The 144,179-nt window shown below is 39.7% G+C and overlaps 3 protein-coding genes across 6 annotated transcripts; all 3 read left to right on the forward strand.

Moving 5' to 3' along the window:
* Positions 1–38,360: 38,360 nt before the first annotated feature.
* Positions 38,361–68,889, forward strand: LOC127425716 (E3 ubiquitin/ISG15 ligase TRIM25-like). Of its 2 annotated transcripts, XM_051671975.1 has the most exons (4): positions 38,442–39,128; positions 47,759–47,860; positions 62,379–62,612; positions 66,302–68,889. In XM_051671975.1, exons 1-4 carry the CDS (start codon positions 38,538–38,540, stop codon positions 66,359–66,361), a joined length of 987 nt encoding a protein of 328 aa, XP_051527935.1. In that variant the 5' UTR covers positions 38,442–38,537; the 3' UTR covers positions 66,362–68,889. The 2 variants fall into 2 exon arrangements, with proteins under 2 accessions (XP_051527937.1, XP_051527935.1); XM_051671977.1 differs by lacking the exons at positions 62,379–62,612; positions 66,302–68,889 and adding an exon at positions 55,398–55,806 and having other exon boundaries at positions 38,361–39,128.
* A 2,604-nt stretch (positions 68,890–71,493) lies between these two features.
* On the forward strand, positions 71,494–94,897 carry LOC127425696 (tripartite motif-containing protein 16-like). Of its 3 annotated transcripts, none has more exons than XM_051671928.1 (7): positions 71,494–71,611; positions 72,754–73,349; positions 73,510–73,605; positions 73,702–73,935; positions 74,302–74,455; positions 74,563–74,619; positions 94,114–94,897. In XM_051671928.1, exons 1-7 carry the CDS (start codon positions 71,509–71,511, stop codon positions 94,635–94,637), a joined length of 1,764 nt encoding a protein of 587 aa, XP_051527888.1. In that variant the 5' UTR covers positions 71,494–71,508; the 3' UTR covers positions 94,638–94,897. The 3 variants fall into 3 exon arrangements, with proteins under 3 accessions (XP_051527888.1, XP_051527890.1, XP_051527889.1); XM_051671930.1 differs by having other exon boundaries at positions 74,563–74,632; positions 94,114–94,295; XM_051671929.1 differs by lacking the exon at positions 94,114–94,897 and adding an exon at positions 84,476–84,630.
* A 3,241-nt stretch (positions 94,898–98,138) lies between these two features.
* serinc2 (serine incorporator 2) lies at positions 98,139–116,145 on the forward strand. Its single transcript, XM_051671940.1, has 10 exons — positions 98,139–98,274; positions 98,794–98,955; positions 102,345–102,532; positions 102,741–102,820; positions 103,679–103,816; positions 106,115–106,284; positions 110,259–110,349; positions 112,232–112,382; positions 114,472–114,687; positions 115,316–116,145. The coding sequence occupies exons 1-10, from the start codon at positions 98,149–98,151 to the stop codon at positions 115,452–115,454; spliced, it is 1,461 nt and encodes a 486-aa protein (XP_051527900.1). The 5' UTR covers positions 98,139–98,148; the 3' UTR covers positions 115,455–116,145.
* Positions 116,146–144,179: the final 28,034 nt, after the last annotated feature.

Here is a 144,179-nt window from a genome sequence, read left to right on the forward strand (position 1 = left end):
GAAGATTTTTAGAAGAAGATTGAGCTCTGTCAGGTCCTTATAATGGAATTACATGTGTGCCAGCACTTTGATGGTCCAGGAGTCATATTTAGGCAGCATAAAAGTAATCCACATGACTCCAGTCAATCAGATAATGTCTTCTGAAGTGAATCGATAGGTTTATGGAAGAAACAAGTTGATAATTAAAACGTTTTTAACTTTAAATCGGCTCTCCCATCCAGGTCTCTGATGCTGTTTGAAATGGCTGAACTCTCGCATGACGTTCGTTCTTCTGTTGTAAATAAGCACCGCTTCTGAATTCTCGCGTGAAATCGCTGATGCGCTTACATCACATTTCGCGTCAGCTGCTGGCAGGAAGCGCTTTTTAAAAGTTAATAATGTTTTAATTATCGATTTATTTTTTACACAAACGTATCGATTTGCTTCAGAAGACATTCATTGATTGACTGGAGTCGTGTGGATTACTTTATTGCTGCCTAAATATGGCTTTTGGACTGTTAAAGTGCTGGCACACGTGTACTTCCATTATAAGGACCTGACAGACCTCTATCTTCTTCTAAAAATCTTCATTTGTATTCTGCTGAAGAAAGACAGTCATACACATCTGGGATGACATCGGGGTAAGTGAATAATGACAGAATTTTCATGTTTGGGTGAACTACTCATTTAGAAGTTGGTGTTTCAGGAGAGGGTACTCCTCCAAAATCCACTGCAAACTCATATTCATGTCTGTCTCCATTCTTGTATGGAATGCCCACTTTTCATGGCCCCCATTATTGGGTCCTCTCCATGTAGAATAAAACAGGTTTTATGAGGTAATGATTTTATAGATTTGTTTCAAAATTGCTATTCAAATCTTGAAGAGTATAACTTTTTTATTGAGAGAAAAAAATTCTAAGTGCACCTTTAAGTGTAGTAGATGTAGTTTCATCCTGATGTCAGTGCCCATAGGCACTTGTTCCCAGCCAGGCCAGCTCTAGTTTCTGGGTCATTTGGAATGTGCTGGGGCAAGACTGATCAAGCAGGACAGCGGAATGACACGATTAGTTTTCTGTTCCCTACATCATCTCTCTCCTGCTGACATAACCAGCTTAAACCTTGCACAAAATAATTGCAAACCTAGTGGAAGTGGCATAATCATAATTATGGACAGTATTTTTTCCCCAGGTGACAGCACTGTGCTTACAGCATTTCATCAGCCTTTCATACAGCCTTTTCAACTGTCAGTAAGCCTAAAGCTGAAAAACTGTGCAGGAAATATAAATGACACATCAGGCAGAAAAAATAGATTTCTTTCACTAATATTTGCGTGGATTTTAAGTACTTTAACGCACAGAAAAATCTCACCAGATTCACCACACAGCTGTGTACACAAATAACTTTGGAGCATTTATCTGTGTCTCATCATCCACGGGTTCAGGCTTTGCATGTAGTGCATAAGGCAGTGCTTAAAGTGGAAATAAATCATTTGCACGCCTGCTGCCTTCCTTGGATGTATACTGTGAAAATCGTATTGTTTTAAGGCGTTTTTAATGCTTGTAAGTAATGCTTGCTATTTGACCTCAATAGCCACTTTTCCACTATAGGGCTAGTGTGAGCCAGGGCTATCAACTGGCCAGCTGAGGCCAGTAGCCTTGGTTCTCGAGCCGCAAGACCAGTATTGATCTGCATTCCCACTATCAGGCCAATAGCCCTGCAGCATTTCTCTAAAACCCTGCCCTGGTGCCAACGTCACACACCCTGCCCATTTCACAAGCAAGAGGGAAGCTCAAGCTGAGGTCTCATGTTATCTAGTTATCTAAAATAACAAGTTTATATTGTTTGTAAATATTAGCTAGCTAGCAAGTTAAGTTAGCATTGACAGCTCACGACTGTAACTGCCATGGTGTTCCGAGTGGTCTCTCCACTAACAGCGGGACAATGTCCCAGCACACCATCCATGATCTAGAACCATGTAAAGTTCTTTCTTTGGGCACGGCTTTGTCCATTTTGTGTTTTATCAGAGTTCTACTTTGCCCACATTTAAAAAAAATAATAATCTCGAGCCTGTACCCTTGTGTGCTGGATACACAACCTGGAAAGTTAGGCGAAACTCCGCCTTTGACATTGGCTCTGCCTCAGTCCCCAGCTGGCCTTATTTGGCCCAAGGGTGATCAGGGACACCAGGAGTATGTGATTTTTGTGTAGGCCTTCAGTTGGTTTAAAATTTTATCATAAATTTGGAATACATTTTAGTGTGAACTTATTGGTGAATCAAGATTTCTGCATGAAAAACTAAACACAAGATGAACAGAAAACGAAACACAAGACAGACATAGGATGATGATGTCATGGTCCTGTCACACAAAATCCCAGACTGACAGAGTGACAGGACCGTGACATTACCCCCCCCAAAAGGGACAACTCCTGTTGTCCCAAAAAGGGACCATCAAACAACAGACAAGACAAACAGAATGAACACTAACACAGAACAGAAAACAGAACAGAAAAGGAGGGAAGGGAAGGGAAGGAAACCAGGGAGGGAGTTTAAGGAAAGGGGCAGGGTCCAGCAGCCTGTGAGAAGGCTTCAGGAAGGGGACTAGGTCTGGTGGTCTGGGAGGAGGTCATTAGGGAGCGGCTCAAGGGGCGGAGCCATGGAAGGCTCGGGTGCTGGCTTGTGGACCGTGGCAGACATGGGCGCTGGCCGCAGCAGGGGAACAGCCTCCGTGGCCGTGGACACCGGCAGTGACAGTTGAACAGCCTCCATGGCCGTGAACGCTGGCAGTGACAAGGGAATGGCCTCCTTGGTCGTGAGCACAGGCAGTGGCAGGGGAACAACCTCCGTGGTCGTGAACACTGGCAGTGACAGGGGAATGGCCTCTGTTGCCGTGAACACTGGCAGTGACAGGGGGATGCCCTCCGTGGCTGTGAGCACTGGCAGGGACTGGGGAATGGCCTCTGTGGCCATGGGCAATGGCAGTGATAGGGAAATAGCCACCATGGCTGTGGACACTGGCAGCAGCAAGGGACAGCCTCCATGGCCGTGGGCGCTGGCAGCAGCAGGTGAATGGCCTCCGTGGCCGTTGGCATCGGCAGTAATAGGGAAACTGCCTCCATGGTCATGGGTGCTGGCAGCAGCAGGGGAATGGACTCCATGGCCGTGAACACTGGCAGCAGCGAGGGAATGGCCTCCGTGGCTGTGGACGCTGGCAGCGGCAACTGGAGAATGGCGTCTGTGGCCATGGACGCTGGCAGCAGCTGAAGAATATGTGCCCTTCTCCTCCTCCTCTTCCGGGTGGCGAGAAACACTGCTGCTGTAATGGCCACTGCCTCCTGGCGGTAAGCTGCGGGCTACTCCGCCTCCTGGCAGTCAGCTGCGGGCTCTTCTTCCTCCTGGCGGTCCACTGTGGTTGAAGCTTGAGGAGCTGGCAGGGGCTGGGTGGTGGGAGCATCAAAGTTGGATTCCCATAGGCCGAGTAGGAACCTTTCCTCCATGATGTCACAGACGTGATCTACCACATCCCAGAAGGACCAAGCCTGCAGGTCTCCCCACAACTCGCAATCCAAAGGCTCATCCAGTCTGGACAGGAATAAATAGATCAATCAAATCAAATCAAATTACTTTTATTGTCACACAACCATATACACAAGTGTAATAGTGTGTGAAATTCTTGGGTGCAGTTCCGAGCAACATAGTAGGCGTGAAAGTGATGTGACATATACCAATTTACAATAAACATCAGATTTACACAACACAATTTAAAATCTAATATACACATAATTACACACAACACAATATACAAATAATAACATACAATGTACAGTATACAATACACACAATATAGAATACACATTATACAATAAAAATAGTATATAGAGTATATATAAAATATACAGTAGGTTGTATTGTACTGTATTGACAATCAGGCTGTCGGTTGATAGTAAGTTGCCAGTGTGTTGTTAAGAGAGAATATAATTTATGACAGTCCAGTGTGAGATAATAAGTGTAATAAAGTGCAGTGCTGATGTATATGATCATGAGAGATCAAGAGTTCAAAAGTCTGACTGCTTGGGGGAAGAAGCTCGGCTGGTGCGGGTCCTGATGCTGCGATACCGCCTGCCTGATGGTAGCAGTGAGAACAGTCCATGGCTCGGGTGGCTGGAGTCTCTGATGATCCTCCGAGCTTTTTTCACACACCGCCTGGTATATATGTCCTGGAGGGAGGGAAGCTCACCTCCGATGACGTGTCTGGCAGTTCGCACCACCCTTTGCAGGGCTTTGCGGTTGCGGGCGGTGCTATTGCCGTACCAGGCGGAGATGCAGCCAGTCAGGATGCTCTCTACAGTGCAGGTGTAGAACCGTGTGAGGATGTGGCGGTTCATTCCAAACTTCCTCAGCCGTCTCAGGAAGAAGAGGCGCTGATGAGTCTTCTTCACAACGGCCTCAGTGTGGATGGACCATGTGAGTTCCTCAGTGATATGGACACCCAGGAACTTGAAGCTGCTGACTTTCTCCACCGGTGCTCCATTGATGGTGATGGGGCTGTGTTCCCTTTCTCTTCTCCTGAAGTCAACCACAAGCTCCTTTGTCTTACTGACATTGAGGGAGAGGTTGTGCTCCTGACACCAGTGTGTCAGAGTGTGCACCTCCTCTCTGTAGGCTGTTTCATCATTGTCAGTGATCAGACCTACCACCGTCCTATCATCAGCAAACTTAATGATGGCACTGGAGCTGTGTGTTGCCACACAGTCATGTGTGTACAGAGAATACAGGAGTGGGCTGAGAACACAGCCCTGCGGGGCTCCAGTGTTGAGGGTCAGTGATGAGGAGATGTTGCTGCCCATTCTAACCACCTGGCGTCTGCTTGACAGGAAGTCCAGGATCCAGCTGCACAGCGAGCTGTTTAAGCCCAGAGTTTCACATAAAGCTTAGAGGGCACTATGGTGTTGAATGCTGAGCTGTAATCTACAAACAACATTCTCACATAAGTGTTCTTTTTTTCCAGGTGGGAGAGAGCAGTGTGTATTGTGGATGCAATGGCATCATCAGTGGAGCGGTTGTTGCGGTAAGCAAACTGCAATGGGTCCAGTGATGGAGGCAGCACAGAGCAGATGTAATCTCTGATTAGTCTCTCAAAGCATTTGCTGATGATGGGGGTCAGAGCAACAGGACGCCAGTCATTTAAGCAAGTGATTTTGGATTGCTTTGGAACAGGCACAATGGTGGATGTTTTAAAGCATGTGGGGACCACAGACAAGGAGAGGGAAAGGTTGAAAATGTCTGTAAAAACACCAGCCAGCTGGTTCGCACACGCTCAGATGACGTGGCCCGGAATGCCATCTGGACCTGCGGCTTTGCGGATATTCACCCGTCGGAAGGATCGGGTTACATCCGCTACAGATACGGAGAGTGAACTAACTTCTGTAGCTTCAGCCGTGAGAGCTCTCTCCACGAGGGCGGTGTTATTTCCCTCGAAACGAGCATAAAAAGTATTTAGCTCATCCGGGAGAGAGGCAGCGGTGTTCACGGCAGAGTTTTTATTCCCTTTAAAGTCCGAGATGATGTTAATTCCCTGCCACATGCTTCTAGACTTGGTGGTGTTGAACTGTCCTTCAATCTTGTCCCTGTACTGGCGTTTTGCTGTTCTGATAGTTTTTCAGAGGGCATAACTGGCTTGTTTATGCTCCTCCGCATTCCCGGAATTAAAAGCGGAGGTCCGCGCATCAAGTGTCACGCGAACATCGCTATTAATCCAAGGTTTCTTGTTCGGATAGATCCATATTGTTTTGGTCGGAACAACGTCCTCTACGCACTTTCTGATGAAACACGTTACGCTATCAGCGTAAAGTTTGATGTTGTCATCAGAGGCGGACCGGAACATCTCCCAATCCGCGTGATCAAAACAGTCTTGTAGTGTAGAGTCTGATTGTTCTGACCAGCACTGGGTCGTTCTGAGGGTGGGTGCTTCCTGTTTCAGTTTCTGCCTGTAAGCAGGCGGAAGCAGAATGGAAGAGTGGTCCGATTTGCCAAATGGTGGGTGGGGGAGGGATTTGTAGCCATCCCGGAAGGGAGAGTAGCAATGGTCCAAAACCCGGTCCCCTCGTGTGTTAAAAGTAATGTGTTGGTGGTATTTTGGTGCGACTGATTTGAGATTGGCTTTGTTAAAGTCCCCGGTCACAATGAACGCAGCCTCGGGGTGCGCGATTTCCTGCTTGCTTATAATCCCGTACAGTTCCTCGAGTGCCCGGTCTGTGTCGGCTTGTGGTGGGATGTACACAGCAGTGATAATGACCGCTGTGAATTCCCTCAGTGGCCAGAATGGTCGACACAGAAGCATGAGAAATTCCAGATCAGGAGAGCAGAAAGACTTGATAGAATGTACGTTCCTCTGATCACACCAGGATTTGTTGATCATAAAACATACACCACCACCTCTGCTTTTACCTGAGAGGTCTTTCGCTCTGTCCGCTCAGTGCACGGAGAACCCCTCGGGTTCAATGGCTGAGTCTGGAATCTCCACAGACATCCAAGTTTCTGTAAGGCAGATAATGCAGCAGTCCCTCGTTTCTCGTTGGGAAGAGATCCGCGCTATCAGCTCGCAGAGCTTGTTATCCAGAGACTGAATATTTGCCAGTGGAATACTGGGTAGCGGGGGTCGATTTGCACGACGTCTTACTCTGATGAGAACGCCGGCTCTGTTTCCCCTTTTCCTTTTGCGTTTCCGCGGCGGGCAGCCCAGACAAAGGGCTCCGGCATGTTTGTAAACAGCGGGTCGGCATCGAGGAATTTGAAGTCCGGTTTATGGTGTGTAATTGCAGAACCAATGTCCAAAAGTGTTTATCTGTCGTAGACAATAAGGCAGACAACATCCAAGACAAAAAACATAAGAATTGTAAACAAAACAAACAAAAAACTACAATGTTGTGTCGGAGCTCGCAACGCAGCAGCCATACTCGGCGCCATCTTGAGTCCAAAAAGATCAGGGTGGTCTCACCATAACCCAAGCCCTGAGCTGCATCAAGGAGCGTCTCAGCATAAATACCAAAAGGGCGGTTGCCCTGATGCCAACTCCCCGTACTGCAGTCCAAGGAAAGAAATAATATCAAGGATGAATACAAGGATGGTGTAGATGTAAATATACAAGATGTGAGAATTAATAACATATTATATTCAGAACCTAAAATTTGAACACAGATGGGAACAAATGATATAATATTAAATGATGATGATTATTTCTCTTTGACTTTTGTGATTAATTGTTAAAATGGAAATGTACATTTACATTACATTTTCAAAACTATTATACTGCCCTACAAAGGCAAAATGCAAAATTGAGTTATGACTGCAGTCAGGTCTCTTAAACTATGATCTGTCCAGTGATAGTTTGGCTCATATGCCGAGTGTGGTGAACAATCGGACCAGATGACATTCCAGGAGACAGTTTATAGCATAGCCCCTCTATAACTGTCAAGGCAAACAACATTGTCTCCATTTTGATTCGATCATGGCAGGACCAACACAAACAAATGCTAAGCACAGCCATCAGATAAGCTGCTTGGACAACTACCAGATACTTCAGAAAGTGAGGCCTGGAACTTCCAACACATTAGGAAAGACTTCTCATTGGTTGTTTCAACCGAGTTGTTTCTTTGCAACATCTTAAACCCCCCATCCTAAGGTTTGACCTAATACAAGAGATTAGAAGGGCCATAAATATCTTCAATACCTCTCGAAGCAGAGGTTGCAAAAGCTGAAACAAAGAAGCCACAAAGACAAATCTTTACACACAAACTTTTATTCCTAGCACGGACAACAACGGCAACACATCCACTCCATGTTTGATCACAGAACTGTTTATGTAAATTGCAGTTGTTCAATTAGCACAATAGTTCACACAAACTGAACTATGGTGGTATAAATTAATGCATGTATAATATTTAATCTTTCAATATTATGTTTGGTCTTTATATCTTCAGAAAAATTCCAAGAGTATTTTTAAAGAGGTTTGGAAAAGGAACAATGCATATGTAACCCGGGTAGGGTAATTCTTATTATTTTATTTATGGTTGGTATTATTATTCAAAGATGGGGACATTATTAACATAAATAATGTGCATTTAATGAATAAGGTTTATTTGGGGTTTTGTTTCTTGTTTGTGAAATAAAGAAATAATTAAGTATGTTTCTTTAAGAGTTACATACATTAAGCAAGTTTGTTTGTAATGTACTTGTCAAAAAACGTGGTTTTTGCCAGCAAGTTTGTTCATTTAATTGATGATTGGTCATTTATTTAGTTTAATCCCGCCTCTATGAGGGGATATGGTTTGTGATTGGATATAGAAGGAAAGAGAGAAGATAGCTGATTGGAGAGAGAAGTCATAAGATTTGCTTGTGCGTTTACGGGAAAGAAAGTTTATTTTTGAAGCACTAACTAATTGTGTTAAGTTCATCTCATAAGGTGATAAGAGTTTATGACACTGCTTATGTGATTGATTGTGTTGATTTTGTTTATGAGAGTTTAAATGACTTAGATTGAACTAAGTTCGCTGCACAGCGCAACACAAAGCTGTGTGAGTTCGTCAGATATCTATGTGAGAGAAAACTGCGTGCATCAAGAGTATCGGATGTAATGTGAGATTTAATCCGGAGTTTTACATTTATTTTGTTTCAGTAACTGTGAGTAAGTGACTCATAGCATTATTTAGTGATCTTTAAACGTGGCTGGAGTTGAGTAGACTACAGACGTCGAGAGTAAGAAGATTTGCCGTTAATTCAGCGGACTGCTGGGAGTGGTTACGGACAAATCGCTTATCTACGTGGAGTTCGTGGATGATCGTTGGGTTCATTTGGATTCCAGAGAGGAGTTCAGGTGATATTTATTTTACTTGGTGTGCTCTTTAGAGTGAAGAGGCCATTTGTATGTTTTTAAGGCCACAATGCTCTCAAGCCACTAACAGGCCTGCAACGGGTGGGTGTGTGAGAGTATGAGTGTGTGTGGACCCACAATTAACTATTGATTGTTAACATAATTCAGTAGAGATTTATATTTTCATTTTGGAAGTGTTAAACTGTAATAAGGTTGGAAAATCCTACTGAAACAAGTGTTTATTTGGAATTCTAATTTTATTTAAGTCCAAGTGCACTGATATATTGTAAAATATTGATTTCATATATTCATTTAGCAAAATGTGATCTGATTAATAGTTCCTTTGGGAATATTTAATGTGAACGTTCATTTCATTCTTGCATTTTATTTTTACTTTATTGTCTTGTAAATTTGGGACATTACTAGTAGGAATATTCATTCAGAAAAGAAGGCAATACATTTGTATTGTTAAAGGGACACATTTATTATTTTTTGTACCTGAAAAGACAGACAAGTAATTTATTTTATTTTTATTCATTCTACATGTGATTAATAAATATAATTGTTATTTCTTGATATTTACCTTTTGTGTTGATGGAAATCTCCATATTTTAGGGTAATCATATTACACCTAAAAGGGAATTTAAAAGGGTTATTCATTTAATTTGTCACAGTAGTTAATAGGATACTAGAGGGGATTTATATTTTTAAAGTCGAGAGACACACCATAGGAACTCGGGTGCTCCACCCATTTAATAGTTAAGGGTAGAGGGCGCTACACGTAGATGAGACTTTAAAGACATTGTTCTAACTATGTACTTTAAAATATGCAAATGTTCCACACAGAGAAGACAGGGAGAGCCACACTGTATGGGTCCACTCCAATCTCAGCAGCCAATCATAACCCTGAAACAAGAAGTGCCAAACTGAAATCTCCTCCTCATCAGGAAGGTATAAAACAATCCTCCGGATGACTACACCTTTGTTTTGAATTCCTGGCTGTTCGAGTTTGGGAGCAATAACAGAATAATAATCAACGTCCTGAGTCCCAGTCCAGAGGGTCATTAACAGGACACACTTCTAAAACACCTTTGTTCTGGTCTCACTCTACGAGAGAGAAGTAATAACAGAATAATAACGAACATACTGAATCTTTGGCCTGAGTGGTAGGAGATGTAACAGAATACAAACCCTCCAACATGCTAAGACTCACTCCATGAGAGAGAAGATAACAGGTCATCCAATGTTCTTAGTCTCCATCTGAGAGACAGAACAAGATCGACCAAGTGCCAAGTCTCACTACAAGAGACTATTGCAACACCAAGTTCAGAATCCCTATACCAGGGAGATAACTACAGAGACAATGTTTAGCTCTGATGAGCAAACCCTCTCTTCAAGTTTCGTGCATCTGCGTGTTCCAGATTATGAATCTTGCACCGACATAAGGGCTTTATATCTGCGTGTTCCAGATTGCAAGAACCCTCTCTGTGCTTCCAGGAGATCAGCATTCCTCAGCTCCTTTGTGTCCAAGGCTGTTGAAATGGAATCCATCTCTTTCCCCACTGTAATGCCCTGATCCCCAGTGGAAGATGTCACCGAACTCATAGATGATCAAGGAGAACGTAAATATATTTACTAAACCTCTTTCAAGAGACCTTGGCATTAGTGTGTACTATCAGTTTATGATGTTCTAATGTTCTTTAGATTACATAACCTGTGTATTAAATGTCTTACAAATAATCTATGAGTTATTTGTTTGAATAGAAATAAGGTTTCACCTTAATAATTAACAGAGAAACAGCAATTTATCTTTCAATAAGATAACAGTCATACTTTGCCATTGCTACATCCAATTCAACCACTTGCATTTTTCCATCCTATGCACTTTTATTTACCTATTCATTTGTTATCTTTTAGCATATCAGTACCATTTTGTAGTTTTATTAGTTATTCTTGTTTATCTTTTTGAAAATAAAACTCATTTTATTAAAACTGTGTGTTCCTTGTGTTGATGATACAGAAGAGCTCTAGGGGTTAGGCTGAAACTCATGAATCCTTCAGATTAATCAGATGACAAGCTCCCTCCAATTTACATATTTCTAATTTATTATTCTTTTACAGTTAAGGTGAAACTCCTTAGCTGGTGCCCCGAGGATGGAGGGAGGGGTCATCTGATATTAATAATCACACACACATACACCTTAAATGAAGTATTATAGGGCTTTACTGGTTGTTTAGATCAGAGTTACTATCAGAAATATTTAATAATTATTTATGTAGTTATTAATTAATATTTAAATTAATCAATTGAATCTAACTCATTAAAACCTCATATGGGGCTCAAGTAAATGTAGTGTGCTACGTTTAGGAGCAAGTTTGGTTATTAACAATAATTAATAATTATCAAAGAAATCAATAGAACATTGATGAGAATCAATGTTAGCTTTTTAAAATCCTTTAAATCAACAATTATCAAAGATAATCGTTAATTGTTAACATCGATGAAACATTAATTAAAATTAACACTAGCTTATTGATCATTCAAATTCAATCATCAAAGATAATTATCAATTATCAAAAATCAATAGAATATTAATAAGGATTAACATTGATGGGGCACCACCCTGAAATCAGGGACTAATAACCAAATAGTAAAACAGTCTCAATATTAGATTGTTTTCTTAGGAAAATCGACATCTGAAGAATATCGATTTTCGGGGAAAAAAACAATGAATGAAGGTTTGAATCCGAGCACTGACATCCCATCAGCATGACACAGGCGTATGCAAAACAAACTAAAACACTTCTCTTTGTAATATAAACAAAGTTTATTTATGCAGTAATATCAATTAATAATTAATACAATGCAGTCAATAAACTTCCGACTTCCAACTACAAACTAAACAGTGATATGATTAGATATGGAAATAAAAATAATCCTATAACACATAAGGTGTGTGTGTGTGTGTGTGTGTGTGTGTGTGTGGTTAGTACGAGAGAGAGAGATGATGGCCCTAAAGCCAATTTCGCGATCGTGGGAGAGAAAACAGCTGTCAGTTTATCACTCAGAGACGCGGTGGACGGCTCGTAAAAGTCCCGCGTTATTTGACTCTTTAATGGATGAACTCAGTTGCTGTCTCACCTGCGATGGCGAAATTGCACAACAATCCAATTTGGTTCGACCACAATACAGCAAAACAAATTTATGATAACTAATACCCTGAGTATTAATAATGAGCGGACACGGCGGTCCGTAAACTGTACAAGCAAAAACCTTGAAACACAAGAATAACACACTATAATATTCTATCTCTGCCCAGACGTAAACCTCTTACTTGAATCACATGAGGACACAGGTAGAATGTGTTTTCCTCCGTCCTTTAACTCTGACCCAGTTCCTTGAGGCTCGGGTGATGACGGGAGGCCGTTTCCTCGCTCTGTCGGTGGGCGGTACGGCTGTTGATTCTCGGCGGGCTGGCGGAGAACTCAGAAATGTCGACTTGATTGAAGATGGAAGAGAAATCTTTAATCTCTTCACTTCTGTAGGCAAACAGATGAAGATGCAAACTGCTCGGCGGTCTCCTTCGGATCCGTTAGAGTGTTCGGTTGAACACAGAGTAATCTCAACTCGTCCAGCGAGATGGAGATTGTATGGCTACAGTTTCAAGTCGGACGTTACTTTCTTGTGCCACGAGGTTGCACCGGAGAGTAGCGAAGAGCTGCGTCCACACGCTGCAAACAAAGTCGCTGGAAGCCAATTCTGGAAGCATTTCAGAGGTCTTTCAACTCCTGATGATGTCATGTTTGAGGGACGTTCTGTTGTGTGCCTCATCCAATAGGAGTTGAGAGTTCGATCCTTTAGTGAGCAAGGCTTCATGGATTTGTAGTCTGTTTTGGACTCCCTTTGTTTGATTTTGGCGCGATTTTTAGCAGTAAGATTTATGACTTGGAAGGTGGGGGCTTGAGTTAGGTTTTTACGACTGTATTAGGCCTGCCTTTGTCTTCTATCTGAATACATGAGGCCCAACAGTGTGATCAAAAATCACCACATATTTTGGTGTCTTGTGTCAGGCCCAGTTCATTTCAATTGGTGCCAGGGTGATTCTCACTACAAGAGTTTCAGAGAAAATACAGTGTGAAAATAACAATACTTCAAGCTGTTTATAAATTTTCTGTTTAATTGTTGTAATTAATGAGTTTGGACTATGTAGAGTATATGGTATGGTTATTTTTACTGGTGAAACTAAATATACATGCCATTTATTTAACCATACAAGTCACTTAGGTAAATATCCAGGAATCATAGATGGATGGATAGACGGACGGATGGACGGACAGACAGAAGCACACCTCCCGCAAAACACTGTATTCCAGCTATGGTTGCAAACTGAATCATACTTCATTAACAGATTGGAATCTGGCCCAAAATGCACGTTTGGAATAGCTATCTATTATTAGCTGGAATGGTACATAAGAAATCAGATCTTTTATTTCACTAACACCCGCAGCATTATTTTGGGTAGCTTAGTTGGAGGGAGAGGGAAATATCTGATGGGCAGGAGCTGAGGAAGAAGGAGACTGTGGTACAATAAAAGCCGCCACATGCTATGGCTAGAAACAAGACTTCTCTATGGGCACCAAAATCCTATGCATTGTGTAAGAAAGGATCTTATAAATAACAGGGAAAAACTGCTTATGCACATCCTAGGTGCATAATGATGCGCACTAACACAGCCTGATGCTTGGACTGACAGAGCCAGCAGCAATTCTTATGCAAGTTTAAAACTTTTAGAGCTGATTTATGATGATCTTTGCCTGTATCCTATGTTCTAACAGACACCTGGAAATTGTTACCACATTAAAACTGACTCTGCAATACACTTTGTAATTACAGTTCTTTAATTTCTCCCCAACCAATGTTGGTCCTTTCTCTCTAGAAGATGGATGACAGAGTCTCAACCAGACCTCAACCAGTGTGAAACCCATCCTCCAGGTCTTTATGATGAATATGAGGTGGGCTTTGTGCAACAGCAAAGATATTTGCTTGTACCAAGAAACAGTAGGCATGGGCAAGAAGAGGAGTTATGTTCTCAGGAGAAGGGAGCTGCAAAGATGACAATCCCCACTCCTTGCCATCGCCAGTAACTGAGGGATGCAGCCTATGGAGAGGATGACTAGTAAAGCGAGTGGAGTCAGTACAGCCACAGATCTGCAAAATCCACAAATCTACCTTGAGCCTCCCAGACTGAGATACATCAGATCAGAGAAAAGCACCTGAATGCCACATTAGCGGAAATCAGAGAGGCCAGATGTGAGTTTAGACTACTTGCAGAGACAGTGCGCAGCCTTCAGCAGACTACCCAACCGGCTGCAGTGTGCTCTCAGTTTTAGCCTTCAGACCCAAATTTGCCTGATGCATCACACATACTTGATCCAGACCATGGGTTTATGCCTTCATCCAATAAGGAACTGCTCACCGGTGATGAAGGTGAGTAATATTAGGATACAGACTGGCCAGATCTGCCTCCATGGCCAGACACAGAGGAAAAGAAACCTCAGTCAAAGCCTGCCAGCAGTGAGCCCTTTGTCAACCCTCAAGACGAGATGATGAGTGAGCTTCAAGTATTGAAACAAGCAGCTGTAAATCAGAGTAAACCCCCTGCTGCTCTCTCAGTAAGCCCTCCTCTCGCTAAATATGGCCAATCAAAGACAAAGACTGGCAGGACAGGATGACTCCTGGTCCCCCGAGCCATTGAATAAGCCATGCCCCACAGCCTCCTGCAGCCAACCCAGATTATAAGGCAGAGCAGTACTCCAGTTACTAGCACAGACTGGAGTTGTCAAGAGACTAAGTCTAAAAGAGGTGACCCAGGAGGGAGAATCGTGGTACATTCCACACCACATGGTGACCCACACCAATAAAAATGCATTGCATCTAACTGCTCTTGCTAGTACCAGGGTCTGAATCTCAACCAATTGCTGCTGCCCAGTTGTACCTTAGAACCATCACTTCTAGAAGTGCTGTTAATGATTCGTAAACATACCATTGCCATTAGTGGGGAAATTAAAGGCATGTTCCACCAGGTCCATTTGCTCCCTGAATATAGTCTCCTTTTGCGATTTGTCTGGCAGGACATGGAAAGAGACAAACCCCCATGAGTGTATGAGTGGTAATTCCTGCCATTTGGCACCATGTGCAGTCCGTGCTGTGCCATCTATGCCATGCAACACCATGTCATCACTCATAGCCAGCCAGAGGATAATGTAAGGCTCTCTCTAGAGAGATGCTTCTATGTTGGAACTCTGGCTTTCTCAAGACAGAATATATTCCCCTGAATCAGCCATAGGGCTCAGCTGGCATTATCCGACTGACACCCTGAGATACAAGATTGCCTACAATGCAAAATATATACAAGGTCTTATCCAGCCAGTATGACCCACACAGCTTTGGGACAAATACAGAGACAGGAATGACCCACTACTGCCACAAGAACTGCTACAAGTCTGGGAAGATTGGTAGAGAGAGCTGCATGTCTTCCCTAGAATTAACTTTCTTCCAGCATATGTACTGTATCTTCTTTAACGGATGAGAGATGTGTGGTGAACAATGACAAAATTACATTCCAGAGCCAGTTTATGGCAGAGCCCCTCCCTAACTGTCAAGGCTCTATTTTGATTGGATCGTGGCTGGAGTAACACAAACACATGCAAAGCAGCCATCAGACAAGCTGTTTGGACAACTACCAGACACCTCTTACAGGGAATAACTGTGTACTTTTAAATATGCAAATTAGTTCCACATAGAGAAAGGAGGGTGGAACACACTGCCAATAATAATCCTGAAACAGGAAGGCACCAAACTGGAATCTCCTCCTCAATAGGAAGGTATAAAGCCAATCAGTTAGCCACAATCTTATTCTGAGTTTCTGGCTGGCAAGCCAAGGGCAATAACAGAATATGAAACCTTCGTGCTTAGTTGCCGCTCCAGGAGGCAATAACAGTAGCATTCCAACATCTCTGAGTCACTCCAAGAGAGACACTAACAGAATAACACTACAAAATTTTCCGACTAGCCCATCCAGAGAGACACAAACAGAATATCCAGCATCATGAGTCTCCACCTGACAAAGAGAGAGAGAGAGAGAAAGAGAATAACACATCATCCAACGTTCTTAGTCTCCATCCAAGAAAGACAGTAGAACATCGACCAAGTGCCAAGTCTCACTACAAGAGACAATAACAACACCAAGTTCGAAGTCCACATACCAGAGAGATAGCTACAAACATACCAGCAACAAGGTTTAGCTGTGGCGAGCAAACCTTCTTTTCAAGTTTTGTGCAACTGCATGTTTCAGATAAAGAAATTTGTGCCAAGATAACAACTGTACAGTATATCTGCATGTTCCAGATTGCAATCTGATAGTTCGATGCTTTCAGGAGATCAGCATTCCTAAATGAAAATGAAATCCAGCTCCTTCCCCACTGTAACATGGCCCGAACCACCAGTGGAAGACGTCGCTATCACTGAATTCACTGATCAATCAAGCAGAGTGTAAATATATCACTATCCAAACTTCTCTCCAAAGACCTTGGCATTAGTGTATACTATCAGTTTTTGATCATCTAATGATCCTTAGACTGTGTATCAAATGTCTAGCAAATAATCTTTGAGCTTTGACCTTATTAATTTACAGCAATTTATCTTTCCATAAGATAATAATAGTCATCCTCTGCCATTGATACATCCAATTCAATTACTTGCATCTTTCCATATTATTCACTTTCATTTACCTATTCATTTATATAATTTTTTAGTGTATTAGTACCATTTAGTAGTTATTTCTTTCTTGTGTATATTTTTGTAAATAAAAATTATTTTATTACAACTCTGTCTTCCTTGTGTTGATAATGCTGTAAGAGCTCTAAAGATTAGGTTGAAGCTCACAAATGGTCCATTTGGACAATTCTTATACTGTTAAAGTGAAATTATTTAGCTGGTGCCTCAGAGATGGAGGGAGGGGCCATCTGATGTTCATACTACACACACACACATACTCACCTTACAGTAAGTGACATGTGATCTAAAATCACCACATACTTTGGTGTCTTGTGTGTGGCCCAGTTCATTTCAATTGGTGCCCAGTGTAATTATCACCATAGCAGCATCACTCGTGAGATTCATGTGTTGTTATGATGCATTAGAGCAAGCTTACTGTGCTGTCGTCTACTTGAGAACAGTGGATTGTGAAGGTCAACCCTATCTCTCCTTCATTATGGCTCGCTCAAGAGTTACACCAAAGCTACTGCATTCAGTGAGAAGGTCCAGATTAGAGATCTGTGCAGCCCTAAAGGGAGCCCTAGACTGCTGAAATGAGAGCTCACCATGGACATAAGCAAGACTACCTTGTAGACAGACTCAACGACTGATCTGTCCTGGCTGCACTACAAATCTTGCCGCTTTAAAGTATTCATTGGCACCAGGGTGGCAGAAATTCAGGAACTTACAGATCAACTCTCATGGCGGTTTGTTGACTCAGCAAACAATCCTGCTGATGACATTACCAGAGGAAACAAGCTGAAGGATCTGGTAGAGCCCAACAGATGGAGTCATGGACCTCCATTTCTTCTTCAGAGTCCAGACAAATGACCCACTAATCCAGAAAAGCATCCTTCAGAACTTCATAATTCCATATTCTGTGGAGTTGCAGCTACAATGCCTAGTAATTTGTCCCTTATACCAGATGTGAGTCAGTACAACACCTGGAAGGAACTTCTAGAGGCTACAGTACATACACTTCATGGGCTGGTCAGAGCGGTACCCCCAACACTGAAGAGTACTGCAGTGCTGAGACCACAGCAAGATTCTCAGAGGAGTTAGGTCTCTTGAAAAGGGGAAAACCAGTCCAAAGTAACAGCCATCTGCTAAACTTGTCAGCAGAGCTTGATGAAGCTAGGGAACTAATTTGAGTTGGTGGCAGATTATGTCAATCTAAAGATTTAGATAGATCTGTCTGCTGTACATCCTATTGTCTTAGATCAATGCCATCCAACCTCTAAGCTTCAGATCCAAGACTATGATGCTCAACTCAGCAACCCCAGTCCAGAGAGATTGTTTGCAGAGTTCTGGATCCTGCGAGGTCGAAAAGCTATCCGCCGCCACCAGCATACAGTACCTGCACAGATTGCTGCAGGTGAAATGCAAAACCTCAAGTCCCAAAGATGTCAGATCTGCCAGCAGCATGTCTACGCCTCCATAACCAGCATTACACTCTATGGAGATTGACTATTTTGGGCCCTTTCTGGTTAAAGTGGATAGGCACACAGAGAAAAGATGGGGAGTTATCTTTAAATGCCTCACAACCAGAAGTGTGCACTTGGATATCCTCACTAATCTGGATATAGATTCCTTCCTAATGGCTCTAAGAAGACTGATTGCCAGACATGGAACACCAGCAGAATTGTTCTCTGACCAGGGGACAAACTTCCGTGGTGGAAAAAAAAGAGAGTTGCAGCAGCTTGCCAAATATAAGATAGAGTTACACTTTAACCCACCTGGGGCACCCCACTTCAATGGAATCTGGGAAAGGGAAATTGCTCAGTGAAAACAACACTTTACAAAGTAATAGGCAGTTAGACCATAACAGAGGAGATGCTGCATACTGTTCTGTTGGAGACAGAATGGATGCTAAATTCAAAGCCCCTAGATTATGTGTCATCCAGCATTAAATACCTTGACTAAGTGACTCAATGTTCAGTTAAAGGGGCTACTTGATAGATTCCTACCCCAAGTGGTCTACCCCAAATCTGAGCTCTTGAGCAGGTGCCGCAGGAGACATTAAGCAGATTCTGGCAGACTAGTTCTGGTCTAGTTTTATTAAGAATTATCTCCCAAACCTGCAATGGTATGCCACTCCTGCCGATATTACCACAGGCTCAGTAGTGATGCTAATGGACTCTCAACTACTGGCCCATTGGTCATGACACCAAAGTCTATCCAAGTTCTGATGGATACACATGACAGTATTATTTAATCTGTAGTTTAATATACAATTTTGTGTATTCTTAACACAATAGCATAGGACTCACTTTATATTAGGTGGCCTTAACTACTATGTACTTAACCATTTGATACAATGTACTTATTATGTACATACAATTTGTTGCATTGTAATTACATTTAAAGCACTTGCATTTAATTACATTTGTAGTTACACTGTTAACCTTACCCCTAACCCAACCCTTACCCCAAAACTTAACTCTAACCCCTAATCCTAACCCTAACCTACCCTTACTCCTAAACCTACCCGTACCTCAACCTCAGTAGCAGCAAATGTGGGAATTTTGCAGAACAGCTTGTAGATACACAGTAAATACATAGTCTTGTATGTATTTAATGTTAGTTCATAAAACTCAGCAAAAAAAGAAATGTCCCTTTTTCAGGACACTGTATTCTAAAGATAATTTTGTAAAAATACAAATAACTTTACAGATCTTTATTGTAAAGGGTTTAAACAATGTTTTCCATGCTTGTTCAATGAACCATAAACAATTAATGAACATGCACCTGTGGAGCAGTCGTTAAGACATTAACAGCTTACAGATGGTAGGCAATTAAGGTTACAGTTATAAAAACTTAGGACACTAAAGAGACCTTTCTACTGACTCTGAAAAACACCAAAAGAAAGATGCCCAGGGTCCCTGCTCATCTGCGTGAACGTGCCTTAGGCAAGCTGCATGGAGCCATGAGGACTGCAGATGTGGCCAGGGCAATAAATTGCAATGTCCGTACTGTGAGAGGTCTAAGACAGCGCTATAGGGAGACAGGAAGGACAGCTGATCGTCCTCGCAGTGGCAGACCATGTGTAACAACACCTGCACAGGATCGTTACATCTGAATATCACACCTGCGGGACAGGTACAGGATGGCAACAACAACTGCCTGAGTTACACCAGGAACACACAATCCCTCCATCAGTGCTCAGACTGTCCGTAATAGGCTGAGAGAGGGTGGACTGAGGGCTTGTAGGCCCATTGTAAGGCAGGTCCTAACCAGACATCACTGGCAACAACGTCGCCTATGGGCACAAACCTACCTTCGCTGGACCAGACAGGACTGGCAAAAAGTGCTCTTCACTGACGAGTCATGGTTTTGTCTCAGCAGGGGTGATGGTCAGACTCGTGTATATCGTCGAAGGAATGAGCGTTACACCAAGGCCTGTACTCTGGAGCGGGATCGATTTGGAGGTGGAGGGTCTGTCATGGTCTGGGGCGGTGTGTCACAGCATCATCGGACTGAGTTTGTTGTCATTGCAGGCAATCTCAATGCTGTAAGTTACAGGGAAGACATCTTCATCCCTCATGTGGTACCCATTCTGCAGGCTCATCCTGACATGACCCACCAGCATGACAATGCCACCAGCCATACTGCTTGTTCTGTGCTTGATTTTCTGAAAGACAGGAATGTAAGTGTTCTGCCATGGCCAGCGAAGAGCCCGGATCTCAATCCCATTGAGTACGTCTGGGACCTGTTGGATTGGAGGGTGAGGGCTAGGGCCATTCCCCCCAGAAATGTCTGGGAACTTGCAAGTGCCTTGGTGGAAGAGTGGGGTAACATCTCACAGCAAGAACTGGCAAATCTGGTGCAGTCCATGTGGAGGAGATGCACTGCAGTACTTAATGCACCAGATACTGACTGTTACTTTTAATTTTGTAAGAAAATCATGAGAGAATTATAATTTTTGGGTCACTGTAAACATCTATCATTCAGAAGTTACACATTTTTGTGTTGTTTTCTGCTCTGATTTGCTCAGAATATTCCAGATGTCTGTGATGATCCTGTCTGTATGAATGTAAGATCTTTAAACTCATGAAGAATACACAGAAAGAAACCGAGGTGTATTAATGCATAAGATGAATATGTTTACATTGTGGTCTGGTGGTGTGAATAAAGTCTGTGCTTCATAATCTTATGATGTGTTGTTTATTGACTAATATTAGTATATGCGCATCAAATATATACTATATATTCACATTATAGTGCTTTTTTATTTATTACAATGTATTACAATTATGACATACTGGGTATAATGAACAACATCGTCCTATTTCCAGTTTAATTGTATCCAAAGCGATTGCGTTATATAATTGACACGTGTACAGATAACTGACATGTCTGAATAAATTAGCAAAGTGTTTTTATCCGCGCTCTCCATCTTCATCACTGCTTGACTTTGGCGAATTAAAGCCATGTCACTTAAAATATAAAAATTTATTGAAAGAAAAATTGCAATTTGGCTATGATAAGTAAACAATAATATCACATTTTAATGATTTATAAATAGAAACAAAAATTTAGCCAGCTTTTGTCGCATCCCACAGCGCAGCTCAATGAAGAAATATGGAATTTTGGTCACAAACATGGTGGTGCGGTCATTCAGTGACTTCACATGAAACAGATCAATTGCACATAAAAGACACAAAACAATTACTTAAAATTAACATTAAACAGAAAAATATCAATTGGATGTAAACAATAAATGACAGAGAGAGACAAGACTTTTGCATTCGTCTTTTGGGTCCTCTTCTGTTGTTTTAGGACTAGTTCCCGTTTCCATGGCAACTCTCTCTACTGCCCCCTTAGTGTCTTAAGGTGCATCCCAAACCACACACTTCTGCACTATACTACGTCATTTTGTAGTGTAAGTAGTGCTAGTAGTATGTTTACACTGAAAATGCAGCAAAAAGAAGTGTACTTTAAGTACCCTGATAATGCACTTTTCAACCATCAAAACGGAGTGTGGAATGTTAGTGGAAGGGGCGGCGTTACCTGGCTGTGCTGATGGTCTGACAAAACAGTTGTAAATAATGAAGAATAGCAAAATGTCAGTGGATACAGCACCTTGCAAATATAAGTTAAATGCTTTACCATCACCCCAAGCTGTGTGAATATGTATGTTGTTTAAGATACAAGTGTTGAACTGAGGTTGGCTAACGCGCTAAAGCTAGTGGCAACACATAACCTGTGCTTGAAATGTAAATTCTGTCAGCTGTTAAACGATGAATGTTTCCGTATAGTAAAAATCTGTTAAGTGTTCCATTTGGATGATACTATTTCTAAATTCGTACACTACTTGGCTGAATGCGTAGTATATTTTGTAAGAGTATAGTCTGTCGTTTGGGACTCAGCTTTTGAAACAATGCAGCTCAAGGATTTAATGTACTACCATTAAAACACATTCCAGAAGTCAATATAATATACATAAAATATATATATATATATATATATATATATATATATATATATATATATATATACACACACACTAGGGTGACCATATGTCCTCTTTTTCCCGGACATGTCCTCTTTTTCGGACCTTAAAAAAGCGTCTGGCCGGGATTTCTAAATTTTTGAAAATGTCCGGGTTTTGGCTTTAATTTGCATTATGATGTGCATCTGGTCTAATACTTTGTTGTGTGTGCATGCATATTTCCCTTGCTTTAACCCCTCTTTGTAAGTCCCGCCTTCTCGCACACCAATTGGTCGATTATAAGAGGCTTGCAGCAACTATTGGCCAAATTCCTGCCTGTCAATCTCTCTGCGAACACGCCAAGCGCTGTTGTGTTCGGCATCAAACAGTTGCTTGACAGTAGCAGCAAATGACAGCTGAGTGGAAACAATGCCCAAACGAAAGTGCAAATTTACAGAAGATTTGCACAAAACATTCCCATGCTTTCGTCCAGGTCGAGATCTGTGGGAAACAGAATGTATGACATGTAAAGCTGGCATTTATGTGTCAGTTGCTAAAAAAGGTGCAAGTGATTTAGAAGAACACATTAGCTCTGTGAAGCATAAAGGGTCAGCAAAAGGTGAAAGTTCATCAGGTAAATTAACTACTTACTTTTTGTGACCAGGTAAAATTGTTATCACATTGCTTCATTTTCCATGGACATTCAAAATAATAGTAAATGAAGGTACACTCATGGCATCAAATATTCAAAAGAATGTTGGAAATGTTTATTTATTTATATATATATTTATGTTATGCTAATAGAGTGTCTTTTTCACTGTATTAAAGTTTACACTCATAGTAACACTGTTTTAAACCCTATTATTCACTGGTTAGTGAGAGAGGAGCCCATATAGGTTGGACAAGGCAGAGGGTAAGTTAACTTTTTTAACAAGCATTTTTCTCTAAATGTGAAGTGACTGGACACCCATTCGGCGACTTTTGCATAACCGTGACAGGAAAGATACTCAAAAATGAACTGATATTTATGTTAGCTGGCCATCTGTACCTCTTGGCAATGGTAAATGTTGGTTAACTTCAAGCCTTTATTCAACATTTTCAGTGATAAAGGTCTAAGTTAAACCTACCAATCTCTCTTTATCCACTTGGGCATTGTATTCTTCATTTTAATACACTGTTTTTCATTTTCCATCCTCCTTTTTCTGTTCTGCGCACCAGAACGCATTCCCCCTCTGACCATTTTTGTCATTTTATTTTAAGAGCAATGTCGGTAGACAGAGGGTGAGTGGTAGCTATGAGTGTACCTCTTGATAAAAAATAAATAAATAAATAAAATACATATTTTAACCCATTTAAAATGCTAAGAAAATTTAAGTTAAATAAAATAAAAGTTAAACAAAATACATCCTTATATTATTGTTTAAAATTGTGCTTTCCATTACTTGTAAGCAGGCCCGGATCCTGCCAGCTATGGCAGGCATTCCCCATATTAAAAATAGAGCCCGACCAATATGGGATTTTTCAGACCGATACAGATTTTAGAGAGGGAAAATTCACAGATTACCGATTACCGATATGGTGGCCAATATATTTCATTTTTGAGCTGGCATGAAAACAGTCCTTTTCTATGTGGATTGTGCACCGATTTTGCACCGATATGACTATGCAAAGATACTCAGAAGGCTGCTTTCTTAAACAAATATTTTTATCAAAGAATATTTAACATTATTATTATACATTGTCAACAAATTCTAGAAATGAACACTGAGAAAATAAAGAATAAATAAAAATACAATAAATAGCTTATTAAACATCAGTAATGTATGTTTAGTATAAGTAAATTGCTGACCATTAAAATAAAGAATAAATAAAAATACAATAAATAGCTAAATAAACATCAGTAGTACTGTTTAGTATCAGTCAAATGCTGACCATTTTAAATAAAGGATAAATAAAAATAACATAAATAGCTAAATAAACATCAGTACGGTTTAGTATCAGTCAAATGCTGACCATATTAATACTGCCGAGTTAAGATAAACAGCGGCAGCAGTGTTACACCGTATTCTACTATACAAGTTCAGGGGAAACTTTCAACGGTGGAAAACCAGACTTTTAAATATTACATTTTATAAATGCAATGACTGGAATTGTTCGGTTGAAGGGGGTACCAAACTGTGAATCCTGAACAAAACAGTTTGGTGAATACATGTTTACTCATTAGCTTCCACTCAGCTGACAACAATGAAAGTAGCTACGTGATAGCTAGTTAGCTATAAGCTCGTTGTCATGGAGAGTAAAAGACGGACTTTATTTACTTTCCAGCATTGTGTCTCACCAACTAGGTAATAACATAGCATGAAATCAACACTCAACAGACACAATCCACCACCGCACCATTGTCTGCTGAGCTGCAAAAATATGCTCTGATGTTTACCTTTCAATCTGCTACATTACTGACTGCACTGACAAACTATAGCTGGCTAACATAGCAAACAATAACAAAGATAAACATGAGTGACATGGTTGTCAGGGACAGGGTTAACGTTATATTAGTATATTGAAAAGGGAAAATGATGGGGTCATTTTTTAATTTTCCAGTATGTATTTCACAAACTAGTTAACTTACTGTGATGACACCGCTGTACTCCGCCCTGTCTGCAGAACCACCGTCAGTTCAGAGTCAGCTCTGTAAACAATGGAGTCGGCGCGCGCTCTACTGGACAAACTACGCTATGACACCAATTCTAAGGCATTGTTTTCTGCTTTATATGTTCTGAAAAAAAGTTTTCACATCGGCGCATATAGGTCGACTGATATATCGGTCGGGCACTAATTAAAAATATAGCCTTTTGAAATAAACCGATTACCATTGTACATAATCATAAGATTGAAGTTGGTCTTGATAAACTTATTATTGGTATACTACCAATATATTTTTTAAGAAATAAAATAAAGCAATAGACTTCCAGCCTTAAAGCAAATTACAAGGACCAGTCCGGGTACACACGAATGTAAGGATGGAGTTGAGAGAAATAATATCAAGGATAAATACAAGGTTGGAGTGGAAGGGAATATATTAGATGGGGAGATCAATAACATAAAAGATTAAGAACCTAAAATGTGAATAAAGACAGGAACTCCTTAAAGAAGTAATTATATATGAAATGATGATTATTTCTCTTTGACTTTTCTGATTAATTAGTTAAATAGAAATGTAATTTGCAATTATACTCCCCTACAAAGGCAAAACGCAAAATTGAGTTATGACTGAAATCAGATCTTTTAGACTATGATCTGTCCTGTGACAGACGAGTTTGTCTCATATGCTAAAATTCAGAGAAAACTTGATGTGAAAATGCAGTAACTACAAAATCCATTTCAAAATAATTTTATGGATGGATGGACAGATGGATGGATAAATGGAAAGTAATGTCATGTCAGCACCATAGGTTATTTTCATGGCAAAAACAGAGTAGTTTAAAGCGTAATTACATAAAATAACAAAATATCACAGCACTGTAAAAATATGTAAATGAAAGAGATTTAAGACGTGAGGTGAAGACAGCATCTCTCAGCGACACCGAACGTACAAAAGGGGAAACAGAAGCACGCGTCTGTATACAAAACATTGTATCCAGCCAGTACCATCAGCCAATATTGGCGGGTATGGTGCTTTACAATTCAGGTCCAGTATTTCGCGAACACCAGCAGCATGATTTTGGGGAGCTGAGGTGGAGTGAGATATTTTATGAGTAGGAAGAGGGTGTCTGTGGTACAATAAGAGAAGCCACATAGTCACTGCTAGAGACACCACCAGGCTTCTTTACGGGCACTAAAAACCTATGCATTGCACAAAAATATCTCGTATTCCCATTCTCGCTCGCGTGACGTCTCTGAATCTCTGGTTTGCAGCAGAATTCTTGAGTGTGTCGTTGCTTTCAGCCAATGACAAAATAGAAAAATGCAAAAAATTTCTGGTGATATTTTGTGATTGGTTGGGGCAGTACAGCCCACCCTGAATTTTACAATACATAGCCACTCCCAAATTGCTTTTAACCAATGCACAAATCCTTAAAAAATCTAATATTTTATTTAATGCTGTGTTTGCCAAATGTTTGATTGGGTTGGCAAGACTCACATTTGGGCCCATGCCTACATCCGGCCGTGCTTGTAAGGTATTACAGGAAATTTAAAATTAATGATTTTACATTTTGTGTGGTGCCCCTATGCGTAGCATATGTTGCACACCCCATTTTTGCGCCCCTGTTCGCCGGTAGTGGTGAACCTCTGTCAAATCTTTGGCAATGGACAATTTGTCGCAAGTTTGCTGCAAAGCTAATTTTCATGTGAAAGTGGCGAATTTGTGGCAAGATTGCCACGAACTCTCGATGTTCGTAAGGGTGATCTTCTCAGTCCAGTCAACTCTGTTGACGAAATCCAATAAAAGGGAATTCCTCGGTTTTTGCCATCACAACTAAAAGGTGCAGAAAGACCTTTTATTTAGCTTAACCAGACAATTTAAAGTTAACAGCAAACTTTTTAAGGACTATGTGGGTCAGGTAACTACAGGTTTGGTTTACTGTTCGCGCTGGTCTTTTTTTGACACCACTTCCGTCTGTGACGTAGACATTGCCAAATGATTGGTCTATAGGTCATTGTGCTAAGACGTTTAAGAAGCACGCCTAATCTCAGTTCCTGCTTTTTCAGTTTGGGATTCCACTACTGATGATATTAAAAAGCTATCGATCATTTTTAATACTAACATGATTTGTGTGTCGGTAGATCAATATGATTAATAATAATAGGAATAACAATAAGAATAATAAGTTATCACAGTATTGGTCTATACAGCCTACTTCTTACATTTTGCAACACTCACCCAGCTCCCAAATTGTTTTAAACCAATGCACAAATCATTAAAATAAAATATTTTATTTAACACATATTTTATGTTTGATTGGATGGGTAAGACTCACATTTGGGTGGGCTCAGCCCACCCCTGCCCATGACTACATCCAATTCTGCACTCAAATTTGTGCATACGTATGAATAGTGAATGAGACCCATTGATTTGCGATGTCGCACCGCAACAGCTTGAGGCTGTCTACTCTGGACGCATCGAAGCGAACGTTTGGTGCACAGAGGAAAATGAATCTGACTATATGAGAGTCATCTTTTTCCACAATGTTTGTGTATAGAGTATTTGTGTTACCAGTGTAGAGGATGTGGCCACAGAGATACCCTTACAAAAATCGAGAGTTCATGCCAATTTTGCCGCAATTTTGATGCACATTCACCACTTATCATATTCACATGCAAATGAGCTTTGCTGCAAACTTGCAGCAAACTGTCCATTGTTAGTAAAGGTTTGCCGGATGTTCACCACTACCGGCGAAGAGCTGCAAACTTCTGGCAAACATTTGCCACGAATCAAAAACTATATAATTATAAGCTAAACATTTGCTGGCAATTTTGTAGCTAGTTTAGCACTTTTGTAAGGAAAAGCAGAGCAGAAAGAGAGAGAGAGAGATTTACTTTACCACTATTTATACAGTAAAGTGTGAATCCGTAACCTTAGGAAGTCCCTGATAAGTATCCAATCATACTGAGGCCATAGATGTTGCTTTGACAAAAGGCCAATGAGAAAATATTACTTAGCATAACTAATGGAGGATGGGAAATAAGGGTAGAACAAAGGAATTTGAATTTCTGGCCGACTATGGCTTCAAGGGGACTTGTTTACTATTGTTACTTACGCATCCAGTGTAGACAGCATCATTGATTATAATGGGAGGGATTTCCCGTTGTCATGCCACTTCCTGCCGTGCCCAAACTTTAAAATAATAATAATAGTAATAATGTAAATAGATGATTTTAAATAAATGTTCTGGATTCAAAACAAGCTCCAGAGGACAGGGAGGGAATTTATTTTCTGAAAAAGTTTGGCATTCCCTCACAATAGTTTGCGTTCCTTCACAAAATGTTTTGCGTTCCCTTGCAGTATTTTGTGTGCCCTTGCAAAACTGGTCAACAACACTTCCAGTATCGGCCACTGGGGGCAGTGATTCAAATTTCAGTAAGCACAGACCGATTTCATCTGAAGAACTTTCAAAGTGAGATCAGTCTGGTCAGTACAGCTTAACTTGTATTAAACTGAACACAGAACAGTAATTTAATTCAGACATGGACTTTCTTTTTGGCACAGAAATGTTGTCTTTCAAATCAAGAGCTCTTATTAAAAAAAACGATTGTGTTTTTTGTTGTTTTTTCTATAAGAACAGTAGGAAACAAATTGAAGACAAATTTTCTCAGAGTCTCATCCTACCTGCATTGATTTGACACACACACACACACACACACACACACACACACACACTGTCTCTCTCTCTCTCTCTCTCTCTCACACACACACACACACACACAGGGTGAAGGCCAAACAGGCCTGTTAACAAAGGCAGTGCAATGAATATAGAGATGACTCTTTCAATGGACAAACTGAAATCACCTCTAAACACAATAACTGTTATGAAAGCGCATCACAGCATGAAAGAGTGACACCACACAAACACTTTCACAGCACTTTAACTGCAGATAAACAGGAATAAAACTGTAAAAGAAAGGAATGCATAGATGCAGAGGAATACATTTAGGTATGGATAATCGGGACATGTCCCTACCAACATTTAGAAAATCGAAATGTCCCGACCATCCTTATGGCTATGTTTCCCAAACAATACCTCAGATTTACTGCACACAGTGAACTACCCCTCCCCCATCTTGCAGAAAATATCAGATCTGAGGCAGTTCTTCAGTATGGACTTATAATATATGGTACACATGTTATCACTGGCAAAGAGCAAGAGTCAGTCTGCTTAATATTTGTTGACAATGATCTTATGCCTCGTGAGGCGTTTTTGGGCCTGTATGAGATGTCTGGGAAATCTAGAGAGGATGTTGCAAATGCAGCACTAGATGTTCTCTGAAGAACACATCTGCCTCTCACCGGAATAAGAGCCCAGACCTACTGTATGATGGTGCTGCCAATCTGGCAGGGAAATACTCTGAAGCTCAAGCGATTATCAAAAGACAGCAACCATTGGCCACACTGTGTTATTATTTATGATTAATAATACTTACATTCTCTATAATTTAAAGTAGCATACATCCAAATTCTGATAAGAGTCACTTTTTCCATGCATATAAAAGGAGCATGTGTCACTCTCATAGAAATATGCCTGGCATTCATCAAGGACGCAGTTAATGCACAAAAGAATGTAAGTCCATATATCTATTCTTTAATTCATTGCATACAGTCCATTTACACTACCAACTTATTTCCAAATGATAAATTATTACCAAAATACCAAAACTTCATGGCCATGCACATTGACTTTGTGCTTATGACTTAAGGCATTGCCCTGGGCTTAACACTTGCGCTCTTAAAATAGGGCCTTTGATCTGCTAAGAGAATAAATCTACTTGTTTGACTGCAACAGTTTGTGGTTACAGACCATTGCAATAGAAATGCATTCCTGTACAACCTAGTCAAATGCTGTACTTAACATACAGTAACATACACACATTTTAGCAGTAGTATAACATTTGGTTTTTTACACTTTATTTGACACACAAAAAATGAAAATTATTTTACTTAAAAATATATGGATGACATGCTGTGTGTTTTATATGCTTAAAACAAAAGTATGCCCCTAAAAATAAATTCCAGTGGGCAAATATTACTCCTTAATAAAAAAGATAATTTATAACTCTGGTCCCTACCAACTTTCAAACCAAATACACCCCTGCTTAGATGAACATCATGGTTACTGACTTAATGTTTGGGAACAATTAATGAGTTAATTTAACTACCCAGCAAACTCAAAACTTTTCACAACATTGCATTTTGGTTGCAGTTTGGGTTATGTTGCAGTAAAACATTTTAAAATGTCATAGAAATGATACCTGAATAACATAACCAAAATAAATTGTTTTAAAAATGTTGTGAAAGTACCAACCTGGTATGCTTTCTTTAAGTAGCAACACAAATTATATAATGTTTTTTTAATACAAAAATGAAACCAGACCAAACTGCATCTTTTGTGGGATATTTTATTTAGGTGTTATGTTTATTTAGTATTTATTTATTATATATGATTTATTTAGTAACATTTATTTATTTATGTATAATGTTTTTATAAGACATTTCAAATCCATCATCAAAATACCAAAATCCAACCAGGCCAAAAATTTGAGGGACATTTTTTTTTCTGTTTATTTAAGTAAATGGTGATTATTTATGTTATTTTACCTTGTGAGTGGAAGATAATTTTTTAATATCCGCACGAGACATACATTTGGCCAGAGGAGTGCGCATGAAACATATCCATCTTCATTCTACAGGCCTGTATACGTTAGCTTCAGGACAGTTTTGGAGTTGTGCCCGTCCAGTGAAATTCTGGTCTGACATTCTTGAATTGATTTTGTGTTACAGGTGTGAATGTGAATCCAAATTTTATCTTTACTTACAGAAATTTTGAAAACTGTAAGAACTTTTTGATTACAGGCACATTCTTGGACTCAATAAGTGCATTAAAAATGTAAGTACTGTGAAAATGTATTTATTTTAATTTTTATTTTATTGACCTCTGTCATCCTGCTTTGTTGTTGCAACTATGTTGTTGTTTGTTGTTATTACTGATTTAATTTTAATTTTTTTACCATCTAATGTAAAATGTCAATTTAGTGTTATGTTAATGTATTTATGTTTTTTCTTTTCTTTTTTTTTTTTTTTTTTTTTTTTTTGTAAATGTTCTCACTGGCAGTTTTCCATAAGGTGTTACTATAGTAATATGGAGTTAATATAGTAACCATGTTTAATTTTGTGGTTAATATGATTTTCTTACAAAATACCATGGTGATATTATGGTTGCTGTAGTAAAACCATGGTTAATTTTTATAAAGAAAGGTTAGGGTTAGGTTTAGGTGTAGGGGTCGGTGTAGGGCAGGGTTGGCCAACTCCAGTCCTGGAGAACCACTATCCTGAAGATTTTAGCTCCAGCCCTAATCTAATATGCCTGAACAAACTAATCTCTAAGATAACTTAAAATAAATAAATAAATAAATAAATATTAAGGGCAGGTGTGTTTTATTAGGTTTGGCACTAAACTCTGCAAGACAGTGGCTCTTCAGGACCGGAGTTGGCCACCCCTGGTGTAGGGTGTCTATGGGAATAAATACAATAAACATACTGTTGTGATGCCCCTATACTGTATGTTAATATTATTAGGGGTGCAAATAGCATCTAACACTATTTGCACTTAGTTCAAATAAGATGATTTTGGTTGCTATTTACACTTAGTTTAAATAGCCTCTGCCAAATTTACAGTGCATTCAGAAAGTATTCAGAATCGTTCATTTTTTTTTTGTTTCAATTTTCTTTATGTTGCAGCCTTATGCTAAAATGCTTTAAATTATTATTATTATTTTTTCACATCAATCTACACTCCATACCCCATTATGACAAAGTAAAAACCAGATTTTTGATACCTTTGCAAATGTATTAAAAATAAAAAAATGAAATATCACATTGACATAATATTCGGACCCTTCGTTATGACACTTGAAATTTAGCACAGGTGCATCCTATTTCTCTGGATCATCTTTGAGATGTTTCTACACTTTGATTGGAGTCCACCTGTGGCAAATTCAATTGATTGGACATGATTTTGAAAGGCACACACTTTATAAGGTCTCACAGCTGAAAATGCATATCAGAGCAAAAACCAAGCCATGAGGTCAAAGGAACTGCCTGCAGAGCTCAGAGACAGGATTGTGTGGAGGCACAGATCTAGGGAAGGCTACAAAAAAATTCAGCTGCATTGAAGGTTCCTAAGAGCTCAGTGCCTCCATAATTCTTAAATGGAAGAAGTTTGGAACAACCTTGACTCTTCATAGAGCTGGCCACCCAGCCAAACTGAGCAATCGGGGGAGAAGGGCCTTGGTAAGAGAGGTGACCAAGAACCTGATGGTCACTCTGGTTGAGCTCCAGAGATCATGTGTAGAGATGGGAGAAACTTGCAGCAGGACAACCGAAGATTGAACTGTTTGGCCTCAGTTCCAAGCATCATGTCTGGAGGAAACCAGGCACCACTCATCACCTGTGCAATACCATCCCAATGGTGAAGCATGGTGGCGGTAGTATCATGATGTGTGGGTGTTTTTCAGTGGCAGGGACTGGGGCACTTGTCAGGGTTGAAGGAAAGCTGAATGCAGCAAAATCAGAGATATCCTTAGTGAAAACCTGGTCCAGAGTGCTCAGGACCTCAGACTGGGCCACATGTTCACCTTCCAATAGGACAATTACCCTAAGCACACAGCCAAGACAACGCCATAGTGGCTTAGGGACAACTCTGTGAATGTCCTTAAGTGGTCCAGCCAGAGCCCGGACTTGACCTGAAAATGGCTGTCCACCAATGGTCCCCATCCAACCTGACAGAGCATGAGAGGATCTGCAGAGAAGAATGGCAGAAAATCCCCAAATCCTGGTGTGCAAAGCTTGTCGCATCATATCCAAAAAAGACTTGAGGCTGTAATCGCTACCAAAGGTGCTTCAACTAAGTACTGAGTCAATGGTCTGAATACTTATGTGAATGTGATATTTCAGTTTTTCCTTTTTTAATAAATTTGCAAAGTTATCAAAAATCTGTTTTTTGCTTTGTCATTATGGGGTATGGAGTGTAGATTGATGTTAAAAAAAATTAAATAATTTAAAGCATTTTAGCATAAAGATGCAACATAACAAAATGTGAAAAAGGAAGGGTTCTGAATACTTTCTGAATGCACTTTATATAGTTCCCTTTTAATTGTTTTAAATTAGCCACTTCAAAATGATCAACAAAATGAAAACACATATTTTCTAAAAAGTAAGTGTCTGTTCATTTTGACCACCGCTTGCTTGTGATCCATGACACTCACACAAGCCTGTAGAAGATTGCAACGCAACAGAGAGAATAGACATTAAAATTATTATTATACTCTCTCTCTCATTATACTTATATATATATATATATATATATATATACTGTATATATATATATATATATATATATATATATATCTTGTAGATTTTTTTGCCCTAATATTCACTACAGAGGGAAATATTTGCATATCATGAATGTAAAACCATTAGGTTAAATTTATAATTGATATTTAACAAATTTTATAATTATAAAATTGTATTCATAATTTTAGAATTTTATTGCCTGTATTTTTAGGAAAGCTGTAAGCCACTAGTTTGCAAGGACATCAAAAACACAAGAGATGCTGTGTCAACCCAGACAGAAGACTGTTCCAGTTCCACCTACACCACACCAGACTTCTCTCTTCCTGTAAATGGATGGCTGTCTACTAGCATATTATGTTATGTACTAAATAATTTTTGTTTAAACATAAACATCTTGCAGATTCTTCAAGGTGGATGCAAACTTATGCTCTCAGCTGTCTGCAAATATACTGTAACTCAAGGAAATTAACACTTGAATACTGCATGTAAGGAACATACCTTATTTAATTAATTGTAACTGCAATTAAAATAAAGCAATTATCCACAGTTTTTACATATAAACATTTGAAAATTTCCACCATTGTTTTGGCCGACAAATATTGTAATTGATAAATTTCATACATTTATGCCATTTAAAACGCGTGTAACAACCTGGTCTGATAAATAGGTCACAACATGCACCAAAATGACTTTCCAGAATTGCACGTTTTGACTTGACATTCTCCCTATTCAGTGAGAGTTCAGGTCTCTAATACAGCCGCAATGCTTTTGTGATGCTTGTTAAAAGTGTCATTCCACGAATTGTCACTCCGGTCACAAAGATTTCTGCACAGGAAATAGTCAGGTCCTTGGGCTGCCTGGTGTCAGTGGAATGACACCCCTGGCTAAAATTGTAAGGAATTCACATCTCATTTTCACCTCCATTATGAGATGGGAATGAGAGTATGTCATCTCCACATTAACCCAGGAGGGATAGCCCTGTTTTAAATGTCGTTTTCAGCATGCCAGAAGACGTCACAACTCTGAGATTTTAGGTGTCGCCTAAACAGGTAATTTTCTAAGTCTCCATTCAAGGTAGTTACTCAGAGACAGGTGTCCGTCCACTGGACTGGTTTGTATAGAGCGATTTGCAGATGCATATGTGCAGATATCCCCTAGTTGCAGGCCATTTTTGAGATTTGCCTTAAAGTGGACTGCATTTCAGTTTAAGGTCCTACCCTTGGGGTTGTCCTTGGCCCTTTGCACATGTACAAAATGTGTAGATGCTGCGCTCACTCCGCTTAGGCAGAGCGGTGTCTGTGTTACCTCAATGATTGGTTGCTGCTAGCTCAATCGAAGGTTCAAGTGTGCAATAACAGAGACCTGTTGCTAGCACACTGGGGCCTCAAGGGCAACTGGACAATGAGAGTTTAAGTGCCCAGTCGGCAGGTTTCCTTCCTAGGAATGTAACCCGACTCGGTAACCATGTCGGCACCTGACTGACGAACAAGTTCAGTCCATTCTCCTAAACTTGACAAGGTTCAGGCTGGGAAGAACCCTTCCACTGTGTCAATACCAGCAAGTACTGGGCTGCTGAAGCTGCTGTCACCCTGCTAGGATTGCTATGGATGAGACCTCTACAGTGCTGGCTTAGCCCGAAGGTCCCTCATCACGCTTGGCAACACGGTCACCTTTGCCTCATAGTGATGCGCTACTGTTTAAGCCATGCTAGCTATTTGAGGAGAACCGAGTCTTATCGGAAAGGTGTGACACTCGCCAAGATGGTCAAAGGCAAAGTTGACACCATGGACAAGTCCAACACAGGTTGAGGAGTCCTGTGCAATGGATGTCAGGCGTTTGAAACCTGAAAAGGTGCACAAACTTTTTGGCACATTTATCACCTGGAACTGCTTGTAGTCTTCTTGGCTCTGAGAGTCTTTCATTCAGATGTCAAAGTTTCAAATCCTGACTGGTTTGGACAGCACTACATTTGTGGCATATGTAAACCCCCAAAGAGGAGTTCGACAAAGCGCCCAATGTTGAATCTGGCAAGCCAAATTTTCCTCTGGAGTGAGTAACATTTCTTACATTCAATGCATGTCCCTGGCCACCTGAGCAGCAGAGCAGGTTAACAATAGCGTCAGGGTGCCAGGATGAAAGATCCCTCAATCAGTTCAGAGGAATTGGGAGGTATTTGGGAAGGCGTGGTGAACCTGTTTGCCTCCCCTGAGACCACGCATCATCGCCTCTGGTACCCCATGACAACAAGCTCCAGCAGGCTTGGACAGCTTTGCTCAAAGATGGCCAGCGAAACATGAATATGCGTTTTCCCCATCAGCTTGCTACATCAGATATTGTGCAAGATACAGGAAGATAAGGAAACCCCAACAGCCACTGGTCCCGGATGTGGTAGAGCTGTGGATGCTCCCCCATGGGAAATTCCTTTGAGGTCGGATCTGCTCTCCCAAGCTCGAGGCACGACCTGGCCTCCTCGGCCAGAGCTATGGAGACTGCATTCCTGGCCTCTGAATGGTGGCTACAGCAATTCTTTTGACTACACTGTAATGGCTATTAGGCATTGCACAACAGTGCTACGGTGTTATGGTGTACGGCTCCCATAGCGTCAGCTTTTGACACAGCGTCAAAGTTACCTTCTTGAAAGGGAACATCCCAGTTACTCACATAATCTTGGTTACCTGAAAGGATGGAACGAGATGCTGCATAGCTCTGCCGCAGCTACTGATTTTTATTTATTTTCTGCTGTTATGGACAGCATAACAACATAAACTCTATCAAAGTTACGTGAGTAACAGAGACTTTTATGTTGTTTGTAAACTCTTTGCTTTGAAAGACATAGTTTTTTTTTTTTTTTTTTTTATGACAACATGTGTAGTACCAGGTTGCTCTTGATTTTCTTAAATAATAATAAATAAATATTTTCACATACTTTTGACGCTCCATGCTGAAAAAAAAGTCATGAAATTAATAACTTTTCGCTTGACCAAGCTTTAAAGCTTAAAAGCTGGACTTTACAATGCATATAGGCAATATAACCATTTCTGAAGAGGTGCTTTTTAATTTAATGACAAATCAGAAGTGTTCCATTCATTGCAAATTACTCTTAATACAATGAATACAATTAAATACAGCTAATGTTCTGATGATTACACTTTATGCAGAATACAATGATAATTTAATATGAGCTACTTTTAATCATTTTTTCAACTAAAAAAAAACAATTAAAAATAATAATCAATACATGCATAAAATAGATAAATAAACAAATAGATAAATTAACTAGTAAATAATAAATTACACTAAATTGTGTGGATGGCCATGTAGTTGGTAACAAAAAGCTAACAACAATCTGGCCATAGGCTATATTGCACCTCATTATATTCAATACATGCTTATCATTGGCAGGATCATTCACAGGCCTCATTTTCTAACCGCTTTCCATTAACATACCTTCACTGACCCTGAAAGCATTTGCACCTCGATCTACAGAATCTGTGAAAACAAAACATCTGAAGAACGACTCAGTGATTGTCTTAATCTAAAAGATTTTAAATTCTGCACAAAAGGATCACAAAACAACATTTAATTATGTAGGTTTTAAGTTAGGTTGAGTATTTAAGACAATTAATGTAAACATTTCCCAGTAAGGTAAATTTTAAGTATTTACAAAGTTACAAATAAAATGAAGTTGCAATAACAAGCGACACTAGACTGTCACATTCCAGCACTTCAAACACAGACAGTGTCTCTCTTAAGTAGCACTTAAAGCGCATTCGTGTAAAGTGTATCTTTTGGAAACGCAAGTGAAAAATAATGAACATTTGTAAAATTGCTTGTTGAAAATGCTTTTAACAACTAAAATCAATAGTTTGCTAGTTTTATTAGCTATCACATTCAACACGGAATACAATATTATTTTATTTTCGTGAGTGATTCTGAATCACACCAGCTGACCCTAGTGCCCCTTCAAAAAATAGTTCTGTGAAAAAAAAAAAAAGAAAACTGATCAGCATAATAGGCAAAAATGTACGTATGCCGATCGGTTTGTGCTGAAAGTGTTTACGACCTTTTCCCAGTAAAAGAACACTGTTTAGGGTGTGTGTACCTTAAACATTTTCTGGTTACATAATCAGTGTAAAATGGTACGTACAAAGCACTCAATGAATTGACCATTGTGGCGTAACTAAGTAGTACTGCTACTGACTTGATTACATTTACTTTCAGTTGCATGACAAAATATCTTTTTTAATTAACAAGCAACAATATCTATCAAGTAGCAGTGTAGAAAAATGTTCCATCACATTGTCACACTATGCTGTGCATGAGCGAGCTGAGGCAATAATCATGCCTCTCTCATATGTTGCATTAAGAAGCCTAAATTATTTTAGTAAATCAGTCTGTTTAAACAGTTCATGTGAATAATTTATTTGAGTCTCAGAATGAGTGCAGAAGTCCCTGCATCTTTTTTGGTGCAAAATGTTTAGTTGAAGGTGCACCCAATAATTCTTTTCTTCATTAAAAAACTTGAACTCTTGAAGAAATTAATTGTAATTTTGAAATGTGTATAAAATCATGACCACTCACATGAAGATGGCAATCATATAAAAGCTGTTTTACTCTACATGTAGAGGGGTCTACGCATGGGAGCAGCCATGTTAGGGTCACATTGCCAGCTAAATACTACTTGCTTAATTTCCTTAACCATCCTATCATTGGACACATTCCCTCATGGGATGCTTCTCATTTCTGAAATTGTGCATCCTCATTTACTTTCCTTGCTTCCTTTCCTTGCATCCTAGCTCCACCCTCTTAGGAAACGAGGGAAGGATTCTAGGAAAGGAAATGAGGATGAAGGAACTGAAGCAAGATGTATTTGTAAAATTAAATGTCCTTGCTCACTCAGGCATCACTTCAAAGCGCTGTCTTTGTGCAGCTGCATTACGTCTGAGCGCTTGCTGTTGTGTTGTTGAAACTGGATTAATTACTATATTCATAATAAATCCTAATAAATCAAGTTGCACTTTTGAAATATTTACCAAGTCTGGGTAATTTGAACCGTAAAAGTGAAACATTAATTAAAGCTGTTGTGCCAGCTGTGAAGGGGGAGGAGTATTTATGCCTGCATCAGGTACTTCAACAAAAAAGACTTCCATTGTATTTTCACTAACTCTGAGGTTCTGTATGAAGCTGACATCTAGTGGACTTTATTATTATGATTATTATTATTATATAAGTATTTACAGACTTGCACAGACAAGTGTTGCTCACATCTCTCAAACACAGGAACACAGAAACAGGAAACTGTTTCAACTTATTTAAGGGAAAACGAAAGCTGTTCTTATGCTGTTGTATGTCTCTCAGACGGTGTGTTGATGTAGTAAAATGGCTGAAGCCAGTTTTTCAGTGGACAAGGACAAGTTCATCTGTGCCATATGTCTGGATCTACTGAAGGATCCAGTGGCCATTCCCTGTGGACACAGTTACTGTATGAACTGTATTACAGACTGCTGGGATCAGGATGATCAGAAGGGAGTCTACAGCTGCCCTCAGTGCAGACAGACCTTCACCCCAAGACCTGCTTTAAATAAAAACACCATGCTGGCTGAAGTGGTGGAGAAACTGAAGAAGACTAAACTTCAAGCTGCCGTTCCTGCTCACTGTTACGCTGGAGATGGAGATGTGGAGTGTGACGTCTGTATTGGAAGAAAACACAAAGCCATCAAGTCCTGTCTGGTGTGTCTGGAATCTTACTGTCAAACTCATTTTGAGCGTCATGAGGAGTTTCACTCAAGAAAGCCACACAAAGTGACTGATGCCACTGGACGACTGCAGGAGATGATCTGTCCTCAACATGAGAAGATTCTGGAGGTTTTCTGTCGGACTGACCAGCACTGCATATGTCTGCTGTGTTCCATGGACGAACATAAAAACCATGACACTGTATCAGCTGCAGCAGAGAGGACAGAGAAAGAGGTATGAACTGACATTACACATTTTTGTTTTATTGCCATTACATTTCATTATGTATGTGTGAATTAAATTGTACATTTACATACTATATCACTTGAAGAAAGTAAAATAACCATAAGCAAAACACATTAAAGCACTATTTATTATTGTTAAGCATTTTTTCATAGTCTGTATTTACAGCAACACAAGCAAAAAAATAAACAAACAAAAAACATCCACATAAAATTTTGTTTGCCTTTGGGCATTTTTACTAATGTATATAGTGCCTAATGAAACAGAGTGATTTCTTTTATAACATCTTGCATTGAAGGGCAAAGATGGGTGTGGGTGTGCTGATCCATTTAAAGGAACAGTTCACCCAAAAATGAAAATTATCAGATTATTTACTTAACCTGATGCCATCCCAGATGTGTATGGCTGTCTTTCTTCAGCAGAACACAAATGAAGATTTTTAGAAGACAGAGCTCTGTCAGGTCCTTATAATGGAAGTACACGGGTGCATGTCATATTTAGTCAGTATAAAAGTAATCCACATGACTCCATCAATCAGTGAATGTCTTCTAAATCAATCGATAAATCTTTGTAAAAAATAAATAGATAATTAAAATTAAAAACTTTTTAATTATCGACTTGTTTCTTACATAAACCTAACGATTTGCTTCAGAAGACATTCATTGTTCGACTGGAGTCACATGGATTACTTTTATGCTGTATCAATGACTTTTGGACTGTCAAAGTGCTGGCACACATGTAATTCCATTATAAGAACCTAACAGAGCTCTATCTTCTTCTAAAAATCTTCATTTGTGTTCTGCTGAAGAAACACAGTCATACACATCTGGTAAGTGAATAATGAGAGAATTTTCATTTTTGGGTGAACTACTCCTTAAGTTAGGGAACCATTGACTGGTTTGGTAATCTGCTGTTAAGACGCATGGTGTCAGCGCTCCACGTTATTTTATGTACTCTTTTCAGAATACATACATACATACATATATATATATAATATATATGTATTCTGAAAAGAGTACATAAAATAACGTGGAGCGCTGACACCATGCGCTCCACGCATAAAATTTAATATATTTTAGCGCCACATCGAATCCCTTTCATCCCTTTTCCTTATTTATTCACTAAGTCTTCAAACCAAATGAGTTAATCTTCGAGAGCAGTCGGTAAGCTGCATAATCAAGCTCAACACCCTCAGGCCAGCATAATCAAGCTCATCAGGCCAGCCAAGAAGGTGTTGAGATGGCAGATGCCAATTCCAGATCTGTGCTGCTGACAATCGGTAATTTAATTAAAGAAATTCAGAAAGAACATGACTGCTGCTCTCTTAAACAGTTCACCAGACCAAATTTGATCTTCTATTTACTTGATTGGTGTAACTTTAGCAGCTCAAGCGTTCACCTTCAGCGAGTTGGAAACAAGTCTCTCTGACCAGCGATAGAATAACGCAGCTAGAGAACGATGTGAATGCTCTGCAGACAAAGCTGCCACAAGTGCCGGATGAAAATAAGGCACTTAAAGCTTATGTGGAAGACCTGGTATCTCGCTCAAAGTGTCAGAATATTTGGTTGGTGGGCATACCCAAAAGCATCGAAGGGAAGAATACAAGGGAGTTCATGACTAAACAGTTTTTCCAAGCTGCTCAGAGACTCAAGGGGTGGTATTTTTGTTTTTGTGTCATCTTGGACTTACACTGACACCTAGCAGCTTGGATGCAGCATCATTTAAAATCAATAGTTTTCAGTTTCAGATGCCATTGAAGAAATTTTGTATTCACAGTCAGCCATGATTACTTTAATCTATGAGTGAAAGTGTCAAATAACAGGACGGTTACTGAGATTAAGCGAGTAGTATTCGGCTGGTCATGTGATTCTAACATGGCAGCCCCCATGTGCAGACCCTCTCCATGTAGAATAAAACAGCTTTTATAAGGTTACTGATATGACTGGAGTCTTCATCTTAATGTGAGTGGTCATGATTTCATACATATATTGCAAAAATACAATTTATGTCTTTAGGAATTAAACTTTATTAAGTTAAAAAATTACTGAATGCACCTTTAAGTTTTAGGTGTTGACAAAATTACATGATCATGAAATACAGGTTCTGGCTACTTGAGTTGTTCGAAAAGACGAGCATCAGGGTTTTTATTATTTTTTTTTTTATTATTCTTTATCTCTCTTTCTTTTCCTTTTTGTCAGCAACTGTGTGATATTTCATTTTTCTTTGTTCAACATTTATTCTACATTTTCAAATTGAATTTTCCCCTTGTTATATCATAAATGACTTGTCCTATTGTGAATACAGGGGGCCTTTCTGGGCATTCTATTAAATTTGTTACTTGGAATTTTCACCAGATCAAAGACTCTAAAGTGTTCTCACATCTGAAAAACTTTACTTCGTAAACCATGGGTTGGACAAGTTTTTCATCTGAAATTTAATAACAAAGCCAGAGGTGCTCCAGTTGTATTAGTTAATGTTTATGCACCCAACTGTGATAGCCAAGGTTTTATGACTACGCTTTTCTCCCATTTATCAAATTTAGACACTCACCGCCTTACACCTATCTCAATTGTACAATTAACCCAAACCTGGATCGCTCTCAATCAAAGTTGTCAGCCATTACTCCAATATCTAGGACTTTCTCTTCCCTTATAGACCAAATAGTCTTTGTGGACACTTTTTTCCACTTTTTTCATCCGACCTCAAAAGTGTTTTCATTTTTCTTGAGCGTTCATCATATTTACTTACACATTGTTTGCTTTTTTGTTGACAAGACCCTGTTACCTCTAGTTAAATCTACAGAATATTCGGCTATAGTAATTTCGGATCATGCACGACATATTATGGACCTCTTCCTTCCCATAAAGCCATATAGACTGGGTTATTGGCTAAGGAGGAGTTTTGTGATTTCATCTCTAAAAATATTGATTTATTTTTATAAACTAACAAAGACTTAAGGATTTATAAAAGTCCTTTAAGATTGTTGCTTGTCAGACTGTACGATATGAACGCACTGATATTGCCATAGCACACTGTGTGACATTATGTCAGACTGCACGATACACATCGTAGCCGACTGTGGTCCCAATCGTCCCGATCAGTGAACTTGACTCACGTTACGGGAGTGTTACAGAATAGAAGCTAAACGGCGAAATTTACCCACCACGGAGGAGCATTTTTTTTTCTCTCTCTCTCTCTCTCTGAAAGTCAGGACATCAGCATTTCCGTTGCTCCAATACCACTCCATCACGAGCATAGGCTAACATTTACAAGAAAGATGGATTTTGTCAAATAGGCCTATAATAGACAGCTTGATCACAAATATAAAAAATTACAGATGTTGAGAATAAACATGAGTGCGGGAGGTAGCACGGTAATAATGAGCTACCACAAGCGAATATTCATTGTGCAAATAAAAAGACTTGTGGCCCGAAAAATTCCAAACTTCGTTCACATAGGAGAAAACAAAAAAGGTGGGTTATAGTACGTCTTTCTCCTCTTTTAGTTTAGTAACCTATAGGCCATGCAAAATGTGTAAAATTAATAAAGGCTGATAATATATCACGCATGCAAATACCATATGGATAATACACAAACATGACACAGATTTCTATAATTGTATCCAGCTGTATTTGATGATTCTGATTAAAACGTCCCATAAATACTTACCAGTATAAATTGTTCAGTCTTTGTATTTTATTTTATTTCTTTATTTATTTTTTTATAAAATTGGAGTGGTGTGAATCTTAACTAAAGAACTTTACAGATGTTTAAAGTAAATTTATTAAAAGTAAAATAGTAATTAAAATAACGTTGTAAAGAAAATTCATGATAAATGTAAAGAAAATGAAACGAGAAAATGCAGTCATTTATTTATTTTCATTTTGTAGCCTAAGCTCTGTATTTATTTAATTCAGAGTATAGTGCTTTCATATTGCTGACGTGTTATACATTTCTCCAAGTATTTTCTGCTTATTTATTTATTACAACTTTTTATATAAAATGAAAAGAAGAAAAAATACTGAAAGAGCTTGAGTAGAGTGATAACTGGGCACAGATGTTGCTATGGTGGTGCAGAAGCGGAGCAGGTTTCTTTTCAAATGAACTGGGGTGTGAGAGAGGAGCAGAATATCTCATCTGGCCGTCGTAATAGCAGTCACACTTTACGGCTACGATGCTAAATTTCAGACACTACCAGTACTTCGTCAGAGGCTGAAGATCATCGCAAATGCTATTAATCGGCTGTATGTGAATATGTCACACTGAATGTTGTAAAATTGCCGGGTTTGCCCTGCGACAAGAGAAATCCTTCCCGAAATTTGTCTCAGATGGCAGAATCGTGGCCAAAATTGTACAGTGTGCACCCGCCTTTAATATCGCTGTCTCTTTTATGGCAAATAGTTAAGGCCTTTATACTGGCAGGATTGTTTATATTAATGCACACTGGGTCAAAATTAGGAAATGAAAGCAACAAGAGCTTGTTGATTCAATGTTAGAAATAGACAACTAGAATACTAGACTAGACTAGAATAGTGGAATCTGACCATAATGTTCCTAATAAAGTGCTCAGTGAGTGTATATGTGTATGATTTTTGTCATTCCAGTAGTAAGACACTTTCTAATTAAGCTCTGGAATAATAAATCATAACCTTAGTAACAGGAGGTTTCAATGTGTATGTGTCTATTTTCTGTCACGACCTCAGTCTGACAGCCCTCTCCTTTCTGCTGTCTGTTAATGTGTCTTATGTTTGAGTGCTCTGTATTGTTTTCTGTCTGCCATGCACACTCTTAACCCTGCCTCCTTGTTTCCTCCTGCCACGTCTCCTTGTTAAGTCTTTGTCATGTTTATTGTCTGTGCCTGTTCATCATGTGTTTGTTTCTATTTATTGTGCCCTTTTTCCTCTTGTGTTTGTCGAATCATTATGTGAGATTTGTGAGTATGTCAGTATGTTCGTCTGTTCCAGTTCCAGTCCTGTTCCTGTTTCCGGTAGGGCCTAGTTATTGTATATTATTCTGGTTTATATTTTGTTTGTTTCCTCTCCCTTGTGAGAGTTTTGTGTTGCCTGTTTGTTTCTGTTGTTTAATAAAAGTGTTTTATTTTCACTCATTCCTGCGCTTGGGTCCTCCTTACTGCTTTTGTACCATGACAGAACGATTCGACCACAAATGGACCCAGCAGGAATTTTTTTATTTTTTTTATTCTGAGTTTCCGGATCACCAAAGAGCTGCTAAAGCCAAAAAGCTCTTTGGTCTCCGTCAGGGGGACCAGCCAGTGAGGGAGTATCCACTGGAATTTTTAGCATTGGCCTCGGGTTTGGGCTTCAACCAGGAATGCCTCATTGATCTCTTTGTGGCAGGCCTGGTTGAGTACATCAAGTCTTGTATTCCTTTTGGGGGTGAAAAGAGGAGTCTTTCCAAGACCATAAAATTGGCTTTAAAATGGGATTATTTTGTCTCAGCCTCTGTCTCAGAGGGCTTACCTCTTCATCGCAGCCCGAGGACAGCGATGCCCCCTCACCGATGGTGGATGTTGCAGCCCGTCTTCCCATCATTCATAGGAGGAGGAAGAGACAGAACGCCACCCCTGAGTCCGTGGCTGCCCACCAGGAGGCGGCGGCCATTCCCAATATCGACAGCCAGGAGATGGTGGCCATCCCCGCTGCCGACCACAAAGAAGCTGTGGGCGTTCCCTCTGCTGACCACCAGGAGGTGGCAGCCATCTCCGCTGTCGACCGCCAGGAGGCACGGCTGTTCCCGCTGTAGTGCTTCTGACTGTCTGGAGGAGGAGGAGAAGGAAGCTGAGTAAGGCACCCAATCCCCAGTCGCTGCCAGCGTTCCCGGCCATGGAGGCTGTTCCCCAGTCACTGCTAGCACTCGGCCATGGAGGCAGTTTCCCAGTCGCTGCCAGTGCTCCTGACTACGGCGGTCATCGACGAGCCTGTCTGGTTCCCCATGGTCATCGAGTCTGTCCAGTTCCCTGAGGCTGCTGACGAATCTGTCCTGTTCCCTGTGGCCATTGACGAGCCTTTCATGTTCCCTGAGGCCACTGATGAGCCTGTCATGTTCCCTGTGGCCGTCGACGAGCCTATCCAGTTCCCTGTAGTCATTGAGTCCGTCCAGTTCCCTGAGGCTGTTGATGAGCCTTTCCAGTTCCCCGTGGCTGTCGAGAAATTTGTCCAGTCCCGTGTGACCGTCGATGATCCTGTCCAGCCCCTGGTGACCTTCAACAAACCTGTTCAGTCCCCTGTGACCATCAACTATCTTGTGCAGTCCCTAGCGGCCGTTGACCAGCCCTTTGCTCAGTCCAGTGTCCAGCACCCATCAGACACCAGCCACCAGTCTGTTGCTCAGCCTAGTAACCAGCACCCATCACACACCAGTCACCAGTCTGTTTCTCAGCCTAGTAACCAGCACCCGTCAGACAGCAGCTACCAGTCTGTTGCTCAGTCTGTTTAGTCCCCAGCGGGTGCCACTCACTCAGTCCCATCCCCAGTTGTCATCAAACTGTCTGACCCAGTGCTGTCCCCTACAAATACAGACCAGTCTGTCCGGTTTCTGCGGCCTCCACTGACCTCAGCAGCTGCTCAGCGGCTTGGACTTTGCCTTGGTCTCCGGGTTCCCCTCCGGGTTGGCCCTGGCCTCCTGATCCATCCAGGCCTCCAGGTCCTTCTCCGGCCCTGCCATGGCCTTCCAGTCCTCCTACAGACTGCCCCAGACCATCCCCCTGGTCTCCCCCACCAACCCTCCCTGGTCTGTCATCTGTCCCTCGGCCTGGTCTGTCTGGTTTGGATGCCAAGAGGTGTCCGTTGGGGGGGAGGGGCTACTGTCATGACCTCTGTCTGACAGCCCTCTCCTTTCTGTTGTCTGTTAATGTGTTTGTGTCTATCTTGTGTTTGAGCGCATGGCTGTTTTGTTTTCTGTCTGACATGCGCTCTCCTAACCCTGCCTGCTTGTTTCCTCCTGCCACGCCTCCTCATTTAATCCTTAAACCAAAATGTGTTTGGTTCTATATATTGTGCATATTGTGTATATCACTTTAGTTAAAAAGTGAATGAATTGTACATGTTAATAAGAATGCAAAATAACCATTTATATTGCATTTATATTATCCACTTGACTTGGATTACCAATCCAATTACAGGTTACATGGAAGCTCTTATGGCTTCATTCTACACATAAAGCAATAATTCAATATAATTTTGGGTCAGTGGTAATAATGACATGCCAGTGTGCTACAGGTGTGCAATAAAATTCAACAACATACCACACAACACAATTTATTTACCAGTCCTAAATGGTGAACCAGACTAATTAGCTAGACAACTAACACTACACATATTTGATGTCTCCCTTACTTGACACACCCAATTCAATTCATGGAGCACTCTACTAATTAGCTAATCAGTAGAATCAGTGTGTTAGGTAAAGGATATAACCAAAAATGTGTAGTGTTAGCTGTCCTCCAGGAAAGGATTGAGAAACACAGAGCTAGAGCATTGTGTAAAAGGGAAACAACATGTTTCACAAAAAACACATCTTTTCCATGAGCACTTAACCAGTCATTAAAATAAATAAATAAATAAATTCTGTTGCACTTTATTCTATTTTGAATACTATTATGATGCTAGTGATACTTTGTAATACAGCACTTTTCATACCACTGTCTCCTAAGATGATTCGCTTATGTTTTCCTCTCTTGTAAGTCGCTTTGGATAAAAGCATCTGCCAAATGAATAAATGTAAATGTAAATGTAAACATGTCTAGCAGCATCACGCAACTCGCTTAATATGCATAAACAGAGAAACAAGTATTAGGCCCAACTTAGAAAACCAAGTGGCAAGTACAGCAGGCATATAGTATAAAATGGTTATTCTTATCATTACGTTCTTGTTTATATTGCGTTTACTTGTTCATTAGTTGTCAGGACATAATTTTAACCAGATTATTATATCTGTATGGATTGAGCATGTAAAGATGAAATGAGAGTACTGTCATTATTTACTTATACGACTTTCTTTCTTCCAAGGAACACAAAAGGCAGAATGTTAGAATTCAGTTTCAGTAAAATATTTTAATACAATGAAAGTGAATGGTGACTGAGGCTGTCAGTCTCAAACATTCTGCATATTATTTCATTTTGTGTTCCATTAAGAAAGAAAGTCAAACATATGGGCTTGAAATTAAAAGACCTGCGTAACAAGGTAATGGAACTTTATAGTCTGTCCAGTTCCCTGAGGCTGTGAAAAGTTACGTTCAAAACAACTGGCACCAATGTAATCCCATAATTGTGCAGCAGTAGCAGCATGTCCACATGCTAACTGCATGTGTTTTTCTAGCAATAGCAGCAGCAGCAGAGCTAGTCTGCCAAGACTAATATCCTATCAGTATTTCATACCCACATTCACATGCTAAATCTTTCCGAGAGTTAGCATAACTGTACTAATTTTATGATACTTTCTTGTTACTTTTGCATTTTTTGCTATCCTGTTTATTGTAATTGTGTCAAAAAGAGCATACAAAATGGCCTTCAAAATTTTTTACTAGACTTTACATGATGATTTTGTGCTTTATAGTTTTATGTATCATTTCTCTGGTTTACTGTTTTTTCTTTGTTCATCAGAGATACTTCAAGGAATCACAAAATGAATTCCAGCAGAGAATCCAGCAGAGAGAGATAGATCTTCAGGCACTCAGAGAGGCTTTGTCTCGTAAGACTTATAAGGTGAGTTTAAAGAAGAAGAGATGTTTTTGGACTCAAGTCAGGACTCTCTTCCAATCAGTCAGTGAGGAGGCCTGTGCAGGAACAATTCTACTCCATGTCTACAGACACAGTGCCCCGCTATGCACATTTTAAGAGTATTTCAGGGCCAGAAAGATCAGCATCATGACAGCCCATTAAATCTTCTGGTCCTTAACTATGTGGCCAAGTGTAAAATGGCTAATTTCATGGACTAAATTAATTACCTGACATGAAATGCAGTATGTGATGACGAAATACAACTATGCCTAAAGAGATCATGTCATGCCTTTTTTTACTTTATTATTTTGCTTGGGGTTCACTTATAATGTTATTAAAGGTTTTTGTACAAAAAAACAGTCATAATGTAGTATGACGTTTTTCCACTGTCTCTCTGTAAAGAACCTTTTTGATGCAAGTTTTTTTTTAACCTCTCTGCTCCTATAAAACATTATAGCGTCATGGTTACTGGTGTAACCTCCGTTCCCTGATGGAGGGAACGAGACGTTGGTGTCGATGTAGTGACACTAGGGGTCACTCTTGGGAGCCCGAGACACCTCTGGTCTTTGATAAAAGGCCAATGAAAATTGGCGAGTGGTGTTTGCATGCCATTCCCCCGGACATACGGGTATAAAAGGAGCTGGTATGCAACCACTCATTCAGGTTTTATGCTGAGGAGACGATATAAGGTCCGGCCATTTCAGCGGGTAGTTCAGCGTCGTTGCAGGAGGGACACAACGTCTCGTTCCCTCCATCAGGGAACGGAGGTTACACCAGTAACCACGACGTTCCCTATCTGTCACTCACTCGACGTTGGAGTCGATGTAGTGACACTAGGGGTCCCTATTCAAAACGCCACAAGGCTGAACTGTGTTACGTGAACTGGCGGTGTGTGGTGGGCAGACTTGCTGTGTGCCTCATAGCCAGCACACCAGGCCGACACGTAACCTCCCCCGACACATTTATGAGTGTCGAACGGCCCTTTTTGGGGACAAGTCGACTACCCAAAGATAGAGACAGGCTTAACCCAGTCATGGCCTCTTTTCCCCTTCTCTTTTTCCACTCCCTAAAAAAGAGGAATTATCCGACTGGGCCGCCAGGTCTAGTCGGGGGTTGTCCCTCCCAAGGGGAAGACACCGCGGAGACCACACCTCGCCAAAAGAGAGGGGGGGATATTTAAGTGGAAGAATATATCATATGGTCTTTCCAACCATGTGGAGAGCCTTCAAGATAGCGGAATTACTACAAACATGGAGACTGGGGCAGAGGGGCTCTGCCCAAGGAAGACGCAGTTTGCCAGCAGGGAAACGAACTAGTGGAGGATATAGATCGCATGGGGTTAGCCTTACAGGGAACCGCCACATGCGGAGCACCTACCTCAGAACAGGGCTCTTAGTTAGTGCGTGTACTGGGCCGGCAGTGAGTCTCTCCGAACACTCGACTGCCACAGGGCTCGGAGGAAGTCAACCAGGGAACAAAGTTTGTGAACACTACTGGGAATTAACGGTGCACATCTTCAGCTCAAAAGGAGGTGGAAGGCACTATGTGCAAGTGATACTCCCGGCCAGCTATCCCGGGCTTATCCGCTTGTGTTGCGTGCCACTACCTGGGACGAAACCGGTTCCACCCGGAGGTTGTAGAACCTTGCAAAGGTGTTGGGTGTTGCCCAGCCCGCTGCTCTGCAAATGTCTGTTAGAGAGGCACCTCTGGCCAGGGCCCAAGAAGCCCCTACACCACGGGTAGAATGGGCTCTTAGCCCTACCGGGGGCGGCATGTTTTGGGCGAGATATTCCATAGTTATGGCGTCAACGAGCCAGTGGGTGATCCTCTGCTTGGAGACAGTGCTTCCTTTCCGCTGTGCACCAAAGCAGACAAAGAGCTGCTCAGAGACTCTAAAGCTCTGCGTGCGATCCAAATAGATGCGTAAAGCGTGCACCGGACACAGCAACGACAGGGCTGGGTCTGCCTCCTCCTGGGGCAGTGCTTGTAGGCTCACCACCTGGTCCCTAAAAGGGGTGGTGGGAACCTTGGGCACATAGCCCGGTCGGGTCTCAGGATCACGTGAGAGTAACCCGGACCGAACTCCAGGCACGTTTCGCTGACAGAGAACACTTGCAGGTCACCTACCCTCTTGATGGAAGTGAGCGCAGTCAGGAGGGCAGTCTTCAAGAAGAGTGCCTTAAGCTCGGCTGACTGTAAAGGCTCAAAGAGGGCTCTCTGTAGACCCTGAAGAACTACGGAGAGATCCCATGAGGGAACGAGGCACGGTCTGGAGGGATTCAGCCTCCTGGTGCCTCTTAGGAAACTGATGATCAGGTTGTGCTTCCCTAAGGACTTACCGTCAACTGCATCATGGTGTGCTGCTATGGCGGCAAAGTACACCTTCAAGGTGGAGGGGGACAGCCACCCTTCCAGCCTCTCCTGCAGGAAGGAAAGCACTGATCCGATTGTGCATCTCTGGGGGTCTTCGCGTCGGGAAGAACACCACTTAGCGAATAGACGCCACTTAAAAGGCATACAGGTACCTTGTAGAGGGGGCCCTAGCCTGAGTGATCATGTCTACCACCGCGGGTGGTAGACCGCTTAGGTCTTCTGGGTCCCGTCCAGGGACCAGACATGGAGATTCCAGAGGTCTGGGCGCAGGTGCCAGAGGGTGCCCCGTCCCTGAGAAAGAAGGTCCTTCCTCAGGGGAATTCGCCAGGGGGGAGCTGTCGCGAGGAGCATGAGGTCCGAGAACCACGTCTGGGTGGGCCAGTAGGGTGCTACCTGGATGACCTGCTCCTCGTCCTCCCTGACCTTGCACAGGGTCTGTGCAAGCAGGCTCACTGGGGGAAATGCATATTTGCGTAGGCCAGGGGGCCAGCTGTGTGCCAGCGTGTCTATGCCGAGGGGAGCCTCGGTGAGGGCGTACCAGAGCAGGCAGTGGGAGGATTCTTGGGAGGCGAACAGGTGCACCTGTGCCCCAGCCCATCTTGGAGGCATCTGTCGTGACCACGACGCGCCTGGAGACCAGTTCTAAGAGAGGCCAGTCCAAGGGCTGAAAAGACGGTGACAGACCGACGTAATGGCCACGCGGTGTGTCCCGTGGCGCCATGCCCGTCTCGGGACTCGAGTCTGGAGCCAGTGCTGATGCAGCCTCATATGCATCAACCCAAGCGGGGTGGCCACCGCCGAGGATGCCATATGCCCCAGGAGCCTCTGAAAACGTTTCAGTGGAACCGCTGTTCCCTGCTTGAATGCCTTCAAACAGGCCAGCACCGACTGGGCACGCTCGTTCATTAGGCGCACCGTCAAGGAAACTGAGTCCAACTCCAAACTGAGAAAAGAGATGCTCTGAACTGGGATGAGCTTGCTCTTTTCCCAGCTGACCTGAAGCCCTAGTCGGCTGAGGTGTGAGAGCACCAGGTCCCTGTGTGCGTATAACATGTCTCGAGAGTGAGCTAGGATTAGCCAGTCATCGAGATAGTTGAGAATGCGAATGCCCACCTCCCTTAACGGGGCAAGGGCAGCCTCTGCGACCTTCATGAAGATGCGAGGAGACAGGGACAGGCCAAAAGGGAGGACTTTGTACTGATACACCTGACCCTCGAACGCAAACCGCAGGAAGGGCCTGTGTCGAGGAAGGATCGAGACGTGAAAGTACGCGACCTTCAGGTCTACCGCCGCGAACCAATCTTGATGCCGGACGCTCGCCAGAATGCATCTTTGCGTCAGCATCTTGAACGGGAGTCTGTGTAAAGCCCGGTTCGGTACTCGCAGGTCTAAGATTGGCCGCAACCCACCACCTTTTTCCGATACGATGAAGTAGGGGCTGTAAAACCCTTCCTTCATCTCGGCTGGAGGGACAGGTGCTATTGCATCCTTCCGTAGGAGGGTAGCGATCTCCGCGTGCAATGTGGCAGCGTTTTCACCCTTGACCAAGGTGAAGCGAATACCGCTGAACCTGGGTGGGCACCTGGCAAACTGAATCACGTAGCCGAGTAGGAGGAGCGCGAGGTGCCACAGCACGTTTGGGCATGTGGCGAAATCAAATAAAAAGGCAACAAAAGATTTTCCACCTGGCCCTCCACCGGGGGATGGAGTGGTCTTTCTACCAGCTCCACATGAGTGGGTTCCCTTGTCCCTGGATTGTGCATCTCAGGGGCGCTTCGAGGACCTCCGTGTGTTCTTCAGCGCCGGCTTTGAGATGGGTGGCGTCGGCTTCCTGCTGTTGGCTCCACGCCGGGGCCAGGCCGAAGGGGTGGGCTGCGGTATCTTGAGCCGCGCTGGGGCAGGATGTGCCGGATTGCCTCTGTCTGCTGCTTCACCATCGAGAACTGCTGGGCAAAGTCCTCGACGGTGTCGCCGAATAGGCCCGCCTGGGAAATGGGGGCAGCAAGGAAATGTGTCTTGTCGGCCTCACCCATCTTGACCAGGTTGAGCAAAAGGTGGCACTCCTGGACCACTAGTGTGGCCATCGTCTGCCCGAGAGTCCGCACCATGACCTTCATCGCCCGGAGGGCGAGGTCGGTCGCCGAGCGCAGTTCCTGCATCAAATCTGGGGCAGAACTACCCTCGTGCAGTTCTTTCAGCGCCTTGGCTTGGTGGACCTGCAGGAGAGCCATGGCGTGCAGGGCAGAGGCGGCTCTTCCAGCAGCACTGTAGGCCTTAGCCGTCAGGGACGACGTGAGCCTACAGGGCTTGGATGGGAGCTTAGGGCGTCCACGCCAGGTGGCGGCGCTCTGTGGGCATAAGTGCACCGCAAGCACCTTATCCACTGGGGGAATCGCCGTATAGCCCTTGGCCGCCCAGCCATCGAGGGGTAGTGAGAGTGGGGAAACTGCGGAGTCGGGGCCGGGCAGTAAAAGGTGCCTCCCACGACTTCGTCAGCTCCTCATGCACTTCCGGGAAGAATGGCACTGGAGCGGGGCGCGGCTGCTTTGAGCGGCGCAGCGAGCCCAGAAACCAATCATCAAGCCACGAGGGTTCAGGGGAGAGTGGAGGGTTCCACTCTAGCCCGACTCTCGCGGCCGCCCGGGAAAGCATGTCCGTCATTTCGGCATCGGCCTGTAACTGGCCGATTGTCCCCGAAGGGGGAAGCCCAGCTGAGGCTTCTGCGTCCAACTGGACAAGCCCGCTCTCTGATGCTGCGCTCGAGAGCTCATCATCTTCATGAGCTCCGAACAAGAAGCCAGACTCGCCATGCGCCGAGCCGGCGAACTCATCCGGAAGCCCGACTGGGGCAGATGAGCGTGCTGGGGAATGGGAGGTCCGCGGGGGGATACCCGGCAGAGACGATCCCATTGGGGTCCCCAAATTGCCCCCAGTGCTAGCCGTGCTGGCCTCATACCCATAGGTAGAAGGACTGAGGCGGGGAGCCGTTGGGGTGGCGAAAGCAAGCTGCGACCGCAACGTTGCCATGGTCATGTTCTCGCAGTGAGAACATGAACCATTCACAAACGCTGCTTCCATGTGGGTCGCGCCCAGACACGAAAGACAGCGATCATGACCATCCGAAGTTGAGAGATAGCGACCGCAACCAGGAATAACACACAATCGGAAAGGCATCTTTAGAAAGACGCGTCTTTAAAAAGACATTCCGTGTGTGCGCTCTTTTAGAGAAATATACTCTTTAGTTTTTCTGCCGAAGCACCCAGGGGCGTTCTCTGCAGTGCACCAGTGCAGAGGAGGGAGAAGCCGCTGAAATGCGCCGTCAGATCCAGCAGAGGTGAATGAACAGTGATATTCAGCTCAATGAGCATGACCATTCGGCTCCGAAGAGAAAATCTGAATGAGTGGTGGCATACCAGCTCCTTTTATACCCGTATGTCCGGGGGGATTGGCATGCAAATACCACTCGCAAATTTTCATTGGCCTTTTATCAAAGACCAGAGGTGTCTCGGGCTCCCAGGAGTAACCCACGCCATTTATCATCACATAGTTGTTTGGCTCCTTTTAAAATCATAATGATAACAGAAATCACCCAAATGGCCCTGATCAAAAGTTTACATACCCTTGAATGTTTGGCCTTGTTACAGACACACAAGGTGACACACACAGGTTTAAATGGCAATTAAAGGTTAATTTCCCACACCTGTGGCTTTTTAAATTGCAATTAGTGTCTGTGTATAAATAGTCAATGAGTTTGTTAGCTCTCACGTGGATGCACTGAGCAGGCTAGATACTGAGCCATGGGGAGCAGAAAAGAATTGACAAAAGACCTGCGTAACAAGGTAATGGAACTTTATATAGATGGAAAAGGATATAAAAAGATATCCAAAGCCTTGAAAATGCCAGTCAGTACTGTTCAATCACTTATTAAGAAGTGATCTCTTGATAGCAAGCCAAGGTCAGGTAGACCAAGATTTCAGCCACAACTGCCAGAAGAATTGTTCGGGATACAAAGAAAAACCCACAGGTAACCTCAGGAGAAATACAGGCTGCTCTGGAAAAAGATGGTGTGGTTGTTTCAAGGAGCACAATATGACGATACTTGAGCTGTATGGTCGAGTTGCCAGCAAGAAGCCTTTACTGCGCCAATGCCACAAAAAAGCCCAGTTACAATATGCCCGACAACACCTTGACATGCCTCACAGCTTCTGGCACACTGTAATTTGGAGTGACGAGACCAAAATAGAGCTTTATGGTCACAACCATAAGCGTTATATTTGGAGAGGGGCCAACAAGGCCTATAGTGAAAAGAATACCATCCCCACTGTGAAGCATGGTGGTGGCTCACTGATGTTTTGGGGGTGGGGGTGGGGGGGTGAGCTCTAAAGGCATGGGGAATCTTGTGAAAATCGATGGCAAGATGAATGCAGCATGTTATCAGAAAATACTGGCAGACAATTTCCATTCTTCTGCACGAAAGCTGCGCATGGGACGCTTTTGGACTTTTCAGCACGACAATGACCCTAAGCACAAGGCCAAGTTGACCCTCCAGTGGTTACAGCAGAAAAAGGTGAAGGTCCTGGAGTGGCCATCACAGTCTCCTGACCTTAATATCATCGAGCCACTCTGGGGAGATCTAAAACGTGCGGTTCATGCAAGACGACCAAAGACTTTGCATGACCTGGAGGCATTTTGCCAAGACGAATGGGCAGCTATACCACCTGCAAGAATTTGGGGCCTCATAGACAACTATTACAAAAGACTGCACGCTGTCATTGATGCTAAAGGGGGCAATACGCAGTATTAAGAACTAAGGGTATGCAGACTTTTGAACAAGGGTCATTTCATTTTTTTCTTTGTTGCCATGTTTTGTTTTATGGTTGTGCTATTCTGTTATAAGCTACAGTTGAATATGAATCCCATCCCAAAAGAAATGTGTTTTGCCTGCTCACTCATGTTTTCTTTAAAAACGGTACATATATTACCAATTCTCCAAGGGTATGCAAACTTTTGAGCACAACTGTAAATACATCAACAAATACATAATGTGAAAGAGTCAATAAATGCAAATGCAAATGAAATAGTCGACCCCTACATTGCTCTGCACATTAAAGCTGGGACAGAAACGTGAATGTTCTTTTATCTTTTATAGAGAGAGCATTTTTCTTCCATACTGACAACCAATTCTTCAAGGAAGAGCAATGTCCCATGGAAACACAAAATTGATGCAATGAAGGCTAAATTTCACTAAAATATCTGCACAATCCTCTATGATGTCTTCACCATCCATCACTGTGTATTTTGGTGTATTTGAGTGGCAGTTGTTCTCTGCAGGTAATGAGGTTGTGGGATCCAATAGCATCTGTCTGATAGAAATACACAATAGGTTAAGAGTCAGTGTTTCAGCATGTGTGGACGATATATGTGAGCCCTTCACAATGTGAAAAAAAAAATGAAATAAAGTGTGATAGGTTTTTATTTTATTTCATTTTTTTTGTGGCTGTGCAAAATGTTAATGCATAAACCCAAGTAAATAATAAAAACATTCCAAAATTCTATGTGGATCACAAATTCAGTCTTTATCACTCACATGCTTAGTGGAGAAAAGTATCTTCATCGAAGACAGCTGGAAGACATAGTATAGCTGCTTTTTTATTGTAAACATATGACACAAAGATATTACATTGTATTAAATAATCAGTGTATAATTAATGGCAAAAAATAGATATAACAAAATAAAAACAGATAAAAAGGAGTTCATAAACTCACATAATATGATATCTTTAAGGCAGGCATATGCTGTTATCAGAGCAGACAATGATTCTTATAACGCGGGTGGGTTGGATACCTTTTTTCAGAACATAAAGTCGGTATTTTAAAGAAAATATCTCTCTGCAAGTTTGCTTCACTTCACGCAACTCATAAGGTGGCTTTGACTGGACATAGAAATGCTAGTTTCAGAGTTTGTGCTTATGTAGATCACTTGCTTCCATATTATTCGAACTTGAATAAAGGATACATTACAGACAAAAAGGAAATAACACCGGGGTGTTTCCATATATGTTAACAAGTAAGTTTTGCTCCCACGAAATGCCAGATGCACTTTATTTCACAACAACATTGTTTCTGTGTGTTACTTATGTTTGTATAATTTGTCCATATTTTGCTATCTGTACAATTGTGAGCTGTTTGGAGTGCATCTGGACTGTGAAATGCATCTTCCTTACTCTATGGGTGCAGCGCTCTTCTAATTTTGCACACAAAATTGAGATAAGTCCCTTGCATTTTGTAGACAAATGTACTTTTCATATAGTGGATAACAGAAAACACCTTTTGTGGACAAAATGCACCCAGCATGTCACAAAATGCATTTCCTCGACAAAATGCTCATTCAAAATTGAATTTACAAAAATAATTTTGTGGACGACATGCATTTCATGACCCAGACAATCCCTTTCGTGGACAAAATCAATATCTCATTCTCAGCATGTGCATTTTGTGACATGCTAAGTTCATTTTGTCCACTAAAGTTGTTTTCTGTTATCTGTGAAATGAAAAGTACATTCATTTCACCTTATGTCCACGAAATGAAGGGAACATGCACGAAATAAGTTTTTGGTTTAGAATTTTGTGAATGAAATGCTGACTTTTTACATTTTTGCATGCAAAATGCAACTGGCTTTTGTCTTTCTGTGCACAAAACCCATGTAAGTTTAATTGCATTTCATGTCACGTAAATCATGGAGTCCACGAAATTATACATTTTACACTTGGCGCCTTGTACTAAACCAGGAACCTGTCATGTCATATGTCAGGATTTTAAACCAACTTAAAACTATATCGCTTTCGTTATGTTTGAGCCTAGATTGACAGATTCTCTTTCTCTCTCTCTCTCTCTCTCTCTGGCCATGTTCACACAGCAGCAGAATACGGTTCTCAGACCAGTTTGAGTGCTTAATACGGCTGCATTCACACACAGGATGGTTATTTACGAGTAGGACAACCGCATTCTATAACCGAACTGACACCCACAAATTTTTAGGACACACAACTGCATTCTCGGCAAACCTGTGCTTCATGAACGGTACTGCACTCTGCATGCGGTTAAAATGCATTCAAAGCTGCTGTCAGTTAATTATGATCAGATGGATTCATTTACGCCTCATTTGGAATTGTTTATTTAATAATTGTGAGTCAATTGTGAAAAGACATACCAGTGTTATGGACATGGCCATCTTTAATATTTACTTCAGTCACTGTGGATACAGCTGTTAGAATACCGTTGTGACTTTGGTTGTTCGTTCATACAGAGAGTATTCAAGCCGCTACTGTAAGATGTCGTACGTTGTATGAACAGGACATTTCAAGACTCACACCTCTAAGCAAAGGCGGTTGTCAGTCTCAAACACTGATTGTGTGAACGTAGCCTCTCTGCAGGCCTGGTTCAATTTAACACTCTACATTAGGAGTCTGGTTTAATAGTAAAATAATATATTCTGAAATTATAGATTCTAAAAGCTAGTTTAATGTTTGCCGCAAAGTGGACAAAGTTGTTTTATTCTCAAAACATTATCAACATGTTTACACGCTCATAATGTGGGGCTCGTCAATGGTTTGTTTGGCATTCCATTCAGCATACAACTGTAATAAAACAGGCTGCATGACACTGATAAATGATTACTGGCAGAGTAACATTTGTATACAGGTGTGAGGGACTTCAGCATTTTACAAATAACACAAAGAACAAATATATTCCTCCCTCACTTGGTTTTGCTTGCATGTCCCTGTAGGTTCTACTGGTTGTTTAGATCAGTGTTACTATCAGAAATGATTAATAATTATTTCTTTAGTTATTAATTAATATTTAAATTAAATAATAGAATCTAACTCATTAAAACCTCATACGGGGCTCCAGTAAATGTAGTGCACTACGTTTAGGAGCGGGTTTGGTTATTAGCAATAATTAATAATTATCAAAGATAATTATCAATTATTAAAATCAATAGAACATTGATTTGAATCAATGTTAGCTCTTTTAATCATTCACATCAACAATCAAAGATAACCATCAAATTCAATAGAATATCATTATTATCAAAGACAATCATTAATTATTAAAATCAAATGGAACATTGATTAGAATTAACACTAGCTTATTGATCCTTCAAATTCAACAATCATCAAAGATAATTATCAATTATCAAAATCAATAGAATATTAATAAGGATTAATATCGCTAGGGCACCAACCTGGAATCAGGGACTAATAACCAGATAGTATAACAGTCTCAATATTAGATTGTTCTCTTAAGAAAATCGACATTCAAAAGGAAACAATGAAGGCTTGAATCCGAGCACTGACATCTCCTGCCAGCATTTGACACAGGTGTATGCAAAACAAACCAAAACACTTCTCTTTTAAATATAACAAAGTCTATTTCTGCACTAATATCAATTAATAATCAATACAATGCAGTCAATAAACTTCTGACTTACAACTACAAACTAAACAGTGACATGATTAGATATGGTGACCAAAATAATCCTATAACACATGAGAGGAAGATAGGTTGGTGTGTGTGTGTGTGTAAGGTGTGACACGCACAAAATGGCGGACGTGACTCTCGTGGATAGTATGTCACGTGAGATTTCTGGCCAGAGAATATGGCCGCGAATGTGGGCGGAGAGAAGCCGGTTAATGGCGTCTGCCCATTTACCTCGTGTCTCTGCTTGTACAATAACTTGGGGACAAAGCTGAGCTTATTCACAAAGTTATCTACTAGCCTAAAGTGTGTGCGAGAATGTTTGTGAGGGGTCGCGTGTGTGTGGTTAGTACGAGAGAGAGAGAGAATAAAGTGGCGGCACCAAAACCGGTTTCGCGATCGTGGGAGAGAAAGCATCTGTTAGTTTCAGTCAGAGACACGGTGGACAGCTTGTAAACCATCCCACGGTCTTTGGTTCTTTAATGTATAAACTCAGTGTGCCGGTCTCACCCGCAATGATGGAAATACCCAACAGTCCAATGTGGTTGGACTACAACACAGCAGATCTCATTCGTGATAACAGTACATTACAGTAATACCTCGAGTATTATTAGCAGCAATGAGCGGACTCGGCGGTCCGTAAACTGTACAAGCAATAACCTTGATACACAAGAATAACACACTATAATATTCTATCTCTGCCCAGACATAAACCTCTAACTTGAATCTTATGAGGACGCAGGTAGAATGTGTGTTCATCCGTCATTTAATTCCGACTCGGTTCCTCGAGGCTCGGGTGATGACGGGAGGCCGTTTCCTCACTCTGAGAGCAGCGATGAGCTGCGTCTACACATGGTGAGCAAAGTTGCTGGAAGCAATTCCCGTAAGGATCTCAGAGATATTTCTACTCCCGATGACGTCATGGTTGAGGGGCATTCTGTTGTGTGCCTCATCCAATAGGAGTTGAGAGTTCAATCCTTTAGTGAGCAAGGCTTCATGGGATTTGTAGTCTGTTTTGGACTCCCTTTGTTTGATTTTGGCACGGTTTTTATCAGTAAGATTTATGACTTTGTGTGTGGACCTCAGTCAGGTTTTACGACTGTGTTAGGCCTGCCTTTGTCTTCTATCTGAATACATGAGGCCCAACATCCCCTTCATGTGCGAATGATGCAAAGATCTATTGGGATTTTACTAAAATTCATCACTGAAAAGGATTGCTTGCAGACTTGGCACTAAACAGCACACGCAGCATCATGAATGGACACGTAGTGGCTGCATCACACTTTTCTTTGAGCATAATATTGCACTATTGAGTGCTACGTTTTTTTTTTTTTTTTTAGAAGAGGAGAGAGAGAGCACGCAGTCACATGTATGGTTGCCAGATTGCATAAATTAAGTATGACATAAGCGAAATATTTCCAATTTGTGCAAGTATAAATCTCTGATTGGGTGTTGCATCTATTATCTGGCAACTCTGAGCATATTAAAAGCTTGTGGATGCACAATAAGTCCCAAAGCCAGACAAATGGAAGATCTAATAAAAACATTTATGATAAATCGACCTGCGGGCAGTAGTTTGCCCTGGTCTGCAATTGAGGGTGATCTAAGGTTCGTTTCAGGGTGCTTAACACCCTCAAGCACCCCCATAGAACCGGGCCTGCCTCTCTGTCTCCCTCTGTACCTCTTTTGTTAGTTTTGGGATGTACAAACCTACTGATGGGCTAAATGTAGGTTTGGCTAATTAGTGGAAACGGGTGTTAATGGGTGTTCCCAGATAACTGGGAGGCCAGTTTGTGGGTTTCCATTGAAGGAGAAAGAGTGATTGTGAAACACAAGTTGTTGTGGTACTGTGATCATATACAGTGTCATGTGATAAGCTTGTTGTGTCACAATAGGTGTGTTTGATTTCACAGACCGATTGGCGCCTGGATTGAGTTCAAAATTTTGTCTGATTTTCAGTCAGCACCACTATTGCATCACCATGACATATTCTATGAAAGTACTATACCGCAAGAGTGAAGCAAGATACATTTTCTCTGACTTCTTTATTCTACACCTAGGCACTGTTTTAAGCAGCACATAATAGTGTTTCTGGTTATTACATAAACAGATTCAGGGTGATACAAGACCCCTGACCACACTGTTGGGTTTTATTTTGTGAAAATGACTTGCTGACTGTAGATTATTCTATACCTAACTGATTGTAATTTCACACAGTGGACAATCAAAACAAGTCTAAACTGTCAAAAATTCATATTCAAACAAAGGTGCTGTAAGAGATTTATTTTTATGGAATGGTATGCAGAAAATTTTCATTCTCCCTGAAAGATATACTGAAATAAGTGTCCTGAGATATCTCACTGGTCTCTGTGAAAGCCCTAGACTGTGTAAACAGCAAACTAAATTGTGAACGCGGGCCACAGACACATTCTTTGATTAGCCAATCAAGAAGACTTTGATGTGCTTTCTGCCTGTCAATCATTTTGCACATTTTCATAGTGTAGTAGTCGAAGCGGAACATTCAGGTTTAATGTCATATTTAGATTTACAACATTTGTCATGTGAAGGTGCTCTTTTGCCACTGTTGTGTTTGACAACCGTGAGAAGATGCACTGCTGCTCTACTGTTTGGTGACAGTCTCAAAGCTATCTTTGGAGGGCAGTGTTTTTGAACACCCCAGCAATGGTATAGCAACATGACACAGCCATATCTCAGCAAAAGGATTTTGTTGAGATATGGTTGTTGACTCCCTTGATACGGGACAATATACCTTTTTGGGCATCATTGGACACTTGGGGGCCCCTGAGGGCCTCTAGAGGCCAGGGCCATATCTTAGCACCAGAATATTTTAGAAACAAGGGGGTGGGCTCTTTTGACATGGGACAACATACTGAGTACCTTTGAGGGCACCATGTTGGACCAGTGTTAAGTAAGTTGCTATAAAAAAAGCAATTCACTACAAATGACTAATTCTTTAAAATTTTACTTTACATATTACTTTATCAAAAAAGTAATCACATTACTTACACATTACTTCTAAAACACTTTTCACAAAAAAGCTTTAGTTTTTCCGCTCAACAAATTCAAAATTATGTCTATATTTCCTCCTTGTTTATAGATTCATTAGGGGACACATGTCCATCAGCTGTCACAGAAATGCAAACAGATTTATAAATTAATGTAATTCATATTTTAAACGTAATCTACAAAAAAATATTTTATTTTAGAAATATCTGTAACCCAAGAAATGTACTTAAAAGTAATTAACTTAATTGAAAGTTTGTAACTGTAATCTGATCACAATAATCATGTGTTACACTACTTTTTGTACTAAATTTAATAACAGTAATTAATTACCTTTTAATTAGATCACATCCAACACTGCCACAGACACATCTCAAATTTTACAGATCTAATTATTTGTGCAGTTCTATTTGTGGTGCAGAAGTTATAAACTTTACCTTTCATGCACATTAAAATAAATCTAATGCTGGGGGAATTTAAATATTTTGAACGTACATGTGAAAAATGAATAGAATTTATGGCAAAAAACACTGCCACTCTTTCAGTCCTACTTACACTCCAGCAAGGCTATGTGAGGTACCAGTAGGAGCTGAGTCAATGGACTTATTGCAATGTGTGTCCTAACAGATCTCTTCAGAAACAGCAATAGAGGACAGTGAGTGGATATTTACTGAGCTGATGCGCTCCATTGAGAGAAGCTGCTCTGAGGTGACACAGCTGATCAGATGTCAGGAAAAGGCTGCGGTGAGTCAAGCTGAAAAACACTTGAAAAGACTGGAGCAAGAGATTGCTGATCTGAGGAGGAGAGATGCTGAGATGGAACAGCTTTCACACAGTGACAATGACATCCATTTCCTACAGGTAACAGAACTCTAAAAAAGGCTTTAGACTCTTTGATCAATTAAACATTTCTTAGGCCAGAGGCACGGGCACAATGCATAAAAAGATTATTTTCTAAAAAATGTGAGTTTGTCAACCTTGACCTTGAATTTAACGTGCATAATTTAATATTGTCATAATTTTTGCTGTCTACAGCTTCGCCACAAACATCAATAAATTAATTAATAAAAAAATAAAACAAAATCACACACATAAAACCCTTACACCTCTCTCTCCACTGTCCCTCCCCGAGAGCCCTCCAAAAAAGACAGATATCCGCCCCACTTCTTCACAAACATGTCTTTAAGACCAAGACTATGCAATCTAGAGGGGGTCCAATAGACTCTATGTAAAATCTTAAATTGCATGAGGCGAACCCTTGCGTCTCTGAATGCAGATTTGACATTTTTTAGAATCCCAGCCCACTCTCCCTCCTCCAATACTAAATTTAGATCTTTCTCCCATAATCTCTTAAGAGAAGTTGAAATTCCGCCTTCCAGACCCTGAATTAGTAGGGAGTAATACACCGATGCCTCATGACCTTTTCCAAAAGCAGTAATCACCACTCCCAGAGTATCTGCCTCTTTAGGAGGGTGTAAACCACTCCCAAAAACAGTACAGAGCAGGTGGCGCAGCTGTAAATACGTATAGAACTGAGATCTAGGAATCCCAAAAAGTTGAACCAAATTTTGAAAGGATCTCAACACTCCATTCTCATATAGGTCACCGACTGTAGTAACCCCCATCCCAGTCCATTCTGACCAGCAAAAAGGGGACTTGTTGATGCGTAGTTTGGGGTTCAGCCATATGCTTGAGGCAACATTTTAAAAAATGTCAGAATTAAACAGTCTGGACACTTTTGTGCATACCGGGTTCAAGTGCCAGATAACGGGATGTAACTTAGCTTCTCCGATTAATTTGATAGAAAGGCTCTGCAGTGGCGAAATAGGGGCAGGAACTTCCTGTTCTATACAGAACCAGGGAGGGGCTCTCTCAGGTGGAAGAGACCAATGAGCCAAATGTCCGAGACCGAATGCATAATAATAAAATAAAATCTTGGATAGGCCTAGCCCACCTTTGTCAATCAGCCTATGTAACTTATTGAAATGTAATTTGGGACGCTTACCATTCCAAATGAAGGACTTTGCTATGCTATCAAATAGCTTGAAATAAGAGAGGGGCACATCTACAGGGAGAAACTGCAGTAAGTCATTGAATTTTGGAATACTATTAATTTTAATAACATTAACCTTCCCAATCATAGATAAATGTAATGAAGCCCACATCGCTCAAACCGTTTTATTAAGGGGTCAAAATTAACTCTAACTAAATCACACAAATTTGCTGGAAATAAAATACCCAAATACTTAATGCCCTGTTTTGGCCACTGGAAAGCACCCGGCTGGAAAGCCATTTCTTGGCAGTACACTGTCAGAGCCAAAGCTTCGGATTTAGACCAACTGACTCTATATCCTGAAAATTTAGAAAAGGAATTAATAATTCTGTGGAGGCAAGGCATAGATCTACTGGGGTCAGAGACAAATAATAAAATATCATCTGCGTAAAGCAAGAATTTATACGACATACCTCCCGCCACCACCCCTGGAAAATCATCCTCCTTTCTTATTGCGGTTGCTAATGGTTCCAGGGCAAGACAGAACAATAATGGGGAAAGAGTAAAATAATCTGAAATTAGTCCATTTGTTTGTGCCGCCGCTACTGGGTGTCTATAAAGTAACTAAACGTACTCCCGAACCCGAATATTTCCAAAACTTTAAAAAGATAATCCCATTCTACCATATCAAATGCCTTTTCGGAATCAAGTGAGATGGCAGTGACCGGAGATTGTTCATTCGCTACTGACCACATGATATTGATGAAACACCTAATGTTATCAGAAGAGCTGCGGCCCCGAATAAACCCCACCTGATCTATATGTATAAGAGATGTCATAACTTAATTGATTAGCCAGAATTTTTGACAAAATTTTTACATCTAACTGGATCAGGGAAATTGGATGGTAACTTTTACACTCACTTGGATCTTTGTCCTTTTTAAGAATCAGACTGATCCGGGCTTATGTCATGGTTGGTGGAAGCTTTCCATCCTTTAATGATTCAGTATAAACTTCTAGCAAAAGTGGAGCCAGTTCTGTAGCATAAGATTTGAAAAACTCAGCAGCAAAGCCATCAGGCCCCAGAGCCTTGCCTGTTGGTAAGGCCTTAATAACCTCGCCAAGCTCCTCCAAGATTATCTCAGAATCAAGAGAATTTTTTTGCTCAGTCGTCAGTTTATGGAGATCTAATGGTTCCACAAAGTTTCGAATATCTTCATCAATAGATGAAGACGTGGAACTATAGAGATCAAAGTAGAATTCTTTAAAAGTATTATTAATATCAATGGCCGAGGTAAATATTTCACCATCAGCAGATTTCACTGAGGGAATGGTAGAAAAAGACTCTCACTGCTTTATATATCTAGCCAAAAGTTTTCCTGCTTTGTCCCCCGACTCAAAGTATGACTATCTTGCCCTGAATAAACAAAACTCCACTTTCCGCTACAAAATAGTATTATATCTGTATTTCAATCGAGTCAATTCTCTGAGGCCATCGGATGACAAACGGCGCTTCAGCTCTTCTTCGGCATTTTTAATATTTCCTTCCTACTCCACGAGTTCTCGTGCTGAATGAGGCATACTGTATGATCCGACCCCTAAGAACCACCTTAAGTGCCTCCCAAGCCACGCCCACAGTGGATACTGAGGACCAATTGGTCTCCATATAAACATTGATTTCAGACTTTAACATTTGTTGGAATTCAGGATTTTGTAAAAGGGACACATTAAGGCGCCAACTAAATTATTTCTTTTTCTCCGTATGTGGCACCACCTCTAAACTCACCAGGGCATGATCTGAGACTAAGATACTTCCAACTGAGCAATCCACAACAGATGAAATGAGGGACTTGAATATAAAAAAAAAAAAATATTCTAGAATAAATCTTGTGGACTGATGAAAAAAAAAATGTATAGTCTCTACCAGATGGGTTCAAAAGTATCCAAATATCTGTAAGTCCAAGATTTTTACACATCCTGTGAAGCATCAATGTTGCTCTAGGGGGCTTACACACTTTTGCTTCACTATGATCAAGGACTGAGTCCATCAAAAGATTAAAGTCTCCTCCCAAAATTATATCATGAGGGGTGCCAGCGGTTTGCAACATCCCATCAAGATCTATAAAAAAGCCCTGATCATCAGAGTTAGGCACATAAATATTAGCCAAAATCAACCTTTGCCCCTGAATTTCTGCTAAAACAATAATGACTCTTCCTAATTTATCTTTAATCTGTTTGAGACATTTGAATTGTAGATATTTATTTACCAATATAATGACTCCCTTGCTCTTACTTGAGCCAACACTAAAGAAAACATGCCCACCCCATATCTTCCCAAATTGTTCCGCTTCCTGCGGTGTAAGGTGTGTTTCTTGAAGAAACTCTAGATCATATTTCTTACGTTTAAGCAAAGAAATAACCTTCCTTCTTTTTATGGGGTGCACCCGCCCTTTATGCTCTTGTCGCTGCGCCTCTCTTTCCAAGCGTTCATCTCTTTGATGTTGCATATGCAAGAATGTTCGCAGTCTAACCATAAGCTGGTCTGATGTATTCCCAGATGAAACTTCACCTTGTTCTGGAATTATACTTATTGCTTCCGACTCATCTGGAAGTTTAGCCTCATCCATTGCTTTCACAGTATCTTGCTGCTTTGGTGGCATTTTTGTTTTAAAAAAAAAAACAGTTTCTCCAGCCACTCAACTTAAACAAGGGTTTGTTGCAGGAAAAAAAAAAAAAACATGCAACTTCCATATGTACCAACCTCCTATTGGCCTGGAAGCACCGCTGCCACCATGTGTCAAGTAGTGTGTTGCCGAGAGACCAGGGAGGAGTTAGGAAGGCTCAGTAAAAGAGTAGTTTTCCAAATGCCATAGGTGATTTATTTTACAAGCTGCATTTAAAAAAAAAAAGTGCAGTCAACAAAGTACAAAAGAAAAATTTACAAAATTGTTGCTCAACAAATACCACTTTTACTTGTGCTAAAAACACAAATAAAAGGTGCTGTAAGCAGCAAAACCTGGCACTAAACAATGCCTAGTGGTTCATCCACCAGAATAAACTTTATACCTCACCTCAGACAAAAAGCTTGCACAGGTTACAGGATACAACCTTTCTCTCCCCCTCAAACATGCTCAGTGGCTTAAATAGCCCAGTTTCCTGCCAAACACTAGTGGGAAGAACCATTGTCATGGGGGAAACCTCTCCCTATAACACACATCATGGAATTCCACAGTATAACATTGTAACCTAAATACTATACATGCATGTTCAAAAACTCATTTCTTACCCACATAATCATCATAATACAAACAAACACAACATAAGACATTTAACACATCATAGCGCTCATATTTTGGAAAATGGTACAACCAAATCACAAAGTAAGTTCTGGCTACGCACGCTACCAGAGCCCACCCCCAAAACACAGGATCAGACAGGTAAGATCTAACGTGCCATAATATGCAAAATTACCCAATAAAGAAAATAATTGAAAACAAACCATAACTCTATTATTCTTACATAACATTAACAGGTTGAACATTTGATGTTGGTATTGTCCATCAACACATATACAACTTGAACATGCAACAAATAATAACTTTGTGAAATCAATACAAACCACAAGTAAATATAAAATAGTACAAGGCTAACACTCTAGTGATGACGTCATCATCCATGTTCGTCATCACAACGATCTCGATGTTAATCTGAAAAAAATCCTTGATGATAAACTTTCACATTTTCTATATTTAGCCCATGTTCTACACCTAGACCAGGGGTGCTCATTTCATCAATCGCAATAGCAAGACAACCACTGGTTGTTAAAATCTAAGAGATTTACTTTTTATTCCCTCGCTGTAACTTTTTGGAAGGAAGTCAAGAGAGCTGGATTTTGGTGCGGCTAGAGTTTAATGAAAATGTAAACAAAGTACAAAATAACTGGGTAAACACAAGAACACGGCAGAACCAGGACTTAGAAACAAAAAAAAACAAATGAAACATCCACGATGGGAACTGGTACAAAGGAACAAGAGTGAAACACATAATACATAACGACTCACAAAGACTGGGCAGAAATCAGGGCATAATATACACAGGGGATAATGAGTGAATGAAACACAGGTGAGAACAATCGAGGACAGCTGGCAGTGATGAGGGCAGGGAATTATGGGAAGTGTATTCTGGGGGAAACAGATGACAGGGGCAAAACACATGGCAAACAACAGTGTATCTTGACACTCGCTTCAGTAGGCACGCACTGACTGACAGGCGGCTCATGTATTTGCGCCGCGCTTTACATGCGTGTGTTCGTGCTAAAACATACATTATACCTGTTTCATGTGACATCACTATATGACCGCGCCGCCATGTTTGTGACCAAAATTCCATATTTCTTCATTGTGTTGCACTGTGAGATGCGGCAAAGTCTGCAAAATTTTTGTTTCTGTTTATAAATCTTGAAAAGGTGAAACTGCTGTTTAATTACCAGAGCCAAAATGTCATTTTTCTTTCAATAAAGTTTCTGATGAAGAGAGTGTGTTAATTTGAATAATAAATTACCAGGAAAGTAGAGATGATAAAATAACTGATAATTATGCTCAGCCTTTATCAAGTTTTTCTAATGTCTGATAAAAAAGTAGAGCAACACTTCAGGCAGAAATTTCCCATCAGTCACACATACACTACAGAAAATTGTGCATCATGCATTAGTATGAGAACACAGCTATTTGTGGGGTTAAAAGATACGATAACTAAATCAATGCTGAATATTGTATCTCAAAATGAATACATTGTGGCCCCCCATGTTCTGCTTGAAGCCCGATATGGCCCCTGGCCTGTACCAAAAAACTTTGCCATCCCCTGCTCTATACCTCCACTATTGTGCAGGACATGAAATGTCAAGTGACAATCTTTTTCTGCTTTTTTAGCATTTAGCATTCTTTGCATTGTTTTGAACATAATGTTTTATGCACAACAGTAACTCGCTCTGTCGGCATTAAGGGCAGTTTAGACCCTACACATAAACTGATTTTAATGTATTTATTTCATACATTATGATTTAAAATGGTGATCAGTGTATTGAAAATAACTTTCATTTTTTCATCTCTGTAATCATGTCTCCCTGTTATATATATATATATATATATATATATATTTGATATTTTTTTTTTTTTTAAATCAGATACATGTAGATAAGTGATGTATTTTTAAAAGTTGGCGTTGAAAAAGAAAATTGTTGGAGGATACCTATATTTTTCATTCTTTCTGACAAACAGCCATAAAATGGAATGTGAATTACAGTATGTACAGTTTGCAACATTTTGAAATTGCAGCGCACAGTGTTTATTATAAGGGGGAATAGCTTTCGCAACTCAGTACTCACTACTCATGAGTCCTTTTAAATGAGCTACTCTTTTACTCTTACTTGTAGTTTTAGGACAGGTACTTTTACTCTACTCACACTACATTTTTTGGGAAGTAAGAGTATTTTTACTTGAGTATGATTTTTCAGTACTCTTTCCACCACTGCTAGCTACTTTTTCAAGTAGCTTTGCACCATCAGCTCCATTGTATAAAAAACTTAATATCTTGACCATACACAATATGAATATAATTCAGTCATGCACTTTTATATATAAATATTATTACAGCCCAAACAGCCCACATTTTTTAATGGATTTTTTTAGTTAAATGCACAAATCCATTCATACAATACCAGAAATTCCAATGCCCTTCATCCTCCCTTGTATCATACTACACATTATCATTTTTCCATTAAATATAGAGGTTCATTACTTTGAAATACATATTTCCATATTGCTAAAATGTCAACCTCCCTAAATAACTTAAAACATAGATTGAGCTGATGAACCCAGTCACTCTGTAAATGTTTAGACTCTCACTCTCAAACTGTCTGTATTAAGTTGTTATTTCCTTTAAATTATATGTCTTTGTCTTTTCTATTTTATTTTTTATCTAACATTGTGGATTTTTTTTTAAATTTAATTTATATTTATTTTTTGTGTTACTTTTCTTTCTTTTTAAATATACTTTTTTCATATTGAGTTAAATATTTGTTATTGAAAAGGTGAGGTATTTAAATAAACCCATAAGTGTTTCTAACCTCTCCTGCATATCTTTTGTCTATTTTTGGATTCTTGCTTTGTTTTTTAATGTTAAGATGCCAAACAAACAAATAGATATAGTACACATTTTCTGGAAAATTAATAAAAAGTGGTTTATATATTAAATAACCCTATTGTAATGCCTATTTTTAGAACTCTAGTCAGTGAATTAAATACTTTATAAATTAAAACTACTTCCTCTTTATTTGGAACAAGACAGACAATGTCAAAGTAAATAAAAATCAACTTGTTTTAAAAAAACAAAATCAACCTTACCAAAATGCTAAATATAACAGTATGCCACATTTCAGTTTAAAATGTTGTTGACAAATATTATTATAAATTTTGCTCAAGAAACTTAAGATCTTCTCAAAGCAATGCGACAAATAAAACACAAGTTTTAAAAAAAAAAAAGTCCAACGAAAATAACATTTGTCACATAGCATGATGCTGCCACCACCATGCTTCACTATAGGGATGGTATTGGCCAGGTGTTGAGCGGTGCCTGGTTTCCTCCAGACATGACACTTGCCATTCAGGCCAAAGAGTTCAATCTTTGTTTCTCCATGGTCTGAGAGTCCTTCAGGTGCCTTTTGGCAAACTCCAAGGCGGGCTGCTTTTTACTGAGGAGTGGCTTCCGTCTGGCCACTCTACCATACAGGCCTGATTGGTGGAGTTCTGCAGAGATGGTCGTTCTTCTGGAAGGTTCTCCTCTCTCCACAGAGAAATGCTGGAGCTCTGTCAGAGTGACCATCAGGTTCTTGGTCACCTCCCAGACTAAGGCCCTTCTCCCCCGATCGCTCAGTTTGGCCGGGCGGCCAGCTCTAGGAAGAGTCCTGGTGGTTCCAAACTTCATCCATTTACGGATGATGGAGGCCACTGTGCTCATTGGGACCTTCAATGCTGCAGAAATTTTTCTGTACACTTCCCCAGATCTGTGCCTCGATACAATCCTGTCTCGGAGGTCTACAGACAATTCCTTGGACTTCATGGCTTGGTTTGTGCTCTGACATGCACTGTTGACTGTGGGACCTTATATAGACAGGTGTGTGCTTTTCCAAATCATGTCCAATCAACTGAATTTACCACAGGTGGACTCCAATAAAGTTGTAGAAACATCTCAAGGATGATCAGTGGAAACAGGATGCACCTGAGCTCAATTTTGAGTGTCATGGCAAAGGCTGTGAATACTTATGTACATGTGATTTATTTTTCGTTTTTTATTTTTAATAAATTTGCAAAGATTTCAAACAAACTTCTTTCACGTTGTCATTATGGGGTATTGTTTGTAGAATTTTGAGGAAAATAATGAATTTAATCCATTTTGGAATAAGGCTGTAACATAACAAAATGTGGAAAAAGTGAAGCGCTGTGAATACTTTCCGGATGCACTGTACAATACTCTAACATGTTATGATGCACTGTATCCTGAAATATCAGAATGTTCTAGAACACCCTCTTCTGGGAAATTGCATGGGGGCAGGGTCTTGTGTAAATGCTTGTGCTGACTGCTGTTTGAGTTATATAACTTGTTTTTGCTTTTTACCACCTCCCAATCTGAATATGGGGTTTCTGAGCATAATTATTATTGCGTGTCTCATTTGTTCTTATGAAGGAAGTGTAAGAGGGGTTACAAAAGATGAAGTTCAGAGAATACAAAAGCTGCTCTATCAGCTTCTTCTTCAGGAGTATAGTGTCAGCCACAGTGGTCTTTTTAGGCTTCTATATTTGTCAGTTGAAAGGTGATAAAAATTTTTTTTCATGTTTTCATGTTCATGTTTTTTGGCTTTGTCTGAAGTGCAAAAAACTACACAACAGCTTTTTGTCATGTTTTTCGTTGTTAAAATGGCCTAATGTATCGGATATTTCTCCTTTTTTCTCCGGGGCTTTGCTTTCCGCCACGAGTGGGCAGAGCTTCCTTGCTAACTGTATCTGATACAAACAGATGCTCGGTGAACAGGATGTAGCTATTGATAAATCAGCATCCAGGAACAGAACTACCCATTTTATAATAGATATTAATTATTTAATTTTAACATAAATATATAAAAAAAAACTGCATGACCCTTTTCAAATATAAAACCACTAAGTTACTAAGATCCCCTGTGCTCTGTCACTATTAGGTCATTAGGCTTGTCATCTGGAATATGTATCTGGTCTCAGTGGCTCTGTGATAAATACAGAAGAATTACCGAAAGCCACAAAAACAAAGAGAGAGGGCAAACAGGAACACAGTGAATAATGTTAAATGAGTTTGTTAATGTCAAAAAATAAATAAGAATGATAAAAACAAAAACAAACAAAAAACAGTGAGGGAACTATGAATACAGCTAAATAAAAATAAAAGTTGACTCTTTATCAGATAATATGTTCCTTTTTTTTTACGTAAGAAGTCATATTAATTTAAGAATAGACAAGATGTGTTCAGCTTTTCATAAAGGTGTAAACTGATACTGAGAGTGTTGGGACTGAGTCCACCTTAGTTGAGTCTGAGTCATAGATTGGCCAAAGATTGTGTCATTTGTTATCTTCAGAATTTATTTTAGAAAGTATTGACATTGAAAGAAAAACAGTGTCTGGAAGTTCTAGAACTGTAAATCTAAAGCTTTCAATACTGCTGTTTAAGTGTGGTCATTTTTTCAGTGACAGTATTACTGTAGGGTATTATTTGTAAAAGTGTTGCATCAGTTCACAAAAACTTTGCATTCTTACTGTGTTTATGAGACAGTGAGACTGACATCTAGTGGACTTTTAGTGCATATTGGTTTATTTACTTACAGACACACCTCTTTTGTACACGTCTCAAACACAGAACCAGGAAACTCAGTTGAGAGAAACTGAAACTGAAACTGTTTTTGAGCTGTTGTATGTGTCACTCTATCAGTGTGTTCATGCAGTGAAATGGCAGAAGTTTCAGAGGAGCAGTTCAGCTGTCCAGTGTGTCTGGATCTACTGAAGGATCCAGTGGCCATTCCCTGTGGACACAGTTACTGTATGAACTGTATTACAGACTGCTGGGATCAGGATGATCAGAAGGGAGTCTACAGCTGCCCTCAGTGCAGACAGACCTTCACCCCAAGACCTGCTTTAAATAAAAACACCATGCTGGCTGAAGTGGTGGAGAAACTGAAGAAGACTAAACTTCAAGCTGCCGTTCCTGCTCACTGTTACGCTGGAGATGGAGATGTGGAGTGTGACGTCTGTATTGGAAGAAAACACAAAGCCATCAAGTCCTGTCTGGTGTGTCTGGAATCTTACTGTCAAACTCATTTTGAGCGTCATGAGGAGTTTCACTCAAGAAAGCCACACAAAGTGACTGATGCCACTGGACGACTGCAGGAGATGATCTGTCCTCAACATGAGAAGATTCTGGAGGTTTTCTGTCGGACTGACCAGCACTGCATATGTCTGCTGTGTTCCATGGACGAACATAAAAACCATGACACTGTATCAGCTGCAGCAGAGAGAAAAGTGAAGGGGGTATGAACTGAATTTATTACACATTGATGTATTGAAATTAAATGCTCACACTTATGCTTCATGTTATTTCATGATCTCATACTGTAATAATCTGGTTTTAAAAACTGTATTGCATATATGTAATATTCCTCTCCTTTACTGATATTTATTTGTTTAACAGAGACATTTGAAGGAGACACAGAGAAAATTGCAGCAGAGAATCCAGCAGAGAGAGAAAGATGTTGAGGAGCTGAGAGAGGCTATGAAGTCTCATAAGGTGAGTTTTGAGCAGAAGAGAAGTTTGAGACTCAGTTGGGACTCTCCTCCAGTGCTGAAGCTCTTTCACTGTGTGATTGTAATGTGTGTGTAACAGTGCTCTGCACAGACAGCAGTGGAGGACAGTGAGAGGATCTTTACTGAGCTGATGCGCTCCATTGAGAGAAGCCGCTCTGAGGTGACACAGCTGATCAGAGGTCAGGAAAAGGCTGCAGTGAGTCGAGCTGAAGGACTCTTGGAGCGACTGGAGCTGGAGATTGATGATCTGAGGAGGAGAGAAGCTGAGATCCAGCAGCTTTCAAACACGGATGATCACATCCATTTCCTACAGGTAACAGAACTGGAGGGAAAAACACGACAGTGACTTTAGCACGATTCTGATAATACAATTCCATTAATCCTGAAATCCTGAGATCTTTAACTAAAATATAATAATCAGCTCTTCTGCTGAGTGGAATTTTGTGAGGAATTCTGTCAGTTGATGTTGAGTGTTGAATTCAAGAACATTCTCATGTGTAACTGGCAAATACTAGAATGTGCACGAATGTGACTGGTACTGTTAATGGTACCATTAAATTGTGGTGTTAAAGGTCAGTAACTGGTCAAATCAACAAGAGCAACACAAATCTAATAGTGCAGACTTTTGAGAGAAGAGCTTTTTCATTTGTGCTTATTTTTTCTAATTTTTACTTTGTAGAGTTTTCAGTCTCTCTCTGCACCTCCTGAATCTACAGTCAACATCACTGTCAGTTTTCTCAGTTCTTTTGATGGCGTGAGAGAATCTGTGTGTCAACTGAAAGACAAACTGGAGGATTTCTGTAAGGAGGAGATTGGAAAACTATCTGGTAGAGGTAAAACACTGGATATTTTCAAAATCTTAAGAGGATATCAGAAATATCTAAGGAATTGAGACATAATTTTGTCTTTACATGAAATTTACACTATCACTGTCTGTTAGTTTCCACAGTCGCACACATCAACATTGATCCCAGAACCAGGCAGGACTTCCTAAAATGTAAGTCACTAAGGTGAATGAAGCTTTGAGGCTGTGCAATTACCAGAAATGTGATTTCAGTCAGGACGTCTTCCATCAAATGAATACTAACTTGAATACTGAATGAATACTTTATTGATAGGACACATTTTAAGCATCTGTTGGTGTTGGTGTTGGTGGTATGGTTCTGCTCTGGGCAAACTCTCTGCCCATCCATGCAGCCAAGCATGAATGGATCAGGGAGAGCAGTGAATAAACCCCGCCCTGGGGTAACAGAACAGATCCACCCAAAATATTAAAACATTGTACATTTTTTAAACATTCTGACAGTGCAATGTGGTACAATCCTTCATTGCATAACAGATTAAATGAACAAATGTAGAACTTCATATACTGATATCAAGTTGATAAATCAAGAACAAGCTACAATAACATATTGAAGACAGTCTTAGAGCTCAGAACAACAGGACAAATGTAGAGAAAACTAAAATGCAAAGCTGCTATACAAGGTGGAGCTGGGGAGACAGCTAATGCAATGAATAAATCAAGGACTTAAATAGGACCGCTATGATAAGCATCCAAATTGTATTGGTAGACGTCATGATCAACTGAGTGTCATCTGATGGCAAGCTGACTAACGTGACCAGCCTGAACTGTTGCTATACTTAATAATAACTGTAACAATAACTGTACTTGAGAGACTCAAGAGGGTGAGATCAAAGAAATGGAGTTTTATAAACTAGGTTCGGGAGGAGCAAATTCATTTAATCCGACCAATCACATTGCCAGAGTAAGTGTATATAAACAGCTGCTTACCTCTATGTAGCATCGGAGGATCGGGTGCACCTCACAAGCTGCTTTCAGAGGTGCTGGGCGGCTTTTGAGGCCTGCGTGGGAACGTTTTTTGACACGCTTTTGGTTTTGCGACATTGCCGTAAGAGAGACACGCGTGTCGAAGAGGACATCAGCTGACTGTGGACTTTCTACTACTGAAGCAGAAAAACAGTAAGACTGGGTGTTGTGGAGGATTTGTAGTGAGAATATTGACCGACGGCCTGTATAGGTCCGGAACGGTATTGTTACACGGTTCTGTGCAACACCAGACAACATGGCGGGAAGGGAGACAGAATTCGATAATGACAGTATGGAATATATCAAGGAGGAAGGAAGCAAGGAAAGTGAATGGGCTGAGGTAAGGAGAGGAGACAAAGGCAAGAAGGGGAAAAAGAGCGCATCTAGTGTAGGTGAATCAGAGAATGAAGGAAGAGAAGGTGAGAAGACAGAGGAAGGTTTGATGAATGTAGTAGTTAGGTTCGAGGGAGAAGGAATTAAGAAGGTTGATCCGATCAAACTAACAAAAATCATTAAAGGGCAGGTTGGGGAAGTAAAGTATGCAAGAATATTAGGAGATGGAAACCTGTTAATAGGATGCAAAACTGAAGCACAGGTAGAAAAGGCAAAGAAAATGACGAGCATTGGGAAAATTAAAGTGTTTAAGGTTGTAAAAGTTGGAGAAAAAAGACTCAGTGGTAGTAAGGGGGTGATCTATGAGGTTCCTCTCAGTGTTAACATAAGAGAATTAGTGGAGAACCTGAAGGTGGAAAATAATATGGTGAAGAATGTTAAAAGAATGACAAGGGGAGCAGAAAAAAAAGAGACTGAGTCTGTATTGATAGAGTTTGGGGGAAAAGTACTTCCAAAGGTGGTGTATTTTGGTTTCTTAAGATACAATGAAAGAGAATACTTTATACAACCCATGAAATGTTTTAATTGCCAGGAATTTGGTCATGTAGCTAAGGTATGTAAGGGAAAAAGAAGATGTGCTAGATGTGGAGGGGAACATGATTATGGGAAGTGTGGAGAGGGAGTGAAGCCAAAATGCTGCAATTGTGGAGGAAATCACAGTGTTGCATACTGGGGATGTGAAGTGTATAAAAAGGAGGTGGAGGTGCAACAGGTAAGAGTGAAGGAAAAAATCTCATATGCTGAGGCAGTTAAAATGTAAGGACAGGGTAAAGAAAATTAGAAAGGAGGAATTACTGAAGAACAAATGATGGTGAGTGAGCTGCAAGATAAGAAGAAGGCATGGATGGAAAAGAAGTTGGTGACTTTTATTGCAGGTGTGATAAATGCAACGTATGAGATCAAGTCAAAAACGGAAAGGATTCAGATTATTGCGAAAGCAGCAGAACATCATTTGAATATGGTAGGATTAAAATGGGAAGAGATAAATGATGAGCTAAGAATGCAGTCAAGCCAAGAGTCTGCATGTGTAGGGTGTTAATATTAATAGTGTTAATATTACAATGGAACGCGAGAAGCCTGACTGCAAATGGACAAGATTTTAAATAATTTATAGTCAATAGAAAAGAAAAACCAGATGTAGTTTGTATTCAAGAGACCTGGCTAAAACAAACTTAAATTATGTATTATATGGTTATGTGGCAGTAAGACGAGATAGAAAGGAGGGAGGAGGAGGAGGATGTGCCACTTTTATAAAACAAGGAATATCATATAGAGTAATAGGTATAGGTAGTGAACAAGAGTATGTGGTAGTAAAAGTGTGGGCTAAAAGGAAAGAGTTGGTAATCATAAATTATTATAATCCATGCAAAAGATTAGAGATAAGGAAACTAAAGGAAATAGAAGGACAGAGTAATGGTAATGTTGTTTGGTGTGGTGATTTTAATGGGCACAATTCATTATGGGGAAGTGAAAGAACAGACAATAATGTTCAGGTAATAGAAGAAATATTAGATGAGATGAACTTAGTGTGTTTAAATGATGGTAGTGGTACTAGAATAGATGTTAATACAGGAAAATAATCAGTTCTGGATCTTACATTTGTATCAAACAGCATGGCAGCAGCATGCAGTTGGTCAGTATATCAAGAAGGAACTATAGGACGTGATCATTATCCAATATGGTGTTAGATACACATTGAAATCCTCTTGACCATAGGAAGCTTGGGTGGAAAATGGAAATATGAGAAAGCTAATTGGGAAAATTTTCAGGAAATAAGTAATATTTATTTAAACCAGAATAATAATGAAATGAGTATAGAAGATCTAGATAACAAAATTAAGCAGGGAATAAGGCTGGCTGCAATAGAAGCTATCCCTAAGAGCAAAGGAAATATAAAGAAAAAGATAATGCCGTGGTGGGATGATAAGTGCAAGGAAGCAGTGAGGAAAAGAAACAGGGCTTTTAAATTGGTGAAAAGAACTCATAATTTCTAAGATATGATCCAATATAAACAAGCACAGGCTGTAGTAAGGCAGACAACAAGACATGCAAAATATTGTGACACAATTGGAAATGAAACTCCGGTAGGAGAGGTGTGGAGAATGATAAAAAAGGATGGGAGGGGACAAAAAAGATTGGAGTTATCCAGTGCTGGTTGAGGGAAATGATACAGCAGTAACTAATAAGGAAAAGGTAGAGATGATGGCAAATACTTTTGCTAAAGTAAATAGCTCTAGTAATCTATCTGACGAAGGGAGAAGAGGTAGAGAGAGAACAAAATCTGATTACAGTGAGGTCTTATGTAGGAAAGAAAATAGTGATGATGAGACAGATTTTCCTTTTAACATGGGAGAAATTAAAAGAGCACTGGGAAAAACTAGAATAACAGCTCCTGGTAAAGATGAGATATGCTATAATATGATAAAACACCTAAGTGTAGATAGTCTTGAGAAATTACTATTGCTATATAATAAAGTGTGAGAAGAAGGTAGAATGCCAGGAAGTTGGAAAGAGGCAATAATAATTCCAATAAAGAAACCTGGAAAGGATGACAGTGAGCCAGGTAATTACAGACCTACTGCCCTGATATCATACATCTGTAAATTAATGGAACAAATGATAAATGAGAGATTAATGTACTTCCTGGAGAGTAGAAATTTGGTATCATCTTATCAAAGTGGTTTCAGAAAAGGGAGAAATACTATGGACCCAGTAATATGTTTAGAGGATGAAATAAGAAAAGCCCAAGTAAACAAAGAAACAGTAGTGGCTGTATTTTTTGATGTTGAAAAGGCCTATGATATGCTATGGAAAGAGGGACTTCTAATCAAAATGCATTTATTGGGTGTTAGAGGAAAAATATTTAATTGTGTAATGGACTTTCTAGATAGAAGAACTTTCCAAGTGAGGATGGGAACAGAGATTTCCAAACAATATGTAGTAGAAAACAGAACACCTCAAGGGAGCATGCTAACCTAACATACAAGCTAACATATCTGTTTTCCATAATGATTAATGATATATTCTCTAATATCACAATAGACTTGGGAAGATCTTTGTTCGCGGATGACTGGGCTTTATGGAAAAGAGGAAGAAATGTTGAGTATATAGTAAAGAAAAATGGGGGGCTAATTTCATTGCTTTGAAATATATTTATACAGATTTAATAAGGTCAAGATTAGACTATGGATGTATTGCTTATGGCTCAGCGTCAAAGTCTGCGCTAACAGACCTAGATATTGTGCAGGCCCAAGCTTTAATGGTTTGTTTAGGAGCAGTAAAAACTACCCCAGTGTGTGCAATACAAGTGGAAGCTGGAGAAATGCCATTGGGGCTGCGCCGAATTCATTTGGTAGCCAACTACTGGATTAATCTGAGGGGGCATAGAGATTACCACCCAACAAAAAAGGTGTTTCAAACATGTTGGGAGAAGGAAAGGATTCATAGGGAAAGCTTTGGGTGGACAGGAGATCAAGTAGTAAAAGATGTGGGAGTATTTGATATAGAGTTTGAAGAAACTGTTATATGGCCTAACAAACCAGTATGAGTGCTGGAGTATCCATACGTAGATATGGAACTTCTGAAGATTAGACGAAACATCTGATATTATAGATGAGTATTATAGGTATAGGGATTGTAAATATAAGGACAATATTCAGGCATTTACATATGGATCAAAAGATTTAGAATCAAATGCAACAGGATCAGGTGTTAATGTGCCTAGTTTCCATGTGGAGCTTAATAAAAGAGCGTCTGACCATCTAAGTGTCTATGCTGTTGAATTATTTGCCATATTGATGGCAGTAGAGTGGATTGAGCAAACCAGGGGTGCCAAATTCTTAGTATGTAGTGATTCTATAGCTGCTCTTGTAAGCATCTACAAGATGCTCTAGGAAATTTTGTTCAACTATTCAAGAATAACTAGACAGGGGAAAAATGTCTCATTCATGTGGGTCCCAGCCCATTCAGGTATTCAGGGTAATGAAAGAGCAGACAAACTGGCAAAAAAAGCAGTCAAAAAAGAAAATGTTGAGAGTAATATTAAGTAATCAAAATTAGAAGGAAAAAGCATTGTATGGAGGAAAATAAATTAAAAAAAATGGCAACAACAATGGGATAATACAGTAAAAGGGAGACATTTATACTCAGTACAAAGCAGAGTAGGTATTGCAATAAATACAGAAATGAAATGGAGAGCGCAAGTAATAATAAGCAGGCTTAGAATGGGACATAGCAATCTTAATGGTACACTTCACATCATGGGAAAACATCCAACAGGTTTGTGCACTCAATGCCAGAAATATGAGACAGTTGAGCATATTCTTATGTCATATGAGAAATTCAACCAAGAAAGACAAGTAATGTTGATCCAACTATGGAAAATAGGATGGATAGAGGACAATATTAAAAGTATTCTAGAATGTACAGACAGTAAACAAGGGAGGAAGTGTCTATTTAATTTTCTGAAAAAGACTGGACTGGACAAGCAACATTAAATAATTAGACTCTAAGTAAGAGGTGAACAGAAGGTGGCAGTAATGCAACAATCCGGATGCCAACTGCCATAAAACCCCAAAGAAGAAGAAGAAGAAGTATGTAGCGTCGAGTCTTCTGGCATTTGGCCCTGCCCATTGCCCACGAACAGACCCATGCAAGTGACTCGGATCATCAGATGCAACTTTGCTGCAAAGCATTCACCTTCATCAGAACAGCTCTTCCATCTAAATCATCTCGTTTTTCAACAGAAGCTGCCGCAGCAGCTCATTCGTTTTACAGCACTGACGGCTACCACTTTAAGTGTTATTTTTACTGTGTCTTTCTTCCTAATCTCTATTCACCGAAGCAGATTATTGCTCGAAGCTGCTTCTGCAAACTGGCTGCTTCAGCACTATATGCATGTGAAACAGCTCCCTACGACTGCTCATTTGTTCTCTTATTTAAACATTCCTCCTGGAGCAAGCTGCCTCCGCGAACGGGTGCCGCTCCAGCTTCATGACATTCGAGCACTATTACAGCTTTATTCGAAAGCGAACAAAGATTAAATATTTAATTCCACCCCCATTTCAACCCCCTCAGCGTTTTATTCCTGTCAGTCTCATTACCTCGCCGCGGCTCATTTAGGGCGTGCTCTATTCAGCGATTTAATTTCTTCCAATATGACTATCATGATTGTTCTCCCTCCAAAGTGCCCTTTGGAGTGTGATTTACTCCATTCGGGAAACAGGGGCAAACATGCAACAAGCCAACTTCCAAACGACCGCTTCTCTAATTACAACACCTTTTTAAATCAACGCAGACATTTTAGCGCGAGCCACCCGCTCCAACCATGCTACAGCTCACTACAGTTCTATACAGCTTCTGTCTGAACAGACACGAGCCGAATGCGGCTCTGCAAGATGCGGACCGCGTGCCGCATCATAACTCATTCATTATCATTTCGCAAACATGTCTCACCTCCTCACAGCATCAGAGTTAACTGCACAGCCTGATAACCATGAAGCAAGCGATTCGACAAACTTCTACTCATCTTTAGACCATAACACAACGTTCTTCCTGCCCTGGATAAATGCTTCACGCAGGAAAATACAATTCATTATTTTTATTCTTACAGACAAGTCTTCTCTACTTTTGCTCGAATCACTGGATTACAAACCCTTCACAAGTTCGACCATAGAACCTAATTGCTGCATGACTTTAAAAGTGTTCAACAATCTATCAACCTTACACTCCACCAAAGTTTAAAAATAATGGGTTTAAATCGATGCTGGATGATTCTTCTTCTTGTTTAATGGCGATCAACTCTTTAGGAGCATTATCGCCACCTACTGTACTGGATGGCAAATTAAACTTGCATGGGTGATGGGTCTGAAGTTTAAAATCTGTATGGATGTTTCATACTCCTTCCCAATATGTGGACCAATCATAGCGCATGCTCATGCTAGCGCTGCGTGTTCAGCTCCTCTAACATTCACAATTAGTTCTTCATGCTCCAGATTAGGTAGAGTATTTCCATCCACACATATTATATTCTAGACCCTAGACCTGAGTCACATATAAATTTAATTAGTGCTCTGTATACCTGTCTGTCCATTAAACCTTTTCCTAAAATATCTTCATTCTTCATTCTGTCCTCCCCATTCTTAAAGTGACCAAATAATATACCACGATATTTATTATATTTACTACACATAAAAAGCACATGACATACATTTTCAGATACACCACACACATCGCATAATCCATTTTCATGCAAACCCAGAAGTGAAAGTGTTGATTTCAACCCTGTATGTCCCGGTCTTAATCTAGACAGCAATACTTCTTCTTTTCTATTTCCTCCCTGGAAATGTATCCTCCCTACTGTCTATGTAATACTATAACACCATCTCCCTGTGTTACTACTGTCCCATCTAATTTGCCACTTATTCATTAACCTTTTCTTTAAAATCGATTTTGCCTCCTTTTTCCCATAGGTACTTTAACATCCACCTCCCTCTGGTCTAGTACTTTTTTGCTAGTTTATCAGTAACTTCATTACCAGATACCCCAACATGTGCTGGTACCCAGCAAAAATACACCACTATTCCAGCCTCTTTCAGTCTGTATAATGATAAATATACTTCCATTAATAAATCTTCTCTGTCTGATCTTGCATGTATTATACTATACTAGCTGAAGAAGAATCTGAGCATATCACTACTTTGTTTGGTCTGACTTGTTCAACCCACTGTAGTCCTATTATTATAGCTGTTAACTCTGCAGTGTACACAGATAACTCATCGGGCAATTTCAAACTAATTTGTGTTTTAAATTTTGGAATATATAAACCTATTTCAACCTTTTGACTGACAGGTTCCTTAGAACCATCTGTAAGTATTTGTAAAATTGAATAAAATTTGTAATTTAAAATAGCATTACCTCGTTTCCAATGTATTCTTCTTTGGACTTTTCTAGTAAGCTCAAATCTACAAGCGGTTCAGGTAATCTCCATTGTGGAGCATCAGTAAGCAGTACATTAGGACAGAAGATCTTATTGTCCATGCCACATTCCTTAGCCCATATTCTAGTCTTCCATCCAAAACTATGTCCTCCATCATATGAATATTCCCAGCACTCTTCCAATACTTTGTGAGTAAGATGATTATTCGTTGATTGTTGAAGATTCACCCAGTATGTCACTGCTAGATTTTCCCCTCTAAGATCTAGAGGCATTTCTCCCATTTCTACCCCAATTGCATCTACAGGGGATGTTTTAACTGCTCCACAACATATTCTTAATGCTCTGGATTGAATAACATCTAGTTTTTTCAGTAAAGACTTGGTTGCCGACCCGTATACAATGCATCCATAATCAAAGCAAGAACGAATCAATGCTTGATACATGCACAACAATGCACTACGACTAGCTCCCCAATTGTGACTAGCAACTGTACGCATACAATTTATGATCTTTTTACACTTTGATTCAATTTGACTTATATGCAGTTTCTATGTTAATTTTTCATCAAACCATAAACCAAGATATTTAAAAACAGGTACTCTTTCCAATGTTTGATCATACAACTTCAGATTGTTCAGATTCCTCTTGTTCTTTGTGAATAACACATATTGTGTTTTGAGATTGAAAACTTTAGACCCCAATTCAGTGACCATTCCTCCACTTCTTTAATCGACTCCTGTATGCCTTTAACTTCCAAAAACTTATCTTCCATAATGCTCCATCATCTGTATAAAGTGCTAATCCTATTCCTGTTTTTTTTTACTTTATCAAAAACATAATTAATCAATAAATTAAACAATACTGGGCTAATTGCACTACCCTGCGGAGTTCCATTTAGAATGTTATAAGGAGCTGATAGTTCTTCTCCAATTTTAACCTGAAAAGTGCGTTCGAATAAAAAGTCTAAAACCCATTTATAAAATTTGCCACCTATTCCAATTTTATTCAGTTTAATTAGCAAACCTTCCCCCACAAAGTGTCATAAGCCTTTTCTATGTCAAAGAAGACTGCAATCATGTATTCTTTCATTACAAATCTTTTTTAACTTCATTTTCAAACAATACCAAAGCATCTACTGTAGACCTACTTTTCTTAAAACCACTTTGAAACATTGATAACACTTCCGTTTTGTAATACAAAATGTAATTCAGTCGCCTCACAATAATTTTTTCCATTACTTTACATAGCGTAGAGGTAAGAGTGATGGGTCTATAACTACTAGGTTTTGTTATATCTTTCCCAGCCTTAGCTAGAGGGAGCACAATTGCAGTTTTCCATTGCTAAGGAAGGACACCCACATTCCATATATAATTATATAAGTCCAATAATGCTTCTAATGCTTTTGATGATAATTTCTTTAAGATTTTATAACTTATATCTTTACCTGGTGTTGTATTCTTTGAGTTGAGTTGTCAGCTGTTTTTAACTCAAAATAATTAAACTCGTCATCCAAACTACTATTAGAATCTTGCTTTTTCTTGCAAGTATTTCCATATATATTCTTAATTTGTTGTCATCTTGTTAAGAATGTATCATCTAAATTCTCAATGCTATAAGCTTTAACAAATGTTTGAGCCAACATTGTAGCCTTGTCTTTATTTGTAATGGCTACCTTCCCATTTTCCTCCATTACAGGTATTTTTTTGAAGCTGTCAATTCCATTCATCTTCTTTATCATACACCAGACTACATTTATTTCAGTTTCCCTCCCTATTGTATTGCAGAGGTTTTGCCATGCTGTCCTTTTTGTACTTTTAATAACCTTTTTAACATAAGCTCTTTTCCTTTGATAATCTATGACTGCTTCTGGGGTGAGTGTTCTTTTTAAAATCTGAAATGCTTTATTCCTTTCTCTGATTGCTGTTGAGCATTCCTCTGACCACCATGGCACATTCTTTCTTGTACTTGTACCACTTAATAGTGGGATAGACTGAGAGGCTGCAAAATAAATGTCGTTCACTACTTTACCATACCTATCATCAACATTACCCTCTACTGACAGATTATCGAAGTGCTCTTCACATAACATTTGAAATTTTTCCCAATCTTTCACCATAATTACATTTTTGTAGTATTGTAGTATATTATCCTTAGACACTGATCATATACATTTACCAGCTAATGATGCTGAAACTATTGTGATATCCAAACATGACATTCCACCTCTTGTTATGTCTATTCTTGTTGGACTGCCATCATTTAGACACACTAAAGAGTTCTCTTCCATTAATTCTTCTATTATTTCTCCATTTTTATCTGTATTCTTGCTACCCCAAATACTGTTGTGAGCATTAAAATCGTCACATATAATCATTTTGTTTGATATTTCTCCCATGGCATTTTTCAGGATATCTACTGTTAATTCTGAACATGGATTATAGAAATGTAATAATCTGATTACCCCCTGTGTACCCATTACTTCTATACATATGCTCTCTGCATCACTTTCATTATTTACATATCTGTATATCAAATTTTCTTTTATGAATGTCGCACATCCTCCACCTCTACCATTAATCCTGTCTTTCCTTATTGTCTCATAGCCATTCATCTTAAAATCCAATGACTTGCATAACCATGTTTCTTGTATACAGATGATATCAGGAAATATATTCATATCTGCAATACATTTTTTAAACTCCTGTCCATTAGCGATTAAGCTTCTGGCATTCCAATGAAGCAACAGGAAAGACATGATAATGTTATATATTACTACATTGAGATGCATCATAGCTTGCTGTTATACTTCCTTCTGTTTTCCCTTCTTAGATTTTAATATCTTGTGAACTTGCTCTGCTGATATACCTATGCAGTTCAAGAATTTGTTTGCACATTCTACCACAATTTTTACTTTGTCAGATCTTTTTTTCTACCTGCGCAGTGCCATTCACCACTGCACAGATAAATGCCACAAAATCAGTTTTGCTCATGTTAATATTGTCAGTTGAGTCATTCTTTAACAAGTTCAGCTGTTTCATTGGCTCATTAGTCAGAGAGGTTTGCGCCTGTCCATTTTGTACTCTTGTTTCTTCTACATGTTTCATTCTGTGAGCTGCTTCTGCATATGTTAAATTCTGGGTGGACATTACCTTCTGGATTTCAAGAGCCTGCTGTTTTACTGGATGTCCTGCATATGCAGTGCTGTGCTCTTCCCCACAGTTGCAGCATTTTATCTCAGCTCCTTCCTGACACTTCCCATATTCATGCTCTCCTCCACATTTTGCACAACGCATTTTCCCTTTGCAGACAGCAGCAGTATGTCCTATATGCTGACATTTATAACAATGCAAAGGAGGGGGTACATATTCCCATACCACATAACTGATGAAACCTAGCTTCACCTTTACTGGTAAATTGCTGTCTTCAAAGTGTATCAACACAGAAAGACTATCACAGTTTTCATTATCTTTCCATGTCATCAATCTTTTAGCTGAAGCAACTTTGCCTTCAGTCAAGTTTCCTTTTATTTCTTCCATAGTTACGTACATTTAAGGGCACTGCTGAAATCACCCCACGCTTCTTCACATCTACTTCAGCACAGCTTATTTTACCACCAGCCAGTGATTTTAGTTTTAGAAACTTTGCTCTCTGATTTTCATCTTTACACTTAGTCAAGACTCTACTATTGCTCAGATATAATGCCCCTTTCACTGATCCTATTTCTTTTTCTGACGCTGGATGATTCGGCTCTGCACTTTGCTTCATACTCACAATGTTTCAGTTTTTCTGTAGAATTTATTACAGGTCATCAATATAAACAAGATGTTTTATTCATCACACTACTGCAAATAGCACCCATATAGTATCTTTTAAGTATCTTTAAACTCCCAGACACAAACAAAACGTCCTAATCAAACGAGATGAGTCACCCCATGCCAATAATACAGGGTTATGAAATTACTCGCCTCATGTTGGAAAACAGTCCACAAAGCACCAAACCATACGTTTAAGTTAAATAAACAGCAGACTAAGGTATTTATCTGGACACGTTGTTTCAGGTGCCATAATTTACATCGTATGTATGCACACGCAAGCATGTTTCCTGACATTGCTTCACATACGTTCCCGACATTTAAACTAGCAAACAGTTGTGTTCAGGCGTCCGCAGATGCTATGTTTACCATGTTACCAAGTTTACTATTGGCTAAATACATCTCTAAGCAGCACAAATGTGCCGTCCAGGTGCTGCAACTGTGGCGTCTTTTGGGCCATGCGACTAAACCTCCCACTACATTGCAGACAGCGCAAACGCACCATCCAAGCGCTGCAACTGTGGTTTCTTTCAGGCCATGCGACAAATCCCACTACACCGCAAACAGCGCAATGTGCTATCCAAGCACTGCAACTGTGGTGTCTTTGGGCCATGCGACAAACTGCTAATACGTGGAAAAACAGCACAATATGCCATTCACGGGCCACAACCATGGCACATCTTTCAAGACATACATCTAAGCATCCACGGCCCTGTAACCTACATTGTGCCACTCATACCAAACAAACCATTTCCCACCCAGTGATCGACACAATCGGGCCGTTTCAGGTCTTCCCTAAACATTTCATCATAAGCCTGCACCTTTGCATTAATTTCATTTAAACATACCCTACCATACGCCCTCACGTCGTATGCCGTGCTTGATGATTCAACCCATTTGTATTGCAGAATGAGTTCTCGTTTATACCCAGCATAAACTTGTCACATGGAAACGGGCTCCTCCTATTAAACGCCACGTGGTCCCATGCTCTAGGATTTAGCCCGTTTCGTTTCGCATAAGGAGCTCCTTTAAAATACAGTATATATTCACTTCCTCAAGAATCAAGTATTCTACCATCGCATGCCGCATGGGCCCACGCCTGTGGACCCAGCCTCCTCACAGCTCCGAGCAAGCTCAGTAATAATACAGCTAAAACATTCCCATGATTTGCGTGCTCTCCCTTTGAACGCAGTGCAGTCCTGCACCAAAGATTCAGCCCGTTCATATCGCTCATCCCGTTCATCCTAATATTGCTTCACATACATTCCAAGTCACTTAATCTAGCAAACAATCAAGCCTAGGTGTCCACAGACGCCATGCTTACCATGTCTTTCTCTACAAGCCTTCATACAAATGTGTTTGCAGGTGTGTTGCAACACCTAATCATGGGGAATTTTGAAAACTCATCTCCCTACAGGCAGTCAGCACACCACCCGTCCTCAAAGAATATTTCTCCACTACTACGCCTTTGTTTTTCCAAGCAATTTATTTTTATGCCAACAAATGCCATGCGGGCACATGCTTGCAGTTTCAGCCGCTTGCAGCACCGAGCGAGCTCAGTAAAATGCAGCATAAACCATTCTCACATTAATCATATGCTCTCCCATTGAACGCTGTGTGGTCCTGCGCTTGAGGATTCAGCCCATTAAAATCGCAAAGAGGGCTCTCATTTAAAGCAACTCTAATCATTTCATCTGAATGCACATCCAGGCCGTGAGCTCTCCCGTTTCCCGTTCAAACGCAATACGGCTCTCCCGTCCAAACGCAGTACAGGCTCTCCAGTTCGAATCACAGTAAGGGCTCTCCCATTTGAATGCAGCAAGTCACCACGTCCAAGCCACAGACTCTCCTGTTCTAATCACAGTGAGGGTTCCCCCGTTCAAATGCAGCACGGGCTCTCTCGTTCGAATCTCAGTAAGGGCTCCAGGCCATGGGCTCTCCCGTTCGAACCGCTGCGAGGTCTGTTCCGTTCAAACGCGGAGGACCCCCATTAGAATGCAGGCTGGGCTTACCCATTCAAATCACCATGCAAACCTAACGCCATTAGGATGCAGGATACGCAACAGAGTAAATCATTACGAGAATCAGACCAACACAATGAGGACATTCAGTTTACATTTTCAACCTGCTGAATTCCATCCAACTCGCCAAAGCTAAATTTCCTTCTCAACAAAGCAAACAGACCAAACACAAGAGGGCTTTCAATTTTCATTTTCAACCTGTCGACTCCCATCCAGCCCTTTCAATCACCAGCACACTATCTCCATTACAGTGGGTCCCAATCAAAAAACCCTCTCGATCCACTCTTCGTAGATGACAAAAACCAAGCAGTTTCCCAATTCTGGTTCCAAAAACACCTCAAATCCGTAATGATTAAATCCGGCATCTCAGAATTTTTTTTTTCAAGCCAATACTTCCGCACCTGCGCTGCAACCACTGCAGCCCAAAAAGGCCTGCCTGATAATCAGATACACTTACTGGGCCATTGGTCATCCAACGTTTACCTTAGCTACATCCGTACCAACCGTCTTCACATCAAGAACGCACAACAAGCCCTCATTAGCTAACCATGATACATTCATGATCAGGGTCAAGGGGACGCTTGCCTTATACTTGTCAAACCACCAGGCCGGCCCCACCGTTTAGACGCTGCAGGGGCCTCTCCGGTCAGTCTGGGAGCCCCCTATCTCAAATTGCTGGACGGGCCCGCCTAAAACACTCAAGGGCTCTCCCTTCTGAATCGCAACAGGGGGTTCTCCCATTCGAATGTGTGCGAGCTAACTCATGTTTATTTGTTTATTTGTCATTATTCATCCGTTGAACCAACCTGGAGGGAGACTTAAGGTCAATCTGGGCAGCTAGGATTCACACCTCCATCTGGGGCATCCCTGCCCTACCGTGGGGGTGCCCCCCACGTTAGGGTATAATGATCCCTCCAGCACATTTCCCTGCCGATACTGCTACTTCAGTGTTTCAACCTGCATTCACTCTCCAATCTCTTCCTATTCTACTCCTCACAGTTTCCTATCCCCCGATGCAGACCCTAGCACGAGGCTGCCTCAGCTAGGACCCCTATCCCCCACCAGGGACTCGTTTTTTACATTACTTTTGGGGGCACAAGAGACTTCGCAATATATTGCTTCTCATCTCAAACACAAGGATCTAGTGTTGGGTTCGAGTCCACCTTAGTCGAGTCCGAGCCAAGTCCAAGTCTTTAAAAAATTTAGTCCGAGTCCAAAAGGTGCCGAGTCAGACTCAAGACCGAGTCCATAACAGGTTGAGTCCGAGTCCGAATGAATTTGTTCATGAATCTGAATTCAAATTGTAACCGTAAACTCAATATCAATATTTTAAGCTTATTTTAACTTTCACAACTAAGAAAACACAACTGTCAATATAAATGTAACAAAAACAGCTCTATATTTTATTAGTTTCCTGCTGAACAAACTTCAAAGTGGTTTCAGAATGAAAGTGTATGCTTTAGGTGTATGAAGACAAAACTGTCCGTCAACACAATTCTTATTGTGTTCTGTTGACATTTCAATTATTTGTTGCTTTTTCCCCTCCACTCAAACAAAGACTAAAGAAAGTGAAAGCTGCGTTAGTCATTAAAACCAGTCATTATTGTTTCAAAATGTAATTTTGTTTTTTATTTCTACTTCATTTTCAATTTGTCCTTTCAATTCAGTTTAGTTTTATCTAAAATTATACCTATCTAAAGAAATAATATATACTGAGATTTCTTTTTCTGTCTATCTGCTTACTGGTTTGGGAAAATAATGAGTCAACACAGTAGTAATTAGCACTCGCTGAGAAGTTACATCTCACGACTTGACTGCAAATGCTACATCTGAAAACACTGGAAAAGCCCACTGATAATATTAGGGCCATTTAACACGGACATGACTGTTAATTCACGGAAAATATGGGGCAGTTCTACGCACTGCAGCGTCCATGTGTTATCATTTAAAAAAAAAAAAAAAAAAAAAAAAAGAGGTATCATAAACATTTATTTAGTACTACCTTGAAGAAGCTATTTGACAACAGATACTCACATACTGTATATTACACAAGACAAAATGATAACTGAATTTAAACAAATGATCCGGTTCAAAAGTTTACATTCCCTTGGTTCTAAAAGGATTAGTTCACCCAAAAATGAAAATTCAGTCATTTTTTTACTCACCCCCTGTGTTGTTATAACTTCATATGATTTTCTTTCTTTTTCTTAACACAAAGGGAGAAATTGTGAGAGAAAAAAAATTTGTGCTCAGTGATGTCACACAATGGCAGATTATGGTGACTATATCTTCAAGCTTCAAAAGGAAATAAAAGTATAATTCAGAAGTCTAACAAATTATTGTATGTGACTCATGTCTTGTTCTCAAGAAATACGATAAGATTTGGTGAGAAACAAACTGAAATCTGATGTATTATTAAGTGAAACTCTTGAACAACCGTTGATCTCCTGTTCGCGTTCATGTGACAGACTGCACATGAGCTTTAGAGGTACTGGCACGAGAGAAACCCTTTAATATGGTGTGTTGCTTTCTCTGTGATTAATGATTGTTTGTGTAATAATTGTTCATGAGTCCCTGCTTTGTCCTGAGCTGTGAAGCTGCCCACTTTTCTTAAGAAAAATACTGTTCATTCTTTGGTTTCCCAGCATCTTCTGCACATTTAAGTTCTTCCCAACAGTGGCTAAATGATATAGACATCCAGCTTTTGACAACTGATGGACACATACACAACTATTACAAAAGCTGCAAACATTCATTGATGCTCAAGAAGGCAAACTTTTGAACAGGATGATTTGTGTAAATTACAATACATTTTGTGTAATGTAGCTTTTGAAGGGCAGTATTACATAAAATATTTAATCTTTTATCTCTTATATTTGCATACATTCTGAAAGGAGTGTGAAAACTTATAGTTTGTGAAAATGTATATTTTATGTTATATTTTGTTTTTCACTATTTAACCACATTTTAGCTTTTTTTTTTATTTACAAATTCCACGTAGCCTATTCTATCCATATGATTTCATATTGCATGTGTAATTGAGTAGACTTATCATGTCAGGTACACATTTTAACACAAAATTCACAACACTGGAACCTAAAATTCAAAATACAATCCCCACATCTCAACATTTAAAGGAATGTTCCGGGTTCAATACAAGTTAAGCTCAATCAACAGCATTTGTGGCATAATATTGATTATCACAAGTATTAATTTCAACTCGTCTCTCCTTTTCTTTAAAAAGCAAAAATCGAGTTTACAGTGAGGCACTTACAATAGAAGTGAATGGGGAAAATGAAAGTGAATGTGGCAAATTTTTGGAAGGTTTAAACAAATAAAATATGAAGCTTATAATTTTATAAAAGCACTTGCATTAATTCTTCTGTTAAAACTCATGTATTATTTGAGCTGTAAAGTTGTTTAAATAGTCATTTTTACTGTCATTTTAGGGTTTGTTGACATTATATCATCATGGCTAGAAGTTGTAAAATTGGCTATAACTTTACACAGAAAAGGTTATTAAGTGATTTTATCACACTAAACTCATATTTACATGCATATCCGTTATGTCTTGTGGCCATACTTTGAAAAAAAAAAGAGTATTTTAATGTTCAAAGATTGGCCCCCATTCATTTCCATTGTAAGTGTATTTGTTAACACAAATGCTGTTGATTGAGCGTAACTTGTATTGAACCCGGAATATTCCTTTAAGTGCTTGTACTATGTAAAAGGTGCAGTGTAGCTGTCTGAATGTGACACTTGTCTGATTTACCTCCGTGCTCGTGGGGAAAATGAACATTCAGAAAACACCCTGCTTACATTTTCACGTGTTGCACGAAAACATGGATCGGCTTCTTTCAGCTTGTTGAAAACGCATTTTTGCATTATTTTGGGCATTTGCTCTGACTGACAGGACAACATAGAGCGTGAACGCATGATGTCATTGCCATGGTAACCAGACACATTTCAGCTGATTTGCTGAAGACTAGAATGAATGTGTCATCAAGTCAACGTGCGACGCAACAAATTAGATTTTCTTCTCTGCAAACAATACCAGAGACAATAGCGAGAAGGACAATGAGGAGATTTAATTTAAGAAGAAAAAAAATCAGTGACCCTACCAAAAAGCGGGACTGTCCTGTGTAATATACCGGGATGTCTGGTCACCCAATCTATAATTAAATTATAAACAAGAATTTCGCTGCCCAAAATAACTTCATATTTCATTGTGCATTTTATTGTGGAACATTTTTTAAAAGAACATATTTTAAGCAGCTCATCAATGATTTTTAAATAGAAAAACAATAAATAGCTGCTCTTTATCTGTTTTTCAGAGTTGCAGTCTGCTTTAGCAATAAAAAAATAATATTTTCCCTGACTATTTAAAAAGTTCTAGTTAATTCATCAAGGACCAGTTTAAGTTGACAACACTGCGTGGACCACAAGAGACTACAGATGCCTACATGTGTGGATACATTACGCCTAAAAAGACTTATTAGCCCATTATTAATAATATTTTTCTGAGTTTTTATTTTTATATGTTGTTTTAGTAAACTGTGAGAGACATGATGTGGGTGACTTGACTTCTTGAAGTTGAAGTTCTTAACCATGATGAAACCGCAATGCGAGCACCGTCTTGGCTGCACAAACGCCGCGTGCGATTTTACCATTTGTCAGGTCCCGTGCCGTGCGAAACTGCCTTGTAGTTTCTAGTACATTGGCTACATACCTGTCTTTATGTGTTCGTCATGCCAGCCACCTCAGTAATCGATGTTATACAGCAGACTCCGTAGTAACATTCAAGCATATTGGTTGACTGAGTGTTCCGCTCTGCAGGTGTGTTTGCTCAAACTCTGGCTATGTCTATGACATCAGGGGGTGCTACAACTGCTGTCCCTTTTTTCTGTTTCGTTATTTTTATTTATTTATTTTGTTCATTGCATCACAAATCAAATGCCATTGCCTCCAAGTTTGTTAAAATTAGACTTTGATTCCGACCTCAAGTACCCCAGCTCTACAAGGATCCGTAGACAACAGCTCAGTGTCTCGTTTGCTGGTATCTTTTGGGGGTATTCGAGCTCAGGTCAAGCCTCAAGCCCTTCACCCAGGACAGCGAGCCAAACACATTTACACTATTCTCAAAGCAGGATTACATTAACTTGTGAACTACTGAAATCTGTGTCCTACAGAGCCACATTTGCCCAGGTTACCCAAGTGAATTAACTCAATCAAAAATCTCAAATGAATCGTAATAAAATTAGCCTCTTTTTGTCTCTTGTGCTCAAAAATTAACTCAATACTGACTCTGAACTGTAATCCAATAGTTTGTATACTTCATAATGTAAATTCACATTTTCACAAAGGTAAGCTATACTGAGCGCACTACTTGATACATCGAACAGGAGAGATGAAGAGTTCAGATACATGAAACATTCAAACAAATCTTTATTTTAATGTGTAAAATTCATAATTCCTCATTCCAGTGTTTTATCTTCATCAGATTTCCATCAGTTCAATCTGGATCCAAATACAGTGAATAAATGCCTCTGTCTGTCTGAGGGAAACAGAGCTGCTACTGTCACACTCCAGCAGTATCCTGATCATCCAGACAGATTTGATTATTATAATCAGGTGTTGTGTAAAGAGAGTGTGTGTGGACACTGTTACTGGGAGATTGAGTGGAGTGGAAGTGTGTCTATATCAGTGTCTTATAAGAGCATCAGCAGGAAGGGAAAGGGTAATAAGTGCAGATTTGGATATAATGATCAGTCTTGGAGTTTGTATTGCTCTTCCTCCAGTTGTTCATTCAGTCACAATAGCAAAAGCACTGATCTCCCTGTAGTGTCCAGATCCTGTAGAATAGGAGTGTATGTGGATCACAGTGCAGGAACTCTGAGCTTCTACAGCGTCTCTGACACAATGACCCTCATCCAGAGAGTCCAGACCACATTCACTCAACCTCTATATCCTGGGTTTAGATTAAGTATATTATCATCAGTGAAACTGTGTGATCTAACAGTATAGATAATAAAGAGATTCTGCACACAATACTGTTATATCACAACAATCATTAAATAAAAACTACACTAAGGTGTGTGTGTTTATGTAATTCATTTTAATTCAGTTTTATTGCATTATAAAATAATGTTTATTATTACTACTACCCAAAGTAACTTGTAATTGTAACCATCACACAAAGGGTTTATTAAAGACATGAAATATGTATTATTTGGACATTTCATTTTGTATATTTGCACAGAACAATAAAACACAATGGAAAAGCAGTCATTATGTATGTTTTATTTTTGTTTATTTTTTTACATTTTTATTTCACCTGCACTGTGACAAATGCATTTCTAAAATTATAAATATTCCATAAAGTCATAAAAACTGCATATACAATTAAAATTTTTCAAGAATTTGTAAAATAATGTTTAAAATGGTTATAGATGAAGTATAGCAGAAGTATACTCTTGTGAAAAAGAAGTGCACTTAAGTGTATTAAATGTGTACTTGAAATCCTAAAAGTAGCATACATTGTTTGAAAAGTATACTTACAGGTAATATCATTTAAATAAATGAATAGAATATTTAAGTGTACTGGAAGGGAATACACTTTCATGAGTGTGTTTCTAACATAGTTAAGCATACTTAAAAAAAAAAAAAAGCAATTTGTTTTAATGTTAATTTTTAAAGTACATTTTAAATCATTACTTTTTAATGCTCTTTTAGTGTGCTTTAAAGAAGTATAATTAATTTGATTTTTTGACTAGCATACTACAGCATATTTAAACAAAAGTATACTTAATAATCATTTAAACTTTAGTGTGTTACTTGAAATAAAATTTAAATGAAATACATTTTAAAATGTTTTGAGTATATTTTCAAGAAATACACTTCTTGTATATACTCCACTGCATCTTGGTTGCCATTGTGAAAAAAAATAAAAAATACACTTAAGCATACTTTTAAAAAGATGACTTTTTATGAAAATAATAAACTTTCAAAAAACATACTAAATGTTATGTATTTGGGTGTGTTATTGCCACTTCATTGTGTTTAAGTGCTATTTAATTAGTGTTTTAGTTAATTAGTTCAACTTTTGAGTGTTTTTGGACTCAAGTAGTGCTAAATATGTAATATTGTAACATCTTATAAATGCACTTTAATACATTTTAAATATATTTTAACGTACTGTATTTAAAATATATTAAAGTATAATGTTGTCTGCAATTAACTGCAACTTATTATCAGTTGCACTGTAACTTTAGTGCAAATAAATATGAAATTGTAAAACATACTCTATTTCATATTTCACTTAAAATGTATTTTTATTATAATCTTGAATGTGTTGCATATACTACATTGCTACTTGTTTACAGTTGAATTGCTACTAAAACATCAAAATTTGCTTAATACTGTACTTCAAATTTATTCTTTAATAATTTTTTATGAACATGCATTTACTTCATTTACATATTTGTATTTACTTCATAACCATGTTCTATGAATTGAGCATCAACAGTGTCACTTTTTTTCATTAACATTTTTGACAGAAAGTGCCATTTTTGAGAGAGGAGTACATGTTTACTGTATTTGATTCATTTCATTTTACCTCTTGCAGTAATCCTTCCTTATGGTTAATGTAACCTAGTTTAGATTTACAAAACTCAGAAATACAAAATTTATATTCAACTCAATTGTTATAAATAAGTGTTTTGAGTTATTGTGTGAAGCTTAACATGTGGAAGTTTCTTTGATAGACTGTAGTTCAGTTAAACAAATCTTTACGTGTTTACACGTGTGTCTGCAGCCATTTTGAGACACGTCCCGCCCAATGTTCAAGCGCATCTTTTGAACTTTTAATTGTTGCAAAGTTACATTGAGTTCAGTGTTTGCATTCCCTGTGCAGTTTGATCAGTTGAGAATCTGTGTTTAACACACCCAAACTGCCGATTTCTTATACAAACATATAATTTTTCCTTTTAAGCCAGTTGATAGTAGATGGACAGTCTGCTGTTATGTATATGAATTTAAGTAAGAATTGTTTCAATCTCTAAATAGATTCTCATACCAGCTATACTTAAGAGCTTATACTATATTTTTGACATTTCCTCCCTCACCGTGCCATATCCTTTCAGTGTAACAACTGAATGTGGAAATACAAAGACTGTGGTGTCGCCATATGCAAGAGATCCAAACTTCAGCAGCATTAAGGTTGGTCATTGATCAGAAGTTGTGATAAAACTAAAGGCTACAGCCTCTAGTGTCAGTCGCTAGTGTGCATCTTGAGGCCAGAGGAGTGAAGTTTACACACTACACAGCTATCACGAGTCAGCTGGCTCTCGTAACAGTCATTCTGGGGTAAATATAATAAATTTATATATAAATAAATAAAAATTTCCAACATTCTTTTGAATGTCCATGTACTAAAATAAAATATTTGATGCCATGAGTGTACCTTCATTTACTATTATTTTGAATGTCCATGGAAAATGAAACAATGTGATAACAATTTTACCTGGTCGCAAAAAGTAAGTAGTTAATTTACCTGATGAACTTTCACCTTTTGCTGACCCTTTATGCTTCGCAGAGCTAATGTGTGCTTCTAAATCACTTGCACATTTATTAGCAACTGACACATAAGTGCCAGATTTACATGTCATACATTCTGTTTCCCACGGATCTCGACCTGGATGAAAACATGGGAATTTTTTGTGCAAATCTTCTGTAAATTTGCACTTTCGTTTGCTGCTACTGTCAAGTAACTGTTTGATGCCGAACACAACAGCACTTCGCGCGTTCACGGAGAGATTGACAGGCAGGAATTTGGCCAATAGTTGCTGAAAGCCTCTTATAATCGACCAATTGGTGTGCGAGAAGGCGGGACTTACAAAGAGGGGTTAAAGCAATGCAAATATGCGCGCACACACAATGAAGTATTAGACCAGATGCACGTCATAATGCAAATTAAAGCCGAATCCCGGACATTTTCACAAATTTAGAAATCCCGGCCGGACAGGTCCGAAAAAGAGGACGTATGGCCACCCTAAATTAATTCATAATCACATTAGTGAGCAAAACTGTATGTGCCTGTGCTTTTGAGAACCAACTGGAGAAAACAAAATCAGGAAACTAATACAATGCATTGATTTGAACTCTGTTAGGTAGGATAAAGTCAGGTAAATCGCGCCATCTAGTGTTCGTCATTATAGCTAAACTATTTTCACAGGTTGCTTGCTTTGAAAGTTGCTTTGATGAGAACATAAAATGTAATGTAATTCTATAAATTGAGCTGTGGACGCATGTAAAAAGCCATGCACATCACCTGGAACGCGCTGCCTTAACGCTTAGTCTATCGCGATTAGTCTGTCCTGTCGCCTGATTGACCTATGAATTCAGCGATTAGTCTGTCCTTCCTGTGATTGGTTTACGAATTCAGCGATTAGTCTGTCTTTCCTCTGATTGGCCTATGAATTCAGCGATTAGTCTGTCCTTCCTGTGATTAGTCTTCCAGCCAATCATTGCACACTGAATGGGTTTCATTTCGTCAGAAACAAGAGTGATCAGGAAAGATTTACTTCCTTGTTTTGACTTTAGTTTTACTGTTTTCTTCGTCATCATGGGTGCGTGTATGGCCTTGTGCTCTCTGGCGAGCTGCGTAAGTCCAAAATATGTTTTGAAACAGAACTATTTTCTCTCTTTGTGTTGGTAAACGTCTTGTAAAGACAGTAATACATTTCCCCAACGTTTATAACTGAGTTTCTCATGGAGAAGTTTGAATTGGAGGGTGTTTCCTCGTTTTGTTTGCGTTGAGACTTTAGTTATGTACAAGCGTTTTCGTGAAAACACAAGGAAAAGGTTTGAAATGATGACTTTACTTGGTTTAATTCGTACAGTTATGCTTTGTTTGATTATTAATGTCGTATTTGTAAACAACGTACATCTACATTTGGAACTGATCACCTTTTTTAGTTTAACCATTTAACATGTTCCTGTTGATAATAATTATTGATCCATTATTAATTATTATTGAATTATTACTCATTTACATGTAGGAGAGTTAAGTGATGGTAAGTTGGTACTGCTGCTTCATGTCAGGTTGTTCCCTGTGTAGTGTAGGTAAATGTGTGTTTTTGCTGTGTTAGTATGTAAGTTAATGTATGTTCTCATCCTTCAGGCATCATGTCTGTGTGGCTCTGCTCCCTGTATTTTATCCGGATGCTGCCCGTCAACATTCAACTCCACGGTGACCCGTCTGGCCTTCTCCTTCCTCCTGCTGCTGGGCACAATAGTGTCCATCATAATGATTCTGCCTGGCATGGAGACACAGCTGAAAAAGGTATTTAAAGAGAGCTTGTTCTGATGGGGTGCAGGCTTTAATGCAGCCTGGATCATTTACTAACCCTGTTCCCCCCTCACAAGGAACCCTGGAAAATGATCAGGTAGGTATAAAACAAATGAAACTTTTAAGTGGAAATATTAGCTGAAAATTATTCAAATGCATTTTTAAAAACATATTTAGGGCATTTTATTTCTATAACATAATAAAAACCACATTAGACTCTTAAAAAATGTGTTGGTAACCAAGTAAAGAAAAAAAAATCCCTTCTAATAGAGTTCACACATCTTAAAGGCATAGTTCACCCAAAAATGAAAATTCTCTCATCTTTTGCCATCCCAGATGTGTATAACTTTCTTTCCTTTGCTGATCTCAAATGAAGATTTTTAGAAGAATATCTCAGCTGTGTAGGTCCATACAATGCAAGTGAATGGTGACCAGAACCATGAAGCTCCAAAATGCACATAAAGTAATCCATAAGATTCCAGTGGTTAAATCCATATCTTCAGAAGTGACATGATAGGTGTGGGTGAGAAACAGATTAATATTTAAGTCCTTTTTTACTATAAATTTTCATCAGCCCTCTTATTCACGAGAGGTCTTCTTTTGTTTTTGGCGATTTTCATTCTTCACACATATCGCCATCTACTGGGCTGTTGTGTAAATATGATTTATGTATTCTTTTCTTTTCCTTTATTCCTCACTTTTTTTTATTTTATTTTTTTTACGTCCCTGCCCAGTAGATGGCGATATGCACAAATAATGCGAATCACCTAAAAACAGAACAACAACAACTCTGTCCTTTTGTGAATGGCGTAGGAGGACTTATGAATTTGGAACTTTTATGCTGCCTTTATGTGCTTTTTGGAGCTTCAAAGTCTTGGTCACCATTCACTTGCATTGAATGGACCTATAGAACTGAGATATTCTTCTAAAAATCTTTGTTTGTGTTCAGCAGAAGAAAGAAAGTCATACACATCTAGGATGGAATGAGGGTGAGTAAATGATGAGAGAATTTTCATTTTTGGGTGAACTATTCTTTTTAATCATTATTTTCTACAGACGTTTTTTTACCTTCTTTTTTAGGTATCTTTTATAGGTTCACATATTCGAATTTTTAAATCATAAATATTTTGGGGGTTTTAACATTTCACAATTGACAACCTGGGCCCGTATACACAAAGATTTTTATCTTACCACTAGGAGTTCTCCAAAGAGTTCCTAGCTAGGAGTTTTTGCTTAAAACCTATTCACAAAACTGCTAAGAGAATCTTTTACAAGGAAATCTTAAGATAAGAGTAAGGCGGAGTTGACATTGTTGCTATGGATGACGTCACCTTTTATGAGCACCTACAGTGATTGGTATACAGGGAACCGCTATTTGTCAGTGAAGATAAACAATGATATAAATATACAGTATGTAATATATTGCTACATTCAGTATATACTGTGTGTGTGTGTGTGTGTGTGTGTGTATATATACATATATATATATGTATGAGAGAGATTTTTTTTTTTTTTTTTGGGTTGTTGAAAATTTCTTCATCCTTGATCCAAAACACCGGGTAGCCCCGTGATGGCCATGAATGCCCCTTTTTTTTTCTCTGCAGCGAACGCACATCCACAGGAAAAAATATGCTATGAATTGTCATACGATGTGCTGTCTGGAGAGTGCATTTATAGTTTGATAGATTAATATGCTGACGGATGACAGAAATTCCCTATTCATCTGCGCTACACAGTTTTATTTTGATGTGGCCAGGGAGCGCAGAGTTGTCAGCCTTTATCTCTGATGTAATTTGGTTGTTGCAGTTTGTGCATCTGTCCCAGGAGATTAGCAGTTACAGAAATACTCAGACCAGCCCATCTGGCACTAACAATCATCCATACGATTTTCTAATCAGCCAGTCGTGTGGCAGCAGTGCAGTGCATAAAATGATGTAGATACAGGTCAGGAGCTTCAGTTAATGTTCACATCAACCATAAGATGGAGGAAAAAAGTGATCTCAGTGATTTGGACCGTAGCATGATTGTTGGTGACAGATGGACCAGTATTTCTGAAACTGCGGATCTCCTGGGATTTTCACACACAACAGTCTCTAGAGTTTACTCAGAATGGTGCCAAAAACAAAAAACATTCAGTGAGTGGCAGTTCTGTGGATGGAAACACCTTGATGATGAGAGAGGTCAACAGAGAATGGACAGACTGGTTTGAACTGACAAAGTCTACGGTAACTCAGATAACCACTCTGTACAATTGTGGTGAGAAGAATATCATCTCTGAATGCTATTCTGAGATGTGGGTTGGAGCTGTTTTGGCATCACGAGGGTCCTACACAATATTAGGCAGGTGGTTTTAATGTTGTGGCTGATTGGTGATACTATTCAGTAAAACATTAAGATTGCAATTTATTCATGAACATATACAGTGTACACTTCAATTATGGACAGTGGTTTGACAGGTTTGAAAAGAGTTTTCTTAATTTAAAATTACCATGTAATCTCAACACAGACACTTTGTGTAGAAAGAACCTTGTTGAATTGGGTAAACCCAACAAAATTAGACGTGTCAATGTAACTCAAATAAATCTCTTTTATTTCTTTATGTACTTATAGTGAAAGTGAATGTTAGCATGCTAAATACATGCTGGTTGGAAGCACAACAGAGTGTAGTTTAGTAACTATACTACATGGTTAGCACAGTATTTGCTCAACGAAGCGAGCAATCAGTTTCATGTGTAACATCTACCTGTATTCATCATTTGCTCAAGCTACACTCTTTGCCATAATTGTAACCCCGAAATTACAAAATAACAGAAACTCTTCTAAATATCAATACAACAAAATATTAAACACTAACAAGTATCCCCCTTTATATGCATCTGGCACAAAAACACATAAAATAGCACTTAAGTTTAACATTTACTCTCCCTATCGAGTCCCATGCAAACGGAAGTCCCCTGTCCAGTTTCATCAATGCAACATTAACACCACACAAATGATAATAATGTAATCCCAACTCAAATGGATTAAGTAAACTTACATTTTGCAAATGTAAATGGATAGAACGCAGTGAAATCAAGTTGTGACAAAATGTTCTAGAATTGTGTTGCTTTAGTTCATTTTAATTAAGTAATTTGAACAAGCAGCAAAAATCTTTTTTGAGTGTATATACAGTATGGATAAGATATATGTTATATTAAAATGTTGCATTACAGATGATACAAAGAAAGCAGAAAATAAATGACTACAGAGCATTTTTTGGCCCCCAAATGTTAAATATTTTGGGGCATTTTTGTGACTTTTACATTTTTACCCAGCATTCAGTGTGATGATTGAAATATAATAGGCCCCTGTGTTTACTGACTATTTTGTGAATTTCTGAACAGATTCCTGGTTTCTGTGAAGGAGGTTCGTCTATTCCTGGCATCGAGGGGAAGGTGAACTGTGAGATCATTGTTGGGTATAAATCGGTCTACAGGATGTGTTTTGCCATGGCCTGTTTCTTCTTCCTGTTCTCCATCATAATGATCCGTGTGAGGAGCAGCAGAGATCCACGAGCTGCAATTCAAAACGGGTGTGTGTGTGGGGGTGTGGGGGGGGGGCTTTCTACTAAGTTCATGTAAAGGAGACTCTTGCATAAGTTGGTCTCATAGAGTCTCACCCTCTGCTGGTGGAATGTAGAAGTTTTTTATACATGTGGAGAATCTGTTCACACAATAGGTTTACTTTGTCCGGGAACCCTTATGTGATGACTCATGCTATTGTGACTGTGTGTTTTTCAGTTTCTGGTTCTTCAAGTTCTTGATACTAGTCGCTCTTACTGTGGGAGCTTTCTTCATTCCAGATGGAACATTCAATTCAGGTACACTACTTCAGCTACACATGAAAACAAGAAGGAATATTAACTCCCCATTCATTTTGTTTCTATAGGGATTTCATAAAATCCTTCCTAAAAGAGTTGTAAGCCATGAACCAAACCAACCAGCTCTTGAGGTGAATCACAACATTACAAACTTTGATTTAAAGGAAAAAAAAGTATTTGAAAATCGGACAAAAAACAAAGGTACAATGCTGTGTACTTAACGTCTTTAATAAGGGAATGAACTACAATCCCAAAAATTATGGAATATATGAAACTATTAATTTTAAGTTGTTGATTCTATCTAAATAAAGAATATTTTTAATTTCATTCTAAAATATTTTGCCATTTACAAATATACAAGTGGTTTGAGAGTGTAGGGAGACCCACTCGTTCACAGTGTATCATGGGAGTGGGTGGTCACTGCAGAGCTTGTTACGTCTGTAGTGAATACAGTTCTATACAGTTTTTTTCTAGTGATGTGCACCTCTAAAACAATTAATTGGCAGAGTGCAATCTCTATAAAAAATTGTCAAAAAATCTTATCTGTTCAGTTATCACGAATGACTGGAAAAGTCAAGGAAATTGGATCAAAAGGAGTGAGAATCCTGATATACATGCACATAACTTAATGGAACTTCTTAAGTATGCCTGACATCAACTTGTAATGACACAGATTACGCACATGCAAATTTCATTTAATAACAATGAGTGTTCTGCTTAAACATTCCGCTGATCTTTTTGCATGCAGTGGGAAGTGATTAACTAAAGATTTACTACCTTTAACACCAGGTACATGTGCGTGGCCACTTTCAACATTTGATACTTTTCTAAGCTTGGTCAAAATGTTGTCCATTGCAGTGTGGTACTACTTCGGTGTGGTTGGGTCTTTCATCTTCATCCTGATTCAGCTCATTCTGCTGGTGGACTTCGCTCACACCTGGAACCAGAAGTGGGTGGAGAATGCAGAGAACGGGAACAGTAAATGTTGGTATGCAGGTACGTTCAGCAACATTGCACCATCACTGTATAACTAACTTTTAAAACTGACAGAGGTAAGCACTGATGGCATCAGAAGTATGATAGTCATTTGGAAAATCCTGACTGATTCTAAAGATTGTTATACAATGTCCTAACTAGGTGTGATGCAATAAAGCAACAAGAAATAATGATCTGAGTTTATGTCCTAACCAGCCACAACCATGACAGGACATTTTGTTGACGGCTTGGTTTTCATTTTTGTCTCTACTCTGTATATGAAATATGATCTAATTGGCTGCAATTGTGTTGTCACGTTGCATTTTCACTTTCAGCATGGATAGACAAATTACATGGCGCTCTAGAATATTCCCCCCCCCCTTTTTTTTTTTTTTTTTTGCTGAAGGTTTTAGGGACTTGTGAAAAATGTTACATAATGAGGATGTCTTCAAAAATAATGCCATAAATAGTTTTCATTTATCAATTAACATCATACAAAGTAAAAAAAAATTAGGGGAAAAAAAATGTGTATACAGTTGTGCTCAAAAGTTTGCATACCCTTGGAGAATTGGTATTATATGTACCATTTTTAAAGAAAACATGAGTGAGCAGGCAAAACACATTTTTTTTTATTTCTTATGGGTTTCATATTCAACTGTAGGTTATAATAGAATGGCACAATCATAAAACAAAACATGGCAACAAAGAAAAAAATGAAATGACCCCTGTTCAAATGTCTGCATACCCTTAGTTCTTAATATTGTGTATTGCCCCCTTTAGCATCAATGACAGCGTGCAGTCTTTTGTAATAGTTGTTTATAAGGCCCCAAATTCTTGCAGGTGGTATAGCTGTCCATTCGTCTTGGCAAAATGCCTCCAGGTCATGCAAAGTCTTTGGTCGTCTTGCATGAACCGCACGTTTGAGATCTCCCTAGAGTGGCTCGATGATATTAAGGTCAGGAGACTGTGATGGCCACTCCAGAACCTTCACTTTTTTCTGCTGTAACCACTGGAGGGTCAACTTGGCCTTGTGCTTAGGGTCACTGTCGTGCTGGAATGTCCAAGTGCGTCCCATGGGCAGCTTTCGTGCAGAAGAATGCAAATTGTCTGCCAGTATTTTCTGATAACATGCTGCATTCATCTTGCCATCAATTTTCACAAGATTCCCCGTGCCTTTAGAGCTCACCCCCCCCCACTCCCCCCCCCGCCCCCCCAAAACATCAGTGAGCCACCATAGGTAGCACTATAGGCCTTGTTGACCCCTCTCCAAACATAACGTTTATGGTTGTGACCATAAAGCTCTATTTTGGTCTCGTCACTCTAAATTACATTGTGCCAGAAGCTGTGAGGCGTGTCAAGATGTTGTCGGGCATATTGTAACAGGGCTTTTTTGTGGCATTGGTGCAGTAAAGGCTTCTTTCTGGCAACTCGACCATACAGCTCAAGTATCGTCATATTGTGCTCCTTGAAACAACCACACCGTCTTTTTCCAGAGCAGCCTGTATTTCTCCTGAGGTTACCTGTGGGTTTTTCTTTGTATCCCGAACAATTCTTCTGGCAGTTGTGGCTGAAATCTTTCTTGGTCTACCTGACCTTGGCTTGGTATCAAGAGATCCCTGAATTTTCCACTTCTTAAGTAATTGAACAGTACTGACTGGCATTTTTAAGGCTTTAAATATCTTTTTACATCCTTTTCCATCTTTATAAAGTTCCATTACCTTGTTATGCAGGTCTTTTGACAGTTCTTTTCTGCTCCCCATGGCTCAGTATCTAGCCTGCTCAGTGCATCCAGGTGAGAGCTAACAAAATCATTGACTATTTATACACAGACACTAATTGCAATTTAAAAAGCCACAGGTGTGGGAAATTAACCTTTAATTGCCATTTAAACCTGTGTGTGTCACCTTGTGTGTCTGTAACAAGGCCAAACATTCAAGGGTATGTAAACTTTTGATCAGGGCCATTTGGGTGATTTCTGTTATCATTATGATTTAAAAAGGAGCCAAACAACTATGTGATAATAAATGGCTTCATGTGATCACTATCCTTAAATAAAAGACAGTTTTTTTTCTTTTGCATGATCAGTCATATTTTCAAAATCAATGCCAAAATTTCACAATTTCTGCCAGGGTAAGCAAACTTTTGAGCACAGCTGTGTAAATATATATAGATAGATAAATATATATTTCGGAGAATGTGTCTAGATTATTGCTTTGTGTGAGACATTCATTCTCATTACGTTTTTCAATATCAGACAATAGTTTGTAACGCTCTTTGAATGCTTTCTCTTGAATATTGACGTGTGTGTTTTGTCCACAGCCCTGCTCTCTTTCACGTTTGTGCACTATGTCTGTGCCTTTGCTGCTGTGGTTTTGTTCTACATATTTTACACACAGCCAGATGACTGCACTGAGCACAAGGTCTTCATCAGTCTCAACCTCATCTTCTGCATCATCATCTCAGTGGTGGCCATTCTCCCCAAAGTGCAGGTCATTCCTACACTCATTTGCTCTGCACTCACTCTAGCTTTTCTATCTCTCTCTTTATCACTCTCAAAGAGTGCTTCTATATGTATAACAAAATGCTAATAACTAGGCATAGACAGAATCTGCAGACATTTTCTCTGCTGATTTTGGGGTAAATATGTGGAATTCTGCGGGAGGGATTTAAACATGGTAAAAATGTGTCAAGTGCTGGAGATGTGTAGGACTTCCTGAATGACAGCCATTCAAATTCTGCTGAACTTTCTGATTCTCCAAGCCTGCTGATACCTATGATAAACAGCATGGGTTACACTTTATTTTACAGTGTCCTTGTTACAGTGCAATTACACAAGTAAGTACCGAGTTATATTAATTAACAACATGTACTTACTATAGGGTTAGGGTTTGGTTTAGGGTTAGCTGCTTGTAATTATGCATCATTTACTGTCAATACAAAGTCATAGTTACTGTAGTCAATACATGTAATATAACAAGGACATTAAAATAAAGTGTCACCAAAACCTATTTTAAGGGTTTATATGCAAATCATTAAACCGACAAAACAAGAAAACCATTTATAAATCTGGGTTTATCATGTCATGATTATAAATATCTGCATGACATCAGACATGTGTACATTGAATATGCTGCACGGTACACTCTAACAAGTTAGCAGAACTCGAAGGATTTGAGGCAATCAGTTATATATATTTTTGTTCAAGTTAATAAACCATGTTTTAGTTAGTAGAACTTTCAGATATTGATTTTGTACTACACATGCATGTTAGCGCTCTTAACTTGAAATATGAAGTAAGCTAACTTATTCATTTTGATGGCACTTAACTTTAAATGTAACTATTTGGCATAATTAGAAATAGTCTCTGCAACTACACTACCATTGTAACATTGGTAGCATAGATTGAAATGCTTCTGGACATCTTTAAGTTCATTTGGACAATTCAGGTTCCTGTAAATTTAAAGTGACAAGTTAATTAAATTTGAAACAATTCAGGTAAGTTAAATGGTGTCAGTTTTGTGAACTCAAAAGAAAGAAAAAATTCTAAATACTCATCAAGGTAAATGAATGATGAATTAATTTGTATGATTTTATTATTCCCTACTCAATACAATGAATTATTTTGAGCATTAGGATTTACAGTGTGGCAGAATGCCAATAAAGGTGTTTTCATGCCATCCAAATTTGGGTAAGAGGAAAAATTTAATTCTATTAGATTGGTTTTGCTTAAACTGTTGATGACCTTTCTCTGACAATATAACACAGTTTAATGCATTTACATGACTTTACACATTCTGTCTTATTAAGCAGAGTCTGTGTTAGTTTTAAGTTTTGCCTAGCATACATAGAAATTGAATTATGGAAAGCAAAACACATTTAATGCTTGGTACACAATGATGGAAGGACCTTAAAAATAGGGATGAGAATTCTGGTTCCGATTCCTCTTATCAGTTTCAATTCTTTAACAGTTCCATTAACGATTCTTACTTTTGAGGAAGAAATATTTGGGAATAAGAAATTAAATTTTTGTTGCATTTACTCCCTCAGCAGTCTGTTGCTAAACGATGAGATCATTTCAAATTTCAAAGATATAACAAATCAGAAACCACTCCACAGATTTCATATTAAAAAACTATAGTTTTGGCAAGTCATTGAGGACATCTACTTTGTACATGACACGAGTCATTTTTCCACAATTGTTTACAGACAGATTGTTTCACTTTTAATTGACTGTTTCACAATTCCAGTGGGTCAGAAGTTTACATATACTAAGTTAACTGTGCCTTTAAGCAGCTTGGAAGATTCCAGAAAATGATGTCAAGCCTTTAGACAGTTAGCCAATTAGCTTCTGATAGGAGGTGTACCTGTGAATGTATTTTAAGACCTACCTTCTAACTCAGTGCCTCTTTGCTTGACATCATGGGAAAATCAAAAGAAATCAGCCATGACCTCAGAAAAAAAAATTGTGGACCTCTGTACAAACAATAGTACACAAGTATAAACACCATGGGACCACACAGCCATCATACCGCTCAGGAAGGAGACGCATTCTGTGTCATAGTTTGGCGCGAAAAGTGCAAATCAATCCCAGAACAACAGCAAAGGACCTTGTGTAGGTGCTGGAGGAAACAGGTAGACAAGTATCTATATCGACATAACCTGAAAGGCTATTCAGCAAGGAAGAAGCCACTGCTCCAAAACCGCCTTAAAAAAGCCAGACTACAGTTTAAGTGCACATGAGGACAAAGATCTTACTTTTTGGAGAAATGTCCCCTGGTCTGATGAAACAAAAATTGAACTTTTTGGCCATAATGACCATTGCTATGTTTGGAGGAAAAATGGTGAGGCTTGCAAGCTGAAGAACATCATCCCAACCGTGAAGCATGGGGGTGGCAGCATCATGTTGTGGGGGTGCTTTGCTGCAGGAGGGACTGGTGCACTTCACAAAATAGATGGCAACATGATGAAGGAAATTTATGTGGATATATTTAAGTAACATCAAGACATCAGCCATGAAGTTAAAGCTTGGTTGCAAATGGGTCTTCCAAATGGACAATGACCCCAAGCATACCTCCAGAGCTGTGGCAAAATGGCTTAAGGTATTGGAGTGGCCATCACAAAGCCCTGACCTCAGTCCGATAGAAAATTTGTGGGCAGAACTGAAGAAGCGTGTGCGAGCAAGGAGGCCTACAAACCTGACTCAGTTACACCAGTTTTGTCTGGAGGAATGGGCCAAAATCCCAAGTTAAACAGTTTAAAGGCAATGCTACCAAATACTAAGTGTATGTAAACTTCTGACCCACTGAGAATGTGATGAAAGAAATAAAAGCTGAAATAAATCATTCTCTCTATTATTATTCTGACATTTCACATTCTTAAAATAAAGTAGTGATCCTAACTGACCTAAGACAGGTAATGTTTTCTACGATTAAATGTCAGGAATTGTGAAAAACTGAGTTTAAATGTATTTGGCTAAAGTGTATGTAAACTTCTGACTTCAACTGTATATACTGTATATAAATTCCACTGATTGCACAAACTCATAATGTGTAGGCCAATCTTTAAAGCTGCACTGTGTAACTTTGTGCTCTCTAGTGACATCTGTGGTTGAAACTTAAAATTGCAAGCAATTTTCGGAAGAACACTTTAAGAGAGTCGTGTTTCGACACTGCTTTTCTGGTGGATGAACCTCATGATTTGAGCTTTGCCTGTGTGTGATCATAACTGAGAGCTATTCATAGCCGTAGTCATAACGTGCTATTTTCATGTTGATATTATGTTATACGATTAAACATTTAAAACTGAAATATTACTTGCTTTGATGAAGATAAACAACACTCTTATTTACATATTTTGAATGAATGAATTTGACACGTTTCACATTTACGCATTTTTACACATTTCTGACACTACACTCGAAGCGCTTTTACATAGAGAAGTCTCAGGAGCCTTAAGTACAACGCTACATAATACGGTAACGCTTCTTAGTTAATTTCAAGCAGGATATGACGGATAGCAGATTCACTAAAAAGAACTGGCTCATCATCATTTGTTTGGGAATCAGCTGTGTGTTTCACGCTGTAGATTCAGTAGATGGGAAGCTGTACTGCTGATTAACACAGCAGGAAACACTGAGCGCATTTACATGCACGTTCTTACACCGATTATGCTTAAGTCGACAACACATGTGGTCATGTAAATGCAATAAACCGTGTTCCTTTATCAGGCCATAAACAGCTTATGAATAACCCAATCGACACGTACATTTCTGCCGATTTCGCGTGCCATGTAAACACCTTACCAGGTGTTCTTACTGGTTCAGCCAATGTGTGCATGTGTTAAGTGGAAAAAATGGAACCGCTTCCAAATAAGAAAGGATTCTTCATCTGCTGTTACATCTTCTAATTTGAGGGATGTCTGTTTTCTTGCTGGTTTCATTTCTTTGTGTATATGTTGGTTACAGGAAGCTCAGCCAAGCTCTGGTCTGCTGCAGGCGTCTCTCATCTCTCTCTACACTATGTATCTCACATGGTCTGCTATGAGTAACAACCCTAGTAAGTCTCAAACAAACAACCAGATCACATGTGCATGGCAACATTAAACATAATGAGCCTCATTCATTAAACTTGTGGAGTCAATTGGGAGTAATTTGTGTTCAAAATGGACCTTCTCTAAAATGTTCCTCCGGATTTACAAACGCTGCGTACACCCCAGATTTGTTAGATAAACGTGTGTATGTTATTGAATTGCAAACATTTGTAAATAGGGTGCACATACAAAATCATTTACAATTTTAACATAATCCACGCCCATGAAAATGACATATAAGGAAGGCATCAGACTCGCTAGTTAATGCGAATTGGAAGCTTTTAAAATCAATGCTGAACAGTAATAAAAGGGTTTTTTAAGTGAAGTGCAAACCAATCTTAAAATATTGATTTAGCAAACACACTGGTGTGTCCAGTCTTAAAGAAAGTTTGAGGAACTTAGTTCGTTGCATGTTCTTGCTGTCATCTGAGGTTCTTTTGTGAATGAAAGAGGTCAAGAAAAATGATTCCACATGAAGCTTGAGTGTAAAAATGTACCAGTTCAGGAGGTCCACCTCCATTAATTTGAGCACATTGTCAGCATCATTGGTGAAACTTCTCAGATAACTCATGATAGTAACAGTAGTATACATCCTTTGCAACTAGAAGAATCATAAGAGAAATGAATATAATGCCTGAAGAAGGTCCTTGACCGTAACACTGTAAGCTAATAAATATTGGCAAGCTACAACAGTGTGTGGGGCTTTTTCAGTTTTTTCCATTGTATTGTGTACGCACCTAAGAATAGCATGTTTATTTATACAGCATTAACATAAACCATGTGTTATCAACTGAAAGCGATTATATGGATGCCTATACAAATTGAAACCTAAATTATAGACCTTAAATTCAATGAAGAAATGGTCAAACCAGTCATGTTAGAGGGCATTCATTTTTTTGAGAAAATCAAACACAAACTGCATCTTCCCATGAGCTTTTTGCCCCATGCCAAGCATGTCTGCTGGAAAAAACAATATTCCATTTGTGAAGCTGAGTTGGGAACAAACTATACTTTGAATAAATAAATGCAAGCATCAAAGAAACATTTTTATTTGTTATAATAAAATAAAAAAAAATAAAAAATAATTTTTTTTTATTAAGATTGATTTCACTCATTCAGTTATTAGTTCACTCATTTTTTTCATTTCATTTAACTTATCAAAATGTAGTCATGGTAGTTTGCCATAAAAAGTCTTGATGTCTTGCACTTGATTTACACAAGGTCAGGAGAAGGTATACATTTTGTTCATACCAAATAACATTTTGAAAATCCAAAAATTTTCATGAATAAAAGAATTTATGTCAGAACGGCTTTACGAATGATTTACACAAAATCTTTCTACTCGTGTTTCATGAATGAGGCCCAATGGACCTTATTCACAGTAGCACCGTCTTTAATTTTCAATAGGTTGTACAGTTGTTTAAAGTGTTTTTGGATTGTTATGCTAATGAAACACACACAAAAATCTTTTCACAAAAAAGTAATTTCAGTTGACAAAAACATTCCAGAAAACACTCCAGTTATTGAAAATTAGATGTGATCTAGGAGCTTTATAACTGTATAATTATAATTGCCATTGAAAAGACCCTAAGTCTATCCATCACAGCCTAATATATTGTTTGTTAACCATATATTTTATGCAATACCTTAGTTGATGGTCTGGAAATAATTTATATGTAATGAATGATTGTTTCAAACTACTGTCACCAAAACTATTTAGGTGAAGGTCAGAGGTCACAAACTATGTGCTTGATAAAATTGTCATTAAAGCAGGAAAATAGGCATTGGAAAGTATATGTACTATTTTTATGCTCATAAATAAAATGATACCTCTCTCTTTGCACACAGATCGTAAATGTAACCCCAGTCTGTTGAGTCTGGTCAACAGTGGGCCGACCGCCCCCACTCCCACTAGTGCCCCCGGTATCCATACTCAGTGGTGGGACGCCCAGAGCATTGTGGGGTTGGTTATCTTCCTCCTGTGCACTCTGTATGCCAGGTGAGCTGTTTCCATCATCATCATTACGGACATGTCACAGACAGAGAAACATTTAATGTAATTACTTGCACAAATACAAATGAAATATTCCCTTAAACTCAGTGGGCAGAGTCAGGAGTATGAAAAAAGTCCCTAGATACACAAAAAGTCATATGTGGTAACATTTGAAAGCTTATAATCTGCACTTTTAACAGAACTCCAATGTTACATCCCTGATGTCCAGAACAAAATATGCAGTCCAGCAGAAAAAGTGTGATAAACAAATTAAGGACACCTAGATAAGCTTGTAGTCCATTTAGATGCCAAGATATTTGATAAAACAGTGGGGAAGATAATGGGATCCCAAAATAGTGTCTGTGGATGAGCGCATGGCGAGTGCTCAGCTGCGTTACAAGGGCCACCTACATTTCAGAACTGTATATTGTGATGGTAGAGGAAATTAGATTTTTCCTAGTACTTGCTGCAATCTAGTGGACTGAACTAACACTTTTTGCAGAGACAGAGCAAACAGAGCCTGAAAAACAGGTTTTCAAAGAAAATGTTTTATTATCATCATATGATTGTAAACATTTACAATTGTATGTACTGTTATGTAAAATTAGAATTTTTTTTTTGCAATTAGTCCACTTTGTGTGTAAGATGAGCTTTTAAATTTGGGTGTGAAAAATTGCAGGCAAAAGTATACAGCAGAGCTTAAGGGGTTAAAACCTTACACTCTGGTGCATTTTTGGGCTGCTGCACGCAATTGTTCACACTCAAATTTAAAAGCTTACCATTCACACATACTGTGGACTAATTGCAAAAAATTTGTCTTATTTTTCAGAAAACCTCCCAAATAAAATAAAAAAAGACTCCAATTATTCATAAATAATATTGTATCTGTTTATAATCTTATGATAAACAGTTTTGTTGTTGTTGTTGTTGTTGTTCTAACTTTGTAAACATTTAATTCTGTTCACTCTACCTTACTTTGAAAAATCTAATTTCATTCCACTAGGTGGCAGCAAGCACTAGAAAATATTTTTTCTCTATCACATTCTGTCACAATAAACAGATCTGAAATATAGGTGGCGCTCTAATGCGTTTTATCCCTCACAGATGTGCTTGTCCATAGACATTCAGTCTAATTTTCAGTTCAAGCACCACCCTCATAGTTTCATTAAATATCTCAGCCTCTGAGTGGACTAGAAGCTCAATCTAGATGTCATTAGAAAGCTGAGGTCCTCCCCTTTGGGATGATATATAACATTTTATCACCAATAAAAAAAAAACATATATATTTTTCTGATGATTTGTTTACATGCTTTTCCTTCTGGGTGGCATATTTTGTTCTGGACATTTAAGATATAACATTGGATTATTCAGCCAACCAAGCTCACAGACAAGTAAAAAATGGCAAAAAATGTTTAAAACTCCTTAAGGTAAAAGTAGATATAAAGGTTTTAGCTATTTGTGGCTTACAGCAGCGGTTATTGGAGCATAAACGAGATGTCTGTTTTTGATTACTTACAGAAATCGTATTTCACTTTGTGATTCTTTTGAAAGTCTTTCGAACTGTGGTATTAGTTCAACAAAATGATCTGTATAGTCACATTCCTAAATGTCACATTTCAATAAATGAATTACAACAATACATAGTAACAAATGGCAACATTTACCCTCATACATTTTAATAATTTGAGTATTTTGAACTGATTTATTTAAACAGTTTGAAAGATTCTTATTTCCAACTTTTGCAACTGGGGTTTAAATCAGAGACGTTTTAAAAATATCTGTCTTGGTGCCCTTAAACTCAGGAGACTAGTCTCCTGGACTAGTCACATGGTTTTTAAAAAAACATAATGGCCATATTAAAAAACACGACAAAAATCAAGATATTCACACTGTCGTTTAAGTCTATATTTTTATTTTATATAACAAAATAATATTGAATAAGAAAATATCTTTAGATTATATTATAAAGTAAATATTTACTTTAGCTCAGCCCAAATGTTAAATTTATTAATTCAGATTAAGCAAATTATAGATTTTTTTTTAACCATCTGAAAAAACTAAGGATTTTTTCCCCTTTTTGCTTCCCTCTTTGTAGTATCCGCTCCTCTAACAATAGTCAGGTGAATAAGCTCATGCAGACAGAGGAAGTTCAGGGTCTGGCTGCTGACACCAGCGACGGTTTCTCTGAGGATGGTGTGAGACGAGCGGTGGATAATGAAGAGGATGGAGTGACATACAGCTACTCGTTCTTCCATTTCTCTCTCTTCCTTGCCTCTCTCTACATCATGATGACCCTGACCAACTGGTTCCAGTAAGTGTCTAGCTGAGTATCCAAATAGAGCGCAAGAGTGACCACACAAACAGACCAGCTCTGTGATAAATCACAAAATTACACTCAGTTTATTTGTGGCAAAAAAACTTTTATTTGAAAATCAAAAAAGGTCACTTGTATTCCCATATAAAGCTATGCAAGTGTCATAATCGAATCCAAAACGACAGTACAATAAAAATATTTTATATTATTTCAAGTATATTTCATTGGCAACAGTGACTTCTGATAGCATTATGGATAGTGTTGTTTTTCATGGGAAGTTTGGCATTATATCGGTGTTATATGTATTAAACTAGCCAGTAGGGCTGCACAATTGACAAAAATCAAAACTGTTGATTATGTCCCTTGCGATTGATGTCAATGACTACAATTTACATTAAAATACTCAATTTGTGTGAAGCATCTTCATAAAATATTCTTTATCTCGGTTATTAGTAAATAACCCTAATTAGTTACAATTAGTTAGATGTGGCAGTTGGGATCTTGATTATTTATTTGATAAATTGTGCAGCCTTAATGACTAGTAAAATGTATATTTGGTTTGTTTTTAAATTTCACCATGAACAATGAATATTACTTTGCCTTTCTTCTATTTTGTCCCTCTCAGACCTGAAACTGACTACGCTGCCATGAAAACTAGTATGCCATCAGTCTGGGTGAAGATCTGCTCAAGCTGGATTGGACTAGGGCTGTACCTCTGGACTCTTGTGGCTCCACTTATCCTATCTGACCGAGACTTCAGCTAAACATCCATGAGTGGCCTCCATGAGTGGCCTTATACTGAATGAAGCAACCAAAGTTTCAGTCATACACAGACCTTATTCATAAAGTACATTACAGAGGTTATTTTTATTCTTTGAGATGCTCTGAGATGTTGAACTATGCACACTTCAGCCTTCACAAGACACTTTTCATATATTTTTCATTTTGTTACATAATCTTAAACTCTGAGCTGACATCACTGAATCTACAAGCAATTCACCTCAGCAAGCCTTTAATATACAATGTAATGAGCTAGACAATTGTTTATATTTAGGAAACTTTGTGTAATTCTTTCTTTTTTAAATCCTTTGGTATTCCCTGGGAATTGATTTGTATACTTAAATACTTTAATGTGCTGACGTCATACACATGTTAAGTTAATGTCAGTTTCTGGATATTTTATGGGCTTTAAATACTGCCTCGGGTCCAGTTTTGTTACAAATTGCACTATGATTGATCAAATCAATATTGATTGTTCAATGGAAATGAATGAAAATTGCCTTATATGTATCGTCGGTATCTTTATTTAGATAAAGATAGAACTGTATAGATTTACAGTTTTGAAGCTTTATTTTATTTGCTTTACTACAACACTCTGTTAGGATCAGAAAATTATAATCTTTTCTATTTGTACTTTTAATCATTCTTATAAAAATTATTAAACATTTTAAACAAGTTTTGTGGCTTTGTTTTACGTATTTATTCACTGTTGCTTCAAACTTAGCTCGCTAAAGGGACTAATGGACTATTTACTCTAGTTGAAAGTCTCGTTCACTTTTTATTATTGTAGATTATACTGTCCTTGTCTGAGGATAGGTGTCATATTCACAGGTGCTTTCTAAAGCAAGCATCACTATTACTATTACTGTTGCTCATAATTGGGGGGGGGGGGGTGATGATGATGATTCAGTTTTCAGAGTGTCAAGCGCCCCCTGCAGCAATAAAACTCTCGGGACCCAGTTAGTGGCTGACAACATGTGCAATTGCAGTCTGTATTTCTGTTACCCACTAGAGGTCTCCAACCCGGCCCCGATGGGTTTCGGCCTGGGTATGGATCAGTTTTTCAAGTAGGACTTCGAGTTCGGGTCGGCCTTGGGTTTGTAATGAATGAAAAAATAAACAGGCCTACCGAACTTGTTTCGCGCACGCGCTCTAACTCGCAAATGGACGAGTTAGGGACCGTTCACACCAAACTTTGTGCGCGTCATTGTTTTCCTATGTAATGCTGGATGAATGTCTTTGACTGTTGAGGGGACTGTTGCATTGTTTCATATTATTCCAGACTGTTCTGCACCAAGCAAAGTGCATAAATGGTAAGTCAATGACTTTTTTCCGTTCTGCTCTGGTGTACTGAGAGGCTGCCGTGCCTTGTTAAAACTGTTTATGTTTACTGTTTCAGTGCTGTTACGAATGTTGCCTAGATGCTTACATAAATTATAGCTTATTACAACAGTACTTGCTAGGAGAAGAAATTATGAAGATATTGAGCAGGTTTGGGTTTATAATCTGAAGGTATCGTTCGGGCCGGGTAGGGTCGGGCCACACTGTCTCGGGTACAGGTTGGGTTTGGGTTTGTGTTTCATTATAAGGCCCGTGCAGACCTCTATTACCCACACAAAACTTTCAAATGAATCTCGAAAACATGAAATCACATATGTGGAGTCAATGAAGATGTTAAAGGTGTCCATAGAAATGAGCAGTTGTGATTTTCAGGGTGAGGAAAAGCAGACAGGCATTTAAAATTTCTGAAATATAAACCCTAATGCTTTTTCTGAATGTTTGATAGGATACACAATATACAAATATTTAAGAGTATGCAATTAATAAAATTTTCTATTTATCTGTGCATTTATTTGAACTGTTGTTATGTACCCCGTACCAACATTTGAACCCCTCCAATGTTCAAACCAAATCTACACCATTGGTCAGATATCACCGAAATAGATGCCATGAAATACCACACCTGATACTGTTAACAGCGGTAGTTTCGGTTAACAGGGGAGGAAAGATGACCGCCGTCTATGGTCCATATATGATTGGATATATGACCATGCCGGAACGGTAGCGTGCTCGTGCAAAGCGCTCAAGGTTGGACAGCGAAATGCTCAAGTAGGTATAGCAGAGTTACTCCAATAGGGGTGTCACTTCCACTCACAGTTAAGGTCAGGGAAAGGGTGAGGTTAGGGGCTCCCTATATCTTTGCTGGCGGTTTGGAGCGACCACCCCTTTTTGGAACTCTGCCTGCAGCTATATCCTTCTCGAAATGCTCAGAGGGACCCATCACCCTCCATCTGCTCCAACACAACAGTCTCTACTGTGTTTGTGTGTGTCTTTGGAGTGAGGAGTTTTGGGAAGAGGGGGCATGGCTAATTCAACAGCTGGTCTGGTGACAGTTTCAGAATGGCTAAAATCTACTATAGCACCTTATACATGAAAATTTTTTATGTATGGACTAGTGGTATGGACCCTTTTTACAGACAGTGATGGCACGTTTCTGTATTATTTAGAAGCGTAATTCAAGCAAACTTTTTATATATTAATTTTTTTTAAATTAAGGGTTTCTAAAGGGGTTCATTAATGACTAATAATTAATTTACAAATGTGTTATACATCATTTATATGCAGTTATAACAACATGAACAAAAAGGGTTACTGTCCAAATAGTGTGCCATTTTACCTTATGTTATAAATGCTTAACATTTATTCAACATAGTAACCAATGAAAATTTACTGACATGTAATGTGGACAAATATAAATAATTTATTAAGGAGTTGCCAACATATAAGATGGCGCCACAGATGGCTGCCTCGGTATGGAGCTCTCCAGTTCTTTTGCTGTTTTTGTTTGTTTGTCCTGTGTTTAGTAATTTATTTCCGATCAGTTTTTACCAGATACGAGCTGCTGAACAATCTTTTACCGGTTTTTAATTATTCTGACGTTTTAGTTGGAGGAGCTGCGGTGCTGAACTAGCACACTAAAAGACGTAAACGTGGGAAGCAAGCCGGTGCCCTGGTCAAGCTCCGACAGCGCGGCTTTCAAACCACGCTGCCAAGTATCCATCTAGCGAATCTCCGCTCTCTTCCTAACAAAACGGACAAATTACTTCTCACCCGCAAAAATAAGGACTTATTCAGCAAATTCTGCTGCATTGTGCTTCACGGAAACCTGGCTGAGTGAAACCATTCCGGACAGCGCATTACATCATTACGGCTTCCAGCGTACCACTGAGTTAACGGGGAAAACGAGAGGTGGTGGAACTTGTTTTTATGTCAACAAATGTTGGTGTACAGATGTAACAACGCTGAAGAAGATGTGCTGTCCTAATTTAGCAGCGCTCTTCATAAACTGTAAGCCTTGCTACTTGCTGCGGGAGTTTTCCTCGTGTATTCTTGTGAGTGTTTATATTCCTCCACACGTGTGTGTGAATGCAGCACTGCAACAGCTGGCTGATCAGATCACAGACTCGGAGCAACAACACATGGAATCACTTATTATTATTCTTGGAGATTTTAACAAGGCAAATCTCACAAGTGAACTGCCAAAATACAGACAGCACATTACCCCCTCTGCCCCACCAGAGATAGAATAACACTGGATCACTGCTACACAACAATAAAGGATGCATATTGCTCTGTCCCACGTGCAGCTTTAGGACTCTCTGATCACCGTCTGGTTCATCTTCTTCCGACCTACAGGCAGAAACTAAAATCAGCTAAACCTGTAGTAAGGACTGTAAAGAGCTGGACGAATGAAGCAGAGCTTGAACTACAAGCCTGCTTTGACTGCAATGATTGGAGTGTTTTTGAGCTGCAGCCACAGACCTGGATGAGCTCGCAGATACTGTGACATCATATATCAGTTTCTGAGGATGTGCATTCCTACTAGGACTTATTTAATATACAACAGTGACAAACCATGGTTTACAGCAAAACTCAGGCAGGTTTGTCAGGCCAAAGAGGATGCTTACAGAAGTGGGGATAAAATCTTGTACAATCAGGCCAAATACAGACTGACAGTGGCTAAAAGAAGCAATTCTGAAAAGCTGAAGAACAGTTTTCAGCTAATGACCCTGCATCAGTGTGGAGAAGCCTGAAAGACTTTACCAACTACAAGACACCATCCCCCAACACTGTAGGGAATCAACAACTGGCTAACAACCTGAATGTGTTTTACTGTAGATTTGAAAAGCCCAGTCACACATCCCACACCCGCTCTGACCTTCACAGCACACAAACATTTACACCTCCTGCCACCACCCTCCTCCCCTCTCCTGCTACTCAACATGCACTTAAGATCTGTGAAGATGATGTGTGCCAGGTCTTCCAGAAACAGAAGACAAGAAAAGCACAGGGCCCAGATGGTGTTTCACCCACTTGTCTAAAATCCTGTACTGACCAGCTGGCCCCCATCTTCACACAGATCTTCAGCAGATCACTGGAGCAATGTGAAGTTCCCTGCTGCTTCAAACACTCCACAATCATCCCCGTCCCCAAAAAAACCCCAAGATCCGTCGCTCTGACGTCTGTGGTCATCAAGTAATTTGCGAGACTGGTGTTGGCCCACCTGAAGGACATCACTGAACCCTTTCTAGATCCCTTTCAATTTGCTTATAGAGCAAACAGGTTTGTGGACGATGCTATAAATATGGGAATGCATTAAATACAGACCAGGGACTTATGCAAGGATACTATTTGTTGACATCAGTTCGGCTTTTAACACCATCAACCCCACTCTCCTATGGAATTAACTCAGCTCTCTGTTCCTGGCTTTATCTGTCAGTGGATCACCAGCTTTCTGACAGACAGGCAGCAGTTAGTGTGAATGGGAAAATTCACCTCCAGCACATGTACAAACAGCACTGGTGCCCCCCAGGGATGTGTGCTCTCCCCACTACTCTTCTCCCTCTACACAAATGACTGCACCACCAAGGACCCCTCTGTCAAGCTCCTGAAGTTCGCAGATGACACCACAGTCATCAACCTTATCCAAGTTGATGATGAGTCTGCATACAGAAGGGAGGTTGAACAGCTGGCCATCTGGTGCAATCAAAACAACCTGGAGCTGAACACTCTGAACACCCCAACATTAACCCCGTTCACCATTCTGAACAGCACTGTGGCAGCAGTGGAGTCATTCAGGTTCTTGGGCACTACCATTTCACAGGACCTGAAGTGGGAGACCCACATAGACTCAATTTTGAAAAAGGCCCAGCAGAGGTTGTACTTCCTCTGCCAGTTAAGGAAGTTCAACCTGCCACAGGTGCTGCTGATACAGTTCTACTGTTGATACAGTTCTACTCAGCAGTCACTGAGTCTGTCCTCTGCACTTCTATAACTGTCTGGTTTGGTTCAGCTACCATGTCAGACATCAGAAGACTACAAAGGATAGTTTGGACTGCTGAGAGGATTATTGGCACTCCTCTACCCACCCTGCTAGAACTGTACACATCCAGAGTAACAAAAAGGGCTGGTGAAATCACTCTTGACCATACTCACCCAGCACCTTTTAGAACTGTTGCCCTCTGGCCAGTGCTACAGACCACTGAGCACCAGAACAGCCAGGCACAGAAACAGTTTTTTCCCTCAGGCCATCCACCTCATGAACAGTTAAAACTGCCCCAAATACTTTCCTTTGGTCAATGCAATTATGTGCAATATTCAATCCCTCCATTTCTACTTATATCCATATTTCATTTATATTCTTTAATATATCCTTCCTCTTCATCAATACATTACATCACCTGCACATGACTGTATATCTGTATATAAAATATTCTAACAACATTATTTCTCTATTGTACATTTCTCTTTTTTATCTGTTATATCTTATTTTTTATGTCACTATAGAGTATGTATATGTAACATATCAATGGAAAGGAGGACGCGAGAACCGGCTTTACAGTATAAATAAAGGTTTAATGATAAACTGAACCAAAAAGACAAACACACATGTAGGTGTCGGACAGCTGTCCGTAACTCTCTCTCTGTCTCACTGCCATCTCCGGTCGGCCTTATCCCTCTCAGGCTTAATCAGCCTAATTAGGGGCCGGGTGTGCAGAATCACGACCCGGCCCCGCCATCCGCCCTGCCACAATATATATGTTTAAATGTATATGTTTGTATGTATATATATATTTTGCATTTCTCTTGCACTGGAAGCATACAAAAGCAATAAAGCTCATTCTGATTCTGATTAGTAACTAAGTACATAAAGTTCTGTATGGTTTAATAGTCATCCGGCATGATTATATATGCTGTGAATGAGCATGACGAGCTGAAAAGTATTTCTGGAGAGGACTTTAGGTAAACAGAACTAGGTAAGTTGGGACAGCACTTGGAGTAGCACCATTCTTTTGACATCAATGTGACAAGAAAAGTGACAACACAAGTTAGTCAAGACATTACAGTAATACACAACACAAAATGACAATCCTTTTTTTATTCTCACTATAATAATCTGTTTTTGCTGCATTGTGACATAAATCATGAATTAGGGCCTTTATACTTTTGATAAATAATATTATGAATAAGTGTATTTATTAAGCATTTATAACATGTAAGTTAAAATGCTCACTATTTGGCAAGTACTTCATGAAAGTTGCCCTTTATATTCATTTTATTTTTATTTATTTATGTATATAGCACAATTAAAACAACAGTTGTTGACCAATGTGCTTTACAATAAGACCATCACATAACGCTAACAAACACAATAAAACAAATACAACGAGGGCCTGGGTAGCTCAGCGAGCATTGACACTGACTACCACCCCTGAAGTCATGAGTTCAAATCCAGGATGTGCTGAGTGACTCCAGCCAGGTCTCCGAAGCAACCAGATTGGCCCGGTTGCTAGGGAGGGTAGAGTCACATGGGGTAAACTCCTCATGGTCGCGATTAGTGGTTCTCGCACTCAATGGGGCACGTGGTAAGTTGTGCATGGATTGCGGAGAGTAGCATGAGCCTCCACATGCGGAGTCTCCGCAGTGTCGTGCACAACGAGCCATGTGATAAGATGCGTGGATTGACTGTCTCAGAAGTGGAGGCAACTGAGACTTCCACCACCCGGTTTTAGGTGAGTAACCGCGTCACCACGAGGACCTACTAAGTAGTGGGAATTGGGCATTCCAAATTGGGAGAAAAGGGGAGAAAAATAAATAAATAAGACAAATACAAGGAACATTTAAGTGGCGTAAAAAAGCATATATCATACAATATCATAAGTCAAATAGTATTATCATCAAGAGAGAGAAAGTGCATTCTTAATATGGATTTAAAAACAGAGAGTGATTTAGCTGATCTGATGAACAGAGGCAGATCGTTTCAAAGTTTAGGCCTAGTTATGGCAAAGGCTGTATCACCCTTTTGTTTAAGTCTAGACCTGGGAATACAGAGCAAATTCTGCTTTCCTGATCTCAGGGATCTAGATGGAGTGTATGTAATCAACATGTTTGAAAGGAAAGAGGGAGCATGATCATGCAGAGATTTAAAAACCAGTATCAGAATCTTATATTTGATTCTAAAATGAACAGGCATCCACTGTAAGGAAATTAACACCGGTGTAATGTTGTTAATGTTTCTTGACATGTCTCAAAATTCCGGTGGCTGCATTTTGGACCCTTTGCAAGTGTGCTAATGCTCCGGCATTGATTCCATAATAGAGAGAGTTACAGTAATCAAGCCCAGATTAAATGAACACATGTATGACTTTTTCAAAGTCCAAAGCAGATAAAAACGGCTTCATTTTTTCTAAAAGACGTAACTTATAATAACTGGATCTTATAACCAAATTTCTTTGTTTATCTATTTTTAGATCCTTGTCCAATAAAAATCCTAAATTTTTAACATTTGTTTTGGTGTATCCCGACAGGGTAGTTGATTTTAGGCACAGACTGATGACATTACTAACTTGACCAAAAACAATAACCTCTGTTTTATCCTCATTTAACTTTAGAAAATTTGACGGCATCGTTTTGATGTCTTTTAGACAAGCTAGAAGTGAGCCAAGCACATTTGTGTTGAAGTGCCTAAAAGGCAGATAGATTTGTGTGTCATCAGTGTAGTAGTGAAACGACACTGTATGTTTCCTGAAGATGGTCCCAATAGGAAGCATATATATAGAAAAGAGAATTGGAGTGAGAATCGAGCTTAGGGGGACCCCCCAAGGAAGATGCATTTTAGAGGAATTATAGTTCCCAATGCTTACTGAAAAATATCTGTCAGTAAGATAAGATTGAAACCATTCCAGTACAGTGCCTTTTAATCTTACACAGTGTTCAAGTGAAATGAGAATATTGTGATCAGTCATATCAAATGCTGCACTGAGGTCGAGCAGAATGAGAATAGCATTATCACCATTATCTAGAGCTAATAAAATATAATTTACCCCTTTAACTAACGCTGTCTCGGTGCTATGGGATGCTCTAAATCCCGACTGAAAAGTCTCAGCTAAAGAATTAAGATTGACAAATAATAGTAATTGTTGTAGAACTACTTTTTCCAGAATTTTAGAAAACAAATGGTAGATGGGAAATGGGCCTATAGTTATTCATGTCATCTGGGGCTAAATTTGATCTCTTTAAAAGTGGTGTTGGCATGTTTAAAATCCACTGGGCATATGCTCTTAGTAAGGCATTTGTTAATTAGACTCAGTAGACTGGTCCATACACTATCAGTGATCTGCTTAAGAAGACGAGCAGGAATCGAATCACCCCTGCAGGAAGTAGGTTTTAGGTGTGCAATAACTTCTACCAAAGTTGGTAGAGTAATGTGCTCGAACTCTCCATTCAGCATTGCAGGCAAAAGATTCAGATGGAGCCCCGGGCAGTTTAGAGTAATTTTAGAGCGCTTGTCGGCGATATTTCCACTGAAAAAACCACGAAAGTTTTCACAGCTAGTAATAGAGAGATCAGGATACATTTTGAGAGTTTACTATAGTGAACAAGGTTTTAGGCTTGTTGGAATTAAGAGTAATAATATCAGAGTAGTATTTGTGTTTGCCATCTTTTAACGCTTTTTGAAATTTAAACAGATTCTCTAAGTGCATCATAGTGGACCTGCAATTTGGATCTTCTCTCAGCTTGCCGGCATTGCCTTCTGAGAAAGCAAGTTAGCTCATTAACCCTAGGAAAGGATATTGGTTTATGAGTTTTAGGACTTAGGGGTGCAATAGAGTCTAAAATTTCTGAGCAAATAGAATTAAATAGATTCAAGTGGTCTTCAATACTTAGATGAGACAAGGTAGTTTCCAATGAAGTTGATACACACACTTCCCTATATATCTTGGAGAATTCTACACCAGAAGTGGGACTAAGTCTATGAGACCAGTTGACAACTGTCTGTAATTTTTTTAACTGATTAACAAGAGCATTAAAAATCACAGGCTTATGATCAGAGATATTGGTTTCATAAATCACAGTATCTTGAATATGTACATCATGGGTTAAAACCAGATCTAACACATTGCCCAATTTATGAGTGGGGCCCTGTGGCAAGGAGGAGGGTGGGGCCGGGCCGTGATGACACACGCCCGGCCCCTAATCAGGCTGATCAAGCCGACGAGAGGGATAAAGGTTTGAGAGAGAGAGAGCTACAGGCAGCTGCCCTGTATGTGTTTATGGTTGTGTTTTTTTTGTTTATCGTTAAACATTATTTATATTGTCAAGCCAGTTCTCGCCTCTTCCTTTCCCTGTTTACCTCATTACATTGGTGCCGAAACCAGGGAAGGAGGAGGGATGCGCCGTAGTAGAGTCCTCGCCACTACCATCCACCCCAAAGGAGTAGTCCCTGATGGCCGCGGGGCCATCCGCCAGGGGACTGAGGAGCCCGGCTGCCTGAAAGCAGAAGAATGACCGCCGACTGCGAGGGGAGGAGGGGCTCCCTACCCACCGCCTGCAGCGGTTGGGCTGCTGCCAGGGGCGGAGGAGACCCCTACCGGTCGCTGAAACTTGGCAGGGTCAAAGAGAAGACCGCCATCCACGAGCGGGGAGGGGCTCACTGCTGACCGCCTGGAGTGGGAGAACCGCTGCCAGGGGCGGAGGAGAACCCTACCATCCACCAAAATGCAGCGGGGCATTCTGTCCACCAGGGGCTGGAAGACTGCCTCCGATCCACCTGGGGAGGAGCGGCTGTCATCCACTAGAGGGTGGAGGAGTGACCGAGGACCAGGCTAAGGCTTATCAGAGAACTGTCGAGTACGTTTTTTTTCTCTCTCTCCTCTCTCTCTCTCCCACTATCGCTCCGTGTTGGCCTTTCCCTCTCTTTTTTTTGTTGTTGTTTTTCCCTCCCCTTGTCTCCCTCCCAGGTCTGAGAAGGTGGGGAAGGCCTGCTGGCAAGGAGGGGGGGATGTATGTCATGCCAGGGGCTCCACAGCCTGTAGCAAAGGAGGGAGGAGTGTGGCAAGGAGGAAGGCGGGGCCAGGCTGTGATGATGCATGCCCGGCCCCTAATCAGGCTAATCAAGCCGACGAGAGGGATAAAGGCAGCCGGAGGCGGCAGTTCGGCAGAGAGAGAGCTACAGGCAGCTGCCCTGTATGTGTTTATGTTTGTGTGTTTTGCTTTAAGTCAATCATTAAATTATTATTTATATTTGTCAAGCCAGTTCTCACCTCCTCCTTTCCCTTTTACCCTGTTACAGGCCCTTATCCCATTGTTTCAAGTCGGATAAAATCAGATTTAGAAATTCTTTGGAAATTAAATCGTTACCACAACAAATATGTACATTAAAATCCCCAAGTATTAAAAATCGATCATATTGTGTAGACATACCACTGAAAACTCATTAATAAATTCTTTGCTTAGTTTTTGAAGTCGGTACACTATTGCCACTACCACAGGGTTTGTCGATGAAATTTGAAAGGGCTGCAGTTCAAAGCTATTATAAACATCAAAGGACAGTGGCTGACATTGAATTTCACTTTTGTAAATAGCCATAAGTCCTCCACCCCATCCAGTTAGCCGAGGGGTGTTAAAATATAAATAGCCCTGCAGAAGTTCCGCCAAAGCAAGTCTCCTAATTTTAACCAGGTTTCCGACACAAACAAAAAGTCCAGGTCTATAATACAATAAGTGTTTTGTTCCCCAGCGAGTGGGCATTCAACAACGGCATTTTAGTCAGCACTGCCTTGCTGGTTTGCTGCGACTCCCGGCGTAGACAACGGAGGTTCCGAGGATCCACTCCACCTCCTCGAATACGCAGTGGAACGTCTCTGAGCGAAACAACAAGGGAATTCAGAATAACAGGCCAGATCCAACCACACGGTCCTTCCAGTGAACGTTAAGAGACACTGTGGTCACGGCTCCAGACCACAGCAAGTGGCGACGGACATTTTGAACACAGCTTTCCAGACATCAGAAAAAACTTCAGTTTGAGGGTAATACCTCCACGCTTTCTTCGTTTTCTGCGACGCCTTCTCCAAAGGACATCATAGGATAAGCGACGCAGCTAAGTGGGGATTTTCTCCACGAGGGATGGAGGGCAAAAGCCTGATCCTTTGAAGTCGTTGTTGAATAAGTCTTCCTCAGTAGCTTGAACAAAACAAAGACAAGCGAAGCCCTAGATAGACAACATGCCACATACACCGGCGCCAGGTTGGTTTGAGGTACACTGTTTTATTCATGTTGTTATAACTGCATATCAATGATTTATAATGTATTTTTAAATGACTTATTAGTCATTAATGAACCCCTTTATAAACCCTTAACAAAGGGAACATTAATGTAGTGTTACCGATCTCTCTCACACATACTTTCAACAGAAGCCTATGCTTCCATGGAGTTTCCCGACCCATGTATCACTTCTGCTATTACACCTTCTCCTTTACGCATCATTTTGCGGTGACCTCACTAATTGTACTGTCTCTCTCACTTTCAGCTCGCTGGCTTTCCTTCTGTGGGTATCTGCCTGTCTGTCTTGTTGTTATTCCTGATTTATGTCTCTCGCTCTCTGTCTCTCCCTCTCTCTCTCTCTCTCTCTCTCTCGCAGTAGATGCATTTAATTCTGTTATATAACAAGTAACTTCACCACAACATAGTCTAAATAGTGTGTGTGTGTGTGTGTGTGTACACTGCAAATAATAATGATAATAATTCTTAATCTTGACATCCTGAAAACAGATACATTTGCTTTGAAAGTTGATGGCCCAACACAGGCTTTTTACAAAACCAAAAGCCCCCTCTTAAGGGAGCAGCAGAAAGGGGCGGTTGATACACAGACTTGGGACTCTATTACCCTCCCTGAATGTGTGTATTAGCTGTCAGGGTAATTAAAGGTTCAGCTGCCCTGCCTCTGAGACTCAAGTGTGGTGTGTAGGGAGGCTGTCATGGTTATATAGCACAAAAAACAACAACCGTTAACACCTGCTCCATAACAAAAGTAATTGCTCCTAATGGTGTTCATTGTGTCGTCCACTGGAACTCATTTTAGAATCTACAGTGTGGATAGTCCACCGGGGACTATGGTTTCATATATGGTTTTCACTGATATAAAAAGTCACATACACATAATTTTCCCTTATAATAGTGGATATACATATATGCTCAAATACTACATAAACTTTGTTCATATCAGATTTAAGGTATGGGTGATATAGTTTATTTCTTGTACTAAACATCAATACAGACACTTGAATGAACGGCATTGCTATAAATTAATCAAAACAACATTTATTATTTTAAAGAAAATTTTAAAATGATAAAGCACTAGTTTTGAAGTAAATCAATTTTCAGACACTTCAGTTGCCAAACAATACTGGAACATCTAAACATTCTTAAAACAAGTTAAATGTACTTGAAGCAAAATGACAGATTTTGTCTTGCGTCCAGAGTATTCTAACAAAATTTAGTAATGTTTGCTTGTAGGAAACAACTTTGCCAATGGTGTAAAAAAAAAAAAAAAGTTTTTTTTTTTATACCCATCGCCATTGGCTAGTACATTTGTTTTTACTTGCCAAACGTTTAACGACATGAAAGCATGATGCAACTGAAAACAGAAAATATATTAAGCTAACCAGTAAGAGGGAATCTTCACACACAGTATTTAAATGTATGGCTTCATGCAATATAGTACGCAAGATTGTACATTTTATATTTTGCTTTTCATATTTTAGCTTCTTAATTTACAAATTTCACATCAATTTATATGATGTCATGTGTGACGAATCAGGCTTAGACACAGAGGCAAGATCCATATGCAGAGTTTTAATAAGAAGAGTAGTCGAGTCAGGCAAAGGTCATAACCAGGTGGGCAGGCAATATGCAGTTCAAACAAATCCAAATCAACAGGCAGAGAATAATCCAAGGAAACAGGCAATGGAAATACACAGGAATACAGGCTGGGGACAAACACTCAGAAATGACAACTGCTGTGGGATTGGCAAGACTTTGCAAAGATACACAGATTGACTAGAGTATAAATAGCCAGGGAGAGTAATCAGCGTGATAGTGAACAGGTGTGGAGTGAGACAATCATGTGAGGACCTCTGGTGATGGAGAGCAGAACTGGGTGCAGATGTAACAGTAACCCCCCTTTAGGCCCCCTGGCGTACAGGAGGTCTGGGAGGCGGCCACAGGGCAGGGACTGGGTCAAGAGGAGGATCCGGAGGTGGAGCGGGTGGAGCCGCTGGCAGAGCATGGAATGGAGTTCCAGGAGGAGGTTCCAGAGGCGGAGCAGGCAGAGCCGTGGAAGACTCTGAGGGGGGAGTCACCGTGGTCAGGGACGCTGGCAGTGACTGGAAAACGGCCTCCGTGGTCGTGAGCACGGGCAGTAACGGGAGTAGGAGCCCTTCTCTTCCACTTCCAGATGGCCATGAGCACAGCTGTGGGAGACTCGGAAGGCGGAGCCATGGGAGGCTCGATGAAGGAAGACTCCAGGGCCACTGAGGCTGGAGAGAAAGTAGTCTTTGTTGATGGGAGCTCAGAGACCACTGGAACAACTGTGCACTGGCTCTGGGACAGACAAAGCTTGCAACGCTGGCTTGTTGGCCATGGCAGCCTTAGGCATAGTCTGCTGCCATAGACTTTCCCTGCACAATATGGATAATGCGATCCCCCACATCTCTGCCATCAACTGGATGCTGAAAAACACTCATAAAGTGGGAGATAAACAGTTCAACTGAGCTACAAATTTCCTCATTACGATTCCAAATGGCAGTGGCCCACTCTAAAGCTCTGCCTGTGAGCAATGAAGGTAATAAATGCTACTCTAGCCTCCTCAGTGGGATAAATGTGAGGTAACCGAGCTATGTAGATCTTGCATTGTAATAAAAAAAAAAATAAAAAAAACACACTGATTGTGCGCTGCTGAACTTCTCTTGGAGAGCAAGATGGGGAGAGCGGAAGTTTGAGCAGCTTTGCGAAGTCTCCGGTTGTGAGGACGCAGCTGGCCAAACCAGAATTGCGGACTGCCTCTTTGAGGTTCTGTGAGCTAGCAGAAGAGCGCAGATCATCAAGCAGACTGGCTTGAGAAGCAAACGCTGCACGAATCGATGAAATCTCAGCTGGATCTATGGTTTGTGAAGTCTTCTGTGACGAATCAGGCTTAGACACAGGAGGTTAAGATCCATATGCAAGGTTTTAATAAAAAAAATGTTTTAAAAAAAGTCGAGTCAGGCAAAGGTCATAACCAGGTGAGCAGGCAATACACAGTTCAAACAAATCCAAATCGACAGGCAACAGAGAATAATCCAAGGAAACAGGCAATTGTAATACACAGGAATACAGGCTGGGGACAAACACTCAGAAATGACAACTGCTGTGGGATTGTCAAGACTTTGCAAAGATACACAGATTGACTAGTGTAAAAATAGCCAGGGAGAGTAATCAGCGTGATAGTGAACAGGTTTGGAGTGAGAGACAATGATCAGGTAAGGAGGACCTCTGGTGGTGGAGAGCAGAACTGGGTGCAGATGTGACATCATGAAATTGCATTTTTAATAATGATACAAACTGTTGTCACTGTTTGAAATTTTAGACACATTTTAACAAAATATTTACAAGGTTGGAACCTAATAATGAAAATCTAATTACACATAACAATAATTTAATAATTGTATTATACAAATGAAATGTAAGTGCTACTATTTCAAAACTACAATGCAGTAATAATAATAATAATAATAATAATAATAATAATAATAACATTACCAAATGTCTGCATAGATACTGCAAGAGCCTGTTTGTTAAAATCTTTAGGATTTACGGTCTTTTTTTAAAGCTGCACAATGTAACTTTGTGCTCTCTAGCAACATCTGTGGTTGAAACTTAAAATTGCAAGCAATTTGCAGAAGAACACAATATCAGTAGTGTTTCGGCACTGCTCATCTGCAGGACGAATCTCATGATTTGAGCTTACCTGGACTTCGCCAGTGTGTATTAATGACTGAAGCCGGAGACATAACCGGGTTGATCCAAAAGGCCAACGCTGGAAAAAAAGGGATTCTAAATAATTGATTAAATTATTTTAACCGACGGGTTACTAGGGAATGTTTGGAACCAATAGAGAATCGCCTAACTGCAGTAAAAAGGGAAAATGGGATCGAATTCGAGCAAAAATAATGACATCAATAGAGGTCCAGACCTCTGTCCAGATATGGACACTCCAAATTGTAAATGCATGTTAACTAATTAAGGACCAAGCAGCTGCGCTCAATTAGAGATCTGGGTAGCTGAATGTGGTTTTCCAAAGATTGGAAAAATACGTTTTAGCACAAGACTGATGAAACAGTTAAAAGAAAAACTGATAGAGAGGGAAAAAGCAAGTCAAGAAAAATATGAGACAATGACTAGGAAAGAACAAAAAAGCATGAGTTGTTTAAGGGTGAATGGAATGCATTTTCTTATTGGTTAACTGAAACAAGAGGGACAGAAAAAATGCACCAGGGAGGGACCGGGCCCTCTAACAAAATCTCTCAGTGGCTGAAATATGTAGGTGACCCAGACCTGGACTCGACCCCATTTGGATAATGTCAGGACCAGGACAAGGACCAACATGATGGTCAATAGGCTGTGGGTGGAGAACCAGCGCAAGACCCAGTTCAACCGACAGCACCCCAAGCACCACCCCCTGAGTATGAAGAGCAACAGCTGTCCCCCTCCACCACCTGACACCACACAGCATACCTGACATTCATGAACACGTTAAAAACCACTGTGTGAGTTGTGACACTGGCCGCCTGCAAGAAATCGAAAATCATGCTGTGCACGCTGTGAAACTGTTGAACAAGAAAACACAGAAGAAAGAGAAAGCCACTGCTGACAGACTGCAAATGGCATAGCTGCAAGCATATGAGGCACAAGCCCAGCCCATGAGAGGAAGAGGCTGAGGGAGGGGAAGAGGAGGAAACAGGGGGGTAGGCAGAGGCATTGCAGAGGAATGTTTCAACTGTGGGACAACAGATCACTGGATCAGAGAAAGGACATTAAGGAGCACCCAGAGCCACATATAAATCAAAAGGAGGACTGACTCCCTGGGGGGCCCAGGACAGGGGATGTGAACCAAGGGCACGTGAGTCAGAATCTAACACACACACACGTGAAAACACGATGTATACAATGCTTTCCATTTCAGCCTATAAAATTATGCCTACCATCACATTGACAGTTGGAAACAAACCAATTACATTTTTAGTGGATTCCGGTGCCACAGAATCTGTAATCATGAACAAAGAATTGATACCCCCTCCAAAATTGAGTAGTTGATACATTAAAACTATTGGGGCGACTGGTGATTCAGTAAGAGTTTTATACAGTGCCACTTTCAATAGAAGATGAATTGAAGGGCACCATAAAACATTCGTTGCTACTGTCAAAATTCTGCCCAATAAATTTGTTGGGACAAGATTCAATGTGTACTCTAGGCATTATGTTAACCCTTTAGGGTGTTTTGGGCCCTGGAGAACTTTTGACATGCCTTGATATTTGTGTTTTTTTCAGTTGCTTAAAAACATATTAACGGCTAAAATCTGATAACACTGTATTCAGCACAAACTGGGCTACAATAATATGTGAGCAACATGTATGTACATGTTTGTATTTTTGAGAAAATAAAATGTATGCGTGGTTTTTGAAAAAACAAAAATTTAAGTCACTGAAATAAGGCCAAATAACACATACTATACATTTGTTCACAAGACTTTTGAGAACTGGATCTTGTAGCCTAGAGTTTTTGCTACAAAATGATGTGAAAAGCATCCTGATCACCCATTCATACAAAAAATATAGTCATTTAACTTTTGTAAGACACTTTTAGTGTTAGAAAGGCCATATGTGAGGAGGCATGGATGATCATGAATATTGATGTGATTCACACCTGAGGAGACAAAGACCCCTCCCCTGGGCCTATCAATGAGGAATGTGACTGAGAGAGAATGAATGTGAGGAGACTTAATGTTTGAATGTATTGTTTGTAGCTTATTCACAAAATCAAGTTTAAGTTAAAAGTAATCTGACTATACATTTTCTTTACATAAAGACTTTACTTTAAAACTTTAGACCTACACTACCATTTAAAAGTTTTAGATCGGTACGATTTTTTAATGTTTTTAAAAGATGTCTCTTCTGCTCACCAAAGCTGCATTTATTTGATTCAAAATACAGCAAAAACAGTGATATTATGAAATATTTTTACAATTTAAAATAACTGTTTTCTATTCGAATATATTGTAAAATGCATAAATACTAGTTAAAATATAATCTAAACATATTATTTTTATATCATATTACATATCATATTTACTGTATATCATACAGCATACAATTTAAATACCTGCTTTAGCCAAAACAACATTTAAATGTAACTAAAACTTGCCTATTAGGACATATTTCAAATTTCAATACTCTGAATACTGGCTGGCAAGTCTGGAAATAGTCCAACTAGTAAAATATGTACATGTTAGCAATGTACAAAGTATGTACAAATAGCATGTCAACTAATGTAAGTAAAGACTTACTCATCCGAAACTGTATCCTCGGCTGGATCAAGTTGTTCTTCAAAATGCAAACATTCATCATCAGAGTCCCACTCTTCTTCTGAGGAAAATATGAACTCTTCGTCACTATCCAGGAGCTTCCTCACCTGTGTAGCGTGCCATCTTCCAAACGCGCAGGAAAGTGAATGATCTTGATGCTTTTTAAGGAACTGTTGGGAGTGTTTACCATTTTCATAGATCGTCTCAGCACATTACCAAATGAATAGCACCCTCTGCGAGTGGGAGGGATCACTTTAGCGATAATTAGCTGAGCCAGGAGAAACTGTACATCTCTTAAGTTTCATACAGATTACATTGCAGTAGAATATTTGTTTTAAATTTGAATTGTTTTATTTAAAAGTAGACATTTTAAGCTTTCTTTAGACATATGTTTCATGTTTGTGTGATAAGTATTCGCTGAGTTTCAGTTCATTTTTGTGACGTGTTTCAGAAAGATGCTCGCGGAGACAGAGACGGCTGAAAGCGCACCCTGTTTATTTTCTTTATTTTACAAAAGCACAAGGTTTTGTTGTTATTGTGAGTGTACACAAATAAAAGTCTAACTGTGTCTTTATAGTCTAATGATGTCTTACACTTATCTGTATGCCCAAAAATGACGGAGTATTTTAAGTTGATTCTGCTGTTATGAGGAATAAATCCAGCAGGACGCGCCGTCGACCCCTGAGGGTTAAAGGCTAACGAAGCAGGAGTAGTACTGACCAGACATATTGACTCTGAAAAGCACTCACACACTTGCACCATGCAAACGAACCCTGTCCCCACCCCCATTCTCTACGAAAGATTTAGGATCATGGGTGCGTAATTGTGTATTTGAAACGTATTCCCAAGACACCTCTAAAAATAAAAAAGGAGTTCAATACAATGTTAAGCATGCTACTCACAGATTATTGATGCCCTGAGGCATAACTGTAGACAGAACTGTTCAGATTGTTGAGGAGACATGTTTAATGGTCAACCACACATCTGGTGAAGACCCTCCTGAGCTCTCTGAAATACCAAGTTCTCTTTGGGCCCAAAGTAAATATGAAGTGGGATTAAAGAAAGGCGCTGAACCGGTTGTGATCACTCCAAAAAACACTTTTTGGCCATACAAAACACTCCACGGCCTATCACAAAGAAACGTGATGAGCTTTTTAGGTATGACATCACACTGCCTGCAGTCATACTTGGTAAAGGCCTGACAGCACATGACAAAGTAGTTTTGACTGAGTTTGGACATGAAGCCTCTTCTCTAAAGTGGCTTTACAATCAATACCCACACTGAGACTGCCTGACATAACTAAGCCTTTTGTGCAGATTGTGGACGATAAAGGAGGTTACATGACTTCTTTTCTGTCACAAGACCAGGGGGAAATTAAGGCCAGTAGCTTATTTCTCATCTTAATTATACACAGTGGCAGCTGGGCTGGCCAAATGCCTTAGAGCTGTTGCTGCTGCAGACAAAGCAGTGCTCACTTCCAGAGATTTGGTGGGTATCAACATTTGACACTATTGGTCCCACATGCAGTATCGATGATACTGTTAGAACAAAAAACAGCTCACCTGTCTGCAGCATGATGGTTAAGATACAATACTGTATTATTGGAAATGTCAAACATTACTGTTAAAAGATGTACAGTTCTTAATCCTGCCACTTTTCTCTCCACAGCAGATGATGGTGAACCACATGACTGTGTTGCTTCAATAACAGCAATTTGCTCCCCCAGGCCAGACCTCAAGGATACACCACTCTCCAATGCTGAGTTGGAACTGTTTGTTGATGGTTAAATGCACAAGCAGAAGCTGCAGCAAAGAAAGCTGCTCAACAGGAAGTTGAAAACCACAGTTTTGTTTCTGTTCCGCAAACTGACGCACACACACACACACACACACACACACACACACAAACACACCAAATGCAGATTTAATTGATTTACAGAGCAGAGCCACAGAGGAGGAGCCTGGAAGAACGTTGACTGAGAGTATTTTGGTTAACCATACAGTAAACCATGCCTGCCATGTCATTTATTTCCACATTATGCCAAATTGACACACGGTGTAGACCATGTGTCAAAAGGAGGGATGTTGAGTGAAATAAATAGGTACTGGTTCACAAATAAATAGGTACTGGTTCACAAAGGGGTTTTCCATTAATGCTCAAAACCTTTGTCAAAAATGTGTAATATGTGCCAAATTAAGAAGGCAAAAAGTATTACCTGATGATTGTAGACATGTTCTCTAGTGGGTAGAAGCGTACCCCACAGAAAGACAGATGCGAGTGCAGTGGCAAAAATTCTAACACGAGAAATAATACCCAGATGGGGCATTCCACTGACAATGGAACCCACTTTGTGAATCAAGCCCTACATCACACTGGTCAGTATTTGGGAATTGATATGACAACACACTGCACCTACCACCCTAAGTGCGGGGGAGCAGTGGAAAGAGAAAACGGCACACTAAAAAAACAAATTGGTCAAATGTTCGGTTGAAACTGGACTAAACTGGGTTCAAGCATTACCACTGGTGTTAATCCAGATGCGGGCAAGGCTCAGGAAACTAAATGGTTTGAGCCCATTTGAAATTTTGTTCAGCAGGCCCCTTAACATGGGAATTGGACCACAAAAAAGGCAGTTGTCTGATACTGACCAGTGTGAGGATGAAATGTTTCATTATTGTGTGAACCTCTCTGCTGTGCTATGTGATGTTCATAGACAGGTGAATGCAGTGCTCCCCAGGGAGGCGAAAGGGAAATTGCATAATCTGGAGCCAGGAAACTGGGTGGTGGTGAATATAACACCTAAGGAGAAATTGGAGGAAGCCTAGGCGGACTGGGCCCTACCAGGTGCTGTTAGTGACCAACTCGGCATTAATAATCGCAGAGAGGGCTACCTGGATCCATGCCAGCCACTGCAGGAAGGCCCGTCAAGCCTGGAGGAGTGGGAAGGATCGGCGAACACATCAGTGCTTAGCAGTGGGGCCAAGGAAACGCAGCTCACACCAGGCGTGCCTCTAACTTTAGCAGAGGCAGAAGAGTCCTTTAGGGGGACCAACGGTGGCCAGGAAAATTGAGGGGGCCCTAAGAGTATGTCTTAAGAAATAGTGTAAAAGAGATCTTTACGTAAATTCAACAGATGGATTTGAGGGACTAGCTCTCTTTTGTCTGAAAACGTATGATAATTGAATTTACTTAATAGCTCAAGTAAAACTTTTGACTGAAATCATAGAATGACAGGATGCGTGGGGAAGCTAGGTCAAGGAGGAAGTGGAACTAAGTGGTGCAGATTTGTATTATCAATATTAATCACCTTACCTGTGCTTATATTGTATAATACATCAGAAATGGAAAACGACAAAGTGGCAAAATGACACGCACAAAAGCACAGCGTTATGGCAGGCACAGAATGGAAGCCGTGGGGTTTTGACACAGAAGAAATGATAATTGAAGATCATGAGAAATAAAACTCTTGGTGGGGCTTCCTAGAATATTTGAGTAGAGGAGTGCCAGGGACAGGGAAAAATATTAGCAAAATCTGAGCCGCTGGGCAGCTGGAATCCACTATTCAATCTGATAATAGTCCACAGCAATTGTACCAGAGAAGCAATAGAGTTTGCGAGACACATTAACACCTAGATGGCAAACTCACATACTGGGGTGAAGACCAAGGAGGGGTGCAGAAGAGCGGCCAAAGCATTCTTGGATGCCACATACAATAATAATACCCCACTAAAGACCATTGAATGTTAGCTAATGCTTTGTAATGACAGTTTTAACCCTCAGTTGATACAAAAGGCAGAAAACGTTACACCAACAGAAAGACCGACTGGGATAAAGAAATCAGAACATCTGAGATGTGTCTGTAATAGTGGGCCAGGGCAATTTTTGGGGATGTCCACCTGCCAAGAGTACTTAACAGGGATAATGAGCCTATCCTATTATAAAGGTGGGATGTCTATGGCTATAACTAGCAACACAAATAAGAATATAACTATGACAATTGATAGCAAAACAGTCATGGCAAACAATAGCCTCAGAAACCATGTAAACTTATGTATAGGGTTTATGTACTCCAATTATTGGCAGTGTGGAAATCAAACATTTGATAGACTACCAACTGATTGGAGTGGATGTTATTATTTGATAAAGCTGAAACTACACAATATAATGATGCTGAGGGGTGAAAGAGTTAAACTAAATAGGTTAAAGTAGGCCATGGCCCAAATTGAAAATATGTTGTCATTCCTTTGGCGAATTTCTTTAGGGGAAAAATAGTGATTAGGGATTTTTCCGTGGTATGGAGTAACATTCCTCGCTGACCACACAGACAATATCACCTACACTATGTCAGTATTTGCTAATGAAACAATAAAATGGTTCTGCCTTCTGAAAAACAACGATAAGTCTCATCGACTCACACTGCTCAAGCATGAAATGCCATTATGGCCAAAACCAGAGGATTGTTTGTAACGCTAAACATCACAGCAGATTCATGTTTACTTCTGATACCAGACAATTAAGATAATATCACTAATGTGACAACAGCCCTAGAGGAAATTATGGATGCATTTGGCACATCTAAATCTGCAGGATTTAGCTTTAATAGGTGGCTAATAGAAAACTTTTGACCATTAATAGCGCAGGTCTTCCTCTCTATGATTGTGGTATTGGGCCTTTTCCTATGTTTCTGCACATGTGCCCTTGCCTGTGCTAGAGTGATGATACATAGATGGGTAGGTGGAATAGTAGCTGGGCAATTTTCTCTTATACAATACCAGCAAGTGAATAATGAGGATGATGAAAAGGAAGAAGAATGGCAACCACCATTCGCAGAGGAATGGAGCGAAAAAATAGTGTATGACTTAGAGAACTAGTGCTATGCTGAATGTTCCTTGTGGGGAGCTAGTCCAGAGGCGAGGGGTTGGAATATCAATAGGAGTTCAACGTCTCTACCCTGGTGAAGGATGTTAGAGTGAACCGCTTGTTAAACATGAGGCATGTATGAAGAAGGGTAAGATTTTATTTACTCATGATGATATAAAATAAAACACGATGCTTGCTCAAATATGTTAGCAAAAAAACAAAACAGCAAATGCTATTTAATTGTGATTAACAAAATTAATCAAAGGGGGGAATGTGAATGAAATTATAATAGTTAGGTATATTAAAACATTATTATTTATGTATATCGTACCTTAAGGAAAAAATGCAGTGTTGGAGTAGCCCTATGTTGTGCTTATGGGTTGAAATGGATGGCCATTGTGAGTTGAAATGGATGAACAGTCTGTTTTTCAAGCAGAAGAAAATATCTCCTTGTTCATACTGCTAAGGGTCCGATCGTGTGACAACTTGTTTGCTTAAGGATATACAATAAATTCCTAACAAACATTTTGCTGAGTTCATATCGCATGAGAAATCTGCTGAGGTCAAATTACATATAACTTGTTAACAACCTATATAAGCCCGCCGTGTGTGTGTTCGGTAGAAGCCACAGGAGCTTCTCACCCCGGCCAGGTGGTATGAATAAAGTTCTGAGCAAAAGACTGCACTGTGTCCTGTAATGTGTTTGGAACACTCTCACTCGTGTGAATTCCAGGTGGAGAATTTCCATGACAATTTTATTTACTATTAATGTTTGTATTGTACTACACTTTAATTCAAGGGGTGATACTCATGATATGGCTGATACGAGTTCAATGAACTTTATTTTTTTTTAGATTATACAGCCTCAGTTGATAATGCAAGTGAACCGTAATACTACAATAGTTTGTCTATGCAATGCAAACAATAACACCATAAACTAAAAACATAAAACAAGGATTCAGTAATGATGGGGATTAAATATACTTTATTAAACATGAAAATAATATGCTTAAATATGCAATATAACAGTTACAAGATGTCAGTTTCAGAAGTCATGAATATTAGTAAACATGTCACAATTACTTCCCCTGACAACGTTGGTACATCGCAGTCGGTTAACACACGAGTAATATTCGATTCATACAAGCATGACAAGCAATATAAGCATCAACAACCCTACCAGACAACATATCCAAGCATTAGAGCAGGTAAACAACTTTACCAAATGGATAACAAATAAACATCCATCGAGATTGTTGTGATGCTGTCTGGGACTGTGTGAGTGTGACTGACTGAACTGAGCGTAGTTTCTCCTGCTGGAAAATGAGACAGGTGGTTCTTCTTTCCTATGTTTATGAACATGATGTAATGAGGTGATTTAACACCAAATCCGACCCGACAGCTCAAAATACAAATACTTTTTATAGGCTTACCATAGTGAATCGGGGTAAGGTAAGGACATTGGTTTGAAAACTGATTGTTTATGTACTCAATCAATAATAGCAATTTGTTAAGTTTTTTTAAACAAAAATCGTACGTAGTGCAGTTTTAAGTATACATAATGTATGATTGTCCCTTTAAATATTTATAATTTACACATTTATTACATTTATTACATTACTACATTTTGTTACATGTTTGTTTATATGCACTTGTACGATTTACATTGAGTTTACATTGATATGTATAACAAGCACTAAATTGGTACTGTCTCTTTAAGAGAATGTGTTTATACGAGCTTCCTAGCAAGTGTTCAAGGCCCATGTATACTTTGTTTTTGCGCGTTCTGGATCGGATTGTGCCCGGCCGACCGTGTTGCCTTTGTGAGTGTAATTTTCTGACCACGAGTGAACACGAATGCGTTTGATGCATGCGCACTACAGCTGCATTGTGATACTCTTTTAGTACAGTCAATGGCCAGCGCATGCACAGATGATGCACACAGACGAGGACCGCATGTGCGAGTCAAGAAAAATTTAAGGCCAAAGTATACTTCTGGTGTGCGCAATGCGGGTCCCTCTGCACACAGTATGTGTGATGCAAATTGCATCATCAGCACAGCCGCATGGCTTGCCTAAATTTTCTTGACTCGCACACACAGTCTTTGTCTGTGTGCGTCGTCTGTGCATGCACCGGCCATTGACTCCTAAAAGAGTCACAAAACAGTTGTAGTGCGCATGCGTCGAACGGGTTCCTATTCATTATATACTCCTATTTCACTGTATACTCAGAAAGGCAACGCGGTCGACCAGGTGCGAGAAAAACTGGAATGCGCAAAAACGAAGTATACCTGGGCCTTTAGGCGGCATGCAGTCCAGCCGCGTGGCTGTGCTGATGACGCAATTTGCGTCACACATTCTGTGCGCAGAGCGATCAGCAACGCGGATGTGCGAAGTATACTTTGGCCTTGTTTACAGTTGAAGGGGCGCAGCGCGCATTAATGAGTGAGAAGTTACACGGTTGTTTTAACCTCATCCGTCCATTGTGCGATTAAAAGAAACACAACTTGCAGTGAAAGACGAGGCTGAATCCAGCTTCTTAATTGCTAGCTTCTAATTCAGTAAAAGGATCTCGGTGCTTCACTACACAACTCAATCACTGGCAAGTGAAATCTGAATATGTTCTAGTCAGTGGCTAATAACTGATGTATTTTAGTCACATAGCGCAAAATTTAGTCGCATATGCAACTTGTTGGTGTAGAAAGTGGAGGCACATGGATACAAAAAGTGAGGGGAGTGAAACCGGGACTGAGTGGTGCGGCCCCTAGCTCTGACCCTATATAGTGCATTAACTAATGTTAACTAATACAATTTTTGATTAAAAAATGTATTAGTATATGTTGAGATTAAAATTAACTAAGATTAATAAATGCCGTAACAGTATTGTTCATTGTTCGTTCATGTTAACTAATGTTGTTAACTAATGTTAACAAATGAAATGTTATTGTAAAGTGTTACCTTTGAATCTAAGGGTACGTTTACACGACAACGATGTACTATAAACGGAAACGTTTTTGAAAAGTTTTGCGTACAGAAGACAACATTGTCAAAACAATCCCCGTTCACACGGATCTGCGAAAACTACTAAAAAGGCTGTATTATGCATGCCAGGCCAGTAGTTGGTGCTGTCACTTTGTAAAGAAACTACGCGCCTGCGCACATAAGCATTCTTCCACAGAGCGGTGAATACAAACAATGAAGATGGCGAAAGCATTGAGCAATTTTGTCTGGATGGACGATGAGGTTACTTTATTACTACAATTACTTTACTGGAGAAGCGTCAATAAACTCAAAATCTTGAGCAGCACTAACACAGTCCTGTAGTCCGCCATTGTAGTTTTGAATGTCTCGCGCACATGCCTATAGACTGAACTCTCAAGATTATTCAATAAACTCTGCTCATTTTTACCATCACTTTGTCTCCTGCCTTCTTCTGTATTCCCCCTGCTGACTCTTGGGCTGGTAGGAGAGTAAGTTAACATAAGCTGTTGATGTTGACTGGTTTTGGATATCAGACAGAACTCTGATATATGGATATCTTCTGACGGAGAGAGAGGTCTTGTGTACACTGGATCTAACATGCATTTTCACTGCCTCATGTTTTCATACTCCAAGCATATCATTGAATACTGTGCATGGCATCACATCTCTGTCTATAGGCTATATACATAAGCGGTAGGTGAATGAATTGCAGGGTAAAGGTACATCAAATAAAATTAAGTAAATAAATAAATAACATTTAAAATACAAATAATTTTTTCCCATCTGAATCCATACATTAATTTCAAGATTTTCAAATTGCAGGTTCTGCCTACTGTACAATGTTCACACTCCATACAAAACACTCCAGATTAATAAATTGTTGATTATTGTTATTTGCACATACACCAGTATTCATATTGATAATTATACATCTCAAATTGATGCCTATCAATCCATCATTCATATAACACGTAATACGCGTGCGCACAAATTCGCGTTTTTGTATGTTTACACGGAGACGATAACGGCATCGTTTTCAAAAACTTGCACTTTGAAACCCGTTTTCAAAAGTTTGCATTTTCAGCCCCCAAAACGCCGTTGGCGTGTAAACGAACAGCCAAAACGCATAACAATTTTTCCGTTTTCCTAAGTATGACTCAAGTGTCCTACTTTTCTGGGGCCATTATAGGTACTGTAGAACCCTTACTGTAACTAATAGAGTTTCCATGAAAAGCATGACAAGCGTGGTGCTGCACCGCCACTGACAGCTCACTGAAGGGGGCGTGTGGTCTCGTGCAGAGACTCGTCTCGTGCAGAATAGCGTGGCGCGCGCGGCGCTTGCGCTCATCGACGCAGCTTATTCTGCGTGCGATTGCAGTTCTGCTTGTGCCAACCGCTGATCGCGAGGAGAGGCATGTACCAGCATCCGACAAACCCGCCTCTCTGGACCTAAATGCCACTAGGCAATCGGGTGTCCGTTTCATCGTGGAATAATAGATAGAGAGGCAACAGCCACGCCGTCAGGTAAATGTCTTTTGTGATATCGCACAGAGCTGCAGTTTACTTCCAGATGTCCTGCAAGGTCTACCAACTGTACATTACATCTGGTGCTTTGTTCGTAAAATATTCCTTTAAATAATGACATATATACCAGATCCTTACAATGAAGTCAAATGCGTCGTTTAGTGCCTATAAAAACCCTTTAAATACTGACATATTTGCTAGATGCTACAGTTAAGTAAAACGCAACGCTTAGTGCTGATATACAGTACATCACTCTGAGTGCCAAGCATAGGGTAGGTATATGTTGCATTGTTAGTGGGTTAAAGGAGGGCACTAAGTATGTTCACTGGCTTCATGATAGGCATGTGTTTCCAAGCTGTCCTATTGTTGATAGCCATTTTTAACACGCAAGATCAGTCGCTCTTTGTTAACGGGTTTAAAAGTAAATATAGCGTAACTGAAGTAAAATGACATCATCGCTCGTTGTCAAGAAAAAAAGGGGGTTCTGTCGTTTACCATTAGTGTAGCATCACTGGGGCATACAGCAGCTTCCAGTATTGCGAAGCATAAAAAATATCATGCACAATGGTGGACGAATGCATATTATGTATTGCAAATGTAATATACGATCATATACGATAGCGCGAAGTCAAATGTTAATCTATATGACACGGCAAAGGGGAAACGGCTTTTTGAACGCGGCAATGCCCGGTTGGAGTATTGGAATACTGTATCCAGGCACACAGTATTCCCGGCATTGTTCACAGTGAGATGAAATCATCAATAATGTTACATCATCTCAGAATGCGGGATCGGGTTAAACAGGGGTCATTGCGATCCTGGAGAGATGTGAATTGTCACCTCATGATGACAGCCGCATTTTGCTGATCAATGCGTCGCGCCGTTTATTCGTCGCCATTGTTGCATTTAAACAGGACCGGTGGAATGCAGCACGCGGCGAGTGTATGATACATTATAGCAAACAGTGATTCTGTTTTTCTTTATTGCACAAAAAATAACAAAATAAATAAATACAAAATAATAATAATAATAAAATAAATAAATAAAAATACAAAATAATAATAATAAAATAAAATTCGTATCACCCCATCATCCATAATGCCAGCGAGCAACGCGACGGGACTAAACTTGAACGTGGTCTACGCCAAAACGAAGATATCAGGGGGCGTTTACACAGGACGCGTTCAAACGTCACATCTGCGCTATGATTTAGTTGTACAAAAGAGACACGTCCGCTGCGTCGCGTATCACGTTGCGGTTCGTTTCAAATTAAACTTCATACTGTATATATTGTTTAATTCCGTTGCTCTCCGTCTAGCTTTTCTTGAATGCCTGTACAGGTCCTGCGTGAACGCCCCTTAATCAGCGTTTTTGAGCGTTCTA

The sequence above is a fragment of the Myxocyprinus asiaticus genome, chromosome 34, assembly GCF_019703515.2.
Source record: "Myxocyprinus asiaticus isolate MX2 ecotype Aquarium Trade chromosome 34, UBuf_Myxa_2, whole genome shotgun sequence".
Taxonomy (NCBI): Eukaryota; Metazoa; Chordata; class Actinopteri; order Cypriniformes; family Catostomidae; genus Myxocyprinus; species Myxocyprinus asiaticus.

Coding starts and splice junctions, on each gene's coding strand:
- LOC127425716 (XM_051671975.1), top strand. CDS start 38,538: ATGGCTGAAGCCAGTTTTTCAGTGGACAAGGACAAGTTCATCTGTGCC. Junction 39,129..47,758: donor CAGAGAGGACAGAGAAAGAG/GTATGAACTGAC, acceptor TTTGTTCATCAG/AGATACTTCAAGGAATCACA. Junction 62,613..66,301: donor ATGACATCCATTTCCTACAG/GTAACAGAACTC, acceptor ATGTATTCCCAG/ATGAAACTTCACCTTGTTCT.
- serinc2 (XM_051671940.1), top strand. CDS start 98,149: ATGGGTTTCATTTCGTCAGAAACAAGAGTGATCAGGAAAGATTTACTT. Junction 102,533..102,740: donor CGAGCTGCAATTCAAAACGG/GTGTGTGTGTGG, acceptor TGTGTTTTTCAG/TTTCTGGTTCTTCAAGTTCT. Junction 103,817..106,114: donor CAGTAAATGTTGGTATGCAG/GTACGTTCAGCA, acceptor TTTTGTCCACAG/CCCTGCTCTCTTTCACGTTT.
- LOC127425696 (XM_051671928.1), top strand. CDS start 71,509: ATGAAGTTCAGAGAATACAAAAGCTGCTCTATCAGCTTCTTCTTCAGG. Junction 71,612..72,753: donor CTATATTTGTCAGTTGAAAG/GTGATAAAAATT, acceptor TCACTCTATCAG/TGTGTTCATGCAGTGAAATG. Junction 73,936..74,301: donor ATCACATCCATTTCCTACAG/GTAACAGAACTG, acceptor TTTACTTTGTAG/AGTTTTCAGTCTCTCTCTGC.